The sequence below is a fragment of the Carcharodon carcharias genome, chromosome 9 (genome assembly GCF_017639515.1).
Source record: "Carcharodon carcharias isolate sCarCar2 chromosome 9, sCarCar2.pri, whole genome shotgun sequence".
NCBI classification, from domain to species: Eukaryota; Metazoa; Chordata; class Chondrichthyes; order Lamniformes; family Lamnidae; genus Carcharodon; species Carcharodon carcharias.
The window spans coordinates 152,359,958-152,504,136 of NC_054475.1; positions in this window are offsets into that span (position 1 = coordinate 152,359,958).

Genomic DNA, 144,179 nt, shown 5'->3' on the forward strand with positions numbered 1-144,179 from the left:
ATGGATTGGATGAGGACAATGATGGTGAGTGTGAGAGAGTGAATGGTGGTGTCCCATGAGCTAGCAGTGAGTGAGGACCCTGTGGATGTGTGATGGGTTTGTGAGTGTGTGAGTTGGGAGTGTGAGTTGGGAGTGTGAGTGTGTGAGTTGGGAGTGATGAGAAGAGTGGCGGAATGGAAGAGGTCATTTATCCTCTTACGGCACTGGGTGGCTGTCCTCTTTGGAAAGGCATTGGTGCTGACCACTGGTCACTGCCTCCCAAGCCAGGTTAATGAGGTTGCTGCCATCCTCCAGCCAGAGCTGGAAGCAACTAAAGTGTGTGTGCGCGGCTGGACTTTAAATATGGCACCTGGCGTGATGCAGCGGCGAGGTGATGGTGGGCGGGCGAATGAGAGCTTGTTCACCATGAAAACGGCATGTTTCCCGGGTGTGCATAAATAATGTGGCGGTCTTGGGACCAGACGCCGTGAAAGCCCACCATTGCGGCCGGCGGTTAAAACACTGTTCTATCCGCCCACTACCACACTTAGTGCAAATCTGGGGAATTTCCGCCCAAGGATGCGAATTTTAAACTTAGGGAAACAGGTGTCAATGTGCAGTCAGCAAGCAAAGGTGTGATGGGCAATCTGAACTTGGCGTGAGATAGGAGTTGGGCAGAAGAATTCTGGATGTGCTGGACTTTATGAAGGGTGGAAGATGGAAATCTGGTCAAGAGAGCATTGGCATAATCGAGGTTGGAGGTAACAAAGTGATGAATGATGTTTCAGCATGAATGTTATGACGTGGCGGATGATGTGTGTCAGGTGGATTAAATCCATGAGGGAAACCTGATCATTCTATTAAAACAGTTTTGCAATTTGCATTTATTTCGAGATTCATGCTCTGAATTCAGAAGTAATAAGTCCACCAAGACTTATAAGATTTAAAAAAAACTAAATTAAACATTTATTAACAAAGGGAAAGATTCCAAACACACATATATGTCTGTAAATTACTCTATAATAACTCCTAAAACCCCTAATTAATCTGGCTTCCAGTTACACCCCCATTATGGCAACTGTAAAAAAAAAGATTTTAAACAGATTCCAGCGGGTTAACGCAATACCCTGGGTATTAGAATCCAAAGTAGCTTTTCCCAGCTTTGGTTCCTGCAGACAGCAGGCTTAATGCACAAATACTGGAGGCTTCTCAAACTTCTGGTAGATCTTACAATGCCTTCCCTGACACATAACCTCATTCTCCTTTATACATGTTTCTCCTGTTTAATGAGTAAATTCCATTTGTCTTTGGAACTTCACCTTTCTCATAACATAAATTGTTTCATGTTGTCACTATAATGTCAATAACCCTTGAGAAAAATAAACACATTCCTTAACTTGCTTGTCTGGCTGTTTGTAAACAGACTGAGATCCCTTTGAAAATCAAATCCCCCTTCATCTACCTACAAATGCAAATTCCCTTTTCGCCTTACATGCTAAGACCCCAACCATGTTTACTCATTAACATAATAAAGACACTTCTACAACTTCCTTCTTTTGATACTTCAGCTTGCAGTCTGCTTGGCTACAAGATGTAATTAAATCACACACACACTGACACAACAACACAACACCCCATAAACTTACTTTACACTAAACCAGAACAATATTTTGAAAATTATTATATCTTCATCCCTTCTTATTGAAAAATGAACCGTTATAATTCAAAAAGACAGCTTCATTTTCTTAACCATCTTACACTACCTACTATATTTATCTATATACCCACACTATTACATTACCAAACACATGCATTAATATTACTGTGTATATATATATATATATATGTATGTATATATATATATATATATATATATATATATACAAATCCTTGGTATCAACAGAAGTCACTTCAGTTCAGTGTCCAGATTTTAAATTTTAAATTTCTCTTTGAAATTTAAATTCTCGACAGTGCACCTGCAATTAGATTTTCCTGTCCAGCCACATGTATAATCTGTAGTTTAAATGGTTGCAGTAATAAACTCCATCTGAACAGCCTTGTACTTTGGTCTCGAAATTTGTCCAGAGGCTTTAAAGGATTGTGGTCTGTATAAACAACTGTTTCTGACGAATTGTTTGCAACATTAACCTCGAAATGCTGTAACACTAACACCAGACCCAGAGTCTCCTTTTCGATCGTTGACTATTTCCTCTGTAGTACATTCAATTTCTGTGAAAAATACCCTGGGCAGGATCTTCTGGTCGGCGAGCGAGGGCGGGGCCAGCTCACCGGTGCGTAAAATGACGTGGGATGATGTCGGATGGACGTCCCGATGTCACCCCATGTCATTTCCATTTTCAGGTCGGCAGGGATATAGCCGAGTCGGTGCCTACCCACTGACCTGTCAGCGGCCTATTAAGGCCATTAGAAAACAAATTCAACTCATTAATGGACCTGCACGTCCAACATTAAGGAGCCCAGGCGGGCTTGTGAAGAAACATGAAACCTCATCCACTGGCAGGATCAAGTTTGATGAGGGTATTTAAATTTTAATGAAAGGTTTAAATAAAAGTTATGGACATGTCCCAACTCATGTGAAAATCCGAGCCGATCTCCCTGAGGCAGCACTTAGCCTCAGGGACAACTGTACACTATTTCACGTGCATGTGCAAAAGAGCGCACTCCCGGCTGAGGGAATCCCCCCCACCCCCCCTCTGCCTGCACGGGGAGCGCATAACGCTTCCTGGCAGACATCACGCTGGGCGGGCCTTAATTGGCTCGACCACGTAAAACAGCGGCGCGCCCCCAATTGAGGGTGCCGATCGGGAACCTGCCGGCTTGCGCCCCTATTGGCTTCTCAATTCCAGTTTTATCTTTTTGCACAGTACGTCCCCAATGCCTATATCGCTTGCGTCAATGGCCAACTTAAATTGCTTGGCATAATTGGGTACTGCCAAAACTGGTGTCGTGGTCAAAACAGTTTTTAAACTGTCAAAAGCCTTCTGACATTCCTGTGTCCGTTAAAACTTCTTGTTCTTTTTTAATAGTTCAGTCAATGGAGTAACCACGCTTCTAAAATTTGGCACAAATTTCCGGTAAAACCCACTCATGCCCAGAAATCTCAAAAGTTCTCGGTTTTTTGTAAGCATGAGGAAATCCACGATAGCTTTGACTTTCGTATCTCTTAGCGCCAAATTACCATGTCCAATGGTATGGCCTAGATATGTAACTTGGGATTTTGCAAATTTACTTTCAGCCAAGTTCATCACCAAATTAGCTTCTTGTAGTCAACTAAATAATTCTTCCAGATGTTGTAAATGCTCCTCCCATGTTTGAGTGAAAGCTATCAAGTCGTCAATATAAACAGCACAGTTGTTCAGTCCTGCAATTACATTGTCAGTCTTTTAAATGTTGAAGGTGCATTTTTCATACCAAATGGCATAACTTTCAATGGATATAGTCCATTTGTCATCACAAAAGCTGATATTTCCTTTGTTCTCTCCAACAACAGTACTTGCAATATCCTCTCAGCAAGTCAATCTTTGTGATAAAGTTTAATTGTTCCACTTTCTCAATGTAATCTTCCAACCATGGTGTGGGATATGAATCCACTTTTGCCACTGCATTCACTTTTCAATAGTCCACACACAGTCTTTATGTTCCATCTGGTTTTGGTACCATCACAATAGGCAAACTCCAATTAATGCAACTAGACACAATGATGTCATATTAAAGCATTAATTCAATTTCTTTCTGTACATGTGATAACTTTGCTGGATTTAATCTATAAGGATGTTGCCTTATCGAAGATGAACTTTCTACATTCAAATTTGTCCTCCCCAGCTTATTCCCACAAATAGCTTTGTGTGAATGCAGTAGCTTCTCCAAATCATTTTGATGCTTGTCTGGAAGATAACACAATACTACATTTAAATTTTCAAGTACCCCCTCATTATCCAATTTGATTAGAAGAAAATCAATTTCAGAGTCCTTCATTTCTACCTCTTTCTCCTTATCAACTACCATTAATACTTCCTCTTGGTCCTCTTCCCTGTCAAAGTACTTTTTAAGCATATTTACATGACACACCCTCTGCTTCTTTCTTCTATCTGGAGTGTTTATTAAATAATTTACTTCACTCAGTTTCTTTTCAATCCTGTAAGGCCCACTAAACAATGCCCTTAATGAGTCACCCAGTACTGGTAACAAAACTTACACTTTTTCCTCAGCAACAAAACTACGATCTGTGGCTCTCCTATCTGCCTTCACTTTCATCACTTGTTGTGATATCTTTAAATGTTCCCTAGCTAATTCGTATGGTCTGTCTGATCTTTCTCTGAGGTTTGATACTTAATCTAGGAGAGTAATTTCTGAATTTTGACCCACCAATTTCTCATGAATCAGTTTCATTGGCCCTCATACCTCATGACCATAGACTAATTTGAAAGGACTAAATCTATTTGATGCTTTAAGAGCGTCCCGAATAGTAAACAACAAGGATGAAATTCCCTCTCCCAATCCTATGGATAGTCCTGACTATATGCCCTCATCAAAGTTTTTAAAGTTTTCTACCATCTTTCCAATGCCCCTCGTGATACAGGATGGTAAGCTATTGACACAAACTGTTTTATCTCCAAACTGTTCATTGCTTCCTTAAACAACTGTGGCATGAAATTTCAACCCTGATCTGACTGTATTTCTTTTGGTAAACAAATCTTGTAAAATATTTAGCCAATTCTTCTGCAATTCTTTTTGTTGTAATATTTCTCAAAGGTATTACTTCAGGGAACCTTGCAGAGACATCCATTATTGTCAGTAAGTACTGATTTCCACTTTTAGTTTTAGGGAGTGATCCTACACAATCAATCATAACTTAGTAAGAGGTTCTTCAAATGCTTGAATTGGAATTAAAGGTGCCGGCTTAATCACTGTTTGTGGTTTCCCTATCACCCGGCATGAGTGATATGTTCTACAGAATTTGACTACATCTCTATGCAATCCAGGCCAATAAAAATGTTTTTGTATTTTTGTCTGTGACTTTCTAATTCCTAAATGTCTCTCCATTGGAATTTCATGGGCAATTCTCAGTGTCTAATTTCTATATCCAAATGGTATAACAATCTGATTTATTTCCATTCAGTTTTCATCTGCTAAAACCTCATAGGGCTGCCATTTACTCATTAAAACACTACCCTGGAGGTAATTACATTCTGGAATACATTCTGTTTCTCTTTCTGGGTAAGCTGTCTGATATAATTGTTTTATCTTAGATCCTTTTTCTGTAACTCTACATACTGCTTTGAACCAAATAACTCAGCTACATTCTCTTCCATTCTTTCTTCCTGAGCAATCTTATCAAAGGCAGTGTCAGCTAAGTGAACTTCAATATCCTTTCCCTGCCTTTTAACTTCCTCTTCTTTCTGTTTCAACGTATGAGCATGTGGCCTTGTTACCACATAATCTGGAAACAATTCAGGATGCTCTTTCTGCAACACTTCTGTTGAAAACACTTCTACAAGCTGCTGAACTACCATAGGCATCACCCACATCTGTGATCCAGCTACATCATTACCTAAAATTAATTGAATCCCTGCAATGGGCAATTTTCCTACTACTCCAACAATCACCTCACCTCCTCACCTGTTTTCCACTTACTCTTTAAATTTACCTTCCACAACAGAATAGGTTTAGCATCTCCATGAACCCCATTTATTGTCATCTGTTCCTGCAATACTCCCTCTGAACAACAAATATCACTATCCCACAACATTAAAGATTGACTAGCCCTGTTAATCTTAAAATATTAATATCTTCAGCTACCCTGCCCTATAAACATGGAAATACTTCCCCTTCACATTCAAAATCTTTAACCATTTCTGCAACCTGCTCCTCAGAGCTCACAGTGCTTTTACTTCCAGAACTTTTCTGCATCCCAATAATTCCAACAGATTTTCCCTGTAATTTACAATACATTGACTTGGTGTACCCTACTTTAACACAATGAAAGCACCTCAATTTTTGAGTGTAATTTCTACCCTCAGCACCTTCCTTTTGAGTCTGAAAAAAAACTTCCTGGGAATTTCCACCTTCTCCCCTTCCCTGACAGTCCACCTTCGTACTTTCTATCCTTCTCTGATTTAAAAGGGTGGTGAAAAAAGGTTTAGTTCTATGAACTAACTCATAATCATCAGTTATCTCTGCTGTTTGTTCCTCCACATGAGTTCTCACTACTGAAGGAATTGAATCATTAAATTCTTCTGAAAGAATTATTTCCCTAAGAGCTGCATATATTGTCTTTCATGCCCATATCCACTGGTCAAAATTATTTTGTTTTACTCTGTCACACTCAATACAAGTTTGCCCAGGCTATTTTATTATATTACTAAATTTCTGCCTGCATGCCTCAGGAACCAACTCAAATGCACTCAAAATAGCCTTTTTTTTTACCAGACCAGAGTCCACTGACATTTCTTCTGACAGTGAAGCATAAACCTCATGAGCTCAATCCACTAACCTAGATTGTAACAGCAATGTCCAGTTTTCTTGTGGCCATTTCACATGTTTAGCTATCTTCTCGTATGAAACAAAGAATGCTTCCACATCTCTTTCTTCAAACTTTGGAAGCACTTGCACAAATTTAAACTTCTCCCAACTGAGTTTTAGGTTAAAGGTTTTCTCATCATCAGAACTTTTATTTAAAAAGTCCAGCTTTTTACTCTATTTTCTTTCCATCTCTCTTTCCTCCTTTTCTAAGCTCACCATTTCAAAGTCCCATTCCTGTCTATTTTCTCTTTCCTGCCTTTCTGTCAGTTCCCTTTAGAATGCCCTTTCTTTCTTTGCTGCCTCTGGATCCAGTTTTTTCATTTCCATTGTTTGTTCAAATTCAAGTTTCTTCATTTCAAACTGAAGTATCACTACCTCCAGCTGTGACTCATTAGTGTCAGGAATCGCTTCCAGCTTCAAAAGCTGTGCTATCACTTCAACTATGCCTGCTTTCTTTGCCCTACAGGTAACCTCAACTGCAACTTATCCACCAACTCTATTACCTCACCCTTAGATCCTTTTTGTAACCCAATCAGAGTTACATTTTTTTACAAAATCATTTTAGCCAGGGATACTGCCATTTTTGTAGACTCGCCACTTTAAAAATCCCTCACACCAACTCCTGAATCCAAAGTAATTCTTACACTTGTACCTGTAAGATTCACCAACTCCAAACCAATCAAGGAGTTTCAAATATCCCACAAAGAGCCCCCAAATTGTTATGACGCAGCAGATGATGTGTGCCAGGCAGATTAAATCCACATGGGAAACTTGATCATGCTATCACAACTGCTTTGCAAATTGTATTTCATTTGAAATGCATGTCATGAATTCAGAAGTAATAAGTCCACCAAGATTTCAGAGACTTAAAAAACTAAGTTAAAAAACATTTATTAACATAAGAGAAGATTTCAAGCACATTCGGGGAGGCGATGGTGTAGTGCTGTTGCCGCTGGACCAGTAATCCAGAGACCCAGGATAATGATCTGGGGACCTAGATTCAAATTCTGCCCTGGCAGATGGTGGAATTTGAATTCAATAAAAAAATCTGGAATTAAAAGTCCAATGATGGACATGAAACCGTTGTCAATTGTTGTAAAAAAAAACCCCATCTGGTTCACTAATGCCCTTTAGGGAAGGAAATCTGTCATCTACATGTGACTCCAGACCCACAGCAATGTGGTTGACTCTTAACTGCCCTCTGAATGGCCTAGCAAGCCACTTAGTTGTAATGAACCGCTACAAAGACACATAAAGGAAAGAAACTGGATGGACCACCCGGCATCGACCATAGGCACCGGAAACAACAATGGCAATCGCAGCCCTGTCGACCTTGCAAAGTCCTCCTTACTAACCTCTGGGGGCTAGTGCCAAAATCGGGAGGGCTGCATCACATGCTAGTCAAGCAACAGCCTAACATAATCATCCTCACGGAATCATAACTTACAGATAATGTCCCAGACTCCGCCATCACCATCCCTGGGTACGTCCTGTCCCATCGGCAGACAGACCCAGCAGAAATGGTGGCACAGTGGTGTACAGTTGGGAGGGAGTTGCCCTGGGAGTCCTCAACATGGACTCCGGACCCCATGAAGTCTTATGGCAGCGGGTCAAACATGGGCAAGGAAACCTCCCTCAGCTGATGAATCAGTGCTCCTCCATGTTGAACATCACTTGGAGGAAGCAATGAGGGTGGCAAGGGTGCAGAATGTACTCTGGGTGGAGGACTTTAATGTCCATCACCAAGAGTGGATCGGTAGCACCACTACTGACTGAGCTGGCCGAGTCCGAAATGGCATAGCTGCTAGACTGGGTCAGCGGCTGGCGGTGAGGGAACCAACAAGAGGGAAAAACACACTTGACCTCATCCTCACCAACCTGCCTGCCACACATGCATCTGTCCATGACAGTATCTGTAGGAGTGACCTCCGCACAGTAACTTTGGAGACAAAGTCCCACCTTCACATTGAGGATACCCTCAATCGTGCTGTAACACTACCACCGTACTAAATGGGATAGATTTTGAACAGATTTAGCAACTCAAGACTGGGCATGCATGAGGCGCTGTGGGCCACCAGCAGCAGCAGAATTGTACTCAAACATAATCTGTAACCTCATGGCCTAGCATATCCCCCACCCTACCTTTACCATCAAGCCAGGGGATCAATCCTGGTTCAATGAAGAGTTCAGGAGGGCATGCCAGGAGCAGCACCGGGCACACCTAAAAAGAGGTGCCAACCTGGTGAAGCTATAAAGCAGGACTACTTGCATACCAAACAGCATAAATAGCAAGTGATAGACAAAGCAAAGTGAACCCACAACCAATGGATCGGATCTAAGCTCGGCAGTCCTGCCACATCCAGTCATGAATGATAGTGGACAATTAAATAATTCACTGCAGGAAGAGGTTCCACAAATATCCCCATCCTCAATGATGGAGGAGCCCAGCACAGCAGTGCAAAAGATAAGGCTGAAGCAGTCACAACAATCTTCAGCCAGAAGTGCCGATTGGATGATCCATCTCAGCCTCTTGCAGAGGTCTCCAGATGCAAGTCTTCAGCCAATTCGATTCACTCCTTGTGATATCAAGAAATGGCTGAAAGCAATGGATATGGCAAAGGCTATGGGCCCTGACAATATTCTGGCAATAGCACTGAAGACTTGTGTTCCAGAACTTGCCGCACCCCAGGCTAAGCTGTTCCTGTACAGCTACCAAACTGGCAGCTACCTGGCTATGTGGAAAATAGCCCAGGTATGTCATGCACACAAAAATCAGGACATATCCAACCCAGCCAATTACCACCCCATTATACTCTCCATCATTCGTAAAGTAATAGAAGGGGTCATCAACAGTGCTATCAAGCAGCACTTGGTTAGCAATAACCTGCTCACTGATGTTCAATTTGGGTTTCACCAGGGCCACTCAGCTCCTGACCTCATTACAGCCTTGGTTCAAACATGGGCAAAAGAGCTGAATTCCCGAGGTGAGGTGAGGGTGACTGCCCTTGACATCAAGGCAGTATTTCACTGAGTGCAGCGTCAAAGAGCTCTAGCAAAACTGGAGTCAATGGGAATCAAGGGGAAAACTCTCCGCTGGTTGGAGTCATATCTAGCACAAGGGAAGATGGTTGTGGTTGTTGGAAGTCAGTCATCTCAGCTCCAGGGCATCACTGCAGGAGTTCCTCAGGGTAGTGTCCTCAGCCCAACCATCTTTAGCTGCTTCATCAATGACCTTCCTTCCATCATAAGGTCAGGAATGGGGATGTTCACTGATGATTGCACAATGTTCAGCACCATTCGTGACTCCCCAGATACTGAAGCAGTCCATGTCCAAATGCAGCAAGACCTGGACAATATCCAGGCTTGGGCTGACAAGTGGCAAGTAACATTTGCGCCACACAAGTGTCAGGCAATGACCATCTCCTGCAAGAGAGAATCTAACTATCATCCCTTGATGTTCAATGGCATTACCATCACTATCCCCCACTATCAACATCCGGGGGGGTTACCATTGACCAGAAACTGAACTGGACTAGCCATATAAATACTGTGGCTACAACAGCAGGTCAGAGGCTAGGAATCGTGTGATGAGTAACTCACCTCCTGACTCCTCAAAGCCTGTCCACCATCTACAAGGCACAAGCCAGGAATGTGATGGAATGGTCCCCACTTGCCTGGAAGAGTGCAGCTCCTACAACACTGAAGAAGCTGGACACTTTCCAGGACAAAGCAGTCCGCTTGATTGGCACCACATCCACAAACATTCACTCCCCCCATCACCAACACACGGTAGCAGCAGTGTGTACCATCTTCAAGATGTACTGCAGGAATTCACCAAGGCTCCTTAGACAGCACCTTCCAAAGCCACGACCACTACCACCTAGAAGGACAAGCACAGCAGATAGATGGGAACACCACCACCTGGAAGTTCCCCTCCAAGTCACTCACCATTCTGACTTGTAAATATATTGCCGTTCCTTCACTGTCGCTGGGTCAAAATCCTGGAACTCCCTCCCTTAAACCACTGTGGGTGAAACCGCACCACATGGACTGCAGTGGTTCAAGAAGGCAGCTCACCACCACCTTCTCAAGGGCAACTAGGGATGGGCAATAAATGCTGACCCAGCAGTGAAACCCACATCCCATGAATGAAATAATATGAAAGGTCTACAAATTACAACTATAATAACACCTAAAACCTCTAATTAATCTGGCTTCCAGTTACACCCCCATTAATGCAACAGTAAACAGATTCCAACAAGTTAATACAATACTTTGGACTTTGGAATTCAAAGTGGCTTTTCCTAGCTTTGGTTTCTGTAGACTGCAGGCTTTATGCACAAATAATGGAGGCTTCTCAAATTTCTGGTAGTTCTTACAATAATATCCCTGACACATAACCTCATTCTCCTTTATACATGTTTCTCCCTTTTAATGTGTAAATTCCATTGTCCATATGTCTATGGAACTTTACCTTTCTCATAATATAAATCATTTCATGTTGTCACTGTATTGTAAATAACCCTTGAGAAAAATAAACACACCCTTTAGTTTGCTTGTCTGGCTGTTTGTAAACATACTGGGATCCCTTTGAAAACCAAATCCCCCTTCATCTATCTCCAAATGAAAATTCCCTTTACGTCAGACATGCTAAGACCCCCAACCATGTTTACTCTTTAACATATTAAAGACACTTCTCCACCTTACTTCTTTTGATTCTTTAACTTGCAGCCTGCTTGGCTACAAGATGTAATTAAGTCATACACATGGACAGAACGTCACAATCCCCCACAAACCTACTTTACACTAAATCAGAAAAATATTATGAAAACTATTATACTTTCATCACATGAAGCATAGATGGAGGCTAAACATAGAAGTAGATGGATGATCTTTGTGACAGATACTATAGGGGGCTAGAAGCTCAACTCCAAATTAGATAGGACATTGAGCTGCAAATGATGTGGTTCAACCTGAGACAGTGGCCAGGGAAGGGAAGGATGAAATGGGTGCGGAGGTTATGGAGTTTGTGGCGAAAACTGAACACAATGGCTTCAGTCTTCCCATGCATGCCAACACTGTAACTGTAGGTTGCATGCTAAATGATTCACATAAAATGATGAGTACCTGTGTTGTTTCCCTGTCACTAGTCAAAAGAAATTCTCTTTTTCTCCATTTGTTCTATGGCAATGACTCTTTGCAGAGTGAGATTGTGAAAGGCTGGAAACATCTTTAAGCCCTTGGCTCATGTGAACCGCATACATCCCTGTTCCTATGCTTCTTCCTCCAGAGCTGGCCAAAAGGGAAATCTGACCAGTGCCCTATTTACAATTACCGTGCTCACAGCAAGCAGGACAGAAGTGAGATGGAGTGCAGCTTTGAGACTGTAAAACTCCAGGGAGACTTAAAATAAGCATTGAAGTTGCTACCTGATATGCAGCTAACTGATGTGACTACCAAACAGGCTTTTTCCTAACTTTTAATTGTTTGTTTAGTTACGTGGAGAGCAGCTACTGAAAAGAGTCACACGAGTCAGCTGACGAACTTTTAACAAAAGAATAAAACATTTATTCAACAAGAAAAGATTAACTATAGTACAATACTTCTTCACCCACAACTATACCTTTACAGCTATATACAGATTTGTAAGGATAACACAAGTTACAAAAAATATCTTATACTTTATTTTCACAGTAAATACACAGTCCATGTAAAGCAAGAGACAACCTGTGGTCAGACACACCACACTCTGAAACCAAATGATAGATGCAACCTCGACAAAATGCTATTGATCTTTCCTCAACGCCACTCAGACACTTGTCACACTGTGAGCCAACCAGTCTCACTGAGCTCCATCTTTCACACAAGGGTTTCCGATTTTCACTCTCCAAGAACTTGCCTTGAAATCTTCTCTCAAACCGATGGTTTCTCTCAGACGCCTTCCACAAGGGTTCACCTCTAGTGTTATGAACTCTTCTTCCGATGTTTCTCTTCCCTGGATCACCACATGCATTCAAGCTGTCTTTCACACAGTATCTCACTGACTCAGCCATCAACAGTACTCCACTGCTTCACACGTCCATAGCAACGACTTACAGACCTTCAGTCAACTCTTTGGACTTTCTTGCCTCTTGCAAGCTGTTATGGCTTTATACCTGCTTTCTGCAGCTATTATCTCTGTAAATCTGGAACTTGGAGCCTTTTGATCTAACCCTCACTCTTAACTTCATGTAACAGGACTTTTTCTAGGTTCCTGTTCTTCCTTTCACTAGAAGGTCTCCTTGGGACTTTATCCAGTTCCACTCCCATGGATTTTTGTGTTTTTTCTTTAGCTTGGGACTGGATACCTGTCCTCTTTGCCCCAGTCTTTCCTGGCAGCTACTTTCAACCAATTTTAACTTGGGACTGTCTATCTGTCCCTTCCAGGTTGCTTCCCTGGTAGCTATCTTCAAAACCATCTGAACTCCAACAGTTTCCAAAATAAACTGCAGTTTCCCTTCTTATGTTTATGTCTGAGGGGGGGACCTGCCTCATTGGACCCCTTCTTGTTTACCTTAGCTGCAACAGTCGTAGAAACCTCATTAGAAATGCAGGCACTTTTAAAAAGTGAAACTAAAACTCAATCTGACATTTCTTAGCACACAAACACAGAAATACAAATCAAACTTAAACTTTAAAACTAACACTGACAAATACCAGTATAACATACTTAAACTGTCTCTATTTCCCAACACCAGAACGTGTCAACCAATTGAGCCATTAAGAACCATATATAGAATCAGAGAATTATAGAATGATGAGAATAGAGAAGGCCATTCAGCCTGTCAAGTCCATGCTGGCTCTCTTCAAGAGCAATTCAATCATTCTTTTGCCGTAGCTCTGCACCTTTTTTCATATTCAGGTTCTTATCTACTCTCTTTTAGAAGCCACATTTAACCCTGCTTCCAACACCCTCTCAGGCAGTGCATTCCAGATCTGAACCTTTGGCTGTGTAAGAAAAATGTTTTATCATCTCCCTTTTGTTTATTTTACAATCATCTGGTTCAACCCCTCCATCAAAGGGAATTGTTTCTCTCTATCTACTCTGTCCAAACCCCTCATGATTTCCAAAACTTCTATGAAATCTCCTCTCTACCCTCTCTTCACAAAGAAAAACAACTTCAGCTTTTCCAATTTACCTCATAACTGAAGTTTCACTGTATTTCATCTGACCATATTTCTTCTGTAATGATATCCTTTCTCCTTTGAATGTAAATGTAAAAATTAACAAGCATAAGCAGTAATTTTTTTAGAAACTTCAATGTACCATGCTAAAACCTCTGATTTAAACATTTGAAAGCTGTGTGGTTTTTTCATGAGGCCCATTCGAAATTTTCAAGAGCCAATTATTGCATGTTTCAAATTAGATATTCACAAATTAATTTATGTGGACTGACCTTCCATTTAAATCATGTATTAATGATCCAGTAGGGAAGGTTACAATCACTGATTACAATACAAATTATTCCTGTTATAATTATATTGGGCAAAGGCTTGGGGAATGCTGATGAGGCGCTAATAATAAATTAAGCAATGATCTATACAAGTAATAATATTTAGAGTCATTTTGAAACTAGAAATGCCTTGAGGTTTCAAGAATTATCATTTTGCAAAGCTGCAAATTGAATGAATTAAAAACATAATTATATTGCTGTGAAGTGCCTATTTATTAATGCTATTACAACATAACAACAGTAGTTATGGTAAATGATGGCATTGCAAGTGACTGGTTCAGACTGGTAATAGTTATTCTATTGCCCCCTTAGCCTCAAGTACTGCAAACCCTGGAACACTGAAAAAACGGGGAATATTTATTTTTGGCAAATTATTCCATGCAAAGACAGGTAAACAAAAATAACAATGTACCTTTTATCCTTCAGCCAGAGGTGCCAAGTGCATGATTCATCTTGACTTTCTTCTTATGTTCCCACCATCATATGTGTCCATTTTCAGCCAATTCGATTCACTCCATGTGATATCAAGAATGGATGCAGGCACTGGGTACCACAAAGGCTATGGGTCCTGACAATATCCCAGCTATAGTACTAAAAACTTATGCTCCAGGACCAGCTGCATCCCTAGCCAAGCTGTTCCAACACAGGCAGCTACCCAACACTGTGGAAAATTGCCCAATATGGGCGGAATTTTCCAAGCCCGCTGGCAGCAGGTGTGATAGGTGCCGTGCGTGGAAAATATGGCGGGACCCACTTCATAGCAGTATGAAGGCAGGTGGCGATCTGCTGCTCTGCCCACCGATGGGAAAGCACGCTGACGTGTTTCATAACAGCAGGCAGGCAACATGCATTTGGTGGTCTTCACTTTGGGAAACTGAGGGGAGTGAGCAGCAGCTTTCACCACAACTTGCCGCTAGTTTACATGCCTCAGGGGCGCCGGGGGGAACACGGGTGAAACTGAATGCCCACGCCCCACAGGTGACTGCTGAAGGGTGGGGGTGTCAGGGACCAAGAACTGGCCAGCCTTGGAGGTGACTACTGATGAGGGGGGTGGTTTGGGGCAACTGTTGCCCTGGTGCTGCATCCCGCGCACAGGCAATCGAGGTGGGGGGCAGGGTAAGTGAGGGAAATGGCCACGCATTGGGGCACCTGTATAAGCTGACCATCCCTCCACAACTGAGACAGTTCAGGCACAGCCACAGTGATATGATTGGGGTCAGGCTCCTAGCCTACCCGCCCATGCATGCATTGCAGAGGCACCAAAGGGCCACCAAGCGCTCCATACCTTACCCCCCGTCTCCTCCACACCCACCCACACCCCCCCTCCTCCCCCAACACTCCCCCCACCCATCACCACCCCCCTGGCACAGACTTGGAGTCCTCCACCACTTTATTGGACCGTAGAGCAGTTGGACTGCACATGTTGTACAATTTCCTTGCCAAAGCTGACCATGGAGCAGTCACTGCTGGAGGTGCTCACAGCCCCTTGCAATCTCAGCCTCCTGGTTTGGACCAGTGACCTCCCTATCGCATGTTGACAGGGCAGTCATGCAGCGCACTCATTTGTGACCATCCGAGGGGTGGCCAGCACTCTCCGGGAAGCATTAAGGGGCTGTCACACAGGGCCAGGAAAGGTGCTAAGTACACCCATGATAACCACGTCTGTCTCTCTTTCATGCTACAGGAAGACCACGTCAGGATCATGGATCCTGGTGACCTAGCTGTATGCCTGATGGCTGACAGGGACTATAGAAGACGAAGGAGAGAGTGACTGAGGTTCCTGGCCATGCAAAGACAGGATCAGCAATTTCATGAGAAGAGGCAGCAGAGGCTCCCGCACACACTGCCCAGGAGCGACAGTGAGCCATGGCTGGTCAGCGCCTAGCGACCCTCAGGGTCTAAAGACACTTCCTGCCATTCCTACAGATGACCGAGAACCAGTGTCGCCGCCGACTGTGCATGTCTAGGGACCTGGTGGCTCACATCTGCCACTTACTGCAGGACTTGGAACCAAGGGGACATGGAGGGCATCCACTGCCAGTGGCTGTGAAAGTGGCTGCGACGCTCAATTTCTATGCCAGTGGCTCCTTTCAGGGCTCCACAGGTGACCTCTGTGGGATTTCACAATCCACCACCCACAAATGCATCCATGAGGTCACAGATGCCAACTTCTCCATGGTACACAACTTTGTGCATTTCGCCCAGGACTAGGACAGTCAGGGCGCAAGGACCATTGGATTCACCCTGATCTTGGGTTGCCCACAGGTGCAGGGTGCGATTGGCTGCATTCATGTGGTGCTCAGGTCTCCGCAAGGGCTTCCACTCACTGAACGTGCAGCTGGTATGTGACCACCAGAAACACATCCTTCAAGTAAGCGCATAGTTTCTAGGCAGTGTGTACGATTCCTACCTCCTGAGTTGCTCGCAGATCCCTGCAGTCTTCCAGGGTCCATAGAAGCTGCAGGGTTGGCTCCTTGAGGACAAGGGCTACCCGCAGAGGCCGTGGCTGATGACACCCGTGCGGCGGCCTCAGACTGCAGCAAAGTGACGCTATAATGAGGCTCATACTGTAGTTCACAACTTGGAGCAAACCATCGGGATGCTGAAGATGTGGTTCTGGTGCCTGTACCAGTCTGGTGGAGCCCTGCAATACAGTCCACAGAGGGTATCATGCATCATCGTGATCTGCTGTGCCTTTTACAACCTGGCACTGCAATGGGGTGAGGAGCTGGCTAAGGAAGAGATGGAGGAGCTGCATGTCTCCTTAGATGAGGAGGATGCTGACAGGAATGAGGGCGAGGGGGTCCTCGGTGGTGACGACAATGGGGATGAGGCTCTCTCACTGGTTAGACGAGGTGGCCACACTCGGGAGCTGCCAGATTTGTGGAGGATGATGACGGCATGCAATGAGGTGTCTCCATAGATCCTCACATTGCAGTTGTGAATATTTGACTCCAGTCTGGCTTATCTCAGCGCCAGTAGCCTCTGTGACAATGCTCCTGTCATGGAGATGCATTGGAGGCTCTAATAGTCACTCGATCGCAGGAGGATGATGACAACATGCAGTGAGGACATTCCATAGATCTTCACATAGCCTCTGAGAATGTCTTACTCCTGTCTGGCCGAGGGCAGTTCGCTTGTGTTCCATGATCAGGGCCATCTCAGAATCGCAGCCATGAAACTTTAGATGCCCCTGATGCTGTGTCCGCCTTCAGCACCTCAGCCCTTCAGGAGCTGGTGCACAGCATCACTGGTGGCAGATGCTGATGTGATGGGAGCCAGCCCCATCTTTAACGTGCTGAGAGCACACAGAGAGAATGAGAGAACTCTGTGGTGCCTGCCCACTACATTCTGGCAGCAATGACCAGCCGAGGCGCAGGCATCAGTAATGTTCCAGGGAGCGTGAGGATGGACCATCACTGCGGTCTGAAGGCTGCACAAAGCACAGGGAAGAGGCCCTGGACTGAGACACCTGCCTTTATCTTGTGCAGAAAGGTTTGACATCTGAGTGGCAAGAACACTGTTCATCAGGACAAGGAACTATAGGCAGGGAGACATTGTCGGGAGTTTATTGACAATAATGAACGTTATGTACAGGTGATTAACATCCATGCCCAGGCTGTGCAACTCATTCTCCTTAACTTTCCTAACTCTGCCGCTTCATCTTGGAGCTCCCCAGACATCCACAGCGGAGGTGGAGGCAGCCTGCTGACTGTGACGCCCTGTCTGTGATGACTTTGGGGATGCCAATGGGAATCTGCAGCAAGAGTTGGGAGAGTGGTGGTGGTGGGGTGGGTGGGGAAGCGGTTGGAACTCTCCACTATCTGCAGTCGTGTCTACCACAAAGCAAAATGGTTGTGATGTGCAAGGCCAATGATCTCAGATTCTGGAAATTGCAAGAGGAGTTCCTCAGGGTGGTATCCTAGGCCAAACTATCTTCAGCTGCTTCATCAATGACCTTCTGTCCATTGTAAGATTAGAAGTGGGGATGTTCATTGAAGACTGTACAATGTTCAATACCATTCACAACTCCTCAGGTATTCAGACAGTCCATCCTTCATGCAGCAAGGCCTGGGCAAACTTCAGACCACACAAGCACCAGGCAATGACCATCTCCAACAAGACAGAATCTAACCATCTCCCCTTGACATTCAATGTGCTGCTCCCAACCCAAGAACAAATGAAAAGAAAATATTCACTTTCTCTGATCATTAAGTGTTTGTGAAAATTCTGGATACATCGACAGGGGGCATCACAATCATGTGGTGCTTGTTTTGTGTATCACCCCTGTGTCTGATGGCCATGTGCCTAACACTGCACCAATATTGCTTGACATGTGTCATTGCTACAGTGATTTTATTGCAACTCCTTACACCATCCATCTTGCAAAATGAGGAGACTACCAGAAACAATGAAATGGGCAGTTGCTCTATACCGCAGTATCAAACAGACATGAAAATGTCAGTTCCCACACCCTACAGTGTCTTCATCTTGTTTCCTGAACTTTAATTTCTAACAGCATGACCTTTCTGGACCCAAAGTTTCTGCTTGTTTCCTTGGTTTCATTCTCCATTCTTAGCCTTTCAAGCACCTATCTATTACTCGTCTTTGTGGTCCATTCGGCTTGAGGCTGTGTGATCACATACTTCAAAGGTTTGCAACATTTCTGCGTTGACTATTTTCAATGCCCATATTTCACAACAATTGACGGCCCATATAAAAGCTTCCAGAAGTCTCTTTAGTCTGAAAGGTATGTCTCTATTCCTCTGGACCTTGTTTAACCTTTCAGCTTATTTTCCTGCTGGTTTCCAGACTAGTTCTGATCTCTTTTGAATAGTTGGAAAGGTACCAAACAGTAGAATCGACTGACTTCTTCAATGCACTTGCCAACGATTTGTACATCCATTCCTCTTGATTTGTTGCTGCATATTACCACTTATATTTTCCTGGAGTTCACTTGGAGTCCACATCAGTTACTTATGTGGCCAAAATGTCTATTAGTTACTGTAGTTCTTTCCTGCTTTCAACGATGAATTCTTAAATATATTAGTTACAGGCATACATTGTGTTAAATCAGATTTATAACGTGAAGCAGATGCCATTGAAACTTTGTGAATTATGCATGAAGTAGGATCAGGAACTCACTCACATAAATCTGTGTAAAGTAACTGTCAGAATGTCAGGTTACATCCAGAAGGAGTTTAACTGGACAAGCTCTGTGTCTGATATCAATAGTTGAGTGCCGCACACAGAAGTAATGGTACCATATGAGATCATAGTGAGAATTTTAACACCAAGAGCAGGCAGGAGAGGGGCAGGATTAAAATTGAGAAACCCGACCCCAAGCTGTTGCAAAGACACATGCATTCGGTTTGACTGGGTTGCTTGGGGGGTCTGACGAGTAAGCTGCTTGTGAGAGATGGGTCAGCTAATTCTAAGATGTTGTAAGGCTGCCTGCTTCAGTTTTTAGCAGCCATTTGGATGTAAAGGCTGTGAGAAAACTGGCATCTAAAGAGAGGTGATGAATTCTGGATCCAGTAGAAAAGTGCTATTCCAGCACTGCTTGTGGGCTGAGGTTCTTCCTCCCAGCCCTTCAAACTAACCTGCCCTGCGACCAGCAGACACACTCAGAGACTCCAGATTCTCCTAACATCCGTAGACCCTCTCCCCATGATCTCTCCTGTGATTCCTTCCCCCACAATATCTAGGCTGCCCTTCCTGTGGTCTCTGCCTAAGTAATATCTGACAGTTCAGAACCCAAACTCTGACCACTCCTTGCGATCTGATGGCCTGATGTCTCTACTGTGGGCTTACTTTCATAATTTCTTGAAATCATAGAATGCTTACAGCATAGAAGGAGGTCCATTGTGTCCATGCTGACTCTCCTCAACAGCAACTCATCCAGTCCCAATCCTTCGCCCTTTCCCCATAGCCCTGAAATGTTTTCTCTTCAGTTAACTATACAATTCCTTTTTGAATGTCACGATTGAATCTGCCTCCATCACACCCTCCAGATCCTGACCACTCGCTATGTAAAAATGTTTCTGCACATGTTGCCTTTTGTTCTTTTGCCATTCCCCTTAAGCCTGTGCCCACTGTTCCTTGACCCTTCCACTAAAGGAAACAATTTCTCTCTATATACTCTGTCCAGACCCCTCATGATGTTGAATACCTCTATCAAATCTCCTTTAATTCTTATCTTCTGTAAGGGGAATCATCCCAGCTTCATCAATTTGTCCGCATACCAGAAGTCTATCAGCCCCAGGACCATTTTTGTAAATCCTTTCTGAAATCTCTCTAATGCCTTCACATTGTTCCTAAAATGTGGAGCCCAGAAATGGACACAATGTCCACCTGATGTTGAACGAGTGTTTTATGAAGGTTTACCACAACTAACTTGCTTTTCTATTTGATATCTTTATTTATAAAGCTCAGGTTCCCATGTACCTTATTAACTGCTTTCTCAACCTGCCTTCCCACCTTCAACAAATTGTATATATGCTCCCTGGTCCCCCTGCCGCTGCAGCTTCTTTATATTTGTATCCTTTATTTTATATTGCCTTCCCTTGTTCTTTCTACCAAAACATTCACTTTACACTTACCTGCATTAAATTTCATCTGCCGTGTGTCCTCCCACTCCACCAGCCTGTCTATATCCTCTCGAAGTCTATTATTATCTTCCTCACAGTTCGCAATACTTCCAAGTTTTGTGCCATCTGCAAATTTGCACACTTAAGCCCAGGTCATTAATATAGTTCAGGAAGAGCAGTAGTACAAGTACCAACCCCTGGGAAATGCGAATATAAACCTTCATCCACCCCAAAATATAACCGTTCACAACTAGTTTCTGTTTCCTGTCACACAGACAACTTTGTATCCATGCACTGCCCTTGTTGATTCTTTTATTCCATGGGCTTCAACTTTGCTGACAAGCCTGTTATGTGGTACTTTATCAAACACCTTTTGGAAATCCATGGGCACATCAGCCGCATGACGCTTAGCAAGCCTCTGTTATTTCATCGAAAATTCAATCAAACTAGTTAAACACAATCTACCCTTAACAAATCCTTTCCTTAATTAATCCATATTTGTCCTAGTTACTGTTAATTTTGTCCAGGATTATCATATCTTCAAGCATTACTGCCAGTGAGGTTAAACTGATTGGCCTGTAGTTGCTGCGCTTATTCCTACACTCTTTTTTGAGCAAGGGTGTAACATTTGCAATTCTCCAGTTCTCTGGCTCAGTGCCTGTATCTGAGGAGGATTATGACCTGTGCCTCAGCAATTTCCAGCCTTATTTCTCTCAGCATCCTTAGATATATCCCATCCATTACTGGTGACTTATCAACTTTTAGTACAGCCAGCTTTGCTAATATTTCTTCTTTATCAGTTTTTTTTATCCCAGCCAGTGTCTCAGCTACCATCTCTTCCCTTAACTTTGGCAGCATCCTCTTCCTTAATAATAACAGATTCAAAGTAGTCACTGAAGAAGTCCCTGCCCATATGCAGCAAAACCTGGACAACATTCAGGCTTGGGCTGATAAGTGGCAAATAACATTTGTGCCTCACAAGTGCCAAGCAATGACCATCTCTAACAAGAGAGAATCCAACCATCTCCCCATGAGATTCATTGGCATTGCTATCGCTGAAACCTCCACTATCCATATCCTGGGGGTTACCATTAACCAGAAATTGAATTCGACTAGCCATATAAACACTGTGGCTACAAGAGCAGGTCAGAGGCTGGGAATTCTGTGGTGGGCAATTCATCTCCTGACTCTCCAAAGTCTCTCCACCACCTACAAGGCACAAGTCAGGAGTGTGATGGAATACTCTCCATTTGCTTGTATAGGTGCAGCTCCAACAACACTCAAGAAGCTTCATACCATCCAGGAAAAAGCAACCCACTTGATTGGCACTCCATCCACCACCTTCAGGATCCACTCCCTCCACCACCGACGCACAGTAGCAGCAGTGTGTACCATCTGCAAGATGCACTACAGAAACTCATCAAAGTTCCTTTGATAGCACCTTCCAAACCTGTGACCTCTAGGACAAAGGCAGCAGATGCATGTTTCCCTCCAAACCATGTTCCATCTTAACTTGGAACCATATTCCTTCACTGTCACTGGGTCAAAGTCCTGAAACTCTTCCCCTCACATCACACTACATACACTGCAGCGGTTCAAGAAGGAGGCTTACCACCACCTTCGCAAAGGCAATTAAGGATGGGCAATAAAAATGCTGGTCTAGCCAGTGACACCCAGGTCCAGAGAAAGAATAAAAAGCAAAAGTTGTATTACAATCATGCCCTCTGCCTCCATGTGTAAATCCTTTATTGGTCGCTAATCTGTCCTACTTCTCCTTTTACTGCCCTTTTAATGTTTATATGTCTTCCCTCAGGAACTTTTCTCCTCCCCTCATGATCTCTCCTGCCCTCTTCTCCAGTCCTCAGCCAAGGTTGCCATCTCTCCAGGGCTATCCAGATTAATTGTCAGGACATTACTGCAAACTATCCAGGAGGAAACTCATAGGAGCCTTAAAAAAAGTGTATACATTTTTCATTTTCTTTGAGCATTTTCATTTACTGTTTGTAAAAATATTGGAGATGGGAAAATTGATCACTTGACTGATGATCAAGAGTCATTCAATAAAATAACAAAGGCCTGGATTTTAGCCTGGAGGTGAGTTCCAAGGGTGGGTGGATGGGGGAATCTGTTCTGAGGTTGGGAATTCTGGAGGAATGGGCTTCTTAGAAGTTCTGCCCTTTTTAACTACATGGCTCCTTTAGTTTATTTTCTGTCGGCTTACTACTCACAGGTTGCCTCATTGGCAAGTGGGTGTTGGTCCCAATTGTGAGGTGGAGGAGCTTCTAATTGCAGGAGATGGGTCCAATTGTGGCCATGGTGGATCTGATCGTTGGAGGCAGGATACAGACCTTTGAGGGCGGTGGATTTGCTGAGTAGTTTGTTGGGCTGAAGTGAGGTCAAACACTTCTGCTCCCAGCCCACAAGTATTGCTGCAAAGTCACTTAACTCAAGGATTCAGTCTTTATCTTCTTTCATGTGTAGGCTTTTCTTGTGTTCTGGAAACATGGCCAGCATGATTTAAAAATAGAAAAGGCAGATGTGTGGAGACCAATGGCACAAGTGTGGGGTGGGAACGGAGCCGTTGGAGGTAAGAGGTCACGAGATGAAACTTCCAGGAATGTAACCAACCACGCTTGGCTCCAGCTCCGGCTTTCAATATCAGGCTTTCAGACTGATGGCTGAACAAGGCAATGAGCCAGCCTTTCAACTGTCCAGTATCCCAAGCTGCCAACAAAATTTCAAATAAGGTCCTGCTGTTAAACTCAGCTGGACCTCTGTTCCTGTATTTGCAGGTTTTCCAGCCACTGACAGGCACTTGCACTTCTTTTCCACCTCCCTGCAAATATTAGAGCCCCAATGATTGTTGATTTGATTGTAGGGTTATATTTGATATTTTACATGTAGTTGTATTGAGTATTCTATATGCAGTGTATACTATGCTCAATCCTGCAGCAGATCAAAAGCAAAAGCCTTAACATTGATTTGGTTGAATCGAGGTTGTGATAGACCTCCTCAAGATGGTGGCTGCTCAACCCCTCAACCTCAACAATAGTTTGTGCTATAAATACAACCAATACAATGGAAAATTTTAACATGTTCCCAAACAATTTGACTTTTTAACCATCATAAATCATTGGTCGTGGTAGCATATTGATTATGTTAGTAATCCAGAGCCGTTGATCAATATTCCAGAGAATATAAATTCGCACCCTACTATGACATTTTAATTCAATTTTTAAAAAAAAAATGGAAATGAAATGCTGGCATGAGCAAAAGTGACAATGAAACTGTTGGACTGATGCAAAATCCCAACTGTTTCATTAACACCCGAGACAGAAGGAAACCTGCTGTCCTCTGTTCATGTGTGACTTCAGTCTTACATCGTTCTTGGGCTAACTTTTATGCCCCGATGTCGGGATTATTTCCCACTTTACGGAATGTACTATGGGACGTGTTGACATTGGGTCCCATTTACGATGTCATCACACCAGTTTCCCATAATATGGCAGGTGAGCAGGTCAAGAAGTCAGGAATCTACCCACGTTATTTAAATGTCATTTTAAGAGGCTAATTAGCTACCCACCTCACTGCAATAATATAGTCAGAAGGCACTAATACGTCTTCAGGGTGAGATTTACGACAGGGTGGGGAATCCATTTTTTCAGGGTAAGCTTGTTTGGGTGGGTTTTAAAACCGCAGCTAAGACCAGTGTCTCAGCTTTGCCGTTTAATCTTTATTGACTGCAGGGACTGCTCATTTGAATGGATAGAGGAACCTTTTGGGTATGTTTCATGAGGAAAATTCTCCTCTGATTCAGAGGGCTCCTTTGATGGAATACTTTCCTGTCCATTACCTAGGGGTGAGGGGTGAAAAGTGTCTGACACAGATGGGGATTGTTGTCTCAGTTGGAGACACAACCTCCAGTGAGGAGGAAAGAAGCATTAGGAGGAGGAGGAGGAGTAGGGTGATGGTTTGGAAGAGCCCAGGAACTCTCATCGGAGACACAGATGAGCTTATGCCACTCCAGGGGTATACAGGCAGCGATTCAGCCACCTGCAACTGAGTGAGACTCAGTGCAGAAGAAGACTCAGGCTTTCAAGGGAAACTATGACATCATGATGTGAGATGCTCGCAGGGGTGATCTCATTCAACTGCCCTGGGGGTCACCTGACGCCTGTCACTTTGAAGGTGACAGTCGTGCTTTATTTCTTTGCTACAGACTCATTTCAGGCAGGCTTTGGAGACCTGGGTGGGATAACACAGCCTTCTGCACACCACTGCACCAAGGTGTTCACAGGTGCAATGTTCTGAAGGGCTGGGAATTACATTAAATGGATAGAGCCTGAGATTTGCAGCTATTGCAGGTTTTCGCAGTGTACAGGGAGCTAAAGGCTGCACGCGTGTAGCCATTAGGGCTCCTGCTGGACAGTCATGCAACTCCATAAATGGAAAGGGCTTCCACGAGATCAATGTGTGACCACAATCCGTAGGTTATGCTGGTGTGTGCCAGGTAGCAGTCACGACTCATACATCCTTAGGAACTCACAGGTTCCAGACCTTTTCACTGGCCCAGATTCTTTGGCAGGATGGTTACTGGGTGATAAGGGCTAGCCACTGAAAAGATGGTAATAATGCCTGTGAGGGTGCCCAGATCTGATACAGAGGGAAGATACAATGAGAGACATGCAGCACCAGGGCCATAGTGGAACAGATCACTGGTCTGCTGGAGGTGCGATTCCTATACCTGGGCAGGTCTGGAGGTGCATTACATTAAACACACGGAGGGTGTGTCCTTGATGGTCATGGTGTGCTGTGCACTCCATAACATCGCCATCCAAAGAGGAGAGCCCTGAAGCATGATGACATGCCAAATGGTGTCCAGTCCTCTGAGGATGAGGGCAATGATGAGTTGAGGGACCATGGTGATGCTCCTGCTGATGGTCTAGATCATGATCAAGTGGATGGCAGTGACACCAGCGATGCCTTAATTCAGCAAGGGTTTCTATAATATGTCTTGCCGCTGCTACAGGAAGGGTCTGGTGAACTCTTGGCCCTCCTTTTCCCAGCTCTCAGTAAGAGCTGGTCACATCAATCATATTCTGCACACAGGAGGGCACAAAGGGTGGCCTTACTGAATCTGGGGGCAGCTTTGTCCCTCTTCAAACCCTCTCCCCTTGCTCTGCTGGTGCAGAAATCTCTTTTCACGGTTACATGCAATAAATGTACAACTCCTGAACACCAAAAGGTGGAAGACTTGCTGATTTTTCAGGTTTCTGCCACCAATGAAGATTTACATGGTGCACCGAAATCAGCTAAAATTTAAATGGACTTAACTGGCCAGGCTGGAAAATGTACAAATCTTCACTACGTATGGCAGATGCACTTGATTGATCACCTGATAAGTGACCTGATGCTGTCTCGTGCCAGAGGGCCCTTTAAAATGATGGCCATTACCTTGCTTCAGGTCATGGCCCGCAGCCTCAGAGACTGGACACCCACCCTCCAGCGCTCAGCGGACAGGATAGATTGGCAGACTGTAACTCGCCCTTGCCGCTAATTCGCGGCAATTACCATATTCCAGGGTGCGCGCTGACAGTGGGCCTAGAAGCCAGAATGCCACCAACTTCTGGGTACGGAGCCCACCGTCAGAGTATGACAGTATTATTCAGCCCCTCACTGAGAGCACGATTTCTTTAAAGCAATAGTTTGCTAAATAAAATGCTTGTGAAAGTTAACTTGGCCCAGCAGTCTTTTAAATACGTTAAAAAACAAACCAGGAACCCTTATAGTAAAATAATATCAACAATTATTTCTGGATTTGGTGGGTTGCTTTTTGCTGCTAACCCTCTCCGTTTATCCAGGCTGGGGACTGGCATTGACATACCCTGGCTTGGGACTGGGTTCCTACACAGTGAACAAGCCCTGCTGTGGGATTTGAACTTAGGGCCTTCCAGCTGAGAGCTGGAAAGCCGCCCACTGAGCCAATCCAGCACCAATTCTAATAAATAATAATTGGCAATAAAACATACAGGGCAGGGTTGGGCCAGCTCATTTGCATTACATATTAGACCCGTCATTACCATCGCCCAAGTGCAAAATGCAAATAATGTGCTGGGATGCGTGGAAGTTAGTGTGCAACCATTAACATGTTCTGGCTGAGAGTTGCAGTAGCTGGCTGGGGTAGCAGCAAGTAAGAAAGGAAGTGTGAGTTAACAGCCTGCTAGCTCGAACGATTTTTAAATGCAGGAGAACCTGGCAGAGCAGCCCAAGCAGACAGCAGGGCCGAGCACAGAGGCGAAGGAGAAAGTACCATCACTTCTTTCAGTCCCTCTTAGATGAGATATAACAGGGGAGAGACAGAATGATGGGAGTCCATGACAGGAAACTTGCTTGTAGCACTGAAGTTTGGCAGCATCATGATGCTATCCTCTGTGTGTTTCTGCCTCTAAAGCAGCTAGAATCACTTCCCATGAATGTCCATAAACTGGCCTCATCTTATTTTGAAGTTGGCTACAATTATATGTGACACCCTCACTGGAATATTTTGTCAACCCTCTCCCATAAAGTCAAGACTTGTCTTTAAAACTCCACTGGTCTTCTTGATGAGCACTCAAGGTATGCACTTTGTTGTAGCACCCCTCTATTGCTGTTTGGCTCACTCTTGGTGGAATAGACTTGGTGACTTGTTGCCATGACTTCTCCCCCTTAAGAGATCAGTAATACCTGAATTTTGAAAGGTGATCATATTGTGACAGCTTCCAGCATAAATCACATTGAAATTGCCATGCACAAACTAGGTCCTCATGCAGTGTATAGATGATCTACTGCTGGGGACTTGTGAATCCCAGTTACACTGTGGCATGGCCGAGTGGGTACTATAGAGAAAGTTGATCAGCAGACACTTCTTAGGTGGAACACGTTCTGTTTATTTACAAAGGTACTCAGCAGTTACCAATGGGTGCTTTCACATCAAACCCTATCTCCAGACTTCTCCTGCTCACTGCTGGCTACTGACTACTAACTAACTACAGAGTGAGCCCACGCTACTCCTCTAAAGGTCATAGAAGATCATGAGATCTTCCTTTATAACATCCTTCTTGAAGGTACATTACACATTACATAAAACCATAATCACCACATCTACCCTATTGCCTCTTTGATCAAATACGCTTTTCTCCTCACTAAGATCCTTATATGGACTATGTTACCACTATTGGTGGTGATATCTTAAGACAGCCAGCCTATTTAAGTGCTGTTTGACTCTCTGCTCCATCCAGTGGTAATCCTGCTCCTGCTCAGTGACGAAGGAATACAGATAGGGAATGCCATACCAGGTTACGAGAAACCCTCACTGCAGGTGGAGATGGGGAGAGGCGGGTGGGTGGGGATTGTCATGTTCCCAGAGGCAGTCAGAAGTTCAGGCCTACATAGCCTGAGTGCCAAGAATATTGATGCAAAAAGTTATTTTCAGCTGCACAAATCACTACTAAAACTCTTCAAATCCTTCAGGCTGACAAACTGCTAATTTCTACCCAGTCTTGGCTGATCCTGGCAGCAGCTGCATCTTATAATTCTTTTTCAAAATTGACCATAATGCATTGTGAGTGTAAAAGCAATTTAGCTGGTACTTAGCAAGCCCAACAAGTGAAGGGACAATTCTGGACTTAGTTTGAGGGAATGAAGCTAGATAGGTGGAAAGGGTATCATTGGGAGAGCATTTTGGTGATAGTGAGCATAATACAGTCAGATTTAGTTACAGCAAAGGATAAATATAGACCAAGAGTAAAAATTTAAACTGGAGAAAGTACCATTTTACTGAGATGAGATGGGATTTAGCAAAAGTGGTCTGGAAACAGTTATTTGAAGGTAACTGGTGGATAAAATAAAGAAAAATCCAAAGGTGTTTTATAAGTCTATTAGGGTCAAGAGGGTAACCAGGCAAAGAGTAAGGCCTGTTAGGGAACGAAGTGGTGAACTGTGTGAGGAGCCGGAAGACATAGGTGAGGTTTTAAATGAGTACTTTGTATCTGTATTCACTATAGAGAAGAACGATGTGGGTATAGAAATCAGGGAGGGGGACTGTGATATACTTGAACAAATTAGCATTGAGAAGGAGGAAGTATTAGAGGCATTAGAAGGCTTAAAAGTGAATAAACCCCCAGGCCCAGATGAGATGTATCCCAGGCTGCTGTGGGAGGCAAGGGAAGAGATTGCAGGGGCCCTGACATTAATTTTCAAATCTCTCTGGTCACAGAAGAAGTGCCAGAGCACTAGTGGACAGCTAATGTGGTACCATTATTCAAGGAGGGTGGTTGGGATAAACCAGAGAACTGTAGGCCAGTGAGTCTAACATCAGTGGTAGGGGAACTTTTGGAAAAAATTCTGAGGGACAGAATTAATCTCCACTTGGCGAGGCAAGGATTAATCAAGGGTAATCAGCATGGCTTTGTCAGGAGGTGATCATGTCTAACAAACTTGATTTAAATTTTCGAGGAGGTGACTATGTGTGTAGATGAGGGTAGTGCAGTTGATGTAGTCTACATGGACTTCAGTAAGGCTTTTGACAAGGTCTCACTTGGAGTCTGGTCAAGAAGGTAAGAGCCCATGGGATCCAGGCCAATTTGGCAAATTGGATCCAAAATTGGCTCAGTGGCAGGAGGCAGAGGACGATAGCTGTATGTTGTTTTTGTGACTGGAAGCCTGTGTCCAGTGGCATACTGCAGAGTTCGGTGCTGGGTCCCTTGCTGTTTGTAATATACATTCATGATCTAGACACAAATGTAGGAGGTATGAACAGTAAGTTCGCAGATGACATGAAAATTGGTGGTTTGGTAAAAAGCGGGGAGAAAAGCTTTAGACTACGGGCTGGTCAGATGGGCAGAACAGTGGCAAATTGAATTTAATCCTGAAAAGTGTGAGGTGATGCATTTTGGGAGGACAAACACGGCAAGGGAGTACACGATGAATGGGAGGACCCTAGGAAATACAGAGGATCAGAGGGACCTTGGTGTGCATGTTCATAGATTCTTGAAGGCAGCAGAACAGGTAGATAAGATGGTTAAGAAAGCATATGGGATACTTGCCTTTATTAGTCGAGGCATTGAGTACAAGAGCAGGGAGGTTATGATGGAGCTCTATAAAGCATTAGTTAGGCCACATCTGCAGTACTGTGTGCAGTTCTGGTCACCACACTATAGGAAGGATGTGATTGCACTGGAGAGGGGACAGAGGAGATTTGCTAGGATATTGCCTGGGCTGGAGCGTTTCAGCTATGACGAGAGACTAGATAGGGTGGGGCTGTTTTCCACAGAGCAGAGAAAGCTGACAGGGACATGATTGAGGTGCAGAAATTATGAGGGGCATAGATAGGGTGGACAGGAAGAAACTTTTCCCCTTTGTGAAGGGGTCAATAACCAGGGGGCATAGATTTAAGGTAAGGGGCAGGAGGTTTAGAGGGGGCTTGAGGATTTCTTTTTTCACCCAAGGGTGGGGTGGATCTGGAACACATTGCCTGAGTGGATGGTGGTAAAGGCAGGAACCCTCACAACATTAAAGAAGTGTTTAGATGAACACTTGAAACACCATAGCATACAAGGCTACCGGCCATGTGCTGGAAAATGGGATTCGAGTAAATAGGGACTTGATGACCGGAGCGGACACGATGGGCTGAAGGGCCTATTTCCGTGCTGTAAAGCTCTATGACTCTAAGTATCAGAGCAGTGGGAAGCATTTAAGGAAGAGCTAAAGAGGGTTCAGAAAAAAATACATTTCAATAAGAAAAAGGGTGGGACTCCCAAATTGAGACCGCCCCCACCCCCTCGCCCGCCCCCCCCAACAAGCCTCACACCTTCCACAACACCACCCCCACCCCCCAGATGCCCAGATGTTAAAGAGCATACAGAATGGGATAAGGCAAAAAAATACAAAGCTAATGTCAGGTGGCTAAAGTTCACTACTGCAGAAAGCCTGGAGGAGTATAAAATGTTCAGGGATGAAAATAAGAGGGAAATTAGGAAAGCAAAAAGAGGGTGTGAAAAGATATTGGCAAGCAACATTTGAGAAAAATGCAAAGATGTCTTATAAATACATAAAGAGCAAAAGGATAACCAAGGAAAGAGTGGAAACAATTAGAGACCAAAAAGGTTGGGCTGAATTTTACATGCCCCTAGTGGGCATGTTTCCTGGGGTGGGGGGGCATGTAAAATCGGGTGGGTGCCCATCCCACCACTTTACTGCCCCATCCCCCCCATAATATGGGGGCGGGGGGGGTGCGCGGACGCTGAAATCAGCAGCCCCCCCACCATATTTGAATGAATGATTAAGAATCACTTAGGCTTGTTTTCAAGGCCAATTGGCCATGATAATACACTGTCCAGGCCGTAAAATGTTTGGTGTGGGCAGCAGGGCCGGAGCAGGAAGCCTGTTTTTTAAACTTAATTGTACAAAGGCGGGAAGGGAGGTGGGGGTCGCACTTCGAAGGCTGCCCTTGGCCGATTGTGGGGCTGCCCTTGGCCAACTGTGGGACTGCCCTCCCTTATGTTTAATGCCCCCCTTTCTTCCTTCCCTTAAACCCACTCCCTCCTCCCTCCGCACCTCTTCCTAACCTGTCCAAACCCTCCCAGCCCAAGATCCTGGACTTACCTGCTCTGAGGATGTGTGGGCCTTGATCTTCATCTTTTCCTGCAGTCCTGGCGGAGGCCACTGAGGCCTTACTGCCGCTACCGGGACTGATGGAGCTGCCGGCCAATCCACTTGGCTGGTAGCTCCAGAGGGTGGGACTTTCACCCCAGTGAGGGTCAGTAGTCCAATTCGGCCCTCATTAATCAGCCCAGCAGTGCTTTATGGCTGAGGGGCAGGTCGGCGTGGAACATGTCGGCTCCATGTCAACATGGTTTCCAGGGTGGGGGGGGTGGTGGGAGGAGCATTACATCCACCCGCCCCATATTCAGCCTGTAATTTGTTTGTGCAGGCACAAGAGGTGGGCATGGTTCTTAATTATTACTTTCCACCTATTTTCACAAAAGATGGGGACAAAGCAGATAATTTTGTTTTTAGGAGCAGGACTGTGAAATATTGAATGGGATAAACACAGTGAATGAAGAAATGATAAGGTTTTTAGCATCCTTGAAAGTGAATAAATCACGAGATCCAGATGAAATGTATCTGAAATTGCTAAGGAAAAGATTTGGAAGAGCCAATGGAATCTCTGACTATCATTTTCCAATTCCCTCTGGCTAAAGCACTGGAGCACTGCTAACATTGTACCATTGTTTAAAAGGAGAGGAAGAGATAGCCCCCCCACCCCCCCACTCAAAAAAAAATTACAGGTCGTTAAATGGTAGAAAGATTAGATGGGAGTTGAGCAGTAATTATGTTTTCACCCAGAGGGTGATGGGGTCCAGAGTTCATTGTCTGAAAGGGTGGTAGAGGCAAGAAAACCTCATTGCATGTAAAAACCACTTGGACATGCACTTGAGGTGCTGTAACCAATCGAGCTACAGACCAAGAGCTGGAAGGTGGAATTAGGCTGGTCAGCATTTATTATGGCAGCATGACAAGATGAGCATACTTCTGTGCCATTAATCTTTATATGTTTCTATGTAGGAAAGTCAGGCCTGCGGTGCCACTGGCCCTCATTAAAGCGCATGTAAATGAGCTCACCATCAAGGCAAGTTGTTTTCATGCACCGCAACATTTTTGGCTATAAGTATTTTTGGATTGGGACTGTTTTTGGCAGCTTTTGAGATTGAAGCATACTGCCCTGGGACTCCCCAGTCTGTGCTGCTCAGAACAATTGGGCTTTTATCCATGGTGTGTGAGCATGAAATAAAAACACATTTTACGTTTAAAAATTGATTGATTCGTGATTGTGGATAACTATTCAGTCAAATGTCTCTGTGCCTGCTTCCAGGAACTTCTCCCATAAACAAAGCTTGTCAAAAGGTTGTTTTTCACAACCTATTGCACAGATGGTCTGATGATAACCAGACAATTATAGTATGAACAAAAACAAAAATACCTGGAAAAACTCAGCAGGTCTGACAGCATCTGTGGAGAGGAACACAGTTAACGTTTCGAGTCCGTATGACTCTTCATCAGAACTAAGGAAAAATAGAAAAGAGGTGAAACATAAGCTGGTTTAAGGGGGGGTGGTGGTGGGTGGGACAGGTAGAGCTGGATAGAGGGCCAGTGATAGGTGGAGATAGCCAAAAGATGTCATAGACAAAAGGACAAAGAGGTGTTGACGGTGGTGATATTAGCTAAGAAATGTATGTGCCTCGGTGGAATCAATGGGCTCAGTGTGTAATCTGCATAATTCGTTTCTTAAAGTGTATGGCCCCAGAATTCCAGGGTTGCTGGAGAGAGTAAGTCAGAATTAGGCCTTTGTGAGGCCAGGAATTTTTGATGGGGGTTGTTGGGCACCAATGACCTGTTACAGGAATTCCTCAGTATACCTTTCATTCAGAGTCAGGGCACATTGAAGGAGTGCTCACTCTGCTTTTTACCTTCCGATCCGTCCTTCAGCAGATATGTGACAGGGTCCACCTCCTCTGGCCCATCAGGGACCTCGAAATCTCCGGGCCTCCTTCTTTATTTACTTCTGAGGTCCTCTTATTCCATTCTGCCCTGGAGATGCTGGCCCATAATTGGGTACATTGGATGCTACTCACCCACAGACACCTCTCCCAAGTGGGCATTCTGCATGCCCCACCCTATCCCTATAATCCCCTCAAGTCCTAAAACCCCTCAAGATCTGTGCGCTCCTCTATTTGACCCCTTGAGCATCCCTGATTTTAATCTCCCCATCATTGGTGGCTGTGCCTTCAGCTGCCTAGGCCCCCAGTCCTGGACTTCCCTCTTTGCCTTTCTACCTCACTTTACTCCTTTGAAACACTCCTTAATATCAACCTCTTTCACTTAGCTTTTAGCCATTTGCCCTAGTATTGCCTTGTGTGACTTGGTGTTATATTTTGTTTTATAATGCCCCTGTGAAGTGCCTAGGGATATTACATTATGTTAAAGGCACAATATAAATACAAGTTGATGTTCAGCTATGACAGAAAACATTGATTGGCTATTTGTTTGTAGGAAGGGTGAACACTTTCCAACATGTGGCACCAAGGAGAAGGGATGTTAATTCAATTTTATTTACTTAGTTCAGGAAAGCTGAGACCAATTGCAAAAGTTCCACTGCTGCCTTGAAACATGCACTGGATGATTCATTTAGCAACTGAGCCATCAAAGGAACTGCCAAACAATGAGATCGTTTAACTTAGCACAGACTATGGATTGAGCTTGAATTCTTCATAAAAACAAAATACTGAGCATGCTGGAAATCTAGAACAAAAACAAAAATACCTGGAAAAACTCAGCAGATCTGACAGCATCTGCGGAAAGGGATACAGTTGATGTTTCGAGTCCGTATGACCCTTCATCAGAACAAAGACATATAGAAATTAGATAAAACATGAGCTGGTAGAAGTGGGTGGGACAGGAGTGTTTGATAGGGGACCAGTGATAGGTGGAGGCCAAGAAGAGATTGCCAAAGATGTCACAGACAAAAAGACAAAAGGTTGTTGATGGTGGTGATATTATCTAAAGGATGTGCTAATGGGGACATCAAGGGAAGCAAGCTAGTGGCAGATGGCCCTCGTGTGGGTGGGGTGGGGGGAAGGGATCAAAATGGGCTAAAAGGTGGAGATGAAACAATAGATGGAAATAAATTTAAAAATAGGAGGTAAAAGAAAAAACTGTGTAAAAAAATGATAAATTATTGGAGAAACGGGGATCGGAAATGGTTGGGGATGGAGGAGAGAGTTTGTGATCTGAAATTGTTGAACTCAATATTAAGTCCCGAAGGCTGCAAAGTGCCTAGTCGGACAATGAGGTACTGTTCCTCCTGTTTGCGTTGAGCTTCACTGGAACATTGCAGCAGGCCAAGGATGGACATGTGGGCATGAGAGCAGGGTGGTGTGTTGAAATGGCAAGCAACAGGGAGATCGGGGTCATGCTTGCGGACAGACCGAAGGTGTTTCACAAAGCAGTCATCCAGTCTGCGTCTGGTCTCTCTAATGTAGAGGAGACCACATTGGGAGTAGCGAATGCAGTAGAATTATTCATGTTCTGCATGCATAGAGAAGAGAGAGAGATTCCAGTGAAGAGAAATGTTGGACAGGAGAAGTGAAAAAACAATCCTTTGTCAGATTGCAAGCAATTATAAAATTTCAAAGCTAACCTGTCCTTAAATGACTTCCAGATCAACACACACTGGCTGATTCATTTAGCTACTGAGCCAGCAAAGGAACTGCCAACATAGCATTTTCAATGAGATTGGTTAACTTAGCACAGACTATGAATTGAGCCTGAATTCTTCAAAAAAGCAAATACTACAGATGCTGGAAATCTAGAACAAAACCAAAAATACCTGGAAAAACTCAGCAGGTCTGACAGCATCTGCGGAGAGGGATATAGTCCCTCAGTCCCACCGTCCAAGGGCCCAAACACTCCTTTCAAGTGAAGCAGCATTTCACTTGCACTTCCCTCAATTTAGTCTACTGCATTCGCTGCTCCCAATGCTGTTTCCTCTACATTGGAGAGACCAAACGCAGACTGGGTGACTGCTTTGTAGAACATCTTCAGTCTGTCCGCAAGCATTACCCAGACCTCCCTGTTGCTTGCCATTTCAGCACTCCACCCTGCTCTCATGCCCACATGTCCGTCCTTGGCCTTCTGCAATGTTCCAGTGAAGCTCAACGCAAACTGGAAGAACAGCATCTCATCTTCCGACTAGGCAGTTTACAGCCTTCCGGACTGAATATTGAATTCAACAACTTTAGATCATGAACTCTCTCCTCCGTCCCCACCCCCTTTCCAATCCCCCTTTTCCAATAATTTATATATATTTTTTCTTTTCCCACCTATTTCCATTATTTTTAAATGTATTTCCATCCATTGTTTTATCTCTACCTTTTAGCCTATTTTGATCCCTTCTCTCCACCCCACCCCCACTAGGGCTATCTGTACCTTGCTCGTCCTGCTTTCTACCCTTAATGTCACCTATTAGCACATTCCTTAGCTAATATCACCACCGTCAACACCTCTTTGTCCTTTTTATCTATGACATCTTTTGGTTATCTCCACCTATCACTGGCCCTCTATCCAGCTCTACCTGTCCCACCTCCCTCCCCCACCCCCCTTAAACCAGCTTATATTTCACCTCTTTTCTATTTTCCCTTAGTTCTGATGAAAAATCATTCAGACTCGAAACGTTAACTGTGTTCCTCTCCGTAGACGCTGTCAGACCTGCTGAGTTTTCCCAGGTATTTTTGTTTTTGTTCCAGATCATTTACAGAGATGAAGTGTTTAACATTGCACTAAATTGCAAATGCCAGGGACCTGTGTTTCTGCAAATGCACATTTAGAAATAAGTAAATGTGTGACTCATCGAATTACAATAATGTTGTTCAATTATCATTATGCAGCCTTTTCTTTATGACATTGATGAGATTGGGAATAGCTTGGCAAATTGCAGCTTGCATTACCAAACATTTTGCTAACTTATCACTAATCACATAGCAAATTACAGAGTAAAGAATGCAGGACGTGTATTTTAGAGGTGAGGTATTAATACCATCTGGCGAATAAACATAACTTGCAATAACATGCCAAATTCCCCAAATGGAGCTATCTCAGTGTATTTCTACGGACTTAATTTTTATGTGACTTTCAAGCAATGTAAGGTGAGTTTATATTTCTAAAACAAAAACAGAATTACCTGGAAAAACTCAGCAGGTCTGGCAGCATCGGCGGAGAAGAAAAGAGTTGACGTTTCGAGTCCTCATGACCCTTCGACAGAACTTGAGTTCGAGTCCAAGAAAGAGTTGAAATATAAGCTGTTTTGTTTTGGATTTCCAGCATCCGCAGTTTTTTTGTTTTTATCTCTGAGTTTATATTTCTCTTCTTTTGGAAACTGGGTTTGTGCCTTTTGGCCTCAAAAGGGAAAGGCGAGTGGTCTGGACGCAAATCTTTGCCGGCACCCCGATTGGCCAGCTGCTAGGAGGCACAAAGTCTCAACGTGATTGAACCGACTGAACAATTTTTCCTCTCAATCACTTTGCATGAAGATTGAGCAAGCATGGTCCCATGCCTGAAACTGAGAACCAAACCAAGTTGAGCCTGTATCTTCTCATACCAGGGGTACAATATTAACCTAAAAGCAAAATACCGCGGATGCTGGAAATCTGAAACGAAAACAAAAATTGCTGGAGAAACTCGGCGGGCGAAATTTTACAGCAGCGGGATTTTTTACATTCCCGCCAAAGCCGATGAGGTTCTGAATGCTGCATTTTATGGCACCGTCCCCGCCGAAACGGGGCCCTAAAATTCTGCCCAGCAGGTCTGACAGCATCTGTGGAGAGGAGGACAGAGTTAACATTTCGAGTCCGTATGACTCTTCATCAGAACTAAAGCGAAATAGAAATGTACCGAAATATAAACTGTTTAAGTGGGGTGGGGACCGGTGGAGCTGGATAGGAGGGCCAGTGATAGGTGGAGGCGAAGGAGAGATTGCCAAAGATGTCATAAACAAATGGTCGAAGGGGTGTTGATGGCAGTGATACTGGCTAAAGGAGGTGCTAATGGTGACATTAAGGGTAGAAAGCAGGATGAGCAAGGTACATATAGCCCGAGTGAGTGTGGGGGGGAAGGGATCAAAATGGGCTAAAAGGTGGAGATAAAACGATGGATGGAAATACATTTTAAAAAATAATAATAGAAATAGGTGGGAAAAGAAAAAAAATATATTAAAAATATATAATAATTACTAGAAAAGGGGGATCAAAAAGGGGGTGAGGATGGAGGAGAGAGTTCATGGTCTGAAGTTGGTGAACTCAACATTCAGTCCAGAAGGCTGTAAAGTGCCTAGTCGGAAGATGAGGTGCTGTTCCTCCAGTTTGTGTTGAGCTTCACTGGGACAATGCAGCAGGCCAAGGACGGACATGTGGCCATGAGAGCAGGGTGGTGTGTTGAAATGGCAAGCGACAGGGAGGTCTGGGTCATGCTTGCGGATAGACTGAAGGTGTTCTGCAAAGCGATCACCCAGTCTGCGTTTGGTCTCTCCAATGTAGAGGAAACCGCATTGGGAGCAGCGAATGCAATGGACTAAATTGAGGGAAGTGCAAGTGAAATGCTGCTTCACTTGAAAGGAGTGTTTGGGCCCTTGGACAGTGAGGAGAGGGGAAGTAAAAGGGCAGGTGTTGCACCATCTGCGGTTGCATGGGAAGGTGCCATGGGAGAGGGTTGAGGTGTAGGAGGTGATGGAGGAGTGGACCACGGTGTCCTGGAGGGAACAGTCCCTATGGAATGCTGACGGGGGAATGAGGGGAAGGTGTGTTTGGTGGTGCCATCATGCTGGAGTTGGCGGAAATGGCGGAGGATGATCCTTTGAGTGCAGAGGCTGGTAGGAGCTGTAGTCAAGGTAGCTGTGGGAGTTGGTGGGCTTGTCATGAATATTGGTGGATAGTCTATTACCAGAAATTGAGTCAGATAGGTCAAGGAAGGGAAGAGAAAAGAAGTGTCAGTGATGGACCATGTGAAAATGATGGTGGAAATTGGAAGCAAAATTAATAAATTTTTCCAGATTCAGACGAGAGCATGAAGCGGCACTAAAGCATTCATCGATGTACCAGAGAGAGAGTCATGGGAGGGGGCCTCAATTTCTGGTGATAGACTATCCACCAATATTCATTACAAGCCCACCAACTCCCACAGCTACCTCGACTACAGCTCCTCACACCCTGCTTCCTGTAAGGACCCCATCCCATTCTCTCAGTTCCTTCACCTCCGTCGCATCTCTTCCAATTATGCTACTTTCCAAAACAGTTCTTCTGACATATCTTCCTTCTTCCTTAACTGAGGTTTTCCACCCATGGTTGTTGACAGAGCCCTCAACTGTGTCCAGCCCATCTCCCGCTCATCTGTCCTCACACATTCCTCTCCCTCCCAGAACCATGATAGGGTCCCGCTTGTCTTCACTTATCACCCCTCTAGCCCTACACCTTAACCCCCTCCCACAGCAGCTTCCCATGCAACTGCAGAAGGTGCCACTCCTGCCTCTTTACTTCCCCCCCCCCCTCACCGTCCAAATACTCCTTTCAAGTGAAGCAGCACTTCACTTACACTTCCTGTAGCCCAAGACACTCAACCTCACTGTTAACCACCCAGCCAATCTTTGTGTAATCCGCAAACTTACTAATCCTACCCCCCACGTGGTCATATAAGTTGTTTATATAAATGCCGAATAATAGGTGACCCAGCACAGATCCCTGTGGTACGCCACTGGACACTGGTTTCCAGTCACTAAAGCATCCTTCTGTCATCACCCTCTGTCTCCTACAACTAAGCCCATTTTGAATCCACCTCCGCCATTTCCGCCAACTCCAGCATGATGCCACCACCAAACACACCTTCCATTCGTCCCCCTGTCAGCATTCCATAGGTTCCGTTCCCTACGGGACACCCTGGTCCACTCCTCCATCACCTCCTACACCTCAACCCCTTCCCACAGCACCTTCCCATGCAACCGCAGAAGGTGCAACACCTGCCCCTTTACTTCCCCTCTCCTCATCATCCAAGGGCCCAAACACTCATTTCAAGTGAAGCAGCACTTCACTTGCACTTCGCTCAATTTAGTCTACTGCACTCGCTGCTCCCAATGTGGTCTTCTCTAGGTTGGAGAGACCAAAGGCCGACTGGGTGACCATTTTGCGGAACACCTTCGGTCTGACTGCAAGCATGACCCAGACCTCACTGTTGCTCGCCATTTCAACACTCCATCCTGCTCTCATGCACACATGTCCATCTTTGGCCTGCTGCAATGTTCCAGTGAAGCTCAACGCAAACTGGAGGAACATCACCTCATCTTCCGACTAGGCACTTTACAGCCTTCCGGACTGAATATTGAGTTCAACAACTTCAGACTATGAACTCTGTCCTCTATCCTCATCCCTTCTTGATACCCTTTTTTCTAATAGTTATTATATATTTTTATATATTTTTATTTCTTTTCCCACCTATTTCTATTATTATTTTTAAAATTTATTTCCATCCATTGTTTTATCTCCACCTTTTAGCCCATTTCAATCCCTTCGCCCCACCCCAACCCCACTAGGGCCATCTGTCACTTGCTCATCCTGCTTCTCCCCTTAATGTCACCATTAGCACCTCCTTTAGCTAATATCACCACCGTCAACACCCCTTTGACCTTTTGTTTATGACATCTTTGGCAATTTCTCCATTGTTTCCACCTATCACTGACCCTTTATGCAGCTCCATCTGTCCCACCCCCCCCCAAACAGTTTATATTTCACCACATTTCTATTTCTCTTAAGTTCTGATGAAGAGTCATACGGACTCGAAATGTTAACTCTGTCTTCCTCTCCACAGATGCTGTCAGGCCTGCTGAGTTTTACTAGCAATGTTTGCTTTTGTGTACAATATTAACTGTTGAAGGAAGGCAGTTTTAGATACAGGTGTGGGCAGGGGGCTGTTAAATCCATGAAAATTGGTGTCAGCTTGGGAACTCGAAATGATCCCACCCACTCCCGGGTTTAACCTGGGCCTGTTTAGAAGGAAACAGGGGAGGGGACCCCTGTACTGTTGCTGTTTAAGTCATATGTAAATAGTTAATTAGCTTTGAATCTAACCCAGTTTTCTGGCTTTAATTACCAGCGCATGGTTTCCTGAGATGCCTGCAATTTACCAGCATCAACAAGGTGAGTGTGCAACTTCTTCAGTGAAAGTGACATGCTGGGAAATCTTCAAAGAGTGAAACTGAAGACCTGTCTGGGTGAGAAGCTGCTATTCACAGCATTTCTTCTGAATGTGCACTTTCACTGCTTGACAGATGATTTCCAACTTCTTGGAAGTCAGTTCATCTGTCTTTGACTTCGCTCACCTTCAAATCCACGTTTCTGCTGTCAGACTCACAGCTTTGGGCCAGTTTATGAGCCTTACTTTGCAGCTCTGGTGAAGAGCAAGAACAGCAGCAACATTAATACCAACATCACAAGCAGCAGTTGCCTCTGGGCAGTGTGCGTGGTCCAGTTGCCAAATCCAGTGCAACCTTTCGACCTCAACAAGTTGAAAATGCTTTACCTGTGTTATTATACCCCTGTCCGTCACGCAATACCTGAGCCATCAAAACTGTCACAGATAGCACCTTCCCTTGTCCAGCAGTGTTTAGAATGCCTGCTTTCTTATTTGGTTGCTTGATTGAGTTGACCTTTGTTTCTTTTTGGGTGTATCAGAAGAATATGAGATGCCCCATTCGCAACCTGGATGTTTAGTCTGATCAGAAGTTTATCTGTTTACCAGTTCTGATTTTTCCATTGTTTCAGGTAATCACAATTACTAGCACTTCCTTATCTGATGATGACTTCCTGATGTGATTATCCAAGTTTTAATAGTCTCCATTCCCTCTTGATGCATCAGCAATTGTTTTTAGGTTTAAACTAGGTCTATTTGACTACATAAGGCATGATGGTAAAGTAGGCAACAAAATATGTCAAATTCTTCAAGCCATACACCAGCATTGATGATTATACAATGAATATTCATTCTTCTTCCAGCTCTGGCATGTTCTGTATGCCACACCAGCTACACAAAGATTGCAACGAACTTCAAAGGAACATATATCATCTTCTATTCTCAAAGTGAAGGGATATGAAGATCTCAGACATTAAGAATAAGAATTTCTTGAAAGCCTCCCATACAGCCTCATTGTGTGGGTGCAGTGACAGTTCTGCCTGATAACTGATGAAGCTTTGAGCAGTATGTCAAAAGGCAGTTAAAGCAAGAAAACAAGGCTGTATAATTCGAGATCTTCCACTGCTGGCAATGGCCTATATTATTTGTAACACAACATAATTAAAATCCCTGGGGTTTAAAACAAAAATGCCTGTTCCTCAGTTTGGGAGTGTTCTGCCTGCTGTAGAACTGGGCCACAAAGCCCAGACTGGCCCAGGTTTGACTGCAGTCTTTGCTGGCTTCAATGATGTCAGGGTGTGCAGTGTTATTTGGCCTTAAAATCTCAAGGTTAGGAAAGGAAAACACCAGACAGGGTACTTTCTCCTGATTACTATCCATTCTGGGAAGTCTACTCATTTGGATATCTGGTAAAGGCAAGATTTGGTTAGGCTGAAATACTGTCCCTCCAACCCACCACCCAACCTCTCCATCTCACCGACTGAAGAAACTGCCAACCCTCTTTACCTTGATTATTACATGCAAAAAGAAAAATAGTCTTACAGTTATTTAGCACCTTTCATGGTCTCAAGATGTTCTGAAGTGCTTTACAGCTAATGGGGTACTTTTTGAAATGCAGTCACTGTCGTATTGTAGAAAACAAGGCCGCCAATTTCCACACAGCAAGATCCCACAAACAACAATATGATAATGACCAGATAATCTGTTTTAATTATGCTGCTTGAGGGATAAATGTTGGCCAGGGCATCAAGGGAAACTCCCATACTCTTGTTCGAAATAGTGCCGTGGGACCTTTTACATTCAGATGAGAGGGAAGATAGAGACTTGGTCCAACGAGTAATCTGGCACCTTCGACAGTGCACCACTCTCTCAGTATTGCACTGTGGAGTGTCAGCCTACATTTTGTGCTGAGAAGCAGAAGTGCTGCCAGTAAGCGTGAGGCACGGTTAACATGTGTGATACAGCATCTTGCGTACAAATAAGGAATACAGACCATTCTTCACAATATACAGGACATGATGGTCACTTGCACATGGTAAAGGAGGTCTACTTTATTTGTGAAACCATACCGTAAGAATATCCAAACATTCAGCAGAGGATAAAGAAAATTGGGGGAAAAATAAGTTGGCGCAATTTAAATAAGTTCATGAGTGATCTGCAGTACAAGAAGTAGTGAGTCACTAGGCTTGAAAGCATAAAACATCTTTGTCATGAATCTATTAATGTATATAATATTATTGGAAAATATTTTTCTTTTAATGTGGATGTTTCGTCTGTGGGTGTGTCTTAATTGGATTAAAGACAGCTAGTCCGGGTGCTTTGCTGTGTACTAGTTTTGATATGTAAGAGGGATAGAGTGCATTTGCATTTTTTGAATAGAGCATTCAAGAAGTGGGGTGAAAACTGACGTCTATCTAGCAGCTACCAAGCAAGACGTTTATATTACTAATAAAATTGGTACTATGAAAGGGCTTTTATTGCTAGAGAGGTTTAGTTCAGAGGTTGTTTTCAGTAAGGAATTAGATATAGCTCTTGGGGCAAAAGGGATCAAAGGGTATGGGGAGAAAATAGGAGCAGGCTATTGAGTTGGATGATCAGCCATGATCATAATGAATGGCGGAGCAGGCTCGAAGGGCTGAATGGTCTACTCCTGCTCCTAGTTTCTATGTTTCTATATTGGTGATACAATGAGAATTAACATTCAATGGGCAGTGGTAGGTATAACTTCAGCAGTTTTCAGGTGTGCAGAGCAGAGGCAATGTGAGATCAAAAGGCAGCTGTAAGCCTCTAACTGACTCCACTGGAACGAAAGTGAAAAGAACCTCATTTTGAATTCGAAAGGTAGAAATGCTTTGCCTTGTGTCTGGTTAAGTCTATGGGTTACTGTTGCCTTAATGGAGATTAGTTTGGGAATTTGTTAAAAGTTATGATAGTAGTAATTTGTAGCCATGTGTATATGTATTTTAACCTGTACAAATTAATAAAATGTTTCATTTAGTTTAATGTAAAACCTTGAGAACTGGTGGTCTGATTCCTGAATTTAGAGTTGCATCTCAAACATAACACTTAAATTTATAGGTTATGACAGTTGTTTAAAGTTTCCTTCTGGGATTTTTAAATAACTCTGCTTTACCAACTGCATTGGTCGTAACATCATCTATTGTCATTTACAAGCTTTCTCTTTCAATTATTGTATTGGAAAGGAAATGAGCATTGAGCGGCTGAGTCCAGAGGTCAACATAAAAAAGCTTTTTACAACTGTAATTTATGAAAAACATTTATCACTGTTCCTTTTATCATTGCTCTACTACATAATAGGCATTTGAAACGCTGGTATGAGTTGCTTAGCAAGTAATTAAATATCCTTTCTTAATATTGGGTTTTTGATTTGAACCACGATGCACAATCTTTGCTGAATACTCAAAGCTCAAAAGTATTAATGCTTGGATTAGGTTGGGGCACTGCATTAAAACCATTGAAATATCTAAGATCCCAAACTAATACTGTGAGACAGCAGTACATTTCTAAGCCATTTATCTGATATTATTTCCCCCCGCTACTTTAGATTTAATCTATTTACAAGTTAGCATTGCTTGAGGGATGAATGTTGGCCAGGACATTGAGAAAAACTTCCCCACTCTTGTTTGAAATAGACAGATCCTTGGTTCAATGTCTAATCTGAGAGATGGCACCTTAGACAATACAGCACTTTCCCAGTATTGCATTGAGGTATCAGCCTAGATTTTGTGCTCAGAGGTGAGAGTGCTACCAGTGAGAGTGAGACACAGTTAACTCATGCGTACAGCATCTCATGTACAAATAAGGAAAACATAACATCCTTAACACTCTATGGGTCATAAGAGCCACTTGCACATGATAAAGGAGGGCTGCTTATGTTTAGATACTAGAAAGAGAATCTTCAGGCAAATGCATTAAGCATCAATAAACTGGTAACTTAGAGTACAGTTTGAATGCCTGGATTATTGCTTCACATGCATACGGTGTTCAAAATTCTTCACTGTAACCGGTGCTTTTAATTAAAATGGATAGGATCATTTATTAAAAATGGAAGACCCAGTAGAACCTCAGTTCCAGTTTATAGTCTTCAGTCCTTAGTTCTTAGTTTAGTTCTTTAAATAATCTTGGTGGGAAAACCAGTGGGAATTATTGTCCAATGTGTATATATAATAAAATCTAATTTCCCTTCTGGTTCTTGGGCCAATTATCTTACGTTGGGTTCCTCTGGTTACTGACCAGTGGAAACAGTTTTTCCTGTTTACTCTATCAAAACCCTGCAGGATTTTGGACCCCTCTACTAAACCTCCCTCTCACCTGCTCTGCTCTAAGGAGAATAATCCTAGTTTCTCAAGTCCTTCCATAGAACCAAAGTCCCAAATCCTGGTAGGATTCCAGTAAAACTCTTCAAAGGCCTTGGCATCCTTCCTGAAATATGGTCCCCAGGATTGAATAAACTACTCCAGCTGAGGCCGAACCAATGATTTCTAAAGGGTTATCTTAACCTTCTTGTTTCTGTACCCTATGGGCTGAATTTTGCTGGTAATAGGGAAGTCTTGCCACCAGGGCCGAAACCAGTAGGTGACCCTGCTTTGGCTGGCAGGGGAACCTGCTCCGGCATATTGCCGATGGTGGCCAATTTAGTGGGCACCGAGACCATGAACCAATTAAGGGCGGCGGCTCGCCTCCAAGAGCTGCTGGTCCAATCAGAGTGCTGGCTGTTCAGCAGCCTCAGGAGTGCCACCACTAGCAGTGTCCATGATTGAGGCAGCAGCCCCAAGAAGGGGGTGCCTCAATAGTGGATGGGCCTCGCAGACTGGTGAGTTGGATTGGGGCAAGCGAGGGCCGGGCAGGTAGGCAGGCTCTTATGAGTGGGCAGTGGGGGGGGTGGGGTCAGGCGGTGTGGGTGGAGTTGTGGTGGGGGTGGGTGCGGGGGGGATTGGTTGCTGAGCACGTGTGGTGCTGTTGCTGCAATGCCAGCTATTGCCACTATGGGGTACTCTGCTTCTCGTGGAGTGCTCATGAAGGGGGGCCTCAATCTGGAAGCTGTCAGGCTTCACCTGGCAGTTTCCCCACATGGTGGAAGGCCCTCCCAATTCAGGGAAAATGCCCACCATCACAGGAAGTGGCTCTTAAGTGGGAACTTAAGTGGCTCAATTGAACTCCCAGATGGCATCCGAGCTGCAAACTTTCCCACCATTGACAAAAGGCCTGGCATTGGAAAGACATTGGGCTCCATTCCTGATGCCATCCTCTGCCTTTTTGCCAGCCCTTCCACCTTTCAGTGCATTCCCAAAGGGCTCAGAAAATTCAGCCCAGTGCTTCTATTTATAAGAGTAAGGGAGACATTTTTAAAACACAAAATGGAAGGTTTTGCCTATGAAATTTATCAAGAATAAACACCTATTGGCAAACAGCCGTTTGGTAGGACAGAGCTTGGGTATTGCTGATAAAAGAGACATGCTGTCGAAGCTTTTCATCTTGCACTCATCAGGACAGATTTGCAAGAATACCAAATCTAATTTCAAATTCACCTTTGAAATGGAGCAGTCAGTTGAGATATCTGCCAATAGGTACTCTACTACTGTCTACTACAGGTCCTCCTTCACTGGCCAATATACGATTTGTGATTCCTATAGCTCCTCAAGCTATAAGATTGGCCTTATTGGCAACCTTGTAAATAGGGCTTGAGCCATTTGCTCACTAGGCAAGCTTGCTGCTGAAATTGGGTGCATCAAAGCCATCCTGCAGGATAATGGTGACCCCAATCAGATCATTGCTCATCTAATATCACGCAAACTCATGAATGGGCTTAAGGCCGCTACTTCAGTCCTGAAAATCTATTTCAGTTCATCCTGAAAGGGTAAGGTGTCTCAAAAATTTGAGCAACAGGTGAAGATAACCGTTTCACGCTACCACTATGCAGTAGCAACACGAGTGCTATTCTCCACCAACAGGATGCTGCCGTCAAGCCAAAAAGATGTTCTGCCTATCACACAAATGAGTAATGTGGCACATGAATTTCAGTGCCAGTGTGATGCTAGGTCTGGAGGCTGTATGTCCCAATGACTGGTGGATTGTGGCAAACAGTACATCCCTTTGTCGATTCACAACAGGCAAAGTACTAACTGTACTCGATCAGCCAGGCTTGCAAAATTCAGAGAATAGTGCCCAACATCAGATATGCTTCCATAAGTGGACAACACTTACTAAATAATCCTTATTGTGCTAAGAATTGCACTACCAGCCAATTTAAATTATCAGTCAGGCTCGCACTGGAGCACGCTTATGCAAGCTAGAGGCTACACACAGAGCCCTGTCCTTTACAAACAGAAAGAACATGTCCACGTATTGCACCCTTTTCAAATCAGCAAAAGCTTGAGGGATAGCCATTCCCTGGTTCATTTCCCATGGCAATGCTTTGACCAATCAGAGCCGACCTGCCTAGCTTGAAATTAACTAAATTTTGATTGTTAACTGCACCCTGGTGCATTCTCCATGGCAATTCCTCTACCAATCAGAGTGCACTTTCAACTGATCAGCACCCTCTCCTCATGAGTACTAATGTTGTTCCATTTGTGATTTGGTGTTCTTGCGAATCTGTCCTGATGCATGCAAGGCAAAAAGCTTTGGCAGCATGTCTCATTTTTCAACAATATTCAAATATTGTCAAGATATTTCTGTTTCCTGCAGATCAAGAGATTTGGCACCAGTCAATTTTTGTTTAGAATATTCTACAAGATTAGTCCAATTGAAAGTGATTAATAAGTTGATAGTGCTGAGGGTTAACCATCAAATGTGTGGCTTTCAAGAAAACAGTCCAGTGGTGCCAACGGGCCTATAAATAAACAGTTCCATTTCCATTGAAGAGAATAATTCCACAAAGTGTACTAGACATGTGGAATAGGCTGCCAGAAAAAGGTAATAGTTTATTTTGCACAGATTAAATCCTTTAATGAATTTAGCTGTATCAGTATCCAGTTAAGAATTGCATCAAGGCTTAAAACAATAATGAGATGTTTAAATGGTATAAGGAACAAAATATTCCTTCAGCTGCTAGGCAAATTGCTACATCATATGGAGTCTGTTAGCAAAATGATTACGTGACTGGGCTAGTATTCCAAAGGTTTGGACTAATGATCCAGGCTGTGTGAGGTAAAATCCCACCATAACAGCTGAGGAATTTAAATTCAATTAGTTAAATATATCTGGAATAAAAAGCTAGTAACAGCAACAGAGCATGAATTGTTGCAAAAATCCATCTGGCAAACTACTATATTTTAGGGAAGGTAATGTGCTGTCCTCACCCTCTCTGGCCTATAATTGACTTTGGACCTACAGCAACATGATTAACTCTTAACTGCCCTCTGAAATTACCTATCAAGTTACTCATCTGTATTCAAGAAAGTGGCTAACCACCACCATGTCAGGGCAGTTAGGGGTGAGCAATAGATACTAGCCTTATCAAGGATCCTTACATCTTTTGAATGATTATTAAAAAATATGTTGGGCTGGAACTTACGATTGAAGCCGTGGCGAGGGATGTTGTGTGTCGGGACTCAGAGGAAGTCCTGGCATGCAAATGCGGGGTACTTCCATGTGAACTTCAAACTTCCGATGGGCAGAGATATACTGCCCAGAGCTCCTGTGTACCTGCTTGGAGAAACCCTCCGACACTGACCCTGTCATCGGATACTTGGGCTAAATGCCCTGACATTGCCCAGAACGTTACACCATTCTGCCTAGAACTTTTAATCACTGGCACAGCACCAGGCTGGGAAGTGATGTCCAGTAGAAGCTTTTACATTTTTGATTATCAGGTTCACTTTGTCCGGCGAACGCTAGCTGTACCCTTGATATTAACACATTAGTTGGTGCTTGAAACAATATAGGCAGAGAGACCGATTAACTGAACAACACTGGTAGTTTATTGGAATTAAGAATAGAGCACTAACACCATGTGTGCTTCTTCAATCACTTCCAGCTCTAGACTTCAGTTACCCAAGAGGCCCGCGCTGTTCAGTGATTGGTCCATACAGTCGTGTGGTCAACTAACTACATTCTCTTAAATGTACATAGCACACCACTTTACCACACCCCTCCCTCTTTACTTGAAGGTGCAATTGAAAGCATCAATTATTTACATGAATAACTATTTACAAGTCAAGTCTCTCAGGAGGCTTCCTCAGATGTGTCAAGCATCGTAGCTCAACAGCCTCGGCTGGTTTTTCCAAGACCCCATTCTTAAGGGTCAACTGTCCACCAGGCTCTTCAGTGGATGTGGGCAAGTTTGTCTCTTTGACCCTCTCGAGTCCAACAGTTAGCACCAGTGCTTCCAAATCGTGTAACATTCCTTCCACATGCGGTACAGATTCAGACGCAAATGATGACGTCATTCCTTCTTGTGGGACTGTCTCTCTTCTCCGGAGATGATCCATGTGTCATCTAATTATTTGGCCACTTACTGACTCATTATAGGAGAGAGGGCCTGTTAAAGCACTCACTTCGTCTAATAGTCAATCAGGCCCATCTCCAAAGTTCTTCGCAAGAACTGTGACTCCCACCATGAAATTTCTTTCATGATTACGGCCATCATGTCCACCCTTCTGGGCCTCTTGGCTTCTCTCCACCCTCCCCCTTAAATTGGTCCTGATCAGGGTTAGACAAGTGCCGAGACGTTCCTTCATTTCAGTTTAGCGGGGGTAATGCCGGTGGTCATGTGTGGCGTCGTCTGAGACGTGAAGAGGAACCGTGACAACCTGGTGCTGATGGAATTCACGTTCAGCTTTTTCATCCCAGACTTAAAAGTGTGGACCGCCGCTCAGCCAAGCCATTAGAGACGGGGTGGTAAGGCAAGGTTCTGATATGAGTTATTCTGTTGAGCGTTGTAAACCTATGGAACTTCCCGGTGGCAAATGCTGTCCTCTTGTCTGACATGGGCGCCTCTGGTAATCCGTGCACTGCAAAACTCTGTTGCAAATGAACTATGGTGGCAGCAAACGTGGGTGACCAGATTTCGTTGACATCCATCCACTTGGAGTGGGCGTCTATTAGTAAAAAGAAAATCCCAAGGAGAGCCCCACATAGTCGATGTGGAGGTGCACCCATGGCTGCCCCGGCCATCCCCAAGGTGCAAAGAGCTAAGTGGGGGGAGCTTTCGTATCTGCTGGTATTGAAGACATCTTTTGACTAGGGTTGCAACGTCCACGGTCCATCCCTGGCCACCACAAGTAACTGTGTATGAGCATATTCATCCTATTAATGCCAGGATGAGCGCTTTGTAATTCAGCCAGTAATGGCTTTCGTCCTCTTGGGGGCACGATAACGCTTGCTCCCCAGAACAATACGCCGTCCTGGTGGATGAGCTCATATCTGCAATTGAAATAGGGCTTCATGTTATCAGACTTTGGCTCACCTGACCATCCATTCAAGACCTCCTCTCGGACATGAGATAAAAGTGGATCTCAGTTTGTCTGCTCATGGATTTGTTTGGCCTGGACAGGTGAGGAATCCAAAAAATTTAGAACTAGGACAAGTTCCTGGGAATTGGAACCTTCAGGATGGTACATGGCAGGAGCAGGTGGCTCAGGGAATCAGCATGTGTGACCAGGTTTCCTGATTGGTGAATAAAAGTATATTCGTAAGCAGCCAATATCAGTGTCCACCTCTAGATGCGAGCAGATGCTATGGGGGTGGGTATCACCTTATCGTCTCCAAACATTCCCAGCAGAGGCTTGTAGTTGGATATAATGTGAACATGGTGACCACGGAGGTATTGATGGAATTTCCAAACACCAAATGCCACAGACAAGCCTCCTTCTCAATTTGAGAATATCGCCGCTCTGCAGCACTGAGTGTGCGAGATGTATAACCAATGGGTCATTCGGAGCAACCCACCTTCTGATGTTAAAATACAGCCCTCTCCATAAGGGGATGCATTGCAAGTTAAAATCAATTCTTTCTTTGGATCAAAGTGGACCAGCAGGGCCAATGATCTTAACAATTGCTTTACCTTCAGAAATGCATCCTGGTGCGGAGTTTGCCAAGTCCATTTATGGTTTTTCTTAAGCACTGCATATAACAGAGCTAGTAATGTTGATAGATTTGGGAGAAATCGCCCATAGTAGTTTATCATGCCTAAGAAAACCTTTAGTTCTGTAGTGTTTCTCAGTGCAGGTGCCTCACAAATAGCCTTGACCTTTTCTTCCACCGGATGCAGGTCCTGCGCGCCAACCTTATTGGCCAAGTAAACTACCTCTTTGGCTTGGAAAAGATATTTTTTCACTTCAAGGGAACCTCCGCTTGTGAGAAGTGTTTCAGCACCTCCTCCAAATTAGCTAAGTGTCCTTTGTTAGTTTGTCCAGTGATTAAGACATTATCCAGATAAACAACGGCATGGGGCAGTCCCTGACACAGACTTTCCATGGTATGCTGGAAAATAACACATGCCGATGAAACCCCAAAGAGAAGTCGAGGATATATTGATACAATCCTCGATATGTATTGATGGTCATGAATTCCATAGAGCCTTTATCCAGCTCTACATGCTGATAGGTATGGCTCATGTCGAGCTTTGAATATGCGATGCTCCCTGCTAACTTCAAATATAATTCATCAATCTTCGGTATCGGTACTTATCAAGTTTGGCCACTCTGTTTACAATTAACTTATAATCACCGCATAAGCGAACGCTTTGGTCTGGCTTCAGTACGGGTACTGTGGGTGCCACCCACTCAGAAAATTGCACTGGGTGTAAGATACCCAACTTTTCTAGCCTGTTTATCTTGGTCTTGACCTTGTCCCGTAGAGCTTAAGGGACTGGTCTTGCTCTGATAAACCTGGGAGTTGTGTTAGAGCCTATGGGGATGTTGGCTTGTAGCCCACGAACCCTTCCCAGCTCGTCACTGAAAACGTACTTCTGTAACAATTCCTGTAAGATTCTCGTTCTGATTTGAAAAATCTCGGCCCATTGTAATTTAATCTTTTTGAGCCAGTTGCGACCAATTAAACTGGGGCCTGCCCCAGCTACTACTATAAGGGGTAAATTTGCAGACTGATCCTCTTAACAAGAGTAAAATAAATTTAGTGTCCGATTGTTCCAAACTTAAAGGATGGACTCCTTTATTCAAATATTTGAATGTATGTTCTCCTATGACAGACATTGTTGCCCCAGTATTGACCACCATCTTGATGGGTTGTTCATTGACTCTAATAACTACCTGGATTGGCTCAGTTCTACTCACTTTCAGGTTGTATCATGAATAGATGTCAGACTCTGCTTCCTCAGGTTCTTTAACAAGACAGATTTCATGATTTCTACCTCTGTTTTTAGAATGTTGCCTCAGGCTATCTTTACAGTGCCACATTATGTGACCATTGTGGTGGCAGAAAAAGCATTCGATATTTCTGAACTGTTGATTGCCTGCAGGCTGCCTGGATGCATTTTTCTCATTCACCTTGTGGGTTTTCACTGTAGTCCTGTTGTTCTTCAATGGTCTGTACATAGTGGGCATTCCCCCCCCACCACCTTTCTGTGGAGTCCGACATTTTCGCACCTTTTGTTACCGGCCCTTCCTACCTTACAAGATGGATGGTGCCATTTTGTGTATCTTTTATTGCCTCCGAAATTCTAACAGCGCTCTGCATGGCTATTGCCAACTCTAATGCCTTACTGAAGTCTAGATTAGTTTCAGATAGCAATCGCTTTTCAATAGCATCGTCCCCGATTCTGCAGATCAATCAGTCTCTCAACACGTCATTACTTGAAGTTCTGAACACACAATATTCCTTTAATCCCTTTAAAGCAGCTACATAGCCAGCGATTTTCTCTCCTGGAAGCCTATTCCTCGAATTGAATTTAAAACACTGCATAGTGACTGAGGGTTTTGGCTTCAGGTGGTCTTTTACAATGTTTACTAACTCGTCAAAAGTCTTCCTGTTTAGGGGTGTTAGGTGACGTGAGGCTGCAGATCAGCACGTAAGCTTTCCTCCCGCATGAGGACAAAAGAATCGCCCTCTTCTTGTCCTCCACTGCGATGTCAATAGCGGTAAAGAAGAAAGCTAGGTTTTCGACATGATGAGACCAGTCATTGGAAATGGGGTCGAATGGTTCAAGATGGCCAAACTGCAGCGTATTTGATGACTAAGGAGACTGCGCTTTCAAACAGCTTTCAAGGTGGCAGCTGGCTTACCGCGGCTTCCTTAATTGCCATCAATTGATCTGGTTTATCCTTGTCGCCAGTTTGACGTTTTTGGTTATCAGGTTCACTTTGTCTGGCGAATGCTGGCTGCTTCCTTTATATTAGCACAGTTGGTGCTTGAAACAATATAGGCAGAGAGATTGATTAACTGAACAAACGCCGGTAGTTTATTGGAACTAAAAGCAAAGCACTAACGCCATGGGCAGAATATTGCCATTAGTGTGCAGGGGTGGGCCCACACGCCGCGCATAAAATGACGCGTGATGATGTCGGGCTTGCGTCCTGATGTCATCGTGCGTCATTTCGATATTTCGTTCAGTGGACGCCTGCCGAGCTGTCAACGGCCTATTAAGGCCATTAAAAATACAATTAAAGTTGTTAACAACACTGCCCGTCCAACCTTTCCTTCTTCCCCCCTGCACGCACAGGTAGCACTGAGCAATAATTGGCCTTATTTGGCCCACCCACGTAAAATGGTGGCACGCAGCTGATCGTGGGTGGCAATCAGCTCCATGCCTGCCCCCCGCCCGCTCTCACCCAGCCCACCCAACATGGGTAAGGTTCAGCCCCGTGTGCTTCTTCAATCACCTCCAGCTCTCGATTTCCAGTTACCCAAGAAGGGCATGCTGTGTAGTGATTGGTCAATACAGCCACATGGTCAACTAGCTAGATTTGCTTAAAGGTACATAGCACTCCACTTTACCACAGGAGCTGTATTGGGAAGACCTTTTTTATTGCTTTTAAAAGTAAACTTGTTGAACAATCTTTACCCACCATCCCCTCACCACAACCACGACAGCCCCTATCTATCCAATGAAAAGCAATAAACCTTTTCATAACCAACCTGGCCATGGCTGCCCTCCTGTTCAATCTCCTCTTGTGAGACTCATCACCAACACAGGGCAGAAGGAGGGTGTCAGCAGCATTTCTAATCACGTTAGCAGGGTGTCAAATGACAATTAAAAGACTTTACTATATCTGTAATTGGGTTTTCTACATTACGGTACATTTGTTCTGTGTTAAATGCTCCACGCGGGCTTTATGTTTTTGCCTTCTAACACCTAAACCTTTAAAGAATGTTAAGAAATTACTATGTGACATCTATATGCCCATGTGATAACTGCATTGATTGGATGCCCATGCATGACCCTTGTCCTGAGTTAAATCTGATGCCTTGTTTGAATTTTATGTGAAGTGTGCTATGATGTTCAGTGTAAATGGAAAAGATACACCAAACATGTATGCCAAGCTCCTTGGCTAGTCTTGCCAACTGCTATTAATGCCATTTCCTGTCAATCTCATTAACATATGCCAGAATGAAAAACATCATAAACAATTGACGATCAGTCAGTGTAAACAATCGATGCCCGAGGAAATTACGGAACTCAAACTTGTTTCTTCTTTAAATCTGTCTTTATGAAAATTAAATTTTGAAGCCATTAACCTGTCATTTATATACATCAGGCACAAAATGTTCAAGAAGATGCAATCTTGGGAGCTTTTTAAATTTTAATACAACACTTTCTAATACTGTAGGAGATTCAAAGATAATGGAAAGTACAGTGAAGCTCTCACAAATACTTTTATTAAACTCATCAAAAAGAAATCACTGCAAATCCCACAGCCAGACACTCCTAAAGTTTTTGTCCTGAATCCTACAGAGCCAGAGTAAGTGCATGGAAATTTACATGAGGGTCAGAGGTACACTATTTTGCAAAATTGATGCAAATAATTGAGGAGACCTAGGTGTAGCATAAAATGAAATCGGCGTAAATCACTTCCACATAAATTTTCTCAAGCCTCTGTGCTGCAAATTGACAGGTGTTGGGGAGAATTTTCTCCCTGTTGTTGGTGGGGGTGGGGGGCGGGGGGTGGGGGGGGTGTGGTGGTGGGGATGGGGGCTGCGCGCTTGGGGGAGGAGGCTGGATGGGGGCCTGTGTACTTTCATGCATGCACGCGGAAGAGTGCAGAAATCTCCCTGAGGCACAGAGCTGCCTCAGGGAGTTTAACTTCATCATGGAAATTTTAAACAAAGAAAAAAATTCATACTGATCCCCTCATGTGACAGTGTCATATGAGCTGGGACATGTCAATGAATTTTAATGAAAAATTTATTCGAATTATAAACCCTTCATGAAATCTCATCCCATCCGTGGATGAGATTTCATGATAAATGCAAAGGCCGCCTGGGTTCTTCACCTGTCCGCCAATCTTAAGGTTGGATGGGCAGCTCTGTTGAATGTTTTAATTAGTTTTTAAATGGCCTTAATAGGCCTTAGACAGTTCAGTGGACGCTCAGCCAACTCCAGTGTGCGCCCACCGAACTGAAGATCGGAGTGACGCACAATGATGTTGGGACGCACACCCAACGTCACCGCGCATCATTTTACGGGTTGGCGAGCGGAGCCTGCCCCTGCACGCCGATCCAAAGATTCTGGCCGTTACTTTAAAATCCATGGCTTCATCTTTAAATGTATCCAATTTCTCACCCATCCTATCCCTGTAATCCTCTTCAGTCTCCCCAGCACTCTATTCCTCTGCTTCCAGCCTTCAGAGCATTTTCTCTCTTTTTGTTGCGCCATCGGCGGTAGATCCATTAATTGCAATTCACTCATTAAATCTCTCCAGCCTTGCCCTTACTCTGATCTGTGAAACATCTTGTATTAAGAACAGGGATATGAGAGAATTGAAACCCTTGTTCCCTTTCCCTCACTTAATCTGTGTGTTTTTGAGAAGAAGGTGTGTGTGTTTCTCAACCCCTGAGTGTGTGGTCAATGTGAATAATCAGCAGCAAGCTTTCATGGGTTCAAATAAAGAGGGTTATTTGTTCCTGCATTCACCCCAGAAGTCTAACACTATATTACTCACATGTCACTCACGCGCACATACTTGAGAAGAAATGTGGCTACAGCGTGTAGTGCACTTTTACCAATTACAAACAAAGGAAATGTTGATGTTTTTTGGCTCTCCTTAGGGAGAAGTATAAGAGCCTCTACTTTAGCCTAATAGTTCTTGCCTCTACTTGGTATCATTGGCACACAACAATTTGGATACTGTTCCACCAAATGTGGCATACCTTTATTAATAGCATGAAGCACACAATACTGCTCACAATACTGGTTGCTTAGTAGCCCTGCAAGTTGGAATACGCCTCAGTGGTCAACCCACTGATGAGGTCTCCGTGCATGTCTTCCATGTGACTGACGAGACCACTCTACCCACTGCATCAATCATGTCTTTGTGTGGTCTTTCTTTATACTGCTTTTGGCTCTGGCCTTGTGCCATATAAAGTAATACCTGTTTTTAGTCCATTCAACTGGTTTTCAATTACAACACTATCTTTTCCCATGTGTTTATATACTGGGGCTTGCTTGAAGGTATGGAGCTGTGTCCGCTTTGTTATCTCTTACACTATTATCAATTTCCAGGCTGGTACAGACAAACATCTTTATTACCTCTAATTAGGTGGTCCATCTTTCTCACAGTTCTAGGCCGGATCTCCTGCACAATTTAATTAATTTTGCAGATTTTGCTGATTTTAGCAAGGCTGTGTCTTGACTATATTACTCATCCTGCCTTGCACCCACAATGCAGTTCTTCATGTGTCTTTAGTCAGGGTACTATTTCTTTTTGACGTTCCATTTTGTTAATTCAGTCACAGGATGTGAGTGTCTCTGGCTAGGCCAGCATTTATATCTCATCCCTAACTGCCCTTGAGAAGGTGGTGGTGAGTTGCCTTCTTGAACCACTGCAGTCCATGTGGCGTAGGGACAACCACAGCACTGTTATGAGGGAGTTCCAGGATTTTGACCCAGGGGCAGTGAAGGTACAGCGATATATTTCCAAGTCAGGGTGGTGAGTGGCTTGGGGGGAAATTCCAGGTGGTGGTGTTCCCAGATGTCTGCTGCCCTTGTTCTTCTAGGTGCTAGAAATCATGGGTTTAAAGGATGCTGTTTAAGGAGGCTTGGTGAGTTCCTGCAGTGCATCTTGTATATGGTACACACTGCTGCCGCTGTGCATCAGTGGTGGAGGGAATGAATGTCTATGGATGGGGTAGCAGTTCAGCTGGCTGCTTTGTCTGGGGTGGTGTCAATCTTCTTGAGTGTTGTTGGAGCTGCACTCATCCAGGCAAATAGACAGTATCCCAAGACACTCCTTGTAGATGGTGACAGGATTTGGGGAGTCAGGAGGTGAGTTACTCTCCACAGGATTCCTAGCCTCTGACCTGCTCTTGTAGCCACATTATTTATATGACTCTTCTGTTGAAGAGTCAAACGGACTCAAAACGTTAACTGTGTTCCTCTCCGCAGATGCTGTCAGATCTGCTGAGTTCTTTCAGGTATTTTTATTTTTATTTATATGACTAGTTCAGTTCCATTTCTGGTCATCCCCTAGGATGTTGATAGGATGAACCACCATGAAACAAATCTCCACACGGTGCTGCCAAGCAGCTGGCCTGCATTCATTAATATGAAAGAAATAACAAAACAGTTACATGGTTAAGAAGTTATTACATTAAAAGAAAGTAAGTAATACAATGGCTTATAAGAACATAAGAAATAGGGGTAGGAGTAGGCCATTCGGCCCATCATGTTTTCTCTGCCATTCAATAAGATCATAGCTGATCTGCCCCAGGCCTCAACTCCTCTTTCGTGCCAGCTCCTCATAGCCCTCAACTCCCTGATATTTCAAAAATCTATCTACCTCCTTTTTAAATACCTTCAGTGATCTAGGCTCCACAACTCTCTGAGGTAGAGAATTCTAGACATTCACTACCCTCTAAGAGAAGAAATTCCTTCGCACCTCAGTTTTAAATGAGTGCCCCCTTACTCTGTAACTATGTCCCCTGGTTCGTGATTCCATGAGTAGTGGAAAATCTTCTCAACATTCATCCTGTCAAGCCCCCTCAGAATCTTGCACGCTTCAATAAGATCACTCCTCATCCATCTAAACTCTAATGAAGAATGGCCTAACGTTCTTGATAAGTCAACCTCTTCATCCCAGGAATCAGCCTAGTGAACATCTATTGAACTGCCTCCAATGCCAGTGTATCCTTTCTTAAATATGGGGACAAAAACTGTATACAGTACTCCAGGTGCAGCCTCACCAACACCCTGTACAGTTCTAACAAGACTTCCCTATTTTCAAACTCCAAATCCCTAGCAGTACAGGCCAAAATTCCATTTTCTTTCTTATATACTTGCAGAACCTGCATGCTAACTTTTTGTGTTTCATGCACAAGAACACCCAAATCCCTCTGTGCTGCACTTTTTTGGAGTCTCTCTCCATTTATATAATAGTCTGCCTTTTGATTTTTCCCATCAAAGTACATGACTTCACACTTTCCTACATTAAACTCCATCTGTCAAGTTGTGCCCACTCACTCAACCTATCTATATCTCCTTGCAGATTCCTTATGTTCTCAACACAACATGCCCTCCCACCTATTTTTGAATCATCAGTAAATGTGGATACATTGCACTCTTCCCCCTCCTCCAAGTCATTAATATAGATAGTAAATAATTGAGACTCTAGGACTAATCCTTGTGGCACTCCACTAGTTATGTCTTTCCAACCTGAAAAAGACCCATTAATCCTGACTCTCTGTCTTGTGTGTGTTAACCAATCCTCAATCCATGTTAATACATTACCCCAATACCGTGAGCTCCGATCTTGCGCAATAACCTTTTATGTGGCACCGTATCAAATTGAATGCCTTCTTGAAATAATAGAAGTGCATTGTGGACCAATTGAAGAAGGTGTTTTCACTCCTGAAGGCATCATCTAGGTGGGTTGAAATAGCTGTGGCTGTATATCAGAGTTCAGATTTGCAGAATTTTACTCAAAGAAGTGAATTTCCAGCGGGTCACAAAGTTGGTTACTTGTGCTTTGCTTATCAGTGGGTTAAATTCCTGTAGAGGTGGACTTGTAATAGGAACTAGGCTGGGGAACATTTTACATTGTAGCAGTCTCCAGGTTTAAAAAGGCATGGGTCCACTGCCTTTTTCTGTTGCTAGTGTCCTGAAGCTGGTTTTCTGCGTAGACTGAACAGTTTCTTTCTGCTTCTTTGGATAAAAGACTTTGTGACTTGAAGTTGGTTTCGGTCACATGACCAACAGAATGGTTTGGAAATCTGAAGCAATACACAATTGGAGAAAGATGAAGGCCATTCTCATCTACATATGATTAATTGGTTTCTGTGGGTCTTTTCTGATACATATCAAGCTCAGAGAAGGTGGGTCGAAGGAGTTTATAGATTTTGAGTTTTGGGTAAACCCCAAACAATGGTAGGTGTAAATCCCACAGATGGGTTTCATCTTGGTATATCCATTCCAGAATGGAGGCCCCACCCATTTTTATGGACTTGAGGCAGAAATTGCAAAAGTCACCTAACTTCGTCAGCCATCTTAGCAATGTTAATCAAAAACAGAATTACCTGGAAAAACTCAGCAGTTCTGGCAGCATTGGCGGAGAAGAAAAGAGTTGATGTTTCGAGTCCTCATGACCCTTCAACAGAACTAAGTGAATCTTAGGAAAGGGGTGAAATATAATCTGGTTTAAGGTGGGTGGGGGAGAGAAGTGGGGGGGTGGTGTGGTTGTAGGGACAAGCAAGCAGTGATAGGAGCAGATAATCAAAAGATGTCACAGACAAAAGAACAAAAGTGGGGGCGGGTGGAAAGACTAGCAGGACATAAAAGATTTAAAAATAATGGAAATAGGTGGGAAAAGAAAAATCTGTATAAATTATTGAAAAAAACAAAAGGAAGTGGGAAGAAACAGAAAGGGGTGTGGATGGAAGAGGGAGTTCAAGATCTAAAGTTGTTGAATTCAATATTCAGTCCGGAAGGCTGTAAAGTGCCTAGTCAGAAGATCAGGTACTGTTCCTCCAGTTTGCGTTGGGCTTCACTGGAACAATACAGCAAGCCAAGGACAGACATGTGGGCAAGAGAGCAGGGTGGAGTGTTAAAATGGCAAGCGACAGGAAGGTTTGGGTCATTCTTGCGGACAGACCGCAGGTGTTCTGCAAAGCAGTCGCCCAGTTGACGTTTGGTCTCTCCAATGTAGAGGAGACCACATTGGGAGCAACGAATGCAGTAGACTAAGTTGGGGGAAATGCAAGTGAAATGCTGCTTCACTTGAAAGGAGTGTTTGGGCCCTTGGACAGTGAGGAGAGAGGAAGTGAAGGGGCAGGTGTTGCATCTTTTGCGTGGGCATGGGGAGGTGCCATAGGTGGGGGTTGAGGAGTAGGGGGTGATGGAGGAGTGGACCAGGGTGTCCCGGAGGGAACGATCCCTATGGAATGCCGTTGAGGGGGTGGGGGGGGGGTGAAGGGAAGATGTGTTTGGTGGTGGCATCATACTGGAGTTGGCAGAAATGGCGGAGGATGATCCTTTGAATACGGAGGCTGGTGGGGTGATATGTGAGGACAAGGGGGACCCTATCATGTTTCTGGGAGGGAGGAGAAGGCGTGAGGGCAGATGCGCGGGAGATGGGCCGGACACGGTTGAGGGGGAAAAAGCAGGACATGTCAGAGGAACTATTTTTGAAGGTAGCATCATCAGAACAGATGCGACGGAGGCAAAGGAACTGACAGAATGGGATGGAGTCCTTACAGGAAGCAGGGTGTGAGGAACTGTAGTCGAGGTAGCTGTGGGAGTCGGTAGGCTTGTAATGGATATTGGTGGACAGTCTATCACCAGAAATTGAGACAGAGAGGTCAAGGAAGGGAAGGGAAGTGTCAGACTTGAGAAAGTGTTTGAGAGTACACAGAGAATGAAACTGTCAGTACTTGAGGGGACTCCATCCCATTCTCCCAGTTCCTTCACCTTCATCGCATCTGTTCTGATGATGCTACCTTCAAAAACAGTTCCTCTGACATGTCCTCCTTCTTCCTTAACTGAGGTTTTCCACCCACGTTAGTTGACAGGGCCCTCAACCGTGGCCGGCCCATCTCCCGCACATCTGCCCTCACGCCTTCTCCTCCCTCCCAGAAACATGATAGGGTCCCCCTTGTCCTCACTGTTCAGCCCACCAGCCTCCGCATTCAAAGGATCATCCTCCGCCATTTCCGCCAACTCCAGCATGATGCCACCGCCAAACACATCTTCCCTTCACCCCTCCCCCTGGCGGCATTCCGTAGGGATCATTCCCTCCGGGACACCCTGGTCCATTCCTCCATCACCCCCTACTCCTCAACCCCCACCTATGGCACCTCCCCATGCCCACGCAAAAGATGCAACACCTACCCTTTCACTTCCTCTCTCCTCCCCGTCCAAGGGCCCAAACACTCCTTTCAAGTGAAGCAGCATTTCACTTGCATTTCCCCCAACTTACTCTACTGCATTCATTGCTCCCAATGCGGTCTCCTGTATATTGGAGAGACCAAACGTAAACTGGGCGACCGCGTTGCAGAAAACCTGCGGTCTGTCCGCAAGAATAACCCAAATCTCCCTATTGCTTGCCATTTTAACACTCCACCCTGCTCTTTTGCCCACATGTCTGTCCTTGGCTTGCTGCATTGTTCCAGTGAAACCCAACGCAAACTGGAGGAACAGCACCTCATCTTCCGACTAGGCACTTTACAGCCTTCCAGACTGAATATTGAGTTCAACAACTTTAGATCTTGATCTCCCTCCTCCAGCCCCACCCCCTTTCTGTTTCTTCCCCCTTCCTTTTGTTTTTTCCAATAATTTATATAGATTTTTCTTTTCCCACCTATTTCCATTATTTTTAAATCTTTTATGCCCTGCTAGCCTCTCCACCCCACCCCGACTAGAGTTGTAGCTTGAGTGCCCTACCATCCATGCTTAATTAGCACATTTGTTTAGATAATATCACCACTTTCAAAGCCTCTGTGTTTTTTTGTTCTTTTGTCTGTGACATCTTTTGATTATCTGCTCCTATCACTGCTTGCTTGTCCCTACAACCACACCACCACCCCACCCCCATCCCCCCCACTTCTCCGACACCCCACCTTAAACCAGCTTATATTTCACCCCTGTCCTAAGATTCACTCAGTTCTGTTGAAGGGTCATGAGGACTTGAAACGTCAACTCTTTTCTTCTCCGCCGATGCTGCCAGACCTGCTGAGTTTTTCCAGGTAATTCTGTTCTTGTTTTGGATTTCCAGCATCCGCAGTTTTTTGTTTTTAGCAATGTTAATGTCCATTTTTAAAAAAAGAAATTTAGTTCCGGAAGATTCCAAACTGATTGCAGTTTGCATTTTGAAGTTATGGATAGGATGTGCCTCTACTGGGCTTGACACCACATGGGAAAAAGAACGGAATCTTGAATACATTTTTTTACATCTCTTTCATAGTAAAGCAAGAGCAACTTAAACACACATTTTGCACATACTCAATCTACCATCCACATATTAATCTTACACTGCAATTGTCTATACCATTTTTTTTCCAAGCTTAGCTTTCTCATCATTGCTTTGAATGAGACACAAGTGTGATTTAATTTCTTTGTGTGTTAGGGCTGTCTTTAAGAAGGCTTGTGTTCAGGAACCTAGTGCCTTCTATCCTTTTAAAATTCCCTGTTATATGCTGTCTAGGAGATTAGGATTTTTATTTGCGTTTGGTTGCAGTGCTTTGGGAACTTTAATACCAACAAACATGTGATTTGGTGAGCTGTGGTGTTAGTGAAGATTCAAGTTTGACTCTGTAGTCCTGGAAGGAGTTGACTTTCACAGGCTGCTGAAGAGTAATGCTTGTACTATGCAAATATCCCTGCCTGCATGGTTGCACTGCCTGAAAAGTTTCTGATCTTTCAATAGCCACTTCCACAAACCATGTGTTAGATAGATCAGGTTCTGCTCCATTGATGATTCTTTTTTCTAGGATGTAAACCCCTGTAAGCTGCCTGGCGTCTCTTCCCACACCTTGCCTTCAGTGGGTTCTAAAGCTGAATTGCTGAGTGTGAATTTTGGACCCGACCATTTAATCCTTTACTGAGCAATTCTGTACTGACTGCACATGGATTTCCCTAGTTGTTTTCATTAGTGTTGTTCATCTTACGGTGTATCATTTTCCCTTTACTTTAGAGTTCTCCCTGTGGCACTTCAATGAGGTGAAGCATATGGCCTACGCTGAATGTATCCTATGTTGACTGTGTGTGTTGCGATATTTATATATCTTGTGTTAAAGATGTTCCTTGTGATAGGTATATATTCTGTGTTAATTTTGAGTCTTTTGTCCATTGTGTGCCCTGTGACAATTATATTTCCTGTGCTACCTAAGTGTCTTCTACATATATATAGATATTTATTTCCCTTATTCTTTCACTGGCTAGGTCAGTATTTTTAGTCCGTTCCTAATTTCCCCTTGAACTGAATGGCTGGCTAGGCCATTTCAGAGGACAGTTAAGAGTCAACTGCATTTTGTGGATCTGGATATGTAGGCCAGGCCAGGTAAGGATGGCAGGTTTCCTTCCCTAAAGGGCATTAGTGAACCAGATGGATCTTTACCACAATTGCTAATAGCTGTCATCGTCACCATTGCTGAGACTAGTTTTACATTCTAGATTTAATACTCAAATTCAAATTCCACCAGCTGCTATGGCAGGATTATGAACCCATGCTGGGTCTCTGGATTACTAGTCCAGCGACATTACCACTATGCCACCGTCACCCCTTCTATACTAATTATGTACCCTGTGTTAAGTTTCTACCCTATGTTAAATATGTGCCCTGTTTTGAGTGACAATGAAGGTTAACAGCTGAAGTTACAATTACAGAGGATATTGTTACCTTAATGTTAGCTGGTTTGGAACAGAAAGGATGCTGATCCATATCATGACAAGATAGGCAGCCACTGACATTATCCTATCACGAATTGGGGCTTCTCCCCGTGCTTTGCAATGGGACCTAAGGGTTCTGAGCTGGAGATCATTCTTTGGTCAGAATTGGAGACCCAGGTATAAATTGCCTCCAAAATTATCCTTGTTCTCAAGTGTCTTTTTTCCCCTTAGAATTTCCACTCAAACTCATTTACATATCATCACATGCAAAATCATCCACGAGCCTGCGCAATCTGACAGCCTTTTAGAATGTAATTTGTTAAAAAAAACTTAAAAAAATTTTGGTTGATTTTTCAAGAGTTGCAACTAGGCACAGTTGGATCAATACAGTTGAAAATAGATTTATCACAAAAAATAAACATTGTTAATCGGAGTTCCTGTGGTCTACCACTTGTAAGTAAAATCTGATTTTAAATAGTTGAAAATTAATTTAAAAACCATGTAGAACCATTTGTTAGTTATATTGATTTTCACCAGTTACTTAGTAAGATGTAAAAAATATTTTCAAAGCTTTTGTTATGGATAGGGGTGGGGGGTGCGGGGTTAATTTAAAATAGCCCTGATTTCTCCACTCACCACCCATCCATAAGGTGTTTTTGATTTTTGATTTCCCTCTTAATAAGTAGTGGCATATTTTCCCCCAGCCCTTCAGTTTTGACTGATCCAATTCTCTGTTAATGACGCCCACAGCAAACTTTAGAGACGGTAAAATCAGAGGGTTAGTTTATTTTATACACAATCAAAACATGGGGAGGAGAGTATTGCTACATAACCCCAGTACGTTCATACAATATAAGAGGAATAACAGAAAGAAAGAGGTACAGGGCAAAGACCACAGACAAAATGAGTCCAAAGTCCAGAATCAAAAGTCCAATGGTATGTTCCTTCGGAGAGGTTAGCCAGCTGAAACTGATGCGGGGTGATCCACTGTTCCGGAAGCACTGACTTCCATGAGGGGAGAACCATGTAGAGATGAATCAGTCTTGCAGTAGGCACTGGTAGAGAAGTTCAGATGTTCCAGTAGAAAATAGTGTAGATGTGGGCCAGGCAATTTAAACTTGGACAGATCTCTGTTTGTGCTCTGCTTTGTTGATGGGAGGTGGCAGAATGCCTGGATTATAGGTTCTAGCAGCCTGGTGGGTGGGAGGGGGTGGGGGACATGTGACATAATTGCTATTCCTTCCTCTTAGTTTGGACAAAGGACGTACATTCCTTGTCTGGATTCTAGGGATAGTTAATGTTGCACCCATTAATAAGTTTCAGCAGTTTCAAGGCTACTTCACCCTCGTGGATGTACCATCTCCATCGACCAGAGTTCTGCCTTAGAGATTTAAAGGGTCTTTGTACATTCCCATGGAATTTGTTTTCTGCAGTCACAGGGAGCATTAGCGCCTCTTCAGAGATAATGATATCCTTGCTGTTTTCTGAAGGTTAGACATTCCTTTTGTGTGAGCTGTAGCCAATCAGGCTTGGGTCAGTGTAAAGCTTTTGCCTATTTAAAAAAAAATAATAATTTTACAAAGTAAATGTATATTTATTTTGTTCCTTCATGTGTTCTGGGCATGCTATTTTTGAAACACCTATATGTCTCCTTGTGTCGAAGAAACCAATTTAACTTTTGAAGCCTTCTCCAAGGCCTACAAATAGGTACAATCAGAGGAAATTCCCAATGGGGATTAATTTGATCTGAGGGTGTGCCCAGATTTGTGGGTGGGGCCGTCTTCTAGCACAATGTTTTGTAAACTAGTGCCAAACATCACGTAATCAGGACTTGCACTGAACTCAATTTGAGCTTAAGCGCCGCAATCTTCTGAGTCGGTTTGGCCCAATACCGGTGGCTTGTGCTGAAGGAAACAACGCAACCAAGCGACAAGTCGTGCCCTTCCGTTCTGCACGCATCTCATTATTTTCCCGCTATTGAAATGATTGTGTGGAAAATGACAAACTGGTGAAGACAGAAGCATAATCTTGTCAGAAGTAGTGGGGAAGCGGGAGATAACGCAATAAAATATGTCACGATTCCACTGACAAGGATGAGATTTGTTTAAGCATCATGTAGGAGACATGAAAGAATATTTTTCACTTATAAGTATAAAGTATGTCCGACTGGCAAGTTCATCCATTTTAATTGTTGCCTCTCACTAAGCAGCTAAAATTAGTCCCATTATACTAAACATGCAATCCCAAATTTCAAGTAAATTTTTTAGTCCTGCAGCTAACCCTTTGTTGATTCCTAAAGCATATCCAAATAATTGCACAGAATCTGTAGAAAACCAGCTGCATATTAAATGGGAACCTGTATTTTTCTTAATTTGTGTACTCCTGAGGTGCGGGCTGGGGGTGCTGGTGCGCTGCTTAGCTTAGACAGCTAGCAGGTGGTTCAGAATGATACCAACAGCATGGGGTTTGATCCCTGTTCAGGCTGAGGTAGACCTGGGGTCTGTCTCCCCCACACTAAAGTCACAGCAGAGGCCATGGTTCAGCACAATCCTCAAATCGAGGGTACTACCTGGAAGAAGAAATCTGAGTCTGAAGTTAGAATTTTGTACAGTTTTGCTGAGATGTAAATCTTTCCATTACTCTTTTGATTTCAAAGATCCAGTGCAAGCTTTAGAGGTATAACTCTGATGATAAAATATTTGACGCAAAACTATTTTTATACTTATAGATTCTATCATTTAAACAGAGACATAGGCCAGAGCTTTCAAAGGGAAAGAAAAGAGATTCTTTGCTTGATAGGAAAATCCCTTTTACGAATTCTGTTCTGACAGAGCTCTTTTCTCCCATATTGTTTTTTTCCCTTTCTTCCCCAAAGGCACGAGTCTTGCTCAGGTATAGCTCAACATTCTTGTAGTCGTTTGGTAGTACAGAACTTGAGTATTACTGATAAAAGAGACTTTTTTTGTGGAAGCTTTTCATCCTGCACCCATCAGGACAATTCACAAAAAAGTGTCAGGGGAAATGACATACTTATACTGTATGAGAAGAGAGTGCTGATTGGCTGGCAAGTGGATTCTGATTGGTGGAGATGTTGCTATGGAGAATGCACCAGGTGATGGTGACTGACAATTAGCTGCCACACATTGTTTGAAATTTAAACCAGGCAGCTTGACCCTGATTGGTCAAGACATTGCTCTGGGTAATGAACCAGCGAATGGCAGTCACTTATTTTGTTTAGCTGAAACAGGTGCAGTGTGTGTACATGTTCTTTCTATCTGCAAAGAACAGGGCCCTGTGTATCAGTATATGTAGCTTCCAGTATGCGCAAATGTGCCACACTGTGAACCTGACTGACAATCTTAAATTGGTTGCCAGTGTAATTCTTAGCATGCTGACCGAGACAGGATAGTGAGTACTCAAAAGTTATTTGGCCATCCGTTTTTAAGTGTGTATGGATCTATTTTTTATTCTTTCACGAGATGTGGGCATTGCTGGCTAGGCCAGCATTTATTGCCTATCTCTAATGGCCCTTGAGAAGGCGGTAGTGAGCTGCCTTCTTGAACCGCTGCAGTCCATGCCATGTAGGTACACTCAGAGTGCTATCAAGGAGGGAGTTCCAGGCTTTTGACCCAGCGACAGTGAAGGAACGGCGATATATTTCCAAGTCAGGATGGTGTCTGCCTTGAAGGGGAACTTCCAGGTAGTGGTGTTCCCATGCATCTGCTGCCCTTGTCCTTCTAGGTGGTAGTGGCCATGGGTTTGGAAGGTGCTGTCGAAGGAATCTTGGTTAGTTGGTGAAGGTGATGGATGGGGTGCCTTTCAAGCAGATTGGTTTGTCCTGGATGGCATCAAGCCTCTTGAGTGTTTTTGGAGCTGCATTCGTCCAGGCAATTGGAGAGTATTCCATTGCAGTCCTGATTTTCCCCCTGTAGTTGGTGGGCAGGCTTTGGAGATTTAGGAGATGAGTTATTCTCTGCAGAATTCTTAGCCTCTGACCTGCTCTTGTAGCCACAGTATTTATATGGCTAGTCCAGTTCAGTTTCTGGTCAATGGTAAACCCCAGGATGTTGATAGTGGGGGATTCAGCAATATTAATGCCATTGAATGTCAAGGGGAGTTGGTTGGATTCTGTCTTGTTCATTGCCTGGCACTTGTGTGGTGCGAATGTTACTTGCCACATTGTCAGCCCAAGCCTGGACATTGTCCAGTTCTTGCTGCATATGGGCATGGACTGTTTTTTTATCTCCAAGAATATTGCCAATTGTTTGACCAGAACTCAATTGGTGAATAAGAAATGTTGCAAGTTCCATGGTTCAATCAATAATTGTACCCCTCAGTGTAGGAATGAACCATAGAGCTCTCTGGATCTCAGGTCTGTGCTGAATTTCCTGGTCTTGGCCTGTCACTCTGGAAGGACAAAAACTGACCGAGTGATTTGAACAGAATTCATAATAGGGTTTAAAAAAGAAAGGGGTAAATATTTGAAAAAGAAAAATGTAAGAATGTGGTAAACGGGTAGAGAAATGGAACTAAATAAATTTCCCTTTCGAAAGGCTGGCACAAGGACAATGGGCTGAATGGTCTCATTCTGTGCTGTAAAGTGCTATGATTCACATTCCTTTCCTGGGAAGAAAATGTAGGTTGATGTCAGGATTAGGCTTGGTGGAGATGTCTTCAGCCAAATGACTTATCAACGATTAATGTTGAGACTCATACATGAGAAACGACCACTTGACAAAGCATTAACCAACAGCTTTGTTCTTGGAGACTTCTTAGGCTGCGTTAAATCTAACAAACTGTGGCCAGTCCCTTTGTTCAAGACACTTCCTGAGATCAGCTAATTTACCATAAAACTGAAGTAGAATTTGCATTTTCCTGGGCTTTGCTTCATATTAACTGGAACTCTTTTTGCTTGAGAGGCGATCGTGCAGATGTACTGCTTTCTAAAATAAGTTACTGTTGAGCAGCTCAGCGCTGATATTATTAAGGCTATGTTATATGTTTGTTTTATGAACGGCTCCTGGGTCTTTAGGAAGGCCATATGTGCCACATCAGTAACTTAGTACAGTACCAATCTCTGCAGGCGGAATCATTCCAGATTTGCACTATGTGTGGCAGCGGGCGAATAACATTTTACCCTTCGGCCATGATGGTGGGTTTTCATGCCGTCTCGTCCCAATCCTTATTTATACATTCCCGCTTCATCACGCCGGGCCTCATATTCAAAACCCAGCTGAAGTCTCGGTGCTTCCAGATCATGACTATTGCAGGGAAGATGTCCATGGAAGGTAAGAAGACTGCGCCCCAGATATAGTGATGCATCACTGCAACGCCTTTTGGATGCCCGCCGTGATTTCCTCTATCCATTCTCTGGTCGCAGGGTGGGCGGCAGCGTTATCAACCAGGCTCGGGAGGCAGTCATCAGCACCAATGTCCTGCAAAAGAGGACGGCCACCCGGTGCCACTACAGGATGAATGGTCTTATCTGTTCCGCCAGGGTAATTCACTCTTCTCATCGCTCTCAACTCACACACTCACAAACCCATCACACATCCACAGGGATCTCACACCTCAAGGGACAACACCACTAACTATCACACACACCCTCACATCTCCATCAGGCCCATATTCTCTCGAGCTCACATCCTCATTCTGTCCATGGCTCCGCTCACCACACAAACATTCCATGCAGTGCCGTGTGTCCTGCTCACACTCTCTCCATATGTTTTCATGCAGGAGAAGCTGGCTCACAGCAGCAGGAAGAGGTCCCAGACCAGGGGTGGAGTGGCCCACATTAGGCCCCTCACTCAATTTGAGGAGCGTGCCATCGCACTGACTGGTGATAATGTAGACAGACCCTGCCTGCGGCAATGTTAAGGTCAGCGGTGAACACCCACCTAAGGATCCTACATTGGAACCCCTTTGCCCCCAGTCCTCAGTCCTCCCACCCCCCTCTGGATTCTCCCCTGCTTAGTACCTCCTCCTTCCTGACCCTTTCCTCCACCCTTACCTCTTCCGCCACCCTTAGTCGTTCCCCCTCCCGACTCCTTCATCCAGCCTCACTTCTTCCTCCAGCATCACTTCTTCCTCCAGCCTCACTTCTTCCTCCAGCCTCACTTCTTCCTCCAGCATCACTTCTCATCCAGATTCACTTCTCCTCCAGCCTTACTCCTACCCTTGCCCTGACTCCTTCGCCCACTCTTATTTCTTCCTCAACCCTTACTTCCTCCCCATCTGCACCCCTTCCCCCTTCCTCACCCCTTCCCCCCTCGCACCTCTCCCCCCCTCCACAACCCATCCCCCCTCTGCATCCCTTCCCCCCTCCGCACCCCGTCCCCACTTCACACCTCTTTTCCCCTTTGCACCCCTTCCCCCCAGAATCCTTTCCCCCCTCTGCACTCCTTCCTCCCACTGGACACCTTCCTCCCTCCACACCCCTTCCTCTCCCTGGACACCGTCCCCTCTTCACACACCTTTCCTTGCACCTTCAACCCCCCTTACACCTGCCTTCTCAGTTGCAGTCTTTGCCCTATTTTGCCCCTCCTCTCCCCATTCTCCATCCCCCCTCCCAAACTCCCCCAACGGCACCTTCAGTCCTCCCCCAACCTCACCTCATCCTGACACCTTCATTACCCCCCCTTCCAACCTCAGCACCCCTCGACACCTCTTCCCCTGCCAGCTGATCCTAGCCCTTCCTTTCCAACCCCCTCGACCAGTTGTGAGCATCAATGGTGACTTTACAACTTCCGTGTGCTGCTTCGCAGCAGAGCCATGTCTACGAGAATCAACCCAGCATCCATGGACATACCTCCAGTGTGCTGTTCGTGTTGGGCTCCAGCATCTTCTGCTCCTCAGATGTCCGCGATGTGAGCTAAGTCCCGACTCCTGCACGTCACAGTTGTCAAGATGTGTTTTACACTGGGGTGCTTCCCAGCTGATGTGGGCGGACGATCCACTGGTGGGGGGGGGAACGATTCTGGTGGGCAGGCCTAACAATGATATGCTGATGTATTACAACGAGGTTCCCGATGTCCTCTGGCGGAGATCACGCTGAGTGGACGATCGCAAATTAGTTTCATGCCATTGTGAAACTAATAGTGCCATATTGCCAACTTATGCCACCGAACATGCCCAATGCCGGCAGGCACAGAAAATCCCAGCCTGCACGTCTCCAGCTGGCACTGACAGTGCTGGGTAGGCACCACATTCAAACACTAAATAATGGAAACGCATCTCTCGAACATGCTGACTCACTCAGTTGCAGTCCACGTGCTTCCTTTAACTCGCCTAAGCTGCCTTTTTCATGTGTGAGTCCAGAACTGGCAGGTACTCCAGTGTTGGGAAAAATCAGTTAAGTGCAGATGTTTCCTCACTGAATATGTGTTCACGTGCATTTTCTAGCACCTCATTAAATTGTGATCAGGGGTGAGAACTCTTCTGATTTTTGCTTCTCTGTAGATCAGAGATGGCACATAAGTTTCAACTAATGCTTCCCAGTTGGAAAAGTATTCAACTTGTACTATAGTACAGAGAGGACAAAAGCAGCTTCTCCTGCATGAAAACATATGGAGAGAGCGTGAGCAGGACACACGGCACTGCGTGGAATGTTTGTGTGGTGAGCGGAGCCATGGACAGGATGAGGATGTAAGTATCACACACATGTTACAGTTTGGCTATGCAGTGTTAAGGAGGAGACATAATCAGGAGATTGTCCATTCAGTTAGCCTGGAGAACGTTCATTCACTGGAAATTTATTAATTACATGTCAGCCTTCACTTGGAGGTCTTGCCCCTGAGTCAAAAATTGTGGATTCAAGTCCCACTCTAGAAACTTGAGCTCATAATCCTAGTTGACACTTCTGTGCAGCGCTGAGGGACTGCTGCACTGTCAAAGGCACCATCATTCAAGAGGAGATGCTAAACCAAGGTTCTGTTTGGCTGCTCAGATGGATGTGAAAGATCTCTTGATGCTATTTTGTTCAACAGCAGCAGGCTTCTCCTTGGTGCTCTGGCCAACATTTACCCATTAAGCAATGACACTAAAACAGATTATCTGGTCATTGTCTTGTTTCTGTTTATGGGATCTTGCTGTGTGCAAATTGGCTGGTGGGTTTCCTACATTACAACAGTGGCTACCCTTAAAAATCTTTCATTGGCTGTAAAGCACTTTGGGACATGTGGAGGCCTTGAAAGGTGCTAAAAATAAAGAAAGCTTTGCACTTATATAGCACTTTTCACAGCCATTGGACATTTCAAAGTGCTTTACAACCAGTGAAATGCTTTTGATGTTTAGGCGCTGTTGTAATGTAGGAAATGCAGCAGCCAATTTGTGCACAGAAACCTCCCACAGGCAACAATATGATAAAGACCAGGTAATTTGCTTTTGTGATGTTGACTGAGGGACAAATATTGGTCAGGACACTGAGGATAACTCGGCTGTTCTTTTTCAAAATAGTGCTCTGGGATATTTTACGTCCACCTGAGCTGACAGATGGGGCCTCAGTTTAACATCTTGTCCAAAAGACAGAGGTTGGGATTGTCCCACATTTGCACTAAATGCAGTAGCGGGCGAGTAAAATGCTGTTTTACTCGCCAGCCACTATGACAGGTTTTCATGCCATATCGTCCCAAGCCCATCACGTTACTTATGCCCTCCTGGGAAACATGCCATTTCCATGGTGGGCATACTCTCATTCATTCACCCGCCACTACCTCGCTGTTCATCACGCCAGGCGTCATATTTAAAGTCCAGCCACGTGCAGACATCCCAGTGCTTCCAGCTCACGACTACAGCAGGGAAGATGTCCACAAAAGGCAAAAAGACCACAGCCCTCAAGTTTAATGACGCGTCACTGGAGTTTCATTTGGATACAGTGGAGGCCCACCTTTATGTCCTCTATCCCTGCTCTGGCCGCAAGACGGGCAGCTGCATCACCAATCCAGCATGGCAAGCAGTGGCAGCGGTGGTCAGTGCCAATGCTGCACAGAAGAGGTTGGCCATCCAATGCAGATCGAGGATTAATGATCTTGTTGTGCAGCCCAAGTATGGCTACCATCTCATCACTCTAAATTCACACAGTCAAGCCCAACACACATTCAAAGGCATCTCACTCACTGCCAGCTCAAGGGACATCACCAACCATTCTCGCACACACCCCTTCACATATCCATCTGGCCTCATCTCCTCTGGAGACTGCCTCCTCAGCCCTCACTATCTTGAGGCCACTTGCACAGATCAATATGTGCCCCAACACGCACCCTGGGTTGCCCTGCTTCCCTAGTACAGCTCTCATCCTGCAGCCTCTTCCCTTGCCTGAGGCCCCTTCCCCAAGCAAGAAATGCCCTGCAGCCAATGAAAAGCCACCCACATATGGATGATCTGGTAGGTAGAGACCTACCCGTAAGCATCCCTAAAAGTGATGTGGTGCTGTCTGTGAAGCCTGGCACTGATGACCTCAAGTGCTGACTGAAGCAAGGTAGGCAAACAAACCTTGAAGTCCCTAATGAAGTGCAACTCACCAGGTGCATGTCACTTATGTGCTGTTGTGAAACACATTGGCGTGTTTCCCACCGACGTGGGTGGACGATCCAACAGGGTGGGGATGAGCCCAGCACACTGGCCTTATAATGATATGCTGATATATTACAATGAGGTTCCCGACATCCAAAGGCAGGAAACGTGGCCCACCATCGGCTGAGTGGACGATTGCAAACTGGTTTCACGCTGTCGTTGAAACCTGCTCACACCACCGAACATGCCTGACACTGGCAGGCATGGAAGACCCTGGCCAGAGCCTCTGACATGCAGCTTTCCCTCAGATCAGCACTGGAGTGTCATTGTTATGCTCAAGCCCTTGAATAGGACTATCAAAATGCAAATTTTTCTTTCTTTCTTTTGGACACAAAGCAATTCAAAAAGAGCAGGAGGTGAATGATGTTGAATAGTTACATTCCTTGGTTGAGCCTTGGTTCGGTATTCATGCTGTGCCTCTTAGTCAGAAAGCTGGGGATTCCAGTGATTTAGGTACATAAACTAGGCTAACACTTCAGTGAGAAATGCACAGTCAGAGGTGTCATGGAGAAGTTACAATTCCAGGTTCCAAGAAATGCCTCCTGATCAAAAATTTAGTAATGTATCCTAACCATCCCAAGCTTCAATAGTTTCCATTGCCATTCATTTGTGTATTTTTTCTGGTGCTTCTATCCAACTAAAATGCACTTTTGGTATGTTAAGCAGGAGTAATATGGAGAATGTAGAACAGCAATCTGAAGAAGATTCATATTCAACTTGAAACCATAAGATGTAGGAGCAGAAGTAGGCCATTCGATCCATCAAGTCTGCTCCGTCATCCAATGAGATCATGGCTAATCTGATTACCCTCAACTCCACTTTCCTGCCTTTTCCCCATAACCCTTGATTCCTTTACTGATTAAAAATCTGTCCATCCCAGCCTTGAATATACTTAATGACCCAGCCTATATAGCCCTCTGCGGTAAAGAATTCCACAGATTCACTAACCTCTGAGAAAAGAAATTCCTCCTTATCTCTGTCTTAAATGGGCAACCCCTTGCTCAGAACTATGCCTTCTGGTCCTAGACTCTCTCACAAGGGGAAACAATCTCTCAGCATCTGCCCTGTCCAGCCCATGAAAAATCTTATATATTTCAATAAGCTCACAGAATCACAGAATCACAGAGTGCAGAAGAGGCCCTTCGTCCCATCGAGTCTGCACTGACACGTGAGAACCACCTGACCTACCTACCTAAACCCATTTACCAGCACTTGGCCCATAGCCTTGAATGTTATGACATGCCAAGTGCTCATCTAGGTACTTTATACAGGATGTGAGGCAACCCGCCTCCACCACCCTTCCAGACAGTGCATTCCAGACCATCACAACCCTCTGGGTTAAAAAGGTTTTTCCTCACATCCTCCCCTAAACGACCTGCCCCTCACCTTGAACTTGTGTCCCCTTGTGACTGACCCTTCAACTAAGGGGAACAGCTGCTCCCTATCCACCCTGTCCATGCCCCTCATAATCTTGTACACCTTGATCAGATCGCCCCTCAGTCTTCTCTGCTCCAACGAAAACAACCCAAGTCTATCCATCCTCTCTTCATAACTTAAATGTTTCAGCCCAGGCAACATCCTGGTGAATCTCCTCTGCACCCTCTCCAGTGCAATCACATCCTTCCTATAATGTGGTGACCAGAACTGCACACAGTACACCAGCTGAGGACTCACCAAGGTTCTATACAACTCCAACATGACCTCCCTATTTTTGTAATCTATGCCTCGATTGATAAAGGCAAGTGTCCCATAAGCTGTTTTCACCACCCCACTAACATACCCCTCCGCCTTCAGAGATCTATGGACTCACACGCCAAGGTCCCTTTGTTCCTCAGAACTTCCTAGTGTCATGCCGTTCATTGAATGCTTCCTTGTCAAATTACTCCTTCCAAAGTATAACACACTTTTCAGCGTTAAATTCAATCTGCCACGTATCTGCCCATTTGACCATCCCATCTATATCTTCCTGTAGCCCAAGACACTCAACCTCACTGTTAACCACCCGGCCAATCTTTGTGTCATCCGCAAACTTACTAATCCTACCCCCCACAGAGTCATCTATGTCGCCCTTCATTCTTCTAAACCGCAATGACTACAGGCCCAACCTACTCAACCTCTCCTCATAAGAAAATCCCTCCATACCCAGGATCAATCTAGTGAACCTTCTCTGGACTGCCTCCAATGCCAGTATATCTTTCCTTAGATAAGGAGACCAAAACTATTCACAGTATTCTAGGTGTGATTTAACTAGTCCCTTGTATAGTTTTAGCAAGACTTCCCTATGTTTATATTACATTCCCTTTGAAATAAAGGCCAACATTCCATTTGCCTTCCCTATTACCTGCTGAATTTGTATGCTAGCTTTTAGGTTTTCATTCACTAGGACCCCCAAATATCTCTCTGTTGCAGTTTTTTTCAGTCTTTCTCCATTTAAATAATATTCAGCTCTTCTATTCTTCCTGCCAAAGTGCATAACCTCACATTTTCGCACATTATATTCCATCTGCCAAGTTTTTGCCCATTCACATAACCTGTCTACATTCCTCTGTAGACTCTTTATGTCATCCATACCACTTGCCTTCCCATCTGTTTTTGTGTCATCTGTAAACTTGGTGATAGTACATTCACTTCCCTCATCCAAGTCATTAATATATATTGTAAATAACTTTGGCCCCAGCAATGATCCCTGTGGTACTCCACAAGTTGCCATCCTGAAAATGCCCCCCTTATCCCAACACTGTGAATCCTATTAGTTAGCCAATCCTCTATCCATGCTAATATACTACCCCTAACACCATGGGCTCTTATCTTATTAAGTAGCCTTATGTGCGGTGCCTTATCACACGCCTTTTGGAAATCCAAATATATTACATCTACTGGTTCCCCTTTATCTATCCTGCTTGTTACCCCCTCAAAGAATTCTAATAAATTTATCAGGCATGATTTCCCCTTCATGAAGCCATTCTGACTCTGCTTGATTAGATTATGCATTTCTAAATGCTTTGCTATTATATCCTTTATAATAGACTCCAACGTTTCCCCAATAATGGATGTTAAGCTAACCGGCCTATAGTTGCCTGTTTTCTTCTCCCTCCCTTTTTGGAGTAAGGGTGTTAGCAATGGCCAGAATTTTCCATGCCCACTGGCGTCAGACGTGTTCGGTGGCGTGAGTGGACAATATGGAGCGATTGGTTTCATGATGGCGTGAAACCAGTTAGCGATTATCCACTCAGCCCTCCGATGCTGGGCCGTGTTTCCCGCCATCGGTCATCAGGAATCTCATTGTAATACATCAGCATATCATTATAAGGCCAGCCCACTGGACTCATTCCCCCCCAGCCCCCTGCTGGATCGTCCACCCACATCAGCAGGAAAACACGCCAATGTGTTTCACAACAGCACATAAGTGACGTGTACCTGGAGAGCTGCACTTTGCTTGGGACTTCAAGGTTTGTTTGCCTACCTTGTTTTGCACAGCACTCGCAGTCATCGGCGCCAGGCTTCACAGATAGCACCACATCACATTTAGGGGTGCTTATGGGTAGGCTCTACCTACCAGATCAGCCACATGTGGTTGGCTTTTCAATGGCTGCAGGGCAAGTTCTTGCTTGGAGAAGGGGCAGAAGTGGCCTCGGGCAAGGGAAGAGGCTGCAGGACAAGAGCTGTACTGGGGAAGCAGGATATCCCAGGGTGTGTGCGGGGGCACATGTTGATCTGTGGGAGTGATCTCAAGATAATGAGGGCTGAGGAAGCAGTCTTTAGAGGAGGTGAGGCCAGATGGACATGTGAGGGTATGTGTGTGAGAATGGGTGGCGATATCCCTTGAGCTGGCAGTGAGTGAGTTGCCAGAGAATGCGTTATGGTCTTGAGTGTGTGAGTTTAGAGTGATGAGATGGTTGCCACATCCTGGCTGCATGGATGAGATCATTCATCCTCTATCTGCATTGGACGGCCAACCTCTTCTGTGCAGCATTGGCACCGATCACCACTGCCATTGCCTTCCAAGCCGGAGCGGAAATGTTGCTGCCCCTCCTGCAGCCAGAACAAGAGTAGAGGACATCACACCGGGGCCTCCACAGCATCCAAAAGGCACTCGAGGACTGCAGTCCTCTTTCCTTTTGCTGCAGTCCTGGGCTGGAAGCGCTGAGAGCAGCTGTATTTTAAATGTTGTGCCTGGCGTGATGAAGCAGCAAGGGGAAAGCAGGCAAATCAGAGCCCATCTGCTATGGAAATGATATGTTTCCCTGGAATGCATAGATAATGAGGTGGGCTTGGGATGATATGGCGTGAAAACCCACCATTGTGGCCAGTGGGTACAACAATGTTTTACCCACCCACTGCTGCACTTAGTGCAAATCTGGGCCAATTCCGCCATTTGACCCTGTTTCCCGATTCCCACAGATGCAGCTCGTCTGGCTAATTATTCCCAGTGCTTTTTTGTTTTTATTTCTGATTTACAGCACCTGCAGTATTTTGCCTCATTGTAGTGGATGGGGGTGCGTGGAGTAGGTGGGGTAGCAGTTCTTGGCACACCCTCTTGGTTGTTTGAGGGCAATGATCCACTAAATGGATTTCACTTTACTATTTGTTATCAAATGCTGACAAAGAGAAAGGGAATGAAGTGACAGTATTTTGATGCATTAAACTTGCGAAGCTCATTAATGTTGGCATAATTGTCCTTTAAATTCACTTGGAACATAACACGCCTCTTACTTTGTACAGGCAATGTATTACTAACCTTCCTTTGAAACTAACATTACAGCATAGGCTAAAATAGTTTTGCTTTATTAACAGATATTCAGAATTACAACTATTTGAAATACATTGCTTCATGTTTTGCTGTCCTCATAATGGTGAGGCTGTCAGCACTTTGCAGTTATTACTGGGCAAAACTAACAGCAACATCTGGTACAAGCACATGCACAGAGTTAAAAGTAGAAATCCTGAAGTTTCTAACAGTGATTCCCTGCTCTCCCTACCGGCTGCACTGATTGATTCCTGTGCATATTCTACACGAAGGACAGAATTTGGCTAATTACCCACGATACTTGCTTTAAAGGTAAATGGAAAAGTTAGAGTTTGTAGAACCAAGAGTAACTTTTTTTAACAGAGTAATAACTGATACATGCTACTAATTAACCTCACCAGCTCTGAAAATTTAACTTTACAAGTATGGAGTCTCATTCCCTCAAAGTAAATTCAATATTTCAGATTTTTGTAAAAATAAATATCAACATTTTTTCATACTCTTTGTCTTTCTCCTATATAACCACCCAATGTGTGTGTGTTGCTTTCTGTGCAATGATATAAGTGAAACATATCATATTTGTTACTTCCTTTTTTGGTGTCTGCAAGTCTCAGTGAGGATTTTTCAATCTGATTCTTTGAACTTGAACCTCCTCCCTGCTGCTCACAGATGCCACAAACCACACCTTAGCCCCGCACCACCACCCAACCCCATAGAGGGCAGCAAAGAGTGCAAACCTCCACTGGCAAGACTGCAAATAGTTTCTGAGCAACTATACACAGTGCTTCACAAAAGACTTCATTGCTCATGGCAAATTCTGGGACAGTAATCATTGGATTCACTGCACTGAATGCACTGTGATTGGCTGAGGTGGATCAACAAAAAGAGAAAAGATCAGTTTTTAATATAAGATAACACAGAAGGTATGCAGTGAGCCTTGGCAATCTGCAGTCCATCTGGTTTTGTGTCTCAGTCATAATTATCTGGAATTGATTTAAGAGGCTGTGGAAGCTGTGACAAAGCAGTGAGATTTCAACAACAACAAGAACTTGCATTTATATAGTACCTTTAACACAGTAAAATGCCCCAGTGCACTTCAAGGACAATTAAGATACGAAATTTAAAACCAAGCCGCATGAGACATATTCAGGCAAATAACCTAAAGCTTGGTTAAAGAAATAGGTTCTAAGGAGGATCTTAAGTGAGGATAGAGAGGTAGAGAGGTAGAGCAGTTTAGGAAGTAGTGCTTTGGCAGTAGAAGTAAAAGGCATCTATGGTGGAGCAATTAAAACTTGAGGTGTTCAAGCGTCCAGAATTAGATGAGTGCAGATATCTCAGAGGGTTGTTGGAAGTGATTTGGAATAGTTAAACTAAGCAGTAACAAAGGCATGGATGAGGGTTTCAGCAGCAAGTCAGGGGATGTCATAGAATAGAATAATGTCCCTCTGTAGGCTCTTTGTGTCATCCTCACCACTTGCCTTCCCACCTATTTTTGTGTCATCCGTAAACTCGGCGATAGTACGTTCACTTCCCTCATCCAAGTCATTAATATATATTGTAAATAATCCTGGGCCCAGCAATGATCCTTGGGGTACTCCACTAGTTATAGGTTGCCATCCTGAAAATGCCCCCCTTATCCCAACTCTTTGAATCCTATTAGTTAGCCAATCTTCTAACCATGCTAATATTCTACCTTTAACACTATGGGCTCTTATCTTATTAAGTAGCATTATGTGCGGTACCTTATCAAACAACTTTTGGAAATCCAAATATATTATTACATCTACTGGTTCCCCTTTATCTATCCTGCTTGTTACCTCCTCAAAAAATTCTAATAAATTTGTCAGGCATTATTTCCCCTTCATGAAGCCATGCTGACTCTGCCTGATTATATTATGCATTTCTAAATGGTTTGCTATTATATCCTTTATAATAAATTCTAACATTTCCCCAATAATGGATGTTAAGCTAACTGGCCTATAGTTACCTGTTTTCTTCTCCCTCCCTTTTTGAGTAAGGGTGTTAGCGTTAGCCAGAATTTTTCATGCCCACTGGCATCAGACACGTTCGGTGGTGTGAGCGGACAATCTGGAATGATTGGTTTCATTTCGGCGTGAAACCAGTTGCGATTGTCCACTCAGCCCTCCGATGGTGGGCCGTGTTTCCCACTATCGGTCGTCAGGAATCTCATTGCAATACATCGGCATATCATTATAAGGCCGGCCCACTGGACTCATCCCCCCCAGCCCCCTGCTGGATCGTCCACCCATGTCAGCAGGAAAACACGCCAATGTGTTTCACAACAGCACATAAGTGACATGTACCTGGCGAGCTGCACTTCACTCAGGACTTCAAGGTTTGTTTGCCTACCTTGCTTTGGTCAACACCTGCAGTCATCAGTGCCAGACTTCACAGATAGCACCACATCACTTTTAGGGGTGCTTATGGGTAGGCTCTACCTACCAGACCAGCCATATGTGGGTAGCTTTTCAATGGCTGCAGGGCAAGGTCTTGCTTGGAGAAGGGGGAGAAGTGGCCTCAGGCAAGGGAAGAGGCTGCAGGACAAGAGGTGTACGGCAATGGGTATGTAGTTGGAAACAGCACAGATGGTACTTGGAAACTCATCATGAGGTCAAATAGGACACCAAAGTTGCAAACAGTCTGATTCAGCCTCAGGCAGTTGCAAGGGAGACAGATGGAGTCAGTGGCTAGGAAGTTGATGCTATGGCGGGGACCAAAGACAATGGCTGCAAACTGGGCCCCAAAGTTTTTCTGGCTGAAACTGAAATAGAGTCTACTTCCAATGGCTTACACTTTGGCACCTGGCATTTGCCATGTTGGGTCCCTAAGGAAGATTGTAGCATCGTGAGAAACGGTCACTTCCTAACCCAATTTCTCCCTCCCATGATTCCAAACTTGTTGGCCCAGATCTTCAGAGAATCATCAATTATCGTTGGATTTCCACTCAGCATGAAAATTGCCCCAATTTGACGCTGCTCCGCATTTCTTCCCAGTCCTTCTGAGCACAGCTTTTCCAGAAATGCAGCATCCCTTGGAGAGCTTCATCGAAAGGGGGGGAAATCAGGGCACACCCCCTTTTTACAGCACCAGCTGCCGAATAGTAAGTTTAAAGAGCCAATTTGAATGTTAATGAATGGGTGAGTGGATGAACGAGTTGGTAGGTAGGGCGAAAGGGTAGGTGGGTGGGTGAGGTGAGTGGGTAGTGTAGGTGAGGTAAGTGAGGTGGCTAGGCGATGAGTTGGGTAGGCGTATGAGGTGGGTAACTGAGTAGGAGATTGTGGTAGCAGGGGCTGAAGTAGTAGCTGGGTCTGGGGGTTAGTCATGTGGTTGATAGGGTTTTTTGTGTCTGGTCAGGGCATATTCGGGTGGTTGGGGGAGTCAGGTGGTCAGGGGTTAGTTGGGCACTTGGAATGGGCAAGTCGAGTGGTCAAAGTGGGTTGTCAGGTGTTTGGGGGGCGGTTGGAGATAGTCAGGTGGTCAGGGTAGTTGGGCGGTTGGGAGGATAGTCAGGCAGTTGGGAGGATAGTCAGGTAGTCAGGGTACTCAGAGTGGGCAAGTCGGTTGGTTGGGGGGTTGCTAGTTGTGGGGCTGGTCAGGTCTGGTTGGGGAACCAGGTGGTCAGTGGGGCGAGGCCGGTGGTTGACTGGTCGAGGGTGTAGTCAGATGATCGGGGTTGTGGCCAGGGGAGGTCAGGAGGTAGTCAGGTGGTAGTCATTTGGTCAGTGGGGTGGTTGGCAGGATCAGGGGTGTAGTCAGGTGGTTGGTGGGGTGGTTGGTGGGATCAGGGGGGCAGTTGGGAGGGCGGTCAAAGGGGTCAGGGGAGAAGTCAGGTGGTTAGGGAGGTAGTTGGGGAGGTTAGTACAGGTGATTTTGGGGATTGTAGTTTCACAGGAGTTGGACTAGATTTTAATCTGTCTAACATTTCCTGGGTAACTATTTCCTGGGTAAGTATTACAGAACTGTCCAAAGTCTCCAACTCTAACTCAGAGTTCAGAGACATTCATGGAGGATCCCAGGGAGCAGGGGAATTGCCCATCGAAAGATGAAACTTTCCAGGCAATTCCTACATGGGTCTGCATGTCAGGACTTCCACAGGATCTCGACACACAACTCAGTCATACATCCGGTCTCTGATGATCTGAAGAGCAGAAATTCTGGGGTATTATTTTCTGCATCGTGCATATTCAACTGTTTATTTCTTTATAAGCTGGTAAAAAAGCTAAGGCCCAGTGCAGGGCCTTGAGGAACATCATCTGTCCCATTTCACCAATCAGATAACAAGTTTTTTAGCCCTATTCTCTGTCCTCTACTATCCAACTAATTGACAACCCATATAAAAAAGTCGCCTCTAATGTTGTGGCTCTAATTTTTGGTTAACAATCTCTTGTGCGGAATCTTATCAATTGCTTTCTGGAAGTACAAATAGGCATCACCAAAAGGTATTCCTCCATTCATTGTGCTATTGACCTCCTCAAAAATTCAGCTAGTTTAATCAGATGTGACCTACACTTCACAAATTCATGCTCACTCTCTTTGATCAACTGATATTTGTCCAGGTATTCAGACACTCTTGGTTTCTGATCTGATGATAGATATTAATAACCTCCCCTTAAATTGACAGATCTGTAGTCTCTTTATTTCTCCTTCTCTTCCTTCTTAAAGAATGGAATGGCTTCTGCCATTCAATCCGAAGGCATAATTACAGAACCCATTGAGATGTGGAAAATTATGACTAATGTATCTGCAATTTTCTCACCTATTTCTTTTAATATTCTGGAATGGAAACCATCAGATCTTTGAAATGTGTCTATTTTAAGTTCCACTATTATGCCCATTAACTTTTTTTTTACTTGCGTTAAATTCACTAAGGGTTCTTCTCCTTGACTTTTTTTTAGATTCCCCTGTATCTCTGGTATTTTGTCCTTTTCTCCCACTCTGAAAACTGATACAAAGTTCTCATTTAGCAAGTCTGTTAACATCGTCATCTATTACAGCCTCACCTTTTAATGGGTTTCTCGCTGCTCAAAACCTACCCTGTCCGATGAGGGTTTCCTCAGTTGATTTTCAGCCCATTGTACCTGTGCCAGCTCTTGAGCAAGCTATCCCATTAGTCCCACTCCTATGCTCTTTCCTCATAGACTTAGGAATTTCTTCTGGTTGATTAGGATTGGTATAAGTTTCCTTGAGGTTGATGAAATGATGCTGAGTAAGGCAACAATGAGGAGCAAATTAATCTTGATGCAAAAGAGATTCTCAAAAAATAGGAGACTTCCAGCACACCCAAGGGGTCGTGCTGAGAACTAAATGCATAAAAGGTTAGACTGTTTAAGGTAAGATTGTGATTGGAGTATAATTCAGATGTCAGTAGACTTGATGTTTAAGGTTGGTAATTATTTTGAAGGAAAAGAAGGTTGAAGTGTTTAATAATGCTTTGTTAGAGAATGTGTCTCATAAGGGAACTAAGATCTACAGAAATGATCTTGCCTATCGTTCTAGCTACATTTCAGCAGTGAATACATTTCAAAAAGTATTTAATTGGTTGTATAGTGCTTTGGGAAATCCTGAACTCATGAAAGGCAGTATAGAAAGTAAGTTTATCTTTCTATTTCATCATCTCCTGACAGGACTAAAGTAAGATTATGGCTGTTGAATAATGATTGCAGTTAGCATTGAAGTGAAGGATTGATTTCTCTTCAAACCCACTTTCTCACAAACACAAGCCAGAAAGCACACCAACACAGTTGCAGACTTATCAAAACACACCAAGCACACCAGCGGAGTATCCAAATCACATTGACTCAGCACCGGGATTTTGTCAAAGCGTCTCACTCCTGACATCATCATCGGAAATGAGTGCCACTTCCACTTTCTTTTTGTTTGTTCCCACATGATTACAACTAAAATTCTAAGTACTAGTGGTGTGCATGCAAAATGTGTGCGATTTAGCAGTGGGGGGAGCTTTTAATTGGTGAAACTCATCGTCAGCTGACAATACTGCATTCACAGACAGCCGATTAAAGAACCACCCTTTCAAACAGGGAAGTTATACATTACTACCAGGACAATCCACTCCTTGAGAGTGCCATATTCTTTGGGGCGATGAGTGACTGCCGAAGTAGACCAGCCTCAGGGTTCAGTGATGTCTCCCTACAGGTCCTCCTCCAGGCTGTCAGGGAATGATGGGAGGTACTCTTTCCTGAATGTGGCAAAAGTAGGCCCTTCTGGCAGACCAAGGAGGCCTGAATGGAAGTTGCAAAGCAGGTGAGCAACTGTGGGGTTACCAATCAAACTTGGGCCCACTGCAAGAAAAGGGTCAATGGCCTGTTCCAATCATCAAGGGTAAGTGCCAGTGTCACATCTTCACCTGGAGCCTGTTGTGTAGTCACCAATAACGTATATGTACAAGTGGGAAGCTTTGTCAGAACAGTGAATGCATGATCAGCTTTAGTGTCATGTGGCAATTGAGCCTAAACCTTCTGGAAATTTGCCTTTTGTGTGCACTTGGATAAAATATGTGAATGATAGGCCAGCATGTGTGATTGGCATGCATGCAGGCAAGGGGTTAGGTATTACTTGAACTAAACTCTGCACTTTGTCGTGCAGGAAAAGCAGACTCAAAACTCCCGTGAAAGGAGATGCACAAGAGGAGTTCCAGACCTGAGGCTTCTTACAGCTGCCAAGGAGGAGGTGATGGAGATCACTGGTAAGGACGGAGCAAGATCAGTGGCAGAAGGTGAGGCTGCCAGCGGCAAAGAAAGAGGCAACCATCCTGCGGTGACATATGGGCACATAGGATTGATGCAACAAAATGTGAAGTGCTCAAACTGTGATGATTCTTACTTTGAATTGTTTTGTTCTCCACTACAGGTCATCACCATTCAAGGGCCAGGCCACGCCAAGACAAGAGTAAAAGACGCCAGGCAGGATTTTATGCATCAGCGAGCGGGTGTGAGGCCCGCTCACCGGCGCATAAAGTGACGTGCGGTGATGCCAAGGGATACTCCCGATGTCACCACGCCCCATTTAAATTTTCAGGAAATCACCTGCACGCCCACTGACCTATCAATGGCCAATTGAAGCCATTGACAGAGGCAATTAAGTAATTAAAGGACCTGCCAGTCCAACCTTAAGGTTAGTGGGCAGGCCAGGAGCCTTGGGGTGAATTGAAAAAAGCATGAAACCTCATCCACCGGCAGGATGAGGTTTTATGTAGCTTTTTAAAAATTTTAATAAAGTTTGTGTGAAAATTATGGACATGTCTCAACTCATGTGACATTGTCACATGAGGGGACATGTTAGGGAAATTTTATTCTTCTATTTTTATCTTTTTGACATTTACAGCCGACCTCCCTGAGGCTGCACTTAGCCTCAAGGAGATGAGTGCGCTTCTTCATGCACATGCGTGAAAGAGCGCACTCTCGATTTTGGGATCCCCTCCCCCCCAGCACAGGGAGCGCAGAGCACTTCTGTGTGGACATCATGCTGGGTGGGCCTTAATTAGCCCGCCCACATAAAATAGCGCTGCGCCCCCAATTGGGGGCGCCGATCAGAAGCACACTTGTGCGCACCCGCCATTCAACTTCCCCCCCCCACACCCCCCCCTCCGACGGGAGGAGAATTCAGCCCTCCATCTCGGGGAATGAAGCAACCAGTGCCCCAGAGGATGCATCATCGTCTGCTTTGTCATCCGCCTCTAGCAGCACATTTACAGCCACCCGTTCTGCAGAGGGCTCACATGTAGATTCGGGAACACAATCTGGTAAGCACACCGCAGATACATCCCAGCAGCTGAGGGAGGGTGTGGACAGCTGGGAACCCAGATGGTCGGAGGACTGCAGGGGATCAGGCCACTGCTGAACCTCATGCTGATGACTGGCCTCTGCTTGTACCCACAGGAAGCCTGCTGGACATGCAGCAGAGGCTAGGGGAAAATACGGCAGAGATGCCAGGGATTATGCACAGGGTATGGGGGAGTCTATGCATGTCATGAATCCTGCCCTGTCTCAGGCATTTCTGTTTCATCCATAAAGAGGATGATGACTGCTATGGAGAGCCAAGTAGAGCGTTCGATCCATATGTGCTCTGACCTGCAATCCATTGCTCTGGCCATGGGCTCAGTGCAGCAGTGGCTAGGTAAGAGGGAACTGAGGCCACTGGACGTCCCTCCAAGAGCCCCTTCCCCTCAGGAAGAAAGGAAGGTGCCATCATGCACTCAGATGGAGGGGGAGCGCATGCCAGCTGCCCCGGGCATTCATCTCAGGATAGCCACACGGTTAGCGGCATCCCCTCATTCCCTCCACCAGTGACCCCAACAGCTCTCTTGGCGACGCCGAGGGGGACACCCCAGGATACCCCCTGGTAGGCTGGAGCTCTCAAGGCCTCACACCTCCAGAGGGCACCCGCCACTGTTATCCAAGGCAATGGGGCTTGAAACTGAGCAGACTGCCTCCACCTCAGCTGCTGATGTTGGGTTAGCACCTCAGCGCTGAGTAGAGAAAGAACATTGAAAGAACTTTGAGCACTGAGGTGGCAGAGATGAATTTTCCATGTCTGTCTCACTTGTTAAAATACAAACAATATACAATATAATTTGTTTTCTGTATCCGTTCATAATTATTGAGACTTCTTGGGACCTGTCCCATGTTTTCCATAACGTGATGGCTAAAGAGGAGGCAGGGACACAGACATTATACCTGAATGAGATGTGTTGCATTCTTTGTGCATTCTTTATTGAATGTTCATGTGAATTGTTAGTTCTGTGATGATCACTCTGTGGAGCATGACTTTAAAGGCAGGCACAGCTGGAACCCCATCTATGCTCTCGAGAGGATATTGGCTTCCTTAGCTCTCAGCAGGTATAAATGAGACAGGTGCAGTTGTATTCAAAGCACTTGAACAATGGTGCTGGATCAGAATAATTGGGCAAGGCAGGCTGTTACATGAATGTTCACGTACCCTTAAGATGTCCTTGGTGCCAGCACTCACTAGCAACTGTGTGTGACAAAGCCCCACTTTTTATTCTATTCTAAGCGGTAGAGGACACAGGTTTAGAGTTAACTCAGCAAGGGAGGATGGCAGGGATAGATCTACACCCTAAGAAGGCAATGGAGTGATGGTCATGCAGAAGCATCATTGTTGTGTAAGCCTTGTGTAGATGGCCCTGGTTTCCAGGAAAGCCTCATTTGGATTTATGGGCTTCTCCTCCTGTTCTGACAAATCCTCGTCATCTAAGTGGGGCTGGTCTTCCTTGCACTCTTCCCCTGGCAACATCTGCCCTCTTTGCAGTGACAGGTTGGACAGTGCACAGCAGATCGTGACTACTCGTGACACCCTCTGAGATGAGTAATGCAGACCACTCCAGACCAGTCAAAGACCCTTTAAGAAGCCCAATGGTGTGTTCCATGATGGCTCTGATGGAGACATGAGCTTGATTGTAGGGTCCCTCTGCCTCATTCAGAGAATGCCTTACTGCTGTTATCAGCCATCTACACAGGGGATAGCCCTTGTCACCAAAGATCCATCCATCAACCTAGGCCGGAGCTTCAAAAAGCTCTGGGAGCTATGAGTTGCTCAAGATGTATGCGTTGTGACAGCTTCCTGGGAAATGAGCATAGACCTGCAGTATACTTCTCCTGTGGTCGCACACCAGTGAAACCCTTTATGATTTACAAAGCAGCTTGGCTGTTCCCAGGGAGATTTTATGGCCACATGCATGCAATCAATACACCTTGCACTCCAGGAAACCCAGTGATGGCACCAAATGCGTCTGACTTTGCAGCCTGGCTGCCTTCGCTGGTGCTGAAATGGATAAAATCATTGGCATGACTAATTAGGGCAATGGACACCTCCTTTATGCACCTATGTGTGGCAGCCTGCGAGATGCCACATATGTGGCCCATCGTGCTCTGTAAGCCACGCTGGCATAAAAATTGAGCACCGCTGGAACCTTGAGGGCCACTGGCATGGGGTTCCCACCAAATCCATGTGGCTGCACACCTTGGTGAACAACCCGACATCTCTTGGTGACCATTTCCCAGGGTATCCTCAGACTCTCTGGCATCAACTCTCTGGCATCTAAAGGTAGTTTGTTCTTGTCCTCTAGATGCATTGGCATGCCAGTGCCTGTATTCGCCAAAGCATTCCCTGGATGTCTGCATGCAGACCAGCCTCCCCCTCTGCTGCCTACTGATGATTTGAGGCCTCTGTTTCTGTACAGTGTAGTGATTCTAAGAAAAACCATTTCTACTGTTCGTACTGATAAATCAGCTGTAGTTCCTGATCATGTCGATCCAGTGGGAGAATCTGAAGTCGTAGAGCTACGTCGCTCTAAGCGCATTAGAAAGCCACCTCAGAGGCTTAATCTATGATTGCATGACCTGTGTATATATCTATATTTTATGAATTAAGATACTTTTGTAAATAAGAAATGTAAAAAAAAATTAAAGGGGGAGGAATGTAGTGATTGTAAGTAAAACTATTCCTATGGTTTTATGGGGTCATGTGATCATACTGATGAATCAACCTAAGTGCAGATCATCATAGGGGTGGAGCTTTCTAGTTGTGGACCTGGTACAAGCATATAGCTTCTTCAAGAGCTCTGTAAATAAAGTTCACTGTTTCAAGTAAGAAACCTGCCCGGTGCACCAAGTTTATTACAGACAACCGAGGCTCTCCTTCAGATTCTCTCCACCCATTTCAGAGGTTGCAGGAGAAGTGGGTGAATGAGAGCCATGGTTATTGCAGTAATTACATTGTGTGAAGAAGGCAGACATACATGTGAGAGCATGCTCATCCCTGCTTCTCATCCATTTAACTAATCATTAGGGAGTCCCTTTAATCAGCCAGTTTTGCACAACATTAATTCCGCCCACATAAAACAACCCTCCACCCATGTTCTGCAATATGTTCTGCAATCCTTGCAACCGCACATGTGTTTTCAGAAAGCCACAGACAATGGTTCGTGTTACATTCAAAACACGATCCTGTATCTTCTTCCCTCCCCCTGTCACCCTCATGCTTGTCCTCACCACCCTTGACTCATCCAAAATCCTCTCTCCTCTGTTACCCTTGAACCTCCCCCCATTACCCTGGGCTGTAAACTCTTTCCCTACACATGCAATTTCTCCCCCCATGCCTAATCTGTGACCATCCCAATGCCCACTCTGACCTGAACTCTCCCGTTATCCTCCAGGCTTTTGTTCACGCTTGTAACCTACCCCACGAGACCTCCAAGTACCAATCCTCAACTTTTGACCTGCCCCCATACCAGGTACAACTTCACCCTTTGGCTGTAACTCTTCTCTGCACCATCCAGCGCCTCAATTCTACTCTCAGGGTCCCACCACAGATAACACCAAACTGCCCCTTAGGCCCTTCATCCATCTTTTTATCCCTGCTTGACCCACCCATCCTCACCCCCTTATGTGCCCACCACACCAAGGCCCTTCCACTCCACCTCACTGCACCTGAACACCACCTTCTATCCCCCCTCCTTTTCCCTCCATTGCACCTGAACTCCAAACTGTCACCACCCACCGGCTTGTATAACAGAGTTCAATACGGAAACCTGCTTGCCTTAGTCACAACTGCACTGAGCCAACAGATACATGCACCTTTAAATAATTGTGAACCGAGTGCCATGAGATTCTCGCCCGCCGCTGACTTTATCCCGAGATTTGGACTTTATTGAAAACTGTTTCATGTTAATGAATATTCATGACATGCAAATATATTACAAGTACGAACACTTCACGGGCTGGCATAATTTTCAACATGCCACAAACACAATTTATCTCTGCATCTTGACCTGCAGTCGGGAAATCGAAATTGTGCATCCTGCCTCATTAAGTCACCCTGCACAGCCCTTTTCCTGCTCTTGTGGGCTCCATAAAATTCATCCCCTCCCCCTCGCCACCTCCACCAACCCCTGCAGAATTTCCAAACAACATCTAATATTGTGATTATATTTGATTATAAAGTTGAACAAAAAGGACTAAACATTCAAAAATGCCTTCCTGAGTATCAGCAGCAACAGTTACATACTTGAGAGATAAAGCAATTAGCATGTGGCCTATTTATGGATTTGTACTCTGCTGTACAATGAGGAATGACTGCTGTTGACAGCAATTGTAAAGTACAGTAAAATGTTCTACTCTTCAGCTCTACTCATCTCTCATCTTGGCAAACCTAAGCAGAAGATTAGGCTGAGTGCCTGTTTAAAGGCATAAATTGACAATACGCAGTTAACGCCCTGCTGTGCAGGGAGCTGGAGACTACATCAGGGTTGAAATTAGTCATAACATTGATCCTACTTTCTGTTGAACGACAGGTCATTATAAATCCTTTGAAATTAAAGGGTGTCTTCCACTAAATGACACCTCGGTATCTCAGTCATTTGAGTGTTGGCTTCTTGCTTCTCCCTTCCCCTGAAACTGTCCTGATTTAACTCCAGCTTGGCACTGGCTGTTGACTCCAGCAGAAAGGGTGAACAGAGTTTCCAATGATACATAAGAACCTAAGGAACAGGAACGATAGTAGACCACTCGGCCCCTCGAGCCTGCTCCACCATTCGATAATATCATGGCTGGTCTTCTTGTGTTTCAATTTCCACATTTCCACCTAACCCCTGATAACCTTTGATTCCCTTGCCTAACAAGAATCTATCTACCTCTGCCTTAAAAATATTCAATGACCCCGCCTCCGCCACCTTCTGAGGCAGAGAATTCCAAAGACGCACAACCTTCTGAGAGAAAACATTTCTCCTCATCTCTGTCCTAAAAGGGCGACCCCTAATTTTAAAACAGTGCCCCCTAGTTCTGGGATTTCCCCATACAGGAGCTATACAGGTCACCACATTAGCAATTAGTTTACTGCACCTCAGATTCCCCCTGGTCATTGTCATTATGGAAGGGTTTAAAATAGAGGCCCTCCACTTGGGATCTGCTACCTTATAGCTTCACCTGAAAGTAGAGAAATGGAGTTAAGAACTTTGGAGAACACGTCGGTGAATGACAGCCAAGTGTTCATCCTGCCTCACAGCTTGTGCGTGAAGAAATTAATTTATTCATCATACAGGTCACTTCTAAGAATCAAAAAACCCTAGAAACTTATAGCACAGAGCTTACAGCCTGTCACACCTGTGCCCTTCCAAATCTCTATAACTCAGCCTTTAAAAATTCTCCTCATTTCCCTCTAGCTCACTTGCCAATGAGTTTAAATCTAAGACCTCCAGTTATCGACAAGAGGGGGTAGTTTTTCTCACTCCACTCAAACGAAACCTCTCATCTTGAAAATCTCTATTAAATTAGCCCTTTGGCTTTCGTGTTCCAAGAAAAACAGTTTAACTTTTCGAACCTCCGCTGATAACTGAAGACCATCATCCCTGGTAACATCTTGGTTAAACCCCCTCTGTACCCTCTCTAAGGCTTTTACATCTTCCTATTGTGCGGTGTGGTATCTGCAATAGTCCAGTTGATGCGTAACCAGTGATTTATAAAGTTCTCACATGATATTTTTGTTTTTTTATATTCTGTGCCTCCATTTATAAACCCAAGTAATCAGTGAACGGTGCAATTGACTCTGATTATTCGTGGCCTGTTCAACCTTACGGTTGGCGGACAGATGAATCGGCCAGGCGGCCTTTACAATTTTCATCAAACCACATCCAAGGGCGGGATGAAATTTCCGTCATAAAGTAAAATAAAAATAAATATCTGTGGGCAGCATTTTTGATCAGCTATATTTTTAGGTGATTCATTGTGATGCATGGACATTTTTTTGTCAGCTTTTAAAACCTTTATTTGATGATTTTCAGGCCTGCAGCTCCCTGAGGCGGCTGTCTGTCTTCAGGGAGCTCTCTCGTAGCGCTCACCCCATGGCCGCGATGATGCTGTCACCCACGCTGTTCCCGCCCCCAGCCCGGCAGCGCTGACCATTTCAGCATGCACTTCACGCTGCCTGGCTGGCTGTTAATTGGCCAGCCAGCGTGAAATTGCAGTTGGGGGCCAATCGCGGTTGGCGGCCCGTTTCCTGACTGCTCCCGGGCCCACCGATTGTGCCCGCCAAAGGTAAAATTCAGGCCCATATGTTTTTTTGAAAGATCTTATCAACCTGACCTGTCACCTTTAAGGATTTGTTTACATATGTGTATTTGTAGGTAAGCTTGCTCTGTGGAGTTACCTTCCCAAATGGCTGGGCAACATAAGTTCCAGATTCAAATCGCAGTCATCAACTATGATTGTGCACTTGAAGCTTTCAAATAGCTGTTTCCTGATGTGTTCCATTTGCAACCTCAGTTAGGGTAGAACCGGGTGGGGAGAAATTCTTTTTGGCATGGAAAGTTTGCCAACCTGCTTGACATGGTGCAATACTGGGTTAACCTTATCTTGCCAAACTACCCAAGGTGATTGACCTTTTTATTACTTTGTGTGCTCACATTCCTCTATGTGCGTTTGTCATTGCATTCACACTGGAACCAGGAACTAGGTAGACTCAACACCTGCTTCTGCCAAAGGGTGGTCTGGGATAGAGGGTAACATCATCCAATGCCTCCAGAACCCCAGCTTAATTACATGTCCGTCCCTCTTATCAAATGTAATTCTCTTTCTGAGAGCACAAAAGAAGCAGGTCCTTTTAGGAGCAGCAGGTGGATGTGGCTCCCTGTTGGTATTTGCATTCTGAATGTTGGTCCCACAATGTGCATTAATGGCATCGTTAAGTGTTTGTGAAGCAACAATTTGAGGGATGTGTGCAATTTTATCACAATTTACTTGACTGGCATATTGTCTTAATTTCTTGCAATTGTAGCTGGCATGAAGGCATCAGAAAGAACTGGCAGAGTATGAGGGCTGATCAGAAGAAAGAATTAAATCAAATATGTTCACCTTGCAGTGAACATAAAAGCATGAGTGTGACAAGCCTGCCTGAGATAGATACTGCAGAAATAGAAGAAGAGGATCTGATGGAATGGAAGGTTTATAGACAGAAGAGGCATATTTTCAGGACTCATTACTTTCCAGTGCAGTGTAAGTGCAATGAATGTGATAGAAAGTTGGCATTTAATTGGAAACTTTATATTCAAAGGCTATGCTGCACCAGTACCGGAGGGTGGAATTTTCCGTGCCTGCTGGCATCGGGCATGTTCGGTGGTGGGAACAGGCTATATGGCGAGAAGGCCAAAAATCGGGTTCAAATGTCGTGAAACCAATTTGCAATTGTCCGCTCCACCCGTCAATGGTGGGCCGCATTTCCCGCCATCAGACATTGGGAACCTCATTGTAATAAATCTGCATATCGTTCTAAGGCCAGCCCACCGGAATCATCCCCCCACACGCTGGATCATCCACCCAGATCTGCGGGAAAACATGCCATTGTGGCCAGCAAGAAAAACTTTCTTTTTCCCTCCTGCTACTGCACTAAGTGCAAACCTGGGACGATTGGCCCATAATCTTTAAAATTTGTCAACCCTTAGTTGACTTGTTAAAAAAAAGGACTTGTGTTTTATAGCACTTATCACAATCCCACGATGTCCTAATGCACTTTACGAGCAATAATGTATAGTCACTGTGGTAACAGAGGAAAGACAGCAGCCAATTGGCACGCAGCAGGATAAACAGCAAAATGATAATCAATCAGATAATCTGTTTTAGTGATGTTGGTTGAGAGATAAATACTGGACAAGGCACGAAAGCGCATACCAAGGCTCTTATTTGCAATGGTGTCCTGGGATCTTTTACAACCACCCAAGAGGTTAGACTGGCCCTTGGCTTAATATCTCATCTTACCTCTGGCCATGCAGTGCTGCCCTGAAGTGTCAGCCTAGGTTTCATGTTCAAGTCTCTGGATCAGGAACTGAATTCACAACCTTCTGAGTCAAAGGTGAGAGTACTACTGACTGAACCACAGCTGATACAAGGGGCTGAATTTTACAGGCTGTCATGCCCCTTGTTACAGCTGGCTAAAAAGTCAGTGGGGAACCCGATGGCTGCCCCATAGCAATCTGATGCTGGAAGCAGCGTTAGTTGCTTTAAGGCAGAACTTCGGCCCCTGTCTTGGTAGGAAGTCCCGCCTTTGAGAGCTGCCAGCCAATCAGAAGGCTGCCAGTTCTGTAGTCCCAGCAGCGCCACTGGGAGCAGTGGCCACTGTTGGAACTACAGGCAGTCTAACCAGTCTGAGGTGCCCTTACCTTTTTATTAAATTATTCATTCACGGAATGTGGGCTTCGCTGGCTGGGCCAGCATTTATTGCCCATCCCTAGTTGCCCTTGAGAAGGAGGCAGCTGACCACCACCTTCTCAATGGCAACTAGGGATGGGCAATAAATGCTGATCCAGCCAGCGAAGACCACAACCCGTGAATGAATAATAAAAAAAAAAGGTAAGTCTGTAGCTTGGTGTCTTGCTGAGGTCTCCCAATTTGGCCCTGGTGAGATGGGGGTGGGTGGGGCGGGGAGGGGGGTGTGGGTGGTGGGGTGTGGGGGGGTGGTGGTGGGTGGTGGGGCGGTAGGGGTTAAAGGGGAAAGGGGGGAAATGATGGGGTTGGGAACCAAGTTCAAGAGACCAGAGGTAGGGTTAAAGGCAAGGATGACCTTGTGGGAGGTGCTTCCAATGTGCCCAGGGGGTCTGCAAAGAAGGTATCCCTCCTTTGCTCAATACCAACCCGTGCAGCTAAAGCTGTTAGCATTCCCACATGACATGGGCCTCCCCATCGCAATGGGTAATGATCTAGCGGTGGTCACTTGAGGCTCTTAAGTGGCCATTAGTTAGCTGGATTTTACATGTTCTTCCTCCCCCTGCCCCTACCTTCAACCCACCTGTGGGTCCAGCCCATGGAATTCTTACAGAAGGTGAAAGTCACAACTAAATAAAACTTCTACCTCAGGCAATTTCAGGCGCAGCAGGAGATGGCCAATATGCAGCTCAATATAGTGATACACTAACACCACATACTCCCTTTCACTACTCGTCTGCACGTGCTCAGTTCAAAGCAGGTATACAATGCAAGCTTGAATGCCATTGCCTGAATATAAGATGTAATTATTGTATGTCAACAGCTATTCTGAATGGGTAGAAAGTGACCCTCTTAAAGATTGGAGGGATTAGAGCTCTCTTAACAAGAAAATGGCGGGAAAAAAAAACAGATTTTTCAGGGAGTGCTCACAACCTCGGGAACCGAGGAGTCTACAGTGGCTCAAGGCGAAAGGGCAGAATATAAATGTGTCTCCTGAGAAACTTTCTGAACGCAGCTTTTGACACTTCCGTGGAATTTAAGATCATCAAGAAAGGGCCTACACTGATACACATTTGCAAATAAAAGAGAATCGAGCAAAACATCAGAATATTAATATTTAAGCTGTTGGAGCAGTCTCAGTGTCTTGTGGCATAATTTGAAGTGCATTGGTGAAGTAATTGTTTTATAATGTATGGTGCATAATAATGACATTGAAAATAGCTTTTACTCCTTGCAGCAGAAAATGGGGGAGAATTTAAATCCTTTGCAGGGCATAGCCAGGATTCAAACCAATGGAACATACAACAGGCAGTTAGCAGTTTTTATTTTGCCCTGGGGTTTGGGCTTGGCCCAGCTGACATGAGGTCGGAATTCGGACATTGATCCTGAAAATCAGCGATGGTTTCACTATCTCTCATCATTACTTTAATGGCGTGGGGACTATGGGAACCCAGGGGAAATGAGTAAGAGTGAGGTTGCCCCACGCCACCCTCATTCTGAAAGTTAAGTCAAACAAAATCCACACACGCACCCCAGGACAGGTATTGTCAGGAGGGCTGGGGCAGAGTCAGGGGCGTGGAGCCTTTACCCCAACACATCAGGAATCAGGTGCTGTACTGGATGTCAGAACAGTGAGAAAGGTAAGATGTATCAGCCTCCAGGTGGGTCGAAGTGGTCTGGCCCTGCAACAAATGGGAACATTTCAAATACTTCTACAATTGTCCTCCTGAGCATTGTTTGCACAGAAGGCTGGGGGCATTTTGGCTGGACTCCGAGAAGAGCCCAAGCAGCCCTCTGCTACCCCACCCTTAGTTGCAGGCAGATATCCTGATGTGGGCAACGCTCAGTCTACTTCCCTTTCACTGTGCCCAGCCTGTTTATTGCACTGTGCAGACCCTTGAAGAATGCAGAGTAGCTGTGCATGTGCACATCATGAAGGGGCCGCTGTCTGTGTATGGCCTGTTTATACCCTGTATGGGACATTCCGGCTGTTGTGTGGCACTGGAGATATGTCCACAGTGGCATTTGTGTCCACCTGCCTCGTGCCAATCAGGGGTCCTCCCAGTGACCCAATAATTCTGGAACATTCAAAGTTGAAAGTGTTGTAAAATTAACATTGGAATTGACTCCCAAACAGCTATGGCTGTTCTTCATTATTTTACTTTTGAACAAGATTCATTTCTTTTTTTGTAACCTTGTGCAAACAAAACCTAAGTGGTTTTGTTTCATCGGCTTTAGTCCTGTCAAACTCGAAGTCTAGTCATAGCTGAAAGAGTCCCCAAAACACTAACAGCTCAAAAATAATGCTGGATAAAGAATCATGCAGACAAGTGTCTGGAAGGTTGGAGAGTGTGAAAAGATTGATTTCCAATCATGGAACTCGGGGGATAGGGCAGATCTCAGACTAACACTGCGTGTTTACGCCCTTTAAATTCTGGTCAGTTGGCCATATCCGTGATCATCCACACACCTCTTCACCCCCACCTCATGCCAAGGAAGAACATTGGGCAGAATTCCTAGATTTCTTTGGAAAGTGCCACTCTTATCTGCCTCTTGAGCCAGTGTACGCTTAGCAAAGACCCAGAAATGCAACCAGGAGCAGGCAATTGAACCCAAAAGTGGATCAATAATCGCCCAGATTGTTAGAAAGCTTGCAGCCACCTGCCCTGTGAAGCCCAAGAACTTAGAAAAATAAGGAAGAAAACAATCTGTCTCCTCAGCAAAGCCGCGCGGTGTCACATTGAGGCAGCTCAGGGTAGTATCCATGTGGCTAATTTGGCTGAGGTCAGGTGACTCAACAAAGATACTCCCTAGCCAACTTGACCCATATCCATTCTAGGTAGTGTGTTTACCAAGGTAGCCAACAGAATTTGGTAGAAAAAACTTGCTTTAAGTTTCTGAACTAAGATCACACGTATTGAAATCCATATTTTGTTTATGTATCTGAGTCACTGGTGCAGTAGAAGCCTTTGAGTGCATCAATTGATCCTCATTGAGAAAGCTGAGTCTGCCAAGAGGACAGTACTCCACTGAACCATTGCAATCCCATGATCATAAATGGGGACCACTCTTAGTTAGTTACGTGGCCAGAATCGTTTAATACCTTGCGACAGCTCTGAAACAGCTGAAAAGAAAAAAAAATGCTTCAGTAATCTTCAAAGCAGCAATAAAAATTGAAAGAGGTTGGGAATTCTAAAGAGCTGTATATGTGTGTGTGTGTGTGTGTGTGTGTGTGTGCTCCGTCTCTGAAGGTCTTGATGTGTTGTGTGACTTTTAATCAGCATTTTAAAAAAATGTCATTACCATGTCCTTTGATGCAGATGCTTTGAACAAGCCTCTTCATCTTTAGAGGATATTTTTTAAATTAAAGCATTGATAAATGGAGAAGGGAGGCTTTCTTGTGTAATTCATGGAAGAGAAAGAATAATGGTTGCCTAGCAACAATTGTCAATTGCGATATATTGTGTTTCAACCATGATTTGAAAAGCACACAATTTTTGTGGAGTATTAGCTTATGGCTCCTTTAATTGAATATCATGATAGGACAACACTCCTCTTGAACCTGTAATGAAGAATCAGAAAGGGAGTAGTTACAGAGAGATTTGGAACTGAGACAGTAAAGGCGCTATATAAATGCAAGCTGTTATAGCTGTAAATGGATCTCATGGAGGGATGAGACCCACAATGATGGGGAACAAACCCACAGAGCGCGAGGCTGGGGTTATGTGGACTAGACAGGGAATAGAAGAGGCAGGGAGAAGAACCAAGCTAAACTGGAAGCCTCAGTAATCTATGGATTCCTCACACTTCATTAGAAGTGAGGATTGAATGGGCAAAACAGGAGATGAAAGGACATGATTTCTGGTGGAATAAAGGACCTTGGAATTGTCCTTACCTCCCAACTTGATCCTAAAATAGTGCAGGTAATGGTTTGGTTGTGGAAAGCAAAAATATGATGGGCGGGATTTTATGGCCCCACCTGTGGTGGGCATCATCGTGGTTGGACGGGAACATTTGCAAGTGGCCAAAAGTCAATTGACACTGTTCCATTGAAACCCGAGGAAGAGCACCTCATCTTTTAATTTGTTATTTTACAGCCATCCAGATTCAACAGTCAGCTATTTCAGATCATAAACTCAGCTCCCATTTTTTGACAATAGGTAATGTGCATGATGCTGTTGACATTCAGAGCTCCTCTGGACCCATCCTTGCTTGTCTCACCCCCTTTGCCTTACACCATCACCCCTTTTATGCCTTGAGGTTACGAGTTCACCAGTCAAGTAAACGCGAATTACACGCCTTCATATACATTTGTTAGTTGATGTTCGCTATCAATAATGGAGAGAGATTGACATAAGAACAAATGATGATTGTTTATTGCAACAGAAGGCAAAGCATGAAATCTTTGTTTGTTCCCACAACCACCTGTAGCTCTAGACTTAGTTAACCAGTAGCCCACATTGTACAGTGATTGGTCAGTACTGTAACATGGTTAGTGCACTTGCATTCTCTTAAAGGTACATGGTACTCCACTTTGGGGGAGGCGATGACATAGTGGTATTGTCACTGGACTAGTAATCCAGAGACCCAGGATAATGCTCTGGGGACTGGAGTTCGAATCCCGCCACAGCAGATGGTGGAATTTAAATTCAGTAAAAATCTGGAATTAAAAGTCTGATGATGCCAATGGAACCATTGTCGATTGTTGTAAAAACCCATCTGGTTCATGACTGCCCTTTAGGGAAGGAAATCTGCCGTTCCTACCTGGTCTGGCCTACATGTGATTCCAGACCCACAGTAATGTGGTTGACTGAGACTCAGTTGTAACAAACCAATACAAAGACACAAAAAAGGAATGAAACCAGACGGACCAACCTAGGCAACAGAAGCAACAATGGCAAACTCAGCCCTGTCGACCCTGCAAAGTCCTCCTTAGTAACATCTGGGGAGGTGGGGGGGGTGGTGCTAGTGCCAAAATTGGGAGAGCTGTTTCACAAACTAGTCAAGCAATAACCTGACATAGTCATCCTCATGGAATCATGCCTTAAAGATAATGTACCAGACACCACCATCGCATCCCTGGGTATGTCCTGTCCCACTTGCAGGGCAGACTCAACAGAGGTGGCTGCACAGTGGTTGGTGTACAGTTGGAAGGGAGGTGCCCTGGGAGTCCTCAACATCGCCTCTGTGGTATCAGGTCAAACATGGGCAAGGAAACCTCCTGCTGATTACCACGTACTGCCCTCCCTCAGCTGATGAATCAGTGCTCCTCCATGTTGAACATCACTCGGAGGAACCACTGAGGGTGGCAACAGCGCAGAATGTTCCCTGGGTGGGGGACTTCAATGTCCATCACCAAGAGCGGCTCGGTAGCACCACTACTGACCCAGCTGGCCGAGTCCTAAATGACATAGCTGCTAGACTGGGTCTGTGGCAGGTGGTGAGGGAGCCAACAAGACCTCATCCTCACCAACCTGCCTGCCACAGATGCATCTGTCCATGAAAGTATCAGTAGGAGTGACTACCGCACAGTCATTGTGGAGATGAAGTCCCGCCTTCACATTAAGGCTACCCTCCATCGTGTTGTGTGGCACTACCACCATGCTAAAGGGTGACCTAGCAACTCAAGAGTGGGCATCCATGAAGCGCTGTGGGCCATCAGCAGTAGCAGAATTGTACTCGAACACAATCTGTAACCTCATGGCCCGGCATATCCCCCACTCTACCATTACCATCAAGCCAGGGGATCAACCCTGGTTCAATGAAGAGTGCAGGAGGGCATGCTAGGAGCAGCACCAGGCTTACCTAAAAATTAAATGTCAACCTGGTGAAGCTATAAAACAGGACTACTTGCGTGCCAAACAGCATAAGCAGCAAGTGATAGACAGGGCTAAGGGATCCCACAAGCAACGGATCAGATCTGAGCTCTGCTGTCCTGTCACTTCCAGATGTGAATGGTGTGGACAATTAAACAATTCAATGGAGGAGGTGGCTCCACAAATATCCCCATCCTCAAAGATGGAGGAGCCCAGCACAACATGCAAAAGATAAGGCTGAAGGATTTGCAACAATCTTCAGCTAGACGTGCCGAATGTATGATCTATCTCGGCCTCCTCCTGAGGTCCCCAGCATCACAGATGCCAGTCTTCAGCCATTTCAATTCACTCTACGTGATAACAAGAAATGGCTGAAGGCACTGGATACTGCAAAGGCTACGGGACCTGACAATATAGCACTTAAGACTTGTGCTCCAGAACTTGCCACGCCCCTAGCCAAGCTGTTCCAATACAGCTACAACACTGGCATCTACCCGGCTGTGTGGAAAATTGCCCAGGTATGTGCCTGCGTGACTTCCCACATCCCACAAGATGTACATCCCACAAGAGCTACAGTGACATTCTTTAAACTTTTTGTAACGCATTTACTACAGTATTTATTTACTAATTTATTCTAATGTACTCACTTATTTTAATTATTTTCTTAATTAATTTGGAATAATTCTTATGTATGCTACAATTTATTCTGTTTATTAAATGCTGGTACCACTCACAGTTACAACTAGAAGATATACGTTTCTTAATTATATGGATATGTGTTTTAGGTATTTATTTTAATTATTGTAGTTTAACTATTTTATTTTAATTATTTTATGTTTTTTTTATTTTAAAGTTTTACTTCTTGATATTTATAGATCTACATTAACTCCTGTGTCTTACGTTGGCTTTTAACACACTGTCCCTTACACCAAGCACTTACCAGCCAATCAACTTACCGGTTTCCTGTGATGTCACAACTGAACTTTTTCCCACTCAGTTCCCTCAGAAGCTGAAATGCCCTCGGTTTCCGACCTGCCTCTGCTCTGCTTCCAGGTAGGAAAAGCTATGTGAAGATCTGTGGAGTGCCCTCACTGCATGTCGTCATCATCTCCCTGGAATCAAGGGACTATTAGGCCCTCCACTGCATCTCCATGACAGGTGCATTATCACAGAGGGTACTGGCGCTGCCATCAGCCAGACTGGAGTCAAACATTCACAGATGAATGTAAAGATCTACAGTATTTCCTTGTTGCATGTTGTCGTTATCCTCCACAAATCTAGCAGCTATGAGGTCCTTCCTTGTGCGCCTGCCTCGTCTGGCCAGTGTAAGGGCCTCATCACCGTCATCATTGCCTTCGAGGACCTCTTCAACTTATCCCCGTCAATGTCCTTCTCATTGGAGGAGACATCCAGCTCCTCCTCAGCCAGCTCCTCTCCGCGTTGTAGTGTCAGGCTGTAAAGGGCGCAGCAGGTGATGATGATGCAAGGCACCTTCTGTGGATTATATTGCAGGGCTCCATCAGAACAGTCCATTTGCTTCATTTTCAGCATCGTGATGGTTTGCTCCACCAAGGTGCCAGTTGCAGTGTGAGCATCATCTACACCTTCGCTCTGCTGCTGTCTGAGGCTGCACGGGTGTCGTCAGCCACGTCCTCCATGGGTAGCCCTTGTCCCCAAGGAGCCATCCCTGCAGGTTTGGTGGACCTTGGAAGACGTCAGGGATCTGATATCTATTTTGAATATAAGAGTCATGGGCACTATTTGGGAACCATGCGCAGACCTGCAGGATGCATTTGTGGTGGTCGTACACCAGCTGAACATGCAGTGAATGGAAGTGCTTGCGGTTGACATAGCTGACTGCTTATTGTGATGGCGATCTGAGTGCCACTTGAGTGCAGTTCATGGCACTTTGCACCTGTGGGATACCTGACATCCGGGCAAATCCCAGCACTCTTGCATCCTGGCTTTCCAGGTCCTGTGAGAATTGCACAAAGCTGTGTGTCCTCATGAAGATGACATCCACGACCTCATGGATTTGTGTGTAAGTGGAGACTTGTGATATCCCACAGTGGTCTCCTGTGGAGCCCTGAAAGGAGCCACTGGCATAAAAATTGAGCAATGCGGTCACTTTGACAGCCATGGGCAGTGGATGCCCTCCATGTCCCTGTGGCATCAAATCCTGCAGAAGCCGTCAGATGTGACTGACCAGTTCCCTAGACATGTGCAGTCTTCAGTGACACCGATTCTCAGTCATTTTCAGGAATGAGATGCGGCGTCTATAGACCCTGGGTCTAGCTAGGCACCAAACAACGACAGCTCACTGTGGCTCTTCAGCGGCATGTGTGGGAGCCCCAGCCACCCCTTATCCTGAGGATGCTGCTCCTCCCTATACCCAGCCAGGCACCTCCGTCACTCTCTTCTCTTTCATCTCCACCCTCTGTACACCATGAGGCAACAGCGAAGTCACCAGGCTCTACGCTCCTGATGTACTCCTCCTGCAGGATGAAAAAGAGAGACGAGTGGGTTAGTTTGGGTGTTCTAAGAACCTCTGCTGGTTAAGTCTGAAGGCCTCTTAATGCATCTCAGAGAGTGCTGGCCACCACTTGGATGGTCAGGTTTTGTGCGCTGCATGGCTGCCTGAGACCTCACCCACTTCCGCCCCACTCCATGCGACCGATTGGCAGCAGCTTTGCCCATTGGACTGCATGTGTGCTCTCAGCTCAGGTGCAGGCATTCTCCTAACCCACACTGCGAGACTGCACTGTTAGCTTGAACCATGGGGGAGGCTGGTACAAACCGGATGACATTGCAATGGGCTGTGAGCGCCTCCAGCCATCTTTTGCGAGGAGATTGTACAGCGTGCCCAGTCATCCACTTGTTCTGCAGTCCACTGAAAACGCTCATTACCTTGCAGTCTATGCCCGAGGGATGAAAAGTTCAGAAGCACTTGGTGGCACTTTCATGCCTCTGTGTTGCTTGAGTGGATAGATAAACTAGAGGCCCGACTCCAAGCATGTCAATGTGGCTGCAATTGAACTGTCTCAGCTGTGGAAGAATGGTCACTTTGTACAAGGTTTCCCTAATATGTAGCTGTTTCCCTCCCCCCACCCCACAGGTGCTTGTGCACTACCATCAACCACGGTGCTGCCCTTAACCCCCACCATCAAGTCGCCTAAACCACAGGGCAGTTCTTGTCCCGGCATCCAGCCGGGAAAAAGCGACTTGCCTGTGCCCTCGCCTGAATGTGCGGTGCCTCAAGCTTAAAGTCCAACAGGCATCATAGTGAGCGCTATACAGTGCCACTGTGCACTCACTTCGGAGCTCCCCTCGAAGTGCAGCTTGCCAAGTGCATGCCTTATATTTGCTGTTGGGAAACACGTCAGCGTGATTGGATGATCCAGTGTAGGAAGATGGTTCTGGCGGCTGGGCTTATAATGATATGCAGATGCATTACAATGAGATTCCTGATGTCCAACAGCTCAGGGGACGATCGCAAACTGGTTTCACGACATTGTGAAACCGATTTTGGCCTTCTCGCCATGTTGTCCTCTCACGTTGCCAAGCACGCCCAACGCCAGCGGGCACGGAAAATTCCGCCCAGAGGTTCTTTCCTCATTGTAGTTTAATTCATTTTTCAAAACAATTGAATTTGGAAGCATACAGCTTCTAATCACCTTACCTGATTAAAACTTGTGCTATGATAACAGTAAGAAAATGTAAACATTCTAATTGCTAACAACTGTCACTCTGAAATGAAGACGTGTGTACAGGAGGTTTTTTTTATTCTTTCATGGGATGTGGGCATCACTGGCAAAGCCAGCATATGTTTCCCATCCCTAATTGCCCTAGAACTGAACATTTCAGAGGCAGTTAAGAGTCAGTCACATTGCTGTGGGTCTGGATTCACATGTAGGCCAGACCAGGTAACAGAGCGTGCTCAAGAGGCCAGAGCCATTTTAAGCCCCTAACTCCTGGTCCTTCCCAGGGTCTCTTTGGTTCTAATGCCATTGAAACTGGTCAGAGCGTTCACAGAGCATGCTCCAACCAGTTCTGCTCTCTGGGAATCAGGGTCCTCTGTACATCACAGGACCCGTATTTATATATTAAAATATACCTACTGGCTGAAACAGGTCAGTGCACCTGCAAATCTGCAGTGGAACCCTGTGAAAGTGACAGTGGACCAAACATTGCATTAACTGGACAGAGTGGACAAAGAGAATTAGCAATGGGCAGGAGAATTTTCCTAAGGCCAAGAGGAACATTTATGCATCAAATACCTTTTGAATGGCCCTTTTATGCTAGCAAATTTAGTCAATGCAACGTACAGTTCCACTGCATTGGGTTTGCACAGTGAACTTTCTGCTCAGTAGAAGACCAACATTAGGATCCTAGACATGCCAGAACGCCTATCGGTTTGTGCTGGAGCTGCCCATGTGAAGGACCTGATCTTAACAGTGGTTATTGGTGGAGAGAATTGAAATCTGCTCCATTAAATTTTCTTTCACTCCCTTTACTTCCACCTGAACTGCACAAACTTGTCCCGATGTGGACGATTGGGCTACCTCATCCCATATCTCTTGTTATGCAGCTGTTGCACTGACCATTAGGAGCTAGGCAGAGCCATTACCTAGAATTAGGTGAAATATATAGCTCAGAAACAGGCATTTGGCCCAAATAGCCTGCGCTGGTGTGTATGCAGCTGGGGAGTTGAGCTGTCTCCCTGACTTGTGTGTGGCACTTCAATACAGGTGAGACTGTGGAGATCGGCCTTGATGCTGGGTCCTGCAGTTGCAATGGTAACTTTCGGCCGGGTCTGGTATAACTCTGCCTGATGGTGGCGGTGATGGTGGAGGATGCAGGGTTGGTGCGTTTTTCTGTGCCCAGGGTTCTTTAGGATTTGATCAGCCTTGATGGGCTCACACGAGGGTGCAGGGCTTATGCCTCAGGGCACAGGATAGATGGTTGGCCGGCTCTCACTTCCTCCTTTCAGGAAATGAGCTCTTGGCTATTTTCAAATTGTCTCAATAAAATAATTGTCTCAACCTAACTTGTTTTTTTATTCATGCTGTTCAAGGGTTTGGTGTCAGTGATAGTTCATGGAGACTTGCTGTCTCCCCTTGTCCCACACTTGTGATATAGTGCCCCTTAAGCTATGTATACCCAACTGAGAGAGATTCCTATGGTCCTTTGTGGACTGTTTACCTCTAGCAGTGGAATAAAGATTTTCTGAACTGGAACCTTCATGCATTCAATGTGCTTTTCCTGTGCTACATTTATACTCCACACAAGTCTCCCCCCCAATCCATTAAGTTCATCTTAGCTTTTCAGCATATTCCCTTTCCCCTCATGTACTTGGGTAGTTTTCAGATCTATTAATAATATGTTTAAACTTTCATCTTTCGCTTTTTAATAAATGATGCTTCAACTCCTACCTTAAAGCAGTGACCACCATCCAAAAATAGGTGCACCAAGACACCCTGAGGTCCTGGAAGGTGCCACCCAAATGCAAGTCTCCTCCTTCCTAATCTGTTATTCTTCCTTTTATTTTAACTGTCAAGACCCATAAAAGATAAGACTTGCCTTTAACACAGGACATCCCAAAGCACTTTATTGTCAACTAATTACTTTCACGCATACACACGATCCCACAACGCGAAGGAGAGCAGTGGAGCCCAAACACTTTTTCATTTAGCTTTCCCTCACCCAGTATCTATGGGACAAATTTCCATAACAGCAGGTCCTGGACTGAAAACTCAGTGATTGTCAGAACAAGCCTATATCGTCCCTCTGTGGCACAGTCTATTAGTGAGCAAAAGTGGCGTGAATTTTTTTGAAATTGTACTGATAATTTCAGTGCTGATCTAATTGATTCATTGTGTGGCTCAAAGGTACTGTTAAAATAATTTTGAAATGATTTCAAAGAACTAATCAAAGGTTTGTTTTGAACAACTCAGTCTTCTGAAAATGCCTTCCTCAAATAGCCCAATACCAGTTTTGTAACTGGATTTTAATAGATTTCTTTCTTTTGTGCTGGTGGAAAATGGATTTCCATTTCATTGAGACATTTCTTTCCACAATAGATAACATTCAAATGCATTGGACTGCAAAAAGAAACTAAACCTACAAACCCAGAAAATGCTGTAATCCAAAGGGCTTCAACCAGCCAGGCTCTGACTCTGACATTCTGCACTGCTTAATGATGGGACAAAGTTAATGTTAATCTGGGAATCCTATTCATTTTAATTGAATAGTTATGTCACATCTGTAGCTTGAGCTCAGATCTAGTACCACTTTATTGAATTTCCTCAAAGCTTTTTTGTTTCAGCATGTGTGTCTGCCCCCTAATGATTATTCTGTAACTCTTTTGAGTACAAACACGTTTCCATCTGTTTCCAGGTGAAATTACATTGTTTCATAGTTTACCATTGTGAGATTTGAACTCTTGATACTCTTTTGAGTAAACCTGTTTCCATCTGTTTCAGATGAAGTTACATTGTTTCATAGTTTGCCATTGTGAGATTTGAACTCTTGATCTTGGGGTTACAAACCTAGTACCATAACCACTTGGCTATTTAGGCCAAGCCAATGATTATTTTGTAAAGCACCAGACCACTCAATTAGATTCCAGATTGATCCTGAATCCCTGATGTTTAGTTCTCCTGTAGACACACCACTGGAAACCATTAACTGGATAATAGAATGTGACCCACTTCTAGGTATGTCTGACCTCCTCAGTTAGCCTGCAGCAGATTGTGCCCTGGTTATCTGCTCATTCATTTATTCCACAATTGTCATTATCCATGAATCAGGACAGCAGGGACCAGGGCTTTAATTAGGCTGGGAAATCAACAGTAGTTCATTTTGTGTGTGCTATATCTTATCTTACAATAACTGTAGATTAGGAACAATGTAGATTAAACCAAGTTCTGGTTGGTCAGTATTGCTTTGAATGTAGCCTCTGAACATCAGCAATTCAAACGTAACTACCATATTGACGTAGTACATCAACATTCGCGATGTAGAGGTTGAGACAGTAGTCTTCAAGGACAGAAGAGTCAAGCGTGTTTTTTTTTGAGGTGGAGAGTGATTATGGTAGAATTAAAACTGAGAAGGTTTGTACCTTGAGGAGAAGGGAGTATTTACGATATCAGTTAGCATGAGGACCAGCAAGGGAAATTGGGTGGTCAAGCAGTTTAGTGGGAGTAGGACGGAGAGAGCAAGAGGTGGATCTCATGGATAAGATGAGCTCAGGGAAATGTATGAGAGGAGAAAGAAGAGAAACTGGAGAAAAATGTGAGCTCTGGGCTGAGTCATGGCAGTTCTTGAGGGAGGTTTAGCCTGGTGGATTAAGGGAAGGAAGGGAGTGCCTGCAGCAGCTGAACAGGTGGGGTGGAATTCTACATGGAGGGAGTGGGCCTGACACTTAGCTTCAAGGTCTGGGGTGAGCCTGCCTCCACCTGGTCAAGAAGCCCCAAATTGATTTTACGGTCATCAGACTGTTAATTAGTTCAGGTCAAGACTTGCTCCCCATCTGGAAGGAAAACCTTCCCATCTCCAAGAGCTGCCAGCCAATCAAATGGCCAGCGGCTCTCTAGTCCCATGTGCCCTGTGCCCCTGCCGAACACGCAGGGGGCCTGTGAAATCCAGCCTGGAATCAAAGCTTACTTTTACATTCCGGGATGATCCCGTAGCAATGAACAGTTTTGGGAGAGGGAAGCTGGGCTCAGTAGTGCTTGATGTGATCCAGCAATAGCTGGCACTGAATGGCTGAACCAGTTATCCACCATGAGCATTCTGATCTGTTTCTCTTGAGCTTAAGGGAACGAAGTGGAGAGATGTGCCAAAGTACTGACCTGGGTGGTAGGGAGGTAAGATTTTACTGGGGTCAAGGGTATCAGAGATGGAACTGAGGGTGTAATTCAGCAGAATGGTAGTTGCAGGTACATTGAGGAGAGTGGAAAGCCAATGGCTTGGCCATTGGGAATTCATAAGTGCTAATGCAAGTGTGTAAGTGTCAGCAAACAGTGGTTGTAACTGTGGCAACCGAACACTATAATCTACAGCACAGAATATATCTGCTGTACATTTCACCCACAAAATAATTATACTGCTGACAACAAACAAGTACCAATTAAAAAAAGACAAAATAAACCTCGCTTCCAAGGTTATTTGCTGCAAACTGGAACACAGCTACATTCCTTCATGGCATCCTCTTCAGCAAACTCATCTAACAACAAACGGTTCAAAGACGATTCCTTCCGCAGTGATTAATGCTCAGGGAAGTGGAAAATATCATTACTGAGTACATTTATTCTAAATTATTAACACAATCATTGAGTGAGGGGGAGTGGAAAGATACAGCAAGGAGGTGGAGGGTTACTTTTGTGTGAGATTTTTAACCAAATACTGGAATGGAGCAGTCATTCATCCAATTAACTTTGGTCCTTTTCCATAACCTATACCATAGCTAGGATATATATAAATAAATATATAGATATTCTTAAGAAATGCCTGTCCTGTTTGCACTGATCAACTCCAACTCCTTACTGTATCCTTCAGTCCCACCTCACTCCAGTATTGGATCTAAATGTCTCTTAAAACCAGTTTTGCTTTCTGCTTGAATAGCATTCCACAATTCTGAGGAAAATGTTTCACCTGACTTCCCTTCTTATTCAGAATTATCTTATTTGATTTTCTCTGCACCCTTTCAAGAGCAGGAGTTATCCAGGTTATCAGAATTGTACACAATATTCCTGATGGTGTCCGATCAATAATTTGTACAGAAATAATATGTTTTTAATTTTTTTATTATATTCCTATTTTATGTATCACTTTTTACTATAGCTCACTATTGTGCTAGCAGAATTATCTCTTGGGTGCTTTTCCTAATCAGTTTAAAGTACTACATTTAATACAAAATCCACCCAATCATGAACTCTGCTCTCCCCATATAATCTCCAAAAGAAAGTTCTAAATATAACTCCTGAAACTTCAAGCAGAACTTCAAAATATTCAACAGTGCTCAGATTTCCTGGATTCAACCATGCTGTGCTGTACTCTCTACAACATATTCCCTTTGTTAGTCATGTCTAAATTGGGGGCAGTTTTGTGTCCAAGACAGAAGGTTGTGAGTCATGTCGCCCTCCAGAGACTTGAGCAAAAAATCTAGGCTGATCCTCCAGCACAGCACGAGGGGAATGCTACACTTTCAGAGGTGCTGTCTTTCAGATGAAATGTTAAACTGAAGTGGACATAAAAGACCCCATGGCACCTTTTCAAAGAGGAGCAGGGTCTCCCTGGTGTCCTGCTCAATATTTACCCCTCGCTCAATATCACGAAGGGCGGAATTTTATGCCGGCATGATTTTACGGTCCCGCTTTTGCTGCAACAGGGCTGTAAAATTCCGCCCCAGATATCCGACACTCTGGTCATGATCACATTGTCTTTTGGTGGAACCTTGCTATGTACAAATTAACTGTTGAACCATAGGGGAGACTGGTCCAAACCGGGATAATGTCATTGCAAGGGGCTGTGAGTGCCTCCCCAGTGACTGCTCCATGGGCAGCTTTAGCGAGGAGATTATACAATTTGTGCAGTCGTCCAATTGTTCTGAAGCCCCCTTAAATTGGTCAATTTGCAGTCAAATTTTCCCTGCTTCAGGAGAATGTGGCAGTCGTACCCAGGAAAGGCTGCGAGACCAATCACTGCCCGCGATCAGGCTCCGACCACGATTTCATGCTGGCTGGCCAACTAACATGAAAGGTGCTCTATGGTTCAAGCTAACAGTGCAGTCTTGCAGCACGGGTTAGGAGAATGCCTGCACCTGAGCTGAGAGCACAGCATGTAGTCCAGTGGGCGAAGCTGTCAACAATCGGTCAGGTAGGGTGGGGTAGAAGTGAGTGGGGTTTTGGACAGCCATGCAGCGCACTAAACTCTGGTCATCCAAGTGGTGGACAGCACTCTCCAGGTTGTGTTAAGTGGTTTTGAGATGGAGCCGGAGCCGCACACGTAACCATGAGCGGTCCCCAGGAGACCAGTGCTAACCCATGCGTCTCTCCCTTTCATCCTGCAGAAGGAGTAAGTCAGAAGCATGGAGACTGGTGACCGAGCTGTATGCCTTGTGGTGCACGGAGCGCAAAGATGATGGAGGCACCTGGCTGGGCAGAGGGAGGAGCAGCACCATCAAGTAGAAGGGGTGGCTGGGGTTCTTGAGCACACTGCTGAAAACCCACAGTGAACTGTCGTGGGTCAGTGTGTAGCAAGACCCAGGGTCTGCAGGTAGCACTTGTCATTCCTTCAGATGACTGAAAACCAGTGTTGCCGAAGACTCTGCATGTCCAGGAAACTGGCTGGTCGCATATGCCACCTGCTGCAGGATTTGGCAACACAGGGACTTTGTGCAAATCTGGGACAATTCCGCCCTAACTCTCTGATTATCAGCTTGATTGTCAATCAGGCAATTGCCCAGCCTCTTTTTCTGTGGGCTAATTGAGACTCATGTGTTTCAGCTGGGACTGCTCCATTTCTTATTCTTCTTTATGGCAAAAGGTTTTCCCATTTCTCATCTTGCTTGAGGATTTTTCATTTTAGATCTGTGCTTTCTGTTTCTCATCGCACTCCTTGTCAGATAGCTGCATACATTTGTTTTACTCTCTCAGCCTCTCATCACAGATGAAATGACTGAACATCACATTTACTCTGTGTCTCATGAGTTATACAATCTTCAAACTTGGATAGTCATTTTTAAAGACAGTTCTTTGTCATCCCCCCATGAATGAATTCGACCTTGTCAGTGCCTTTAGTTTGGATGCAGATGGCATTTGTTCCAGGCCTGAGCTTCTAGGGTTTTATTCGTGGGCAGGGTGTTCCATTCTGGAGGGAAGGTTGGCATGATTCCCGCTGGGCTGGGGAAGGGGACAAACACGTGGGATCTTCCACCTTTCAGCTCATTAATTATGCACCTGCGAGGAGCTCAGCGAATCTCATGGTGGGGGCGGGCAGGAAGTTGTCTGCCCTGCCTTCACCTTATCAGGCCTTGCTGCATCTCGCTCAGGCCTTTGCTCCTCCTGCGATTGGCCCTCCTTATCCTCATCTGGATGAGAGCCATTACAAAGGCAGGGTTGCCTGCAGCAATGTCACTGAAGACATGCTCCAGAACTTGCCGCGCCCCTAGCCAAGCTGTTCCATGACAGCCACAATGCTGGCATCTACCCAGCAATGTGGAAAATTGCCAAGGTATGTCCTGTACACAATAAAAAGCAGGGCAAATCTGACCCAGCCAGTTACCTCCCCATTAGTCTACTCTCGATCATCCGTAATGTGATGGAAGGGGTCATGAACAGTGCTATCAAGTAGCACTTGCTTAGCAATAACCTGCTCGCTGATGCTCAGTTTGGGTTCCGCCAGAGTTACTCAGCTGCTGTCCTCATTACAGCCCTGGCTCAAACATGGCCAAAAAAGCTAAACTCCAGAGGTAAGGTGAGAGTGATTGCCCTTGACATCAAGGCAGTATTTGACCAAGTGTAGCACCAAGGAGCCCTAGCAAAACTGGAGTCAATGGTTATCAGGGAGAAAACTGTCCACTGGTTGGAGTCATTCCTAGCACAAAGGAAGATGGTTGTGGTCATTGGAGGTCAATCATCTCAGTTCCAGGACATCACTACCTCAGGGTAGTGTCCCCAGCCCAACCATCTTCAGCTGCTTCATTAATGACCTTCCTGCCATTATAAGGTCAGAATGGGGATGTTCACTGATGATTGCATGATATTTAGCACCATTCTTAGCTCCTCAGACATTGAAGCAGTCCATGTCCAAATGCAGAAAGACCTGGACAATATCTAGGTTTGGGCTGACAAGTGGCAAGTAACATTCATATCACACAAGTGCCAGGCAATGACCATCTGCAACAAGAGAGAATCTAACCATCACCCCTTGATATTACTATTACTGAATCCCCCACTATCAACATCCTGGGGTTACCATTGATCAGAAACTGAACTGGACTAGCCATATAAATACTGTAGTTACAAGTGCAGGTCAGAGGCTGGGCATCTTGCGGCGAGTAACTCACCTCCTGATTCCCCAAAGCCTGTCCACCATCTACAAGACACAAGTCAGGAGTGTGATGGAATACTCCCCACTTCCCTGGATGAGTGCAGCTCCCACAACACTCAAGAAGCTTGGCACCGTCCAGGGTAAAGCAGCCCACTTGATTGACATCCCATCCACAAACATTCACTCCCTTCACCACCAATGCACAGTAGCAGCAGTGTGTACCATCTACAAGATGCACTGCAGAAACTCAACAAGGCTCCCTAAGCAACATCTTCCAAACCTACGGCCACTACCATCTAGAAGGACAGGAGCAGCAGATACATGGGAACACCACTGCCTGCAAGTTCCCCTCCAACCCACACACCATCCTGTCTTGGAAATATATTGCCATTCCTTCACTGTTGCTGGGTCAAAATCCTGGAACTTCCTCCCAGCAGCGCTGTGGGTGTATCTCCACCACATGGACTGCAGCGGTTCATGAAGGCAGCTCATCACCACCTTCTCAAGGGCAGTTAGGGATCGTCAATGTCGTCCAGCAAGTTCCCCCATCACTCTAGTCCCATCCAACATCACCATTCCTCTTCCCTCTGTCACCCTTGAAGCCCCCACCCTACCCTGACCCTATCATGATCCATCTCCACAAGCCTTTCCTCCCCTCAGAGCCGTCACACATTACCATCCCCATGCCCACTCTGATCCTGCCCCCTTCCATTATCCCAGCCACCTGTCTTGCCCCTCTCTGTGACCACCCCCCCCCCCCCCCCCCCCCCCCCCCCCCACCCCCACACACACACAATAAGACCTCCACCTACCAGGCTCTCTCAGTGGACCTGCCAGCCTGCCATATCCACTCCCCCCTCTGACTGTGACTGTTCCCTCCTGTCACCAGTACCCTGAGTTCTCCCCCCCAGGACCCCAGTCAACACCACCAACCCTGCCCTCTAAGATGTTTCCCCCCATTTCCCCGGACATTGTCTCCCCCTTTCCCTGACATGGACCACCTCCCCACCCCAGGCAATCTCGCCACCCTTCCCCCCTTAAGCCCCCCTTCCTCTGTCCAGCCTTTGCTCCACCCTTCAACCCTTTTGCTCTTCCAGCCTTAGCCTAGCTCCCTTGTCCAGCCTTGGCACAGCTTTTGCTACTGGCACTCGATATGAGGTCCCCAAGAAGGATAAAGCAACATCTACAGACCTCAAAGTCGTGGGAGAGGTGAAGCTCGCCAGGTGCACACCACTTACATTCAGTCGTAAAACTGGACGTTCTAAATTCTCCCTGGTGGGGTATTAATTTGGAGGGGGCACTTAATTCTGGTAAGTTGGCCTTTTAATGAGTATGCATGAGATGCTAATGCTTACAAATGAGCTTCCCAACGTTGTTCATTGGTGAGCTCGGCCTGCCTTTAACCTACCTCGAAAGCCAGGAGAACAAAATTCCAACAGTTTATCTCTGTCAAGAAACAGATTTTTTGCTTCCCTCCAAATTAAATGCACCTGCCCACCATGAGTGGAAAGTTCTGCTCATCATCTTTTGATTTTAATTTTTTGTTCCCTTTTCCTACATCCATCCTGTGGGAACATCCAGTTATTTCAATCCACAGTAGTTAAATACACCCAACTCAAAGCAGTCTGAAGCAAGGCTTTGAGTTTTATACATCTTGCACACCACAAAAATAAATATCATACTGATAACATATGTCAATTTTATAGAAATGGCTGAGTACCAGTTATTCCACAACATTTAAACCAGCAGTAAAAGCTGAAGGCTTTACTTATGCATACACAACAGAGTGCAGAAACACAAAGGCAAAATACTGTGGCTGCCAGAAATCTGAAACAAAAACAGAAATTCTGGAACTACCCAACAGGTCTGGCAGCATCTGTGAAGAGAGAAACAGAGTTCAGGCTTCATGTCCGTGACCTTTCACCGGAACAGATGGAATATCCAACACTTTAAAAAATTGCTTTGTAAAATGTATTTGAGAGCCAGTGTAAGGGGGAGACCATGCCTGATGAATCTAATTGCAATTTTTGAAGTGGTAATTAAAATATTGGACAGAGGAATGAACCTCAAAGTCGTAGAAGAGGTGAAGCTCACCAGGTGCACGCCACTTATATATAGTCATATTTGAATGTTATTTATATGGACCTCTAAAAGGCATTTTCTAAATTTCCACAGAAAAGACTGTGGTAATCTGATATGTGGTATACCTTTAAGACAAGTGCTGTAATGTAAGATCACATGATCTTAATATCCAACAGCAGAGTAGCGCGGGCTACCTCTGTGGGGGAGTCTTGAGTTAGACATTGAAGGGTGAAAATGTAGTTTTTAGTTGTGAGCACACAAGTGTAGCTGCTGAGTTTAGTTTGTAAATAAACAGCATGTGTTTATTCTAACAACAATCTCCTGATGTTCTCTGTCTCAACACCAACTCAGTCACCCTGAAACAAGTGTGTAACCCAGATCCTTTAGCCCCGACAAACTAGGGCACTGGATCCAACAACTTAGCTAAAGTTGTTTGTAGAAGAGAGTTCCAAACTTCTGCTATATTTTGCATGAAGTAATGTTTCCAAATTTCATTCCTGGGAGTTTTATAATTGGCGCTAATTATCCTGATGGTGCATCTTAGCCCTAGACACTCCAGTTAATGGAAATTGTTTTTTTTTCCATATGTTCCCCTTAATAATTTTAAAACTTCAATCGGATCATCTCTTAACCTAAATTTCAGGGAATACAACCCAAGTTTGTGTAAGTTCCCCTTTTAATTTAATCCATGGAGCCCAGTATCACCCTTTAAGTGCACTCCCTCCAAGGTCCATATACCCTTCCTAAGGTGTGGTGCCCAGAACTGCTCAGGTGTGAACAAAGCAGTGATTTGTAAAGCTGAAGTATGACTTTTACCCCCTTGTAATCTAGCCCTCTGGATATACAAACCAAGACTCAGTACACCTTTTTGATTATTTTTTGTACCTGCCCATGGCATTTTAATGATGTGTACCTGAATCTTCAAGTCTCATTGGACCGCCACTGTTCCTAGCTTTTTACCATTTAGAAAGTATCCTGTTCTATCCTTTATAGGCCCAAAATGGATGACCTCACATTTATCGGTAAATGCTATCCATGCCAGTTAGCTACCAAACCTGAAATTGAGGGAAGAAGATATCACGACAAAACCTCTGCCTGCCACTAGAGGACTTCCAAATACCCCTGTCGGCAAACCCAATGGGGACAGAAGGTAGGAAATTCTGGCCAGGATGGTGAGGCGGCAGCAGGTCTCACCACCTGCACGCTTCCTCAATTTTCTCCTTCAATCGTTCTCAGGTTGGCAGGCTGTGACTAGTGGGGTACCGCAAGGATCAGTGCTTGGGCCCCAGCAATTCACCATCTATATCAATTATTTGGACGTGGGGACCAAATGTAATATTTCCAAGTTTGCTGAAGACGCAAAATTTGGTGGGCATGTGAGCTGTATGGGGGATGCAAAGAGCTTCAGGGGGATTTAGACAGGCTAAGTGAGTGGGAAAGAAGATGGCAGGTGGAAAAAAAACATGGAAAAATGAGAAGTTATCCATGTTGGTGGGAAAAACAGAAATGCAGAATATTCCTTAAACAAGAAGAGATTGGGAAGTGTTGAGGTCCAAAGGAACCTGGGTATTCTTGTTCATAAGTCACTGAAAACATACATACAGGTGCAACAAGCAATTAGGAAGGCAAATGGTACCCTAGCCTTTTTGGAAGGGGGTTTGAGTACAGGAGTAAGGAGGTCTTGCTGTAACTGTACAAAGCCTTGGTGAGACCACTCCTGGAGTATTGTGTGTAGTTTTGGTCTCCTTACCTAGGGAAGGATATAAGAAAGGGAGTGCAACAGAGGTTCACCAAACTAATCCCTGGGATGTCAGGATTATCCAGTGAGGAAAGATTGAGGAAACTGGGCCTGTATTCTCTAGGGAAGAATGAGAAATGATCTAATTGCAGTGTATAAAATTCTTATGGGACTCGACAGTGTAGATGCAAGAAGGATGTTTCCCCTGCATCTAGGACCAGGGGACACAGTCTCAGATTAAGAGGTAGGCCATTTAGAACTGAGATGGGGAAGAATTTATTCAGTCAGAGGGTGGTGAATCTTTGAAACTCACTACCCCAGAGGGTTGTGGAGGCTCAGTCATTGGGTATGTTCAAAGCAGAGGTCGATAGATTTCTAGATACCAATGAGATCAAGGGATACCGGGATAGAGTGGGAAGATAGTGTTGACGTCGAAGATCAGCCATGGCCTAGTTAAATGGAGGAGCAAGCTCGAAGGGCCGAATGGCCTACGCCAGCTCCTATGTCCCTATGTTCCTATGTTCAGCCATGGTCTCACTGGGGAGGATCTAGCCCATTTGTTTTGAGTTCTTGTCCAGGTAACCATGCTGTAAGCTTTAAACAGTAGCAAAAGTTCAAAACACATTATTTCACTTGTCACACTGAGTCCATTCATGCCAGTCAGGGCAGAATTAGGGGCACCAACATTCACATCTAATGTCCTGGGTCAGGGAGATGTAAAATCATCCAGGGTTCCTGCTTCTGGCTATTATTTAGTGGCTCCTGTAAAAAAACCCTTTATGTATGTGATATCAGGCGGGGCCAAGATTGTGGGTGGAAGCGTCCCAAGTGCAGTAGCGGGCAGGAAAAGGCATGTTTTACCCGCCTGCTGAAATGATGGCTTCTCGCACCATATCATCCTGTTCCTGGCGCATCCTGCATCATTAATTATGCATTTCTGGGAAACACACCGGGTTGCCGTTGGGGCATCCTCTGATTCACCCACCCCACTGTCACCTCAGGCCTTCAGTAAACCGGGCGCCATATTTAAAGGTCGCTCCTGCACAGAGCTAGCGCTCTTCAAGGGATAAGAAGCTGCTGGGAACTGATGGCTACCAAAGGGAGGAAACCTACTGCCCCCAAATTTAGTGACTCCCCCTTGAGCGCCTAGTGGATACAGTGGAGGCCTGCCGTGAAGTCCTCTATCCCTGCTCTGGGCGAAGGCCAGGTCGTCAATCCAGCATGGGAGACAGTGGCAGCAGTGGTTAGGGCCAATGCTCTGCAAAAGAGGACAGCCACCCAGTGCAGGAAGAGGATGAATGGTCTCATCCATTCCACCAAGGTAATTCGATCTTCTCATCGCTCTCAACTCACACACTCACAAACCCATCAAACATCCACAGGGATCTCACACCTCAAAAGACAACACCACTAACTCCCACACATGCCCTCACATCTCCATCAGGCTCATTCCCTCTCAAACTCATGTCCTCATCCTGTCCCATAGCTCTGCTCGCCATACAAACATTCCACTCAGTGCCATGTGTCCTGCTCACACTCTCTCCATCTGTTTCCATGCAGGAGAAGCCTGCTCACATCAGCAGGGAGAGGTCCCAGACCAGGGGTAGAGTGGCCCACATTAGGCACTTCATTCACCATCGCTCTGGCTGGTGAGGACATGGACCGTGCCTGCGGTGACAGTGAGGTCAGCGGCGAACACGCATGGGAGGATCCTGCATCACATCATCCCTCTCTCAACGTAACTGTGAGTGCTCTCTCTCCTGTTTTTGACTCTGCTGCCTGCACTAATTATCTCTACTTTGGTTCACAGGGAGCTCTGCCAAGTGACTGACACCCTCAGCCAGCCAGTCCCTCAGCTCCATCCAAGTCCTCACCTCCAGCCAAGAAGACATCTTCTCCATTGAAGAGCTGGAAACAAGCAGCCTGGAAGACCCATCACAGCACTTGCCCACACCCTGCACCAGCACAGAGACACCCACCTTGGTGGGACCTAGATCTAGAGCAGGCTTGGGGTCACAATCTGGTGGTAACCGCATGGACATGTGTTCGCATCAGGGGGAAGCAGGTTCAGCCGAGCTCCCCGGCACTCGAAAGACTGCTGGGCAAGAGCCATCTGTGAGGTCCAAGTCAGATGACGAGCTTCTGGATTCGGCCTTCCAGCTCATCCCGGAGAGTCAGCAGGGGCGGGGGTAAATCACGTAGAGCTATTAGAAGTCTTCAAAAGAGTGGCACGTGAGTCGGAGGAGTATTTCTGCCTGCTCTCTGATGAAGTGGTGCCCACATGTCTCCGCACATGGAGACCCTGGTCCAGCAGAGTGCAGAGATGGTGCAGATCTGCACTCCAACGCAGTAGCCATGGGTCAGCTTCTGCAATGGCAACACGAGAGTGAAACAGGACACCTCGACATCCCCTCGGGTGGTCCTTCCCTTCAACAAGTCAGTCTGGGGCCCACGGGCACCCGAAGGGAGGAGGAGCGGTAACTGGACACCCCTGGATCATCCACTCAGGAACCTCAGAGGCTGTCCTGTCCTTCCAAGGCCCCTTTGCCTGCAACTCCCTCAAACACGTCCTCTGTCGCTGCGGAGGGAGCAGCTGGCCCACGGGAGGACAGCCAAAGCAAGCCGGGGCCCTCGAAGTCTCGGCTGTCTGGAGGACGCAAGCTGAAGTCATCAAGGCAACAGGGCCATCCATTGCACAGGCCGTCTCCACCCCTGCTGCAAGTGTCAGGGCAGCACCTGGAAGAAGTGGTAGGCCTAGAAAAGTTAAGAAATTCTGATCACAAGTGGTTGCGCAGGTGAACACATTTTGTCACTTTATAATCTGAAAACATATTCACTTTCACTGGGTAATGTGTAATGGTGTCTTTCATTTACAGGCTTTGCGAGCCCTCCCCCTGCATTCTTTCCCCTCTACCACTAGAAGTTAAGCTGCACGCAGCCGGCCCATGAGTGATTCTGGAGGGTCAGGTGTGTGTGTAGCAGGATCTTTCAGAGCCTCGTACAAGCACTCTCCCACGCACGCGGAGACTTTATCCATCACACTCAACTCACTGTCCCAAGCATTTTCAATGCTGCCTGCTGGGGTTCTTTATCAGTTGTCTGTCCGAGCTGACTGCATCTCCACCCACCCACTGATCGCACTCCCATGCAGTCCTTGTTCCTGCCCAACACTCTCCTCTCACTTTCAATTTCAAAAACATGCTTGTAGTAAGGTTTCTTCTCAGCTCCACCATCCTTTCCCCTCCCCCAGTCACCCATGTCCTCTCCCGCATCACTTTTGACCCCCTGGCATCACCTTCCACCTCCCCCCACCCCTCCACAAGCAGAACTCTTTTCTTTCCAGGATGTCCAGGTGAACATGTGAATTCCCTAACTTCCCAAGAATCCTTTCCTCATCCACATTGATCTACCCAATCTCCTTCCCACCCCCAGGGTCCATGTCTGCCTCTGAGTGCCCAACAACCACCTGGCCCTTCCTTTCTTCTGTTACCATCGCACCCTCACCCTCCCACCCTTCTGGCTCACTCTGGCCCCTTTCATACTTACCATTCCCTCCTACCACACTCACCCTCAGTTCACTCCCCAGGAGGCAGTCATTGACTCAACCGACCCCTCCTTTGCAGGTTCACCTGGAAATCACCCTCTTGCTCCCTCCTCCACCATTACATCCTCCTCCACCCTTATTCCCTTCTCTCCCTGAACTTCCTCCCCTTGGACCCCTTCTCCCCTTCGAATTCCATCCTCTCCCTGAAGTCCTTCTTCCCCCCAGATTCCTTCCTCCCCCTGGACTCCTTCGCCCCTCCAAACTCCTTTCCTTACACCTTCCTCCCCCTCACACCTAACTCCCCAGTTGTCATATTCTCCTTCCCCCCCCCAGTGCTTCATACCCCCTCCCAAAGCACCCCTCCCCAGACACCTTTGTTTCTCCCTTCCAATCTCACCCCCCCAACTCCCCCCACCCAGCCTGGTACACCTTCCTCTGCCAGTCAAACCTACACTTTCCTCTGCCAGTCAAAGCTAGACCTTCCTCTCCCACGCCCCACCTCCTCCCCTGCTCCAGTACACCTTCATCTCCCACTCCCAGCTGGGCCTTCATCTCCTCCCCCCATCCTGACGAACATCTGTAGTAGCCCCTGGCCAAGACCGTCATGTCCCGAAGCCATCTTCAGACATCAATGGAGACCTTCCTCGTTCCATGAGCTGCTTCGCGGCAGAGCTATGTCTCTGAGACTCCACCCAGTGTGCGATGCATGTGTTCCTCCAGGTCCTGTTGCTGTTGGGGCTCCAGCATCCTCTGCTCCCCGGGTGTCCGCAACCTGAGCAAGGTCCTAATGGTAAGTCCTGACTTCTGCACATCACACTTGTCAAGATGTGTTCTGGGCTGGCTTGTTTTCCTGCTGATGTGGCCAGTAAATTTGACGCGGGGGGGGTGATTCCAGAAAGCAAGCAAGATGATGAGAAGCAAATGCATTGAAACACGGTTCCTGACATCCAGCAGTGGGAAAGGCGGCCGGCCATTGACAGGTTGAGCGGATGATCGCAAACTGGTTTCATGACAGGGTGAAACTGATTTTTGGCCTTCTGACCATGTTGTCCACTCATGCCCGCCACAACGCTGACGCCACAACGCTGACGCCACAACGCTGATGCCTATGAGTTTAGAAAATTCTGGCCTGTGTGTGCCTTTGTTGCTACCCACACTTGCTATCAACCTGCCCTGCCTCGTCCACTCTCTAAGCTCAGAGAGAGAATATCAGTTTGAGCGGGATGCCAGAGAGTGATGGCACCTATGACTCTGTACTCCTGCATGAATCCATACTATCAGGAGAGGAGGAAAGAAAATTAGATAGAACATAAACTAAGGGCAGAATCTTCGGCTCGGCGAGCGGGGGACAGGGCCTGCTCGCCGAGGCGTAAAATGATGCACGGTGACATCGGGTGTGTGTCCTGTCATCGCCGCATGTCAGTCAGATTTTCAGTTTGGCGGGAGCGCACTCATGCCCCCCCCCGAACTGTCAAGGGCCTATTAAGGCCCGTTAATTATCAATTAAAAGAATAAACTGAGCTGCCCGTCCAACCTTAAGGTTGGCGGGGGGGCAGGCGAAGAGCCCAGGCGGCCTTCGCATTTTTCGTGGAACCTCATCCACGGGCGGGAATGAGATTTCATGAAGGGTTTTAAAGCATTGTAAAAAATTTTTAATATAATTCATAGACGTGTCCCAGCTCTTGTGACAGTTTCACATGAGGGGACATGCCCTAAAATTTTTTTTTCCCTTTATTAAAATTTTTTCAACTTAAACCACTCTCCCTGAGGCAGCTCTGTGCCTCAGGGAGATTTCTGCACTCTATTGCGCGCATGCACGAAAGAGTGCAGGCCCCGACTCAGGCAACCTCCCCTCCCCCACCCACACAAGGAGTGTTCAGCACTACCAGGCACATGTCACGCTGGGCGGGCCTTAATTCTCCTGTAATTCGTTGAACACGTTTTCAATCAAGATTCGGCACCACATTGAGAATGTGAAGTGTGAACCTTTTAGATATTCCTGTTAAGAAAAGGCTTTAGAATCCCTGAACAGATCTCATCCTCACTGATAACAAAATCTACTTGAGAAAATACCAGATAATTGTATTCTAGCTTCTAACACCCAGTAAAGGCGGGGGCAGGCGGAGGGGATGAAATCCACAGGGAATTATTGTGTAAGGTTTAAGATAAATCTAATGTTTTAAGACATTGTGACAGATGCATGAATAAAATAGCTCTCTGTTTACTTCCAATGCGACTTGTAAAGCAAATAATATGAGCAGTTATATGGATGCTTAATTCCCACTTTGGCCATGCTTGTCAACAGGCTAAACTGAAGTCACAGCTGAAACGTGTTTGTTCTCACCTTTTAAGCTTAACAGAAACAAGGCTTAGTATGCAATTCCTTAGTTTTATATAAAACAATTTGGTTTTTAAAACCACTGTTGTTCCACTTGAAAGTAAGGTATCACCTTACAACCTGTTTATATTACGGAGCACTGTTCTAAATAAATGAGAGCAGCCAATGTTTTCACAAGCGCAAAATAATTTTCCTCACAAAGCAGTTTTATTCGCAGCTTCTGGGGAAAAAGCGATGCTGGAGGCAAACAGGGTAAAAGAACAACTCGCATTTCTGTCGCACTTTCCACAACCTCAAGATGAACCAAAGGGTTTAGCCAATGAAATTCTTCTGGAGAGTACCTATTGTCGTAATGTCGGGAGCAGAGCAGCCAAATTGTGCACAGCAAGACCCCGAAAAGCAGCAGTACGATAATAATCAGATAAGTGGCAGATGGAATTTAACGCTGAAAAGTGTGAGGTGATACACTTTGGAAAGAGTAATCTGACAAGGAAGTATTCAATGAACGGCATGACACTAGGAAGTTCTGAGGAACAAAGGGACCTTGGCGTATGTATCCATAGATCTCTGAAGGCGGAGGGGCATGTTAGTGGGGTAGTGAAAAAGGCATACGGGACACTTGCCTTTATCAATCGAGGCATAGATTATAAAAATAGGGAGGTCATGTTGGAGTTGTATAGAACCTTGGTGAGGCCACAGCTGGAGTACGGGTGTGCAGTTCTGGTCGCCACATTACAGGAAGGATGTGATTGCACTGGAGGGGGTGCAGAGGAGATTCACCAGGATGTTGCCTGGGATGAAACATTTAAGTTATGAAGAGAGGTTGGATAGACTTGGGTTGTTTTTGTTGGAGCAGAGAAGACTGAGGGGGGCGACCTGATCGAGGTGTACAAGATTATGAGGGGCATGGACAGGGTGGATAGGGAGCAGCTGTTCCCCTTAGTTGAAGGGTCAGTCACAAGGGGACATAAGTTCAAAGTGAGGGGCAGGTGGTTTAGGGGTATGTGAGGAAAAACTTTTTTACCCAGAGAGTGGTGACGATCTGGAATGCACTGCCTGGGAGGGTGGTGGAGGCAGGTTGCCTCACATCCTTTAAAAAGTACCTGGATGAGCACTTGGCATGTCATAACATTCAAGGCTATGGGCCAAGTGCTGGTAAATGGGGTTAGGCAGGTAGGTCAGGTGTTTCTCATGTGTTGGTGCAGACTCAATGGGCCAAAGGGCCTCTTCTGCACTGTGTGATTCTGTGAAATGGTCTTTTTTTGTGTATTGTTGGCTGAGGGACACCAAGGAGAACTCCTCTGCTCTTTTTCAAAATAACTTCTATTACCAGAGCTTGTTGCCAGGGTTCCTATCTTATTCTATAACTTTACACTTGTTGTTCATTTTGTAATATGCTGGGATCAACAGCATGGAGACCATCCTTTAGAAAATCCAACTTAGATGGGCAGGCCATGTCTCCCGCATGTCTCAATACAAAATCCACAAGCAGATCTGGGGAACTATCTCAGGGTAAATGACATCAAGATGGTCAGTACTGTTAATCGGATCCACACCAGTTGAGAAAGTTAAAATCAAGATACAGTGGAGTTTTTTTTTTGCTGGAGAGAGCTTATTGACTTTGTTAGTAGTCAACACTACTCACACACCAGTGTCCCAGCTATCCCCATTTATAGGTGTTCCAATACTCATCACCTGTTTTACAAGGTAATTGACATTAACCTTTGACAATGTAATTAAAATGACATTGACAAGTACAAGTGATACAAGGACATCCTAAAAGAAAGCCTTACAAACTTCTGCATTACAGACTACATCTCTTGGGAAAACAGTGCAGCCCCAGCCAGCCCACATTGAAGCAAGCACTAAAATTCGGTTCAGCATGTTTCAAGAACCATCTACACCAAGCGCACAACATCCAGTGTACCCAGAGGAAGACAGAGGTGATGCAGCTGCAGAAGCTCCCCCAAGCACCAACAATGACAATACAAACTGCCTATTCTGTGGACTCCATGCTGATCACGCATCAGACTCTTCAGTCATGAGGACTCACAAGAGACGATGATATCACTTGCAGTTAGACATACTCAAATAAAAAGGAGTTACCACCATAAGGAGTTCAAAGGGGTTGAAGGCAGTGGTATAACACCCACAGTGTCTTGGATTACACTTCTTCTCACCTTGCTTCCTGTAAGGGATCCTATTCCATTCTCCCAGTTTTTCCATCTTTGGTGTATCTATTCTGATGATGTCCTGACACTCACCACTTCTTCTCCATCCCAAAAACATGATGTGGTTCCCTTTGTCCTCACCTTGCATCCCACAGTCATTGGATTATCCTCCGCCATTTCTGTCACCACCAGGGTGATGCCACTGCTAAACACATCTTCTTTAACAGCATCCTGTGGGGTCATTCCCCCTGTAACATCCTGGTCCACTCTTCCATCACACCCAACACCTGCTTCCTTTTTCCTACAGTACCTTCCTATGTAAGCTTGGGGAGATACCATTTCACCTCCTCTCTTCCCACTGTCTCGGGCTCCAGGTGAAACAATAATTTATTCATACTTCTTTCAATTTTGTCTACCGTATTCGCTCCTCTACATTGGGGAGACCAAAGGCAGAATGGACGAGTACGTGAATACCTCTGTGCAGTTCACAACTTGAGCCTGAGCTTCTAAATTAATTCTCTGGCCCACTCTGATTCTGAGTTCTCTGTCCATGGCCTCTTAGACTATTCCAATGAAGCTCAACAGAAACTCGAGGAACAATAACTCATTTTTTGATTTTGCATTTTACAAACTTCGGGACTCAATATCAAGCTCCACCATTTCAGATCATAACCATTGCTCCCATTTTCTTAGGCAGCAGATGCAGGTAATGACTCTGTTGTTCATTTAATGACTCCTACCTTCCTACCCCTCACAGTCTTTCCCTTTGCTCCTTCCTCCCTAGCCTTCTTTTCCTGCCTCTATACATGCTTAAAAACTGTTGCATAGGTAATATTTATCAGTTCTGACAATAGACCACTGGCCTTTCATCAAAAACTTACTTTGTTTCTCTCTCCACAGATGCTACCTGTTGAGTATTTACAGAATTTTATTACATTATTAATGTAGGATGGGTCCTTTGATAGCACCTTCTAAACCTGTGACCTTACCACCTAGAAGGGCAGATGCATGGGAACACCACCACCCGCAAGTTCCCCTCCAAGCCTGACTTGGAACTATATCACTGTTCTTTCACTGTCATTGGGTCAAAATCCTGGAACTCCCTCCCCAACAGTACTGTGGGTGTAACTACGCCACAGGGACTGCTGCGGTTCAAGAAGGCAGCTCACCACCACCATCTCAAGGGCAATTAGCGATGGGCAATAAATGTTGGTCTAGCCAACGATGCCCACATCCCATGAATGAATAAATAAAATAAAAGGTTGAAACGAAAACAAAAAAATGCTGGAAAAGCTCAGCAGGTCTGACAGCATCTGTGGAGGGAGAGACAGAGATAATGTTTCGAGTCCGTATGACTTCATCAGTTCTAAAGGGAGGTAGAGATGCAATGAAATATATACTGCTTAAGGCGGCAGTTGGGGGGGTGGGGGGGAGTTGGTGGAGGGGGGTGGAACCGGTGAAGCTGGATAGAAGGCCAGCGATAGGTGGAGGCAAAGGAGAGATTGCAAAAGATGTCATAAACAAAAGGTCAAAGTGCTAATGGTACTGGCTAAATGAGGTGCTAATCGTGACTTAAGAAAGCAAAATGTGATAATGGCCTTATTTAGCCAGTACCACCACCATTAGCACTTTGAACTTTTGTTTATGACATCTTTGGCAATCTCTCCTTTGCCTCCACCTATCGCTGGCCTTCTATCCAGTTTCACCGGTTCCACCCTCCTTAATCAGTATATATTTCACCACATCTCTACTTCCCATTAGATCTGAAGAAGTCATACAGACTCGAAATGTTATCTCTGTCTCTCTCTCCACAGATGCTGTCAGACCTGTTGAGTTTTTCCAGCACATTTTGTTTTTGTTTTTGTTTCAGATTTCCAGCATCCGCAGCATTTTGCCTTTATTAAATAAAAGGTTGAGTTTGAGATAAAATCTAATTTAAGTCCGCTGTAGTTCATTGAGAGATTTATAATTGTCTACTCAGTATTCTTATCACAGTTAACAGTAAAAACTATTCCCACATTAAATTATTTCAAAGGATTAAATTAATTCAAATAAAGATAATAATTATCACTTTACAGATGATGCATCACTTTTATATTTTAATATCTGTTCCAGGTTATGGTTGCCTGGAAGAAGATGCATTCCCCATTGGCTCCCTTATTCCATTAGTTCACAATGTGTACTCTGAATGCGCTTGGCTGCCTTATAATAGGATGGCACCACTTTAATTGAACTCACTTAATGATCCAAAATGTTGCCTGATAATTGCAGTGAATGACAATGTGATGAATTAGTTAAGAGATTTGCTCCGAGATATAAATCTGTAACCTGACAACATCTTATTATATTACAGCTATAAAGCCCCAACTCCCAGCTACATTGCATTTTATCAAGCATTCCAAGATTGCCTAGTTAGTTGCCATAATTAAATGTGTAGTATATTTTCATTTTTGTGATGATATTAACATTTCTCGGTTTCCACCATTGAGAGCCCAGGTACCAACTGTTCCTAAGTGTTGTTAGTTATTATTATTTATCCAAATCTTTTCAACCATACAGAGCAGACTTTTGAGGCCAGTGATGCAGGAAGAGTACGCATCATTTTGTAAAGAAATCAGCTTGGGACCCTAGCTTTGACTGATCACTTTATAGGAATTGGAGGAGTGGCAGTTGGAGGTTGGGGGTGCAGAGAGAGGGGGATGGGGCTAGTGGTGGAATTCCTGCATTAGTCTCTGAATATTTGTCTCATTCAAGAGGTGCAGGAAAGGACGGTTGCTCATTGTTCTGTATTCAGTCAAAGGATGAGATAAACAATCTTTGGGCCTGACAGATTTTTCTTGTCCTTGATGCTTGAACATAAACGTACTAGAAACCAGCACACCTTTCCAATTAAGCCACCTTGAGTGAGAAAATGAGATATCGACAGTGAAAATTATGGGCAGAATTTTACACCTCATGGATGGGTGCGCACCCGACCTGATCGGGCCTAAAGTAGTGCGAGAAGATGTCAGGCGAGCGCCCGAGGTCATCCTGCATGCGTACAATCTTCAGGTCGGTGGGCATACATGGGTGTCGGAGCAGCACCTGCCATCAATTAAAAGGCCACTTAAGGCCATTGAAAACCCAATTGATCCCAATTTTACATTGCACGTGTGACTTTACGCTCAACGCACAGGCAAAACAGGCAGGCGGGCAGCCCACATTTTGCAAAACCTCATCCAAGCATAGGATAGGAAGTGGCAGCCGCATTGCCAGTGTAAGTAGTGAGGAGTTTAGGAGATAGTTTGCTGCCGGTTGCTTATTTGAGCTTGACAGCTTCATCTCAGTTCTGAGCTTCATTCTTAACATTTCAGGACACAATGGGATCTCCAAGGCCCCTGGAGGATTTTGACCATGTGGAGCCCTTCCAAGTATCAGGCAACCTTGCTACCCTGATAATGGGGATTGTGGACTCCGCTGATGGCACCTCCTCTGAGGAGGAAGAGAGGGGCAGAAGGGAGAGGAGGCCAGGTGTCCCCATGCAGCTTCCAGGGGAGGGACCTGTGGGAGGAGAGGCACAGGCACAAGGGGCGCAGGGCCAGCAGGAAGTCCAAGGCAGAAGGGGCCACAGAAGTCGCCACTATCCTGCTGCCAGGGTTTACAGGCGGCAATGCTGCTACCTCAAAATGCCCGAGGTGCTACGCGGAAGGAGGCTCTGCCTCTCCAGGGAGACAGTGACCTTCATTGGTCAGATGATTGGGCCTGAGATCAGCTCCAACTATGTGGGTGGAAACCCCATGCCAATGGTTGTGAAGGTCACAGTGGCCCTCAATTTCTATGCCTCTAACTTTTTGCAGTGGGGGATCTGTGTGGAGTGTCCCAATCGGCTGTCCATAGTTACGTCAAGCTGGTGACAGAAGCTCTGTTCAGGTGGGTAATGATATTTAATCATTTCAGTACGGACGAGGCCAGCCAGGCTGAGTGAGCCAGAAGCTTTGCAGCGATTGCTGGGCTCCCCTGCATCCACGGTTCCATCAACTGCTCACATGTGACCATCAAAGTGCCAGTGGGTCAACCGGGTGCCTTTGTCGACAGGAATGGCTTCGGCTCGATGAGCATCCAGATAATGTGCAGCCACAGGATGCAGATTCTGCAAGTCTGTGCAGGGTAGTCTGGCAGATCCCGAGATGTTTATATCCTGAAGCGCTCCCAGGCACCGAGGCTCTTCAGTGCTCCAGCCCGACTGGATAGATGGCTGTGGGTGACAAGGGCTATCCCATGAAAAGGCGGCTTACAATGCCTCTCTGCCACCCAAGAACAGAGGCAGAGCAGCAGTATATCAGGTGTCATGCCTCCACAAGGGCTGTGGTCAAGAGGACCATAGGTCTTCTGAAGATATGCTTCCGATGCCTGGACCCTTCAGGAGGAGCACTACAATATCCCCCAGAGTGTGTGTCACTGATAGTGGTTCCATGCTGCGCTCTCCACAATCTGGCACTGGCAAGGGGGGACCCACTGAAGGAAGAGGATCTTGATGCAGCTCCACAGGTCACAGAGGATGAATCCAGTAGTGAGTCAGAAGAGGAGTACGGTGAGGAGAACACTGAGGGCATGGAGACAGACCTTCAGGGAGGCAGGGACACCAGGGATGCCTTGATCCAACTTTCCTTTAGCTCGGCTGCCAAAGATCTGCTTCCACCTCATGCCAGGGCTGCTGCCTCCACCCTGGATGTCTGAAATGGCATTTCATTTAAACCCAAAGTTCACTCAGTGCCTCTGCAACAAAGTTTAGAGGCAGTCACGTCCAACATTACACATGTCCGTCGTTGGCCTGCTGCAATGTTCCAGTGAAGCTCAACACAAACTGGAGGAACAGCGCCACATCTTCCGACTTAGCACTTTATAGCCTTCTGGACTGAATATTGAGTTCAACAACTTCAGATCATGAACTCTCTCCTGCATCCCCACCCCCTTTCCAATCCCCCTTTTTCCAATAATTTATCATTATTATTTTTTAAATACGTTTTAATATATTTTTCTTTTTGCACCCTATTTCTATTACTTTTTAATTTATCTCCATCCATTGTTTATCTCCACCTTTTAGTCAATTTAATCCTTTCCCCTCACCCCATCCCCACTAGGGCTATCTGTATCTTGCTCGTCCTGCTTTCCACCCTTAATGTCATAATTAGCACGTTTCCTAGCTAATATCACCACCGTCAACACCTCTTTGTCCTTTTGTCTATGACATCTTTGGCAATCTCTTCTTTGCCTCCACCTGTCACTGGCCCTCTATCCAGCTCTACCTGTCCCACCCCCTCAACCAGCTTATATTTCACCTCATTTCTATTTTTCCTTAGTTCTGTCGAAGAGTCATAGACTTGAAGCGTTAACGGTGTCCCTCTCCGCAGATGCTGTCATACCTGCTGAATTTTTCCAGCTATTTTTGTTTTTGTTACATATTGGTGTACCCCGCATCAAAAAAAAATAAAAAGCTGAAGCATACTCAGATCATTTTTAAAAATTCATTTACAGGATGTGGGCTTTGCTGGCTGGGCCAGCATTTATTGCCCATCCCTAGTTGCCCTTGTTCAGGGGCTTTTAAGAGTCAACCACATTGTTGTGGACCTGCAGTCACATGTGGGCCAGACCAGGTAAGGACAGCAGATTTCTTTCCCTAAACAACTTTAGTTAACCAGATGGGTTTTTACAACAATCAACAATAGTTTTATGGTCATCATTAGACTTTTAATTCCAGATTTTTATTGGATTTAAATTCCACCATCTGCCATCGTAGGTTTCGAACCTGGGTCCACGGAGCATTACCCTGGGTCTCAGGATTATTAGTCCAGCAACAATACCACTACACCCATCAACTCTCCTTGAATGCCATTACAACAAAAATAAAATGTATGTCATTTTCACAATCCAAATAAATTAACATAATCTTCTACAGTTTTCAGTTCCAAACCAGTAAACATAAACAAAATATTACAGAACAGAAGATCACCCGTGACAACTCCCTCTTGTGCTCATGGTGCCTTAAGCTTACATTTCTGATGCTACATATTGATGCCCTCACCTTGCTGGCACCGGCATTGGAGACAGCCTGCCAACTCTGCTGTCTTGTTGGTCTTGATGACCATGGCAGTTGTCCTCTGGCCAGTGGAGCCTGTGCTGGCCCTGCCAGGGAAGGGGTGGTCAGTGCCACAGCTGGCATCTCCCCAGTCATTGCAGTCTCATCAGATGCCACCGTCACTGGCAGAGGAGCGGAGGAGCTGCTGCCGTCATCCCGAGCGCCCTGAGAGGAGGCCGCAGAGATGACAAGCAGTTGGTGCACCAACATGAGGTTGCTCTAGAAGTGTGAAGTACCCTCACCACTGTGCTCCAACATTCTAGCTGAACATCTAATGCCCACCAAGGTGCTGGTACCTGCGCTGGTGCCTGGCTCAGAGACTGGGTGTGATGCAGATGCATGTGAAGCCCAGCGGTCCTCTGGCATTAGGGGTGGGACTTCAGGTCCTGCGAATGAGTGCCTGCTGGCGAATCTAAGGGAGACAACAACATGTCATTAGTTTAAGTCATCACACCGTCACTGTGCATGCCAGGCACCCTGGTGAGACAATGGAGATCTGCATCATGGTGCCATCGTCTTTCAATGATCAATGGGGACTCCAGTTTTCAGGCTCCCAACCATGAAGGGACTACACAAGTATGTTTGCACCATCCAAAACTCTCACCTCTGTACCCTGCACTCTTACCTTTGTCTGACACCCCAGCCTCTCCATGACCAGCTGTCCGAGGTGCATGGCACTTCTCAATCTCCAAGGTGTCCTACTCAAATCTTGTAAGGATTAGGAAGTTTGCGGGGGCCTCTGCCTGTCTATGATCTTTCAATGTTTTTATGGCTCATCTTCTCCTGAAAGGACAGAGTAGTCCACTCTCTACCTGCAGTGCCATTGCAGCCTGGCCAACCCTGCCTGAGGAACACCTTGCAAAGCACATCTGAGTCGTGACCCTCAAGCTGCAAGGTACTCAGTCCAAGCAGCCAGGTCTCATCCTCTTGGCCAGCCGACATGATTGATATTGGCACTCAAACTCTAACACCCCTGAGCTCCACAGGGTGGGGGGCACAGACAACCCTTAATGCTTCACCACTCTGATCCATGCCAACTCACCCTCCCCAAGTACAGCAGGTCGTTGAACATTTTGCCGCACTGCATCCATGTGCACCGCACAACGTCGTGGCTGTTGACCTGGGCTGCCATCTCCTCTCAAGATTTCTTCCTCCTCCATCCATCTCTGGCGATGAGGGTGTCCCTCCTGGCAGCCACCTCCTCCAGGAGGATCGCGAGGCACTCGTCCAAAAACCTGGTGGGGGGGGGGTGGGGGGGTGGGGCGGGGTGGGGGGGGGGGGGGGGGGGGTGGGGGCAATTGCCCACATGACCTGCCCTCCCATCTGGCGTCTCCAGCTGCAGTTGAGGTCATAGCTTTGGTCTTCAGCAAGCAGAAGATATGTTCTTCCCTGGCAGCCTTCAAGAAGCTGCCTGTGCCATTTTTAAACTGCCAACTGGGTCGACATTGGGCCCGGCACCCATCTGGCCCTTCCTGAGCATCGGGAAGAAATGTTTCATGCTGGCGAACCCAGCCAGCATGAAATTGCGGTCGGGGGCCGATTGTGGGCGGGGGTTCTTTTCCCGATCAGTCCTGGGTCTGCTGATCATGCGCACCCATCAAGGGTAAAATTCAGGCCTATGTCTGAATTTTCCAACATGTTCAGCAGGTTGGTCATCTCTGCTGTCCAGTCTAGTGGGCTCCACTCTTACACATCTGACCAAAACCATGGCCTTCTTAAGCAACGTTTTTTCTGCCTGCCTCCACCCCTGTTATATTTAATGCCTGTAAGAATGTCCTTTGGAAGTGGAGAACAGATTCTTGTTTGGCCTAGGCCCATGATAACAACACTGGTTAGTTTTCTTGTTTCTGAGACCTTGGTGAAGAACAAGGACTACACTGCAGGACACCACCAAGTTTGGAAGGATTTGGAGAGAGGGTGGTATAAATCGAGATATGGTTAGGTGATGCTAACCTTAAATATTAAAGCACTGTGGATTGTAGGAGGATGATTAAAATGAGGAACGTCAGGAGTAAGATGTTGCACTGTTTTACAGGACTGGAAATGATGGTGTTAAAGGATGAGATATTGCAATGATTACATGGCAAAATCATTACTTGGATTGGTTCTATGAGATAGTAAAGATTGATTTTGTGTTTTAATCACTGAAAGTTTGTCATTTGCAGTAGGTTGGAATATCATGTGAAAGTGCTATGTGAAAATTTGATCTTATGAAAATCTTAAGGGTTGAACTGGCCAATATCAGTTACAGTGAAATGAAAGAACTATCTTCACTGGAAAGTCAATTGAAACTTTCAAACTTTATTTACGCATGCCTTTCAAAAAAAAACCTCTTGCTAAAAAGTCAAATGACAACCCAACTCTCAGCAGTGAAGTGACACTCTTCCAATTCCCAGCCCAATGCAGATAGTTAAGAACCATAAGTGTCCCTTACCAGAAAGTAATTCTGCTCTAATGCAAAACATAAAAGAAACTGAAAAGTAATTCAAGCCAAAGATCAGTATTGATCGCAGCTAAAACATTATATTGTAGCACTGAAATTATCTGCCATCAACACTACATTCTGTTGCCCTTCAACACACAGGAAGCAATATCCTGGCCACTGCTGCTCTGCCTTCACTGATTAAGCAAAATTCTGTCCTGCTGTACTGAGGAATATTCAGTAGTTTCCAAAGGAAAGCATCTTGATTAAGATATGCTGGGCCAATTTTCAAGTGAGTGCTTCCATTGTGCTAATGTCTAGCCAGCTGCCCACTCATTGAAAGTGGTTGACGTCACAAAACACTTTCATGAGCAGAACTCAGGAACTTTCTTTCGCTGAGTTACTCCCTGTGTAGGTAAATTGAATATAGGGAGCTGATCCAGAGGAATGCCCCGTGGAGAGTCATACACTGGGGGATCATTTTGTTAAAACTTTCACTGAGCCGACATGTTACGTCCCTTTAAGAATGAATGGTTAGGCCACTTCATGCCAAGTACCAATGCACCTGTTCCAATCAATGGTGCTTCAAAATTGCATGAGGGCAACATTGATTTTATGGGATGCCAATTTGCATGGATAATAAGACTTTCACCTGTTTCCATTAGGCACCCGGGTCACATATTTCAAAATCTCTCCAAAATAGTGGGGGATCATGCAACAACCAGATGGGATTACAAGATATAGCCCCATCTTCTTGTTGCCATTTACATTTTGCTATAACCCCATTTATCCCTGATACATGCGAGTGGAGATCAACTCCATTATCTTTTACAGCATTACAGCATATACTCCACCCATTGCCTTGAACAACGTTCTGTGTGACTCTGTTAGGGATAGGTTTTCCTGCCTCATCTGCCTCAATCCCCTCGAAAACCTCATCTTTTTGTCCAGCTTCTTGGGCTACTCTTTTACCTATCTGTTTGTTGTCAGCACCTCTCTGCCAATGTCTTCTCTTCCCATATCCCACACTGTTTCCATCAGAGTCTCACAAACATCTTCCTCCACACACTGCCTCCCTCCATCCTCATCTGTCCCTCAGTGACATCATCCACAGCTGTCTGGTCAGATAGTTCCTTGCACACCTGTCAAACATCTTTGCATCTTTCTTTATTTTAAATATGCTATCAATGCAAGTTGTTGTTCTCACTTTTATTTTATATTTTCAAGAATTTGACTTTTTAAATGTCTACTTAAAGAAAGATTCCCTGCTCTTTGTTACCTGGACTTTGAAGACTCATATGACAGTTTGGTTCTGATAAAACTCCTTTGATATTATCTCAGTAAGCATCCATTATAGATATAGCATATATTAGATAAAGAACTAAATTCCTTCTATATTCCCCATGTAACACTGGGACCTGGGTTTGAATCCCACCATGGCAGATACAATACAACTCAATACAAAATAAAAGGTCTGGAATTAAAAGTCTGATGATGACCATGAAACCATTGCCAATTATTGTAAAAACCCATCTGGTTCACTAATGTCCTTTATGGAAAGAAATCTGCTGTCCTTACCTGGTCTGGCCTAGAGGTGAGCCTTGACAATGTGGCTGGCAAGCCACTCAGTTCTCAAGCGCAATAAATGCTGGCCTAGCCAGCGCCGCCCTCATCCCATGAATGAATGAAAAAAACCCCGACGCGACTGTGAGCGGGCTCAATAATCGGTATTCAGTTGGCCTTTACAGACAGAGCCAAGTTGATTGGAACTCAAACAAAATCATCTTGAAAATGCCTCTATTTATGTGCTGCAAGGAACTTGCTTGGCTGGAGCTCACAGCAGCATGAGAATACTCTGTGTGTGACTTGTGACCTGTGAAGACTAGTTTGCTTCCGCAATATCAGGTTTCAAGGGTAGGTGTCTTAGATCATGTGATGTCAGTAAGTCTAAAGCTTCCAGCAGACAGTAGAAGCATGAATATCTAGAGAGAAAAAGAGAGAGAGGGAGGACCAAGACAGCTGCTCATACATAATTCCATCTTTTAACCTGCAGTCTCTAGTAATTCCCTCTTTTGCTAATAAGGCCAAAATCTTCCAACTAACATATGTCAGGGATTGAGTCAGTGCCCTCTAGTGGAGAAAGATACATTTAGGAAGAATTGCAGGGTCAGCTGGCTTCAATAGAAGGACCCAAGCCAAAAATTCAGCTAAAGATCATAACAGTGATCAAGTCTGGCAACTTCATTTATATATGGAGGATCTGAACAATTTGTGAAATGTACCATCTATATATGAGGTCTTTCAAGCAAGGAGAACTCTTTGAAGGTTTAACAGGTGTACTTTTAAATGGGGGAAATTGTGTTTGTATTAGTATGGGTGGATAGTTTACGTACCTCTCAGTTTTTGCCTTGAGATAAAATAGTTCCTGGTAAACTTCCAAGCAATAATGCTTTATCAAAGTTCATGTTTAACAAACCAATCTTTTTTTCCTATTGTTAGCTTATCAATCATTAATGTAGGGTCGCAGTTACTGCTTTCTTGCTTGAGTGGTAGGGTACGTTTGGCTGCTGCAGTGGGGTACAATTTAAAATTGAATTAAAAAGGTAAGCTATACCATTCGTGCTTCAGACTCTCTTAAGAGTCTTGTGCGAAGCTAAAAAAAAAAAATAAAAATTCTTCACACATGAATGGCCATAGTGAATGAATGTTCTGAGAAGGGACTCTTTGGCTAAGCTTCATAATGAGCCTGGAAGCGACTTTACAGGTCGAAAAAGGTGCCAATAATATAATAGCATTCAGGACATATTGTTCTGTGCCCCTTTCATCAGATGATTCCACTTTCAGTTAACCTTAATTGAAAGAGGACTGATGCACAAAGTACCCCTCCTTGCATATAACATGCAGCAATTTACATGGGAACATGGACTGCAGCTGCTCTTGTAGCTCAGACAGTCAATGAACTGATCAGTGCTGGGCTGAACTGGATAAACCAGGAAGGTCATAGGATCGCCATTAATTGTTGATTTCATTAATCTCAGAATGGTGGCAGAGGTGTTTAACTGGCCTAATAACTAGAAAGATGAAAAAGCCCTGCAATGTTCTGGTTCCTGATCACTTTCTTACCAGCAGTTAAGTGTGGAGATCAAGTGATTAGATTTGGCTAGGGTACCAATCACAATGGTTCAATAGCTTTCTGTTGTTTGTTGCTTGAGTTCAGAGTCAAAGATGTTTTGTACTGAAGGACAATTGGATGCCATGTACCAAATCTTAACATGGGTCAGTGCCTCCAGAGGTGGAGGGCTATGGGAATGCAAAATGGTTTGAAACTCAGGTTTGCATTACTGACAAGTGCATGTTAAATGGAAAATAAATTACAAAAACAGAAACAGGGTTGGAGGAGAAAACCTTTGCATAAAGTATGCACTTAGTTTAATTGTGAAATTGGCATAAAACACATGCACATGATACGTAAAAGCATTTTGTGTGCAGGTGCATGGTTATAAGCCAAGTGAAATGTTGAACAGCACATCACAATAATGTTTCTTCTCTTTAGAAATGGTTCACAATAGTACTTTGACTGTCTTGTAAATCGGGAAACAACTGGAAACAAACAAGAGCCTTGATCCTGAATTAAGCATTTTCAATACTTACTTTAGAGCAAAATTGAACCTGAAGAATAAATTAATCTCATTGCAGCAACTAAGAAATGAATTGGCAGGATCTTGCCAGACCCAGATGGGTTTCAATAGTGACACATGGGACAAAACTTTCCCTGGAGAATTGGTACATGTCGAACATGCATTGTTATAGTTCTCAGTATAAGGAACAATTAAGTTCCCATCTCTATCCACAAAGTCACGTTTTGAATGATATCAATCCCAACTACCCGCCTTTTCACCATATCCTCAAATTTGTTCTTTTACCATCAATATATCTAAATTGTTCCTGAACCCATTTTTAATTTTGGACTTTCTCTCAACCAGCCATCCCTGTGGTCAAATTGCCAATTTGTCTTGAACTAAGGCAGTTTTGTGGTTTTGGCACCTACTAAGAAGTAATTTAAGATGGCCTAATCTCATTTTATGCAAGACCCTTACAGCTGTCAGAGGAACGAAACTTTCTTCACATTCATCAAGGCTGGGTTCAAAAATATGTAATGGGAGACTTTTCAACCAAATTACCAGCCAGTTATCCTGGACCTCCCTCTAATTTTCTCATTTGTACTTCAGGGCAGTAAGCCAATTAAGAAAGAAAAGTCCAAAAGCTCATATTTGTTTACCAGCTCTGGTCTCTAAGGGATATGTGAAGGTTGTGGGCCAACCAACACTGGACTGTGCAATTCCCTTCCTGTGCTAGCAACACTAAAAAGTTGCAGTTATGTAGCACCTTTAACATCCCAAGATACTTCACAGGAGCGTTGTGAAACAAAATTTAGCAATAAGCCACCTAAGGACATATGAACAAGGAGCAGGAGTAGGCCATTCAGCCTCTTGAGCCTGCTCTGCCATTTAATAAGACCATGGTTGATCTGATAGTAACCTCAAATCTGTATCTCATCTACCCCTGATAACCTATTGCTTACCAACCAACTAACCCTTGCTAACCAAGAATCTATCCACCTCTGCCTTTTAAATACTCAAAGACTCTGCTTCCATCACCTTTTCAGGAAGAGAGTTCCACTCACTACCCACTGACAGAAAATGTTGCCTCATCTCTGTTTTAAATGGTGATCCCTCATTTTTAAACCGTGACCCCTGGTTCTAGATTCTCCCACATCCATCCCATCAAGACCTCCCAGGATCTTATGTATTTCAATCAAGTAGCCTCTTATTCTTCTAAACTCCAGTGGATACAAGCATAGTCTGTCCAACCTTTCCTCATAAGACAACCCATCCATTCCAGGCCTTCTCTGAACTGTTTTCAATGCATCCACATCCTTCCATAAATAAGGAGACCAATACTGTACATATTAGGACCAAAGGCTTGGTCAACAAGATAGGGTTTTAAGGAGTGTCTTATAAGAAAGAGAGGTACAGAGGCAGAGAGGGTTAGGGAGGGAATTCCGGAACTTAGGGCCTAGATGGCTGAAGGCATGGTCACCAATGGTGGAACAATTAAAATCGAGACGGGGGTGGGGGAGTTTGCTTGGGGAGGTAGGGGGCGGGGGGGGGGGGGTGTTGTTGCTAAAAGTACCAGAATTGGAGAAATGCAGAGATCACAGAAGGTTGTGAGGCTGGAGCAGATTACAGAGTGGTAAATTGGCTTAGCATCAATTTTGGAAAATTCCTGCCTTTTTTCTCCATTTTTCTAATGACGTTGATTCTTCTTAGAGTATGATGCAACATGTGTAAGCCTAGAAAGTAACTGGATAGAAGAACTGGATTAGAAGCTCCCCAAAGCCTGTCCGCCATCCACAAGGCACAAGTCAGGAGTGTGATGGAATTAATTCTACTTTCCTGGGTGAGTGCAGCCCCGACAACACTCAAGAAACTGGACACCATCCAGAACAAAACAGCCCACTTGATTGCCACCCTATCTGCCATTTTAAACATTCATTCCCTCCACCACTGATGCACAGTAGCAGCAATGTGTATGATCTACAAGACGCATTGCAGCAACTCACCAAGGCTCCTTAGACAACACCTTCTAAACCCACAATCTCGACTGCCTCAAAGGTCAAGAGTAGCAGATGCATGGGAACACCACCACCTGCAAGTTCCCTTCCAAGCCACACACCATCATGACTTGGAACTTTTTTTGCCATTCTTTTACTCTCACTGAGTCAAAATCCTGGAACTCCCTCCCTAACAGCGCTGTGGGTGTACCTACACCAGATGGACTGCAGCGGTTCAAGAAGGCAACTCACCACCACCTTCTCAAGGGCAGTTAGGGATAGGCAATAAATGTTGGCCTAGCCAGCAAAGCCCACATCCTTTGAAAGAATACATTTAAAAAAGGCCATTGCTTGTAAGCCATTTGACAGCAAATGCCTCATAGCCAAGCTCTTTCCTGTCCTCATCTGATGCCCGTACGCACAAACCTTTCAGAAGATTCAAAGGATCAACAGCAGAAGCACAGACTGCTGTTTCCCTGCTTAGCCCAGATGTGTTAAGACCCGTAGTGTTGTAACTCTCTATGCCGCCTATCCTGAATTGGACATATATCACTGTTTCTTCATCATAGCTGGATAAAAATTATGGCACTCTCTACCTAACAACACTATAGGAGTGTAACAGTTGAAGACTAAGATTCACCACTACCTTCTCAAGGGCAACTATGGATGGGTAATAAATGCTGGCTTTACTAATGACTGCCATATCTTGAGAATAAATTTAAAAAGCCAAATGTCTAAGATGAATTTACTTAGTAAATACATGCAAATCAAATCCAGATCTACTCTGTATTGATCAATGGTGTACTGTTTACCAGTTGAGCTACTGGGAGTGCTGTTCTACACTTAACAGCAAACACGGGGTTCAAAATTCCAAAGTGGAAATCTATTAGATTTTTGAATCAGGGTCAAAGTACGGGGAAGAATCTCTGTGCTGGGATCATTCCTCAAGTCTTTTAGTTTCATATCTTCTGGAGGGAGATTCATGGCCAAATGTTCCACATTTTTGCCCTCCCAACTTGCAAGCTGCTCACATCCAGTGTGCTTATCTACTCAGTCCTAATAGGCCCAACCATGAAAATTGATCGGGCCTCCCACTGATATCAGCAGGCAGATGGAGTCATTCCTCCAAATGAACACCAACCTGTAAAGTCACTAGCTTCTACAACTTTAAAATTTGTTTGCCATGTGGTATATATTTCTTCTTATTCTTCATCTCAGATTTGTGTAACTCTAACTGTAAAGAAGTTCAATGCTGACTTTTTCCTCTCAACTCACCGTCAAAAACAAGGTTGGTTTTAATTGCAGGGAATGTGAATCACTGTAGAAATGTATACCACACAAAGGAATTTTTTTTTTGTCCAAAGTTTAGAATGGCTACATAACGCATCTGTGAAATGGTTATTGACTAACTTGATGATGCAATCAGAAGCTTTCAGTGATGGACTTCATGTATTAACTTGCACTTCACGGTTCATAACACAGCTGTAAACCACTTATAGTCCACAGATTTATGTGGCATTTAATAACAGGTTCTTAGTAACAGAAGTAAATAAAAATAGTCAGTTGAATATCTCGGATATAATTCAGATTAAGGGTGCACCACGAAGGGACTAGATGGTTTTGTGGATTAGAATGTTTTTCTTTCATCACTTGAATCTAGATCTTAATTCCTCCCAGATTACTGGAATGAATGTTGACTTTACTTCTTGTTTGCAGGGATCCCATATGAAATTAGCTTGAGCAGCTTTGACCCAGTTCCTACTGAGTACAGGTCCGCAGTACAAAATTGTCCACAATTCATAACAAATTGAAACTCAGTGAGGTTACGAGTATAAGAAATAGAAATGTCACATCAGTAAAATGGAGATTTCAGTTTGAGAATGTAGCTCTATCTAACATTGTTACACAGAATTTTATTCCACATCTGATTGTACTGACCTGGGGATGTTCAATGCTGACAACGGGAGCCAAAAGTAAATCCGTGTTTTACCTTGGAAACATCAGATGCTCCAAAATAATTTAACTACTGACACTCTTTCTCCTGTTGCCGTTTGTACCTCATGTATTCTCTCTCCACCCGTTTGTTCCCCTTGTCCTATCTTATCTACCTTACCAACTCCTTTCAACCTTGTCCCACTCCTTTTCATGGGCAAAATTTTACATCTGCACCAGTGGCAGATTTGCAGGTAAGGGAAAGTAAAATTTCATGGGCACTGTGCCCGCTACCTACCAACAGTGGAGACAGAGGGGAGTGGGAGTGGGGCATCTCCCTCTGTCTCAGCCACAATTTTGTTTGTGGTGGGGAAAACATAGGGTGACCCGCCAGCCCGTGGACCAGTTAATGGCTATTTAAGGGTCTCATCCCCTCCTGGCCTCAATTTTTGTGCGGTGAGTAAAGGCCTGCAAGGGGTTAGAAATCCTGCAGACAACACTGCTCAGGTTTCAGGTGGGAAAGTGGGCTCCTTGACGGGCCTGCTGTTTTGATTGGAGGCTCCACTTTCCTGAATCTCCAGAGATCCTGGTGTTTTCCCTCCCTGGCCTCCAATAACCCTCGCCCCGTCTCCTCCTCCCTCCAGCCATTACCTACTGGCCTGGCCCTGGCGATACATCCCCACACACCCCCCACCCCCCACCCTCCCAACATACCTTGCAACCGGCTCCAGCGACAAACATTGTTGAGGACTGGATGCAGTCCCAGCAGCGGCCACTACTCCTGGGGGTGCTGCTGGGACCAGAGAGCTGCCGGCCATCCAACTGGCTGGCAGCTCTTGGAAGTGGATCCATCCCCAGATGGAGGCAGAACTCTCACCTCAAGGTAATTAACATCCCAAAGGATGTTAAATTGCTGCAGGGTTACAGGACAAGGCGTGGGTGGAAGATACACCTGTTTCCACATCTGCCAATGGCACCCACGCACTGGACGTAAAATCCAGCCCCATGTTTCACATTTCTCTTTTTGTTCCAGTTCCCACCTCTGTCTCTTTCTATGTCCTCTCTCCCCTGGCATTTTGAAAGCTGCATGAAAGAAATTAAAGCAGGAATGCTTCACCTAAATTACAATAGGCTTGTGGAATAAGTGACAATTGCTTGCTGCATAAATGCGGCCAAAATGCAATTTGATGCATTTCTGTTGTAAGAAGGGAATAAGAGTTATAAGGGTTGAAACTCTTGATCGCATGCAGATTGAGAGGGCACAGCACAATGTAAATGCCATCGGGCCCTCAAGGCCATTTTCTCCTGTTATTTTTTATTTGCTTTCTTTATTACATGAACCAATGCTGGCAAGGCCACATTCATTGCCAAACTCTAATTGTCTGTTTAAATAAATGGGCTTAGGAGGTCCACAGGGCACATTCTCAGTGGTTATGTCAGGATTGCACACACAGTGGACCTCCCACTGAACCCAGGAAAAGTTGACAGTGTTCTGGGGGTGGGGTGTCGGGGTAGTGTGACTAAAGAGCAAGCCTTTGACAATGTAGAGGCCCATACTGATGACCCCTGAAGTGTTGGCAGAAGATGATTGGGAAGGGGATTTGGTGTTCCCTGCTCAGCGGCAAGGAGAGCCTGGGGTCACTTTGAACAACTCAGCCTAAATACTATTTTCTCAGCTTTAGAGTCCAGACTCTGACCAGCCTGAAAACCATATTGGGCCCCATTGCCACATTTGTCATACTTATTCCAGGATCATCCACAGGAATCACCTGGGTCAGCACAAAATACCCTGCAAAGTCTGGTCGGCAATATGGAAGTGTCCACCAGGAAAAGTTATGCAGGAAGAGTTCTCCCTGCCTCCATCTAAAACAAAAGGATTACATTTGTATAGCACCTTTCACAACTACAGATGACCCAAAGTATTTTACACGTAATGAAGTACAGTTGAAATGTAGGAAAGATGACAGCCAATTTGCGCACAGCAACCCCCACAGAAATGTGATAATGACCAGATAATCTGTTTTTGTGATGTTGATTGAAAGAAATATATTGTCAATCTCCCAGCTCTTCTTCAAAATAGTTGCATAGGATCTTTTACATTCACCAGAGCAGGTAGGTGGGACCTCAGGTTAACATCTCACCTGAGAGATGGCACCTCCAAAAGTGTAGCACTTACTCAGTACTGCACTGGGCTGTCAGCCTTGCTTGAACCCACAGCCTTCTGATTCAGAGGCAAGAATAAGTCAGCCACGGCTGACACTCATCACTGCAGTCAGTACCAGGGGTAGAGTTCCACACACACGTCAATGGTTGTGGTGCGAGGAGCATCCAGCAATGTGGATAGTGCTGGAGGGGGCAAGGCATCTTTCATGGCAGGTTTAGTAAGATGCCAGCCCAGGTTTCATATGATTAATAACAAGTATGATAAAGTAAAATAGGCAAGGCTGGCCAGTCACAGCAGCAGAATCAGTTCAGGAACCCACACCAAGAAGATTCAGGATTATGGGGATAACAGATCTGTAAGTGTACATGTTGAATTTGAGCCTGCAGAAGCAGATGTCAACTGCCATCGTCACATACAAATACGCAAGCCATGTAAATAAGATTAATAGCATAGTAGCAGGCTTGGCTATTCCACTTCAAGTGCCATTACTACCTCTTTAGACCATCCCTTTTTTTGCCTTTGGCCTCTTCTGTTAAATTGACTAAGCAAAGGAGCAGCAAAAGCAACCACCAGAGTTTTCCATAGAACCGCAACAGAAACAAAATGAAGAATGCAGCCTTCCGGGATCCCCTTCTGATAGGCAAAGGACCTGTCAAAACTTTAAAGTTCTGTTGAAGTGGGTGAGATTAGTGCACTGGAGATTTGTTATATGAATTAATGACTTTTATAGGCTGCTCCTTTAACTTGTGATTTACTTAGGATTAGAGCGTGAACAGAATTTAGGGAGTACAATCCGGCAAGCAGCCGGCTTGGAAAATGTCCACAAAGCACAGAGAAGGCAGGGGAACAAAAAGCATATGCCTCCAAACCTGTGATTTTCCAATCCCTTCTCATTGTTCCCATTAGAGACAGTTGGCATTTCCAGACTGTAATGAGAGGGCACGTGAACTTGAGACGTACGAAGAAAGGACAGGCATTTTGAATTAAATGGCTGCTCCTTATCCCTAAAAGTTATTTCATTCTAATCTCAAGGGATTGTAACAGGCAGGTTTTTTTTTTAGATGAAGCAAGTGTCTTGACAGTAACCTGATCACAGATGGGCAGTGGATATGCAAAATCCAATTAAAATGAACTGGAATTTCAATCTGCCCAGTAATGAATGAGTGAATATTGCCAATTCATACTCATTAGATGGAACATCGAAATCTTTTCCTGCAATTGATCCTTGAAAGAGAAACATTTACAGGATAGCAGAAGGTTGTTCTGACCATCCCTCTATGCCAGCCCTACGCTCAAGCAATCCACTGTGCTGAACTCCCCACAAAACCCTACATTTTCCATTGTTTCAGTATTTATTCAATTTTCTCTAATGATGCTATCATCTCTGGGTCAATCAATCCATGTGGCAGAACATTCCACACTCCAACAAGCAACTGCAGAAAGAAATCTCTCCAAACCTCTTTCTTTGCTCTCTTATTGGTTATTTTAAATTAGGTTAAGCATCCTTGCCGACTCATGGGAGACCCTGGCTTGAGACCAAACAAAATGGAGAAGGTTCATTCAGGAAGGCACCGAGCATATCGAGAGGCTTCACTGGGGATGTGCAGAGACAAACTTGAGCCATTGGAGGGAGTGAACAAACCTCCAAACAGCCCATCTACCCAACGCTCCAAGCACCACCTGCTCCACATATGGCAGAATCTGCAGATCACATACTGGACTTAACAGCCATGTCAGAACCCGTCGAATCAGTATGGAAGAAGGTCATCCTTGATCCTGAGGGACTGCCCAAGAAGGAGATTTTAAATTGATGGTTCCTCTAGTCATTATCACCACACCAAAACAAAATAGCTTTCCTTTAGTCAGTCGTCAATCCTTTTCAATATTTTAAAACCTCTATCAAATCTCCTGCTCTTCTCTACTTCAGTGGATATGGTCCTGTATCTCAACTTTCTCTTTAGGATTAAAATCATAGAACCACAGAAGATTACAGCACAGAAGGAGGTCATTTGGCCCCATGTGTCTGTGCTGGCTCTCTCCACGTCCCATTCCTATGCCTTTTCTCCACAGCCCTGCAATTTTTTTTCTCTTCAGGTGATTATTCAGTTCTCTTTTGAAAGCCACAATTGAATCTGCCTCCACCACACTCTCAGGCAGTGCATTCCAGTCAAAGTGTACAAAAAATCCTCATGTCACCTTTGGTTCTTTTACCAATTACCTTAAATGAGTGTCCTCCGTTCTCAGTTCTGCCCTTGGGAACAATTTGTCCCTATCAACTTTGCTCAGACACCTCAGGATT